This window comes from Paroedura picta, chromosome 2 (genome assembly GCF_049243985.1).
Source record: "Paroedura picta isolate Pp20150507F chromosome 2, Ppicta_v3.0, whole genome shotgun sequence".
Lineage (NCBI taxonomy): Eukaryota > Metazoa > Chordata > Lepidosauria > Squamata > Gekkonidae > Paroedura > Paroedura picta.
The window spans coordinates 160059872-160171054 of record NC_135370.1 but is presented as its reverse complement, the minus strand read 5'-3'; the positions used below and the strand labels follow the sequence as shown (position 1 = coordinate 160171054).

Below are 111183 nucleotides of genomic sequence, written 5' to 3'. Positions count from 1 at the left end.
TGCTCCCCTCCCTTGGGAACTGTCAAGTTTTGAGCGGGAGAATTGTATTGATAAGCTGAAGCAAATCTGTACTCTAGTCAGATTTGACTTCTCAGTCCTTAGCGTGTAGTACTTTCTAATAAAGCTTTCTTTAATTAAGAAGCCTGTTGCGAGTTCTCTTCACGTTTGACAGATGGCCTGTATGGCCCCTTCCAACTCTATGATTCTATGATTCTATGGCCTGTATGGCCCCTTCCAACTCTATGATTCTATGATAACAACCCTCCCTCCCAGCAAGTAAATGACAGGGATCTGATCATGGATGCTCAAAGTAATACGTTGCACAGCCCTTACAGTGCTCCGCAGAGTGGCCTGGTACTCGTTGGATGGGTCTTGAACTTGTTTTGTCACCCTTTTGGTTCTCTCATCTAATTATTATTCTGCTGTCGTAACTTCCCTGATGTCGCTGCTCTTCAAGGGAGCTGCACAACACCGGTTCTGTTTTTATGCTAGATCTTTGTCAGCAACACATCTGCTTTCAATATCCTGTGGTTGCATATTGCACGAGATACGATGACTAAACAAACGGGGCCACCTAATTAAACCCCCGCTACTCCTTGCTTTATGAACATCCATGAAATTAACTGATGGTGTGTAAAGTAACATAGGGACTGTGGGTTTTTAATAAGCTTGCAGAGTAACCGGAGCTGTTTGAACTGGAGTTTAATCAAGAAGTGTTTATTCAACAAGCATTTTCAATGAGACAGCGGTCGGGCTGGTTTGACCAAACAGATACAGAATGTTTTGCTTTTATTTGTGGCAAAAGCTGGGGATGGGGGGGGGGGAGGACATCCACAATCCCTAGAATTAATACTACTTGGAATTCAGAATGCAATCAGCTCTGCATGAGTCCAGTCCCATGATTTCTGTATTTTCCCCCCTTCAGATTGGATAATCTTTGGTTTATAATAAAGTTCTAATTCTGAGCCAGGGATGGCCACACTCAGGAGCCTCCTGCAGCTCTTTGAATGGCGTCTGATTAGCCATTCGGCTTTGCAGCTTCCATGGCACCTAGGTGCCTTTTCTCTGCCCCAATGACTGGCCATTTTCCTCTCCTCAGGGAGCAGCCCTCAGCAACTTCCTGGGATTGGCCGAGGAGCTCAGAAAAGAAGGCCTGCAAGAATCCTTTCCTGTCTGCCCCCTTTCTTATTTAACATGGTGAGCGCGGAAAAGCACAATTAATCTTTACAGAAATGCTGGCTTTTGCATACCTCCCCTCTTTTGTTAGTCTTTGCAGCAGGCCAGAAGGAAAAACATCCTGTCCTTTTAACAGAGGCTTAATAGGTAGAAATGGACAGGTGAATCTTTTTATGGAATTACCTGGTAAATCGCATCTGATTCTCCTATCGGGGATGGGACCATTTTCTTTAGGCCTGTTGGCAGCCATGTCCCTGCTGGTTGCAGTTTTGAGTAGTACAAGAGAACAGACAGGTACATTTCAGCATCAGATTGCACTACTGAAGGAGGAGGAGGAGGAGGAGGAGGAGGAGAAGAAGAAGAAGAAAAAAAGGAGGAAGAGGAAGAGGAAGAAGAGAAGGAGGATGCTTAGACTGGATGCTTTAGGCCAATCCTCCATTGAGCAGGGGGTTGGACTAGATGGCCTGTAAGGCTCGATCCATCTCTAGGATTCTATGGTCCGAAGGCCAGCATGCCTACCACCACAATGTGTGACTTGGCTTGAGCGAACTCACTGCCTGCTGAGTGCCACCTTATATTATTATGTCCCACAGGAGTCTGTCACTGCAAGTCAGTTGTCTTCCACCTAAAGACTGACTCAAGTGCTCTGTGGCAACGCGGGGCAAATGCAATATGGATCCCATTTGCTTTTTCCTTTATAGCAGATGCAGAGTAGCTATATCCAGACACATCTTCCTGCAAAATGACTTCACACTGTGGGGTTTTTTTGGGGGGGTGACCCATCTTTAAAAAAACATGCACGTGTGCACACATTATATATTCCGGGAAGCAAACCATATTTCCATTTCTGAATGTGCTTTTTCCTTGGCAGTGGCCCCTTGTCACTCTCCCTTGCAAGAGGTTTCATTAAAGCAGACAGCAGGCACCGTATTTCTAATCAGCAAGGCTGGCTTGTTGCCCGGATACTTCATTCCTGCTACGTTGATAGCTCTGCCAAGACAGCCCTGAAAACAAATCACTCTGTATTCCTGAAGCTTATGGGCCATGTGCTGATTTTAGGAGCTGGGGGTGGGGAGCAAAACAAGCCCCCGATGGTCTGACGCTCCAGGAAGTGGGAGTATGTTGACAATCGGTTGAGGGGATAATGGGCAAGAGGGGAAATTATTAGACTCAAGACCCTGAAAGTTTCTGCATTCCTGGAAGGGGACATTTGGGAGAGGGGAAAGGGTTTCCAAATTGTTCCTCCCTCCTGTGACTCCTCACAAAACCCAGTTTGTTGCTTCTAGTAACACATTCCCCATTCCCCAATCGGTGCCAGTGGTGAACGACGGCACAATGGGATGTGCCTGAAGGATGTTTGTGCATTCAAGGGGGCACCATCAGTCATGCAAGAAATATGTCCCTAATTTACCTCCCTAAGCATATACCTCCTTAATATACCTCCCAGCATATAAGAACCAACTCTTCTTCCTCTTCCTCTTCCTCTTCCTCTTCTTACTTGACTACTAGAATATATGATTGCAGGACTATATTTTCCAGGACTATATTTTTCAAGGAAAATATATTCTAACTATGCTAAATGCACATCTCTTCCGATGCCCCCTGCAGGATATGCTCTTTATGCTGTTGAATCTTGCTTATTTCAACGCATCAACACCCCCCTCCCAAGAAAACACTTAATGAAACTGGTTGATAACAGAACAACTCGAAGCAGAGTTACATTTATTTATATTTATATTTATATTTATATTTATATTTATATTTATATTTATATTTATATTTATATTTATATTTATATTTATATTTATATTTATATTTATATTTATATTTATATTTATATTTATATTTATATTTATATTTATATTTATATTTATATTTATATTTATATTACACCGCTCATGAGTGTCTCGCGGAGGTTTACAAGAATAAATAAAACCATCCTTCTAATAGATTCTACATCCTTCTAATAGATTCAGAAAGTGGAACTCCGTGTAGGACTGCACTGTAAGTCCCTCTACTTGAATCTGAAGATGCATCCCTATTGCATTTACAATAAAAGCCAGAATAAATCATTTCCTGAAACAATTGTCTTCATGTTACAAATTCACCGGCTCTTCAATTTTGAACCATACTTTTAAACACCAGTTCATCAGGTAGACTTTTTAAAAAATCCAGATGAAACTCAGATGCATATTGAATTAGCCCCGGAGGACAATTTAGAGTAACACCGAAATGTGCCTGTGTTTAATTAACGCTGACAGCTGTAATGGCATTGCTTCTAATAGCGTCAGGGGATTGTCTGTGACTGCATAGGACTGGAATCTTTACAGAGTTCCTACTAAGTATGCTGGCTTCATCTGTGCCTGAGCAACTGACACCGTGTTGCCTTTTAGAAAGGACGGGAACCAATCTAAGTACTGAGCTCCATTCCAGATGCAGCTAATTCTCTTTCTGGTGTTTAAGTGACAATTCCCTCTTGAAGGGCAGGACGTGAGGCCTGGTTAACATATGCAGCAGAATAAGATGGTAAACTTCTGATGTGATGTAAAAAACCTTACGCTAATTTAGGCTGTAGGCTGGGAGAGTCCCAATGCTCCCTTACCTAAAAACTCCCTGCAAATGGGGGGGGGGGGGGAGTTGTATATTAGGTGTTGGAACATGCAGGAGCTGTAGTGTGCATGATTGTGTAGGCTATAAAAAGAATATCCTGCAGGGGGCGTTAAAGGAGATGTGTATTTAGCATAGTTAGAATGGGAACTTTCAGGAATTTTTCAAATACTCTTCTCCAGTGTCCTGATTGGCGATTTGGAGGCTTCCTGTTACATTGAGTGTACTTCCTCCCTGCTGTCCTACAGAAGAACAAATGATCAGATAGAAGGGAGGCCATTCCCGAAATCTCTGTTGCTGGGAGAGCCCTTAAGGAAAAAGCCTCCTGGATACAGGCCATCTAGTCCCATGCAGGATCAACCTAAAGCTGATATAGGACCCAGGAGGCTGGACATACTTGGTCTGACCCAGCAGGGCTCTTCTTATGTCCCCTCAATTTAATCACCCCTGCTCATTTTTCAACTCCTGAAATTTGGACTTGGAGTCTTTCTTTCACAGCCCCAGTAATTCCCATTGTTTACAGAGCGAAGCACGCTTAATTACAGCCATGCTTTACAACAGAACTCCACTGACTCAGCTAATGAAGTGGACAATACTGGCAGCAACAAGAGCATCAATATATTGTCCCATGAGGTAAATCATTTTGGTTGTTGACTGTAGCAGTATTCAAGCACGGCGTATCTCAACTGCTTGGAATCCCAGCAAAGAATTCAGTCTGAGATGAGGGGAAGGAAGTGACTCGGGAAGTTATACAGAGGGAAAATCACACAAGAGAAGGTGCATTCTGGCTCTAGGTGAGAAGGTCAGTCCCTTCAGCTGCACTCAGAACCTAAACCAATCCTTTTAAGGGCACCCGGAAGCTTCTATGACTGGTATAGCACATCTATGCTTCAACAATTTTCTAGAGTAGCCCCAGGTAGAACAATGCAATCGTCTAGGCATGACTGGTATATGATGGGGGTCAGGGGCCAGACGCCATGAGGGCTTGAACCCAGAGCCTGCGTCCAGCAGCCTTGCTCTGTGACCTTCTTGGGCCTCAACAAGATGGCCAGCATGTGCCACCAGGGGGGAGTCAACAAGAACAGTTTGGATCAGCTGACTCAAAGGCACAGTAAGGTTTCAAGTTTAGGCCTCCATGCTGAGCCCCTCTGTGGTGTGAAGACTGCTCATGCTGACAGTCCTGGTACTTGACCTCTTCCCCTTTGACCTTGAGATTGCCTTTGCCCTGGACTCCTTTGCACATTCTGACCTTGCCTGACCTAAGCTATATGCCTACCTTACCTCACACTGTTCCTAAGAATTCTGACTTGTGATTTGACCGGGACTTTGATTCTTAGGTCTTACTGATTTATTTCATACTTCTGACAGACAGGCCATCTGAAACTTGGATTGTTTCTCCTGTTATCCACCCAGCTGTGTGCTTCCATACTTGAGAATCAGCCATTTCTCCACTGGGCAGCTAGGAAATCGACTGAAGCTGATATATGTAGAGTTGTAAATGGCCAGAGGTTTGTTCCTTTCCACTTCCCCATTGTTGAAATGTAAATTGTCCTTCAGGCATTGTCCTTTTGTTTACATGACTTGTGGGAAGCCAGGTGGAGTGACAGTGCTGGACAAATAAGTGCATATAAAAATCTATCGTTGGTGACATTTAAGTGACCCGAGACGATACTGGTTTATTGAACTTGCAAAGGTGCACAGTGATGATGCGTTTGCGTTACTCCACAGCAGGGGTCCCCAACCTTTTCTTTAATGAGAGCTACTTCTGAGTCCAAGTAAGAGGGGGAGGAAATGTCCTAGGCAAGTCCTCACTCTGGGCATGCTACAACGGACGAGGAAGAGCACTAGAGATGAAGCTATCAGCTAAGCAGCACAGCGAAAGCCCTAATGAAATAAACACAGAGAAAAAGCTGAGCGCAGAGCATAGAAACACAGAACTGGAAGGGTTTTCCTCAAGGGCCATCTAGTCCAACATCTTTGCCCAATGCAGGAAATTCACACCTACTTCCCCACCATCTGACACTCATCTAGTGACCCCTGCTCTGTGCCTCGAGGAAGGCAAAAAACCTCCAGGATCCATGGGCCAATCTGGCATGGAGGAAATTTCCTTTCTGCCTCCAAACTGGTGATGGGCATATAGCAAGGGGTCAGCCACAGAAGCCAAACTGACTCATCTCTTCCCACCCTCCCTCTCATGATCTTCCTAAATTCATAGTGAGCCATAAAATCAGCACAGCTGGTCAAATCTTTTCACTACTTTTTCTAGGGGGAGTATGAGATACCATGCAGCTACCAATCGCTAATTAACTGTTTTAAAATTACTTTATAACCTGCCTTTCTCACTGAGATGCAAGGCTGATTGCACAGTGTAAGTCGATGCCATCAACAGGGTAGGACAGCCAATAATCCAATAGGATTGCTAAACTTCAGGTGGGACCTGGGTTGAGTCTGCATGGGGCTTTTTATCCTCTCCCAGCCCGAATAAATTCCTCCACTCTGCACTGAATTTAATTTCAATTTTGGGCACTTTAAAGCTTCCCTCTGCAACATGCCTGATGGATCTGCAGTGACCTTACCTTTCCCCCACAATATCCAGGAGTGGATATAAACCGCAATATTTGAAAACACGCCACCAGTATAAGAGTGGATCTCTGCTTTTTGAGAATTAACTTCCAGCTCCGTACCTCTAATGCTGACCTAGCAAAGCAGTCTTCCCTGATTGGCCAGGGCGTCAGTTCAAAGACTTCAAGAAGGACGTAGATAAAATTGAAAGGGTACAGAGGAGAGCGACGAAGATGATCTGGGGCCAAGGGACCAAACCCTATGAAGATAGGTTGAGGGACTTGGGAATGTTCAGCCTGGAGAAAAGGAGGTTGAGAGGGAACATGATAGCCCTCTTTAAGTATTTGAAAGGTTGTCACTTGGAGGAGGGCAGGATGCTGTTTCTGTTGGCTGCAGAGGAAAGGACACGCAGTAATGGGTTTAAACTTCAAGTACAACGATATAGGCTAGATATGAGGGAAAAAAATTTCACAGTCAGAGTAGTTCAGCAGTGGAATAGGCTGCCTAAGGAGGTGGTGAACTCCCCCTCACTGGCAGTCTTCAAGCAAAGGTTGGATACACACTTTTCTTGGATGCTTTAGGATGTTTAGGGCTGATCCTGCGTAGAGCAGGGGGTTGGACTAGATGGCCTGTATGGCCCCTTCCAACTCTATGATTCTATGATTCTATGATTCTTCCCGGTTGCAAGGCTTCCCGGTTGCAAGGCTTCCTTCCTTGTTTTAAAGTGACTGCGCTCCAGAAACCCACACTTCTATCAGCAGAGATTTGCCTCATTCTCTGAGAGGCTGCTGCTGGCTCAGGAGTCAAAAGAGAAGAAATAAATCACTAGTGTTGGCTGGAGTCACCCCCCCCCCCCCTTCTAGTTCAGGAAAAGAAAAATAAAGCAGCTTCATGACCACTGCTCCCCTTCCCCCTCTGAGCTTCCCCAGTCAAGTGCAGAAGGCTTTCTGTTTCAATTGTGGGGGGGGGGAGGAAGGAGGAAGATCTGGGTTCAAATCAATCTGAATTCAGCAGGATTGTCAATAGAAAAAAAACAAAGTAAATGCAGAATTAGCCCTGGCGTCCCCCTGAAAATACATCTCCATACTACTGAGTTCATCTCCATACTACTGAGATGAGGTAATACCTGCTTTGGAAAGGTGGAGTCTGTGTACCTCACTGAAGTCCTTCCCAAGCTCTGTCCCCAAATGTTTAGAAGTTCCCAACCTGGACCTGGTAACCCTATAATCCTATGTGACAGGGTTAGGATTACAGACATCTGAAACAAAGTAGAAATCTGAAACAAAGTATAGGTAGTACCATGTCAGGAAGGAATTCCATTGCAGGATAATATCTACAGCAACAGTATGCAGTAAAGCTCACAGTGAGTACCCAGAACAGAGACCTGACCCAGCCTTCTGGTAGAAAGTTTAAGAAAGTTTTCATCCCACTTCAAACATTCTGGTATTGCTCCTGCAGAGCAGGAGATAAGCCCTTAGGTCACCACAATACTATACACAGTACTATCTCCCACAATCCCTTTCACTTTATCAAAATATCTTCCTGAATTGTTCCATTAGGGTAGCCAGTTCTGAGTTGGGACCTATCTGGAGATTTTGGGAGCAGAACCTAGGAAGAGTGGAGTTAGGGAAGGGGATGAACTTCCATGGGGTATCATGCCATAGAATCCACCTTCCAAAGTGGCCCTTTTCTCCAGGTGAACTGATCCCTGTTGCCTAGAGATCTGATGCAATACCAGGAGACTCCCAGGAATCACCTGGAGATTGGCAACCGTGATTAAAGCCACCCTCCTGAATAATTCAGCTTCACACCATTAGCAGCAAGTGAGGGGAGCAGGAACCCTCCTGACCTCTGGGGTGACTACGGACCAGTTACTTATGTGACTGGGGACAGCAAATCATGGCACTGAATCCCCCCCCTTTAGAGTGCTGCTTTCACAGAATGGGGTCAGATATCGGGATCTCTAGCCTCTATTCTCTCTGACAGACAGAGCAAATTAGCAGCATGCTGCTAATGAGATCGGTCTTGTGTTGATAGGCTGACCTCGCTCACTGAATGCAGAGGTGGCCAGATTCAAAACTCTGTTTGCCGACAACAACAACAAAAAATATGTTTGTGTATTCCACAATGTAACAAAGAGGAGGTAACTAAGAGGTGATGTGATAACCATCTTCAAATACTTGAGTGGCTGTCATATAGAACAGTGGTCCCCAACCCCCGGTCCGGGAACCGGTCCCGCTCCGTGGCTCAATCGGTACCAGGCCGTGGCTCCTTATCCTCCTCCCCGGCTGCTGCCTCAGGGGCTGCCCTGCCACTGGCTCACCTTTGGTGCTCTCCAGTGGCTGCCATGGCTGGGGCTCTCCCTTGGCGTGGCACTGCGCAGCTGCTGCTGGCAGCACCCCCCATTAGGCGGCGGGAAGTCAGGGGCACCGGCGGGAAAGCAAGTGGAGCAGGGGCTCAGACGGCGGTAGCGACGTCCCTCGGCAAAAGACTACCCCCCCCCGGGCCTCAATAAAATTGTCATGCGTTGACTGGTCCCTGGTGAAAAAAAGGTTGGGGACCACTGATATAGAAGACAGGGCAAAGTTATTTTCTGTTGCCCCAGAGGGTCGAACCAGATCCAATGGGATGAAATTAATTATAAAGAAATTTCTGACAGAGTGGTTTCTCAGTGGAACAGGCTTCCTTGGGAGGTGGTGAGTTCTCCATGTTTAGAAGTTTTTTTAGCAGAGACTAGATAGTCATCTACAGAAATGCTGATTTTATGAACTTAGGCAGATTGTGAGTGGGTGGGCAGGAAGGGATGTGTGAATGTTTGTCTCTTGTGGCCCTTCCCTCACATACCCAAGGGATTGCTGATCACCACTGGGAGATGGTAGGTGAATTTCCTCCAGGCCAGGCTGGATTCGGAGATTTTTGGTGGAGGAATCACTTGGACATGAAATTGGGGTCACTGTGGGTGGACAGGTAATTGTGAGTATCCAGCATAGTGCAGGGGGTTGGACTAGATGACCCTGGAGATCCCTTCCTACTCTATGATTCTATGATTCTAGGTAGCTTCCCTGTCCCCATTCCTCAATGTACACATGAGCACATTCAGCTGCCTTTTACTGAATGAGACCCTCAATCTATCACAGTCAGGATTGTCTACCCAGACCGGGTCCATGGTCTCAGGCTGAGGTTTTTCATATCACCTAATGCCTGGCCCTTTTAACTGGAAATGCTGGGGACTGAATCTGGGATCTTCTGCAGAAGAATAAGACGACTTGTTTTTTTTTATTCCCAGTTTTTCACTACCTGAAAAATCCTCAAAGCGGCTTACATTCTCCTTCCCTTTTCTCTCCTCACAACAGACACCCTCTGAGGTGGGTGAGGCTGAGGGAGCTGTTGACAGGACTGCTCGGTCAAAACAGCTCTGTCAGGGCTGTGAGGAGCCGAAGGTCACCCAGCAGGCTGCATGAGGAGGAGAAGTGGGGAATCAAACCTGGCTTGCCTGATTAGCAGCTGCCGCTCTTAACCACTACTACACCACAGTGCCCTAGTCCTAAACTGCAGCCGTGTAACTGTGTCCTTTATCGTTCTCTCAGCATTCTTTCCCTGTGTAGTATGACCTGTGCCAGCAGCCCAGCAGTTTGTTTGTGTTATACCATGTGTTTCTGTCTGAGCCCGTGAAAGGACATCACAACTCATACTTGTCATTAAATGGGACATCCAATAATCCAGCAGGGTTGCTAAATGCCCTGAATTGTCACCGAATGGACTCAATAGGATGAGCAAAACAAGGATCAATAGAATTCATGTGCGGCCTCTGATTGAGCAGCCTGCAGCTGACACAAGCTGCAGAAAGGAAACTTGCCAAAACCGGGCAGAAAACTAGCTGCTGTGGATGGCAGTTGAGCGTTTTAGACTGAGGGGAAAGTGCTAATTCCTTTGCAGGCATATTTTGGGCCTAACAACCAGGGAATGGTTGGACCTTAGAATTTCCCCTTATCCCCTTTTTCAACTGAGTTGCGACTGAGGCTATGAGTAAAGCTCTTTCCCCCTCAGGCAGTCTGACGTGCAACTTGTGTGTGTGTGTGTGTGTGAGAGAGGGTGGGGGGAGGCCCAGAGCCTGACTGAGGGGAACCTGCTAATTCTTTTGCAGGCCCAAGGGGGGCAGGGGGGGGGCGGGACTCCAGAGCAGCAATCGCTACAAGAACCCTTGACGAAACAAGAAGCAGCAGCTTTGCCAGGAGTGGTTTAAGGATTTGCAAACTGCCTGCCTATCTTTGTGTTTTGTGCCCTGGGTGAAGATGAAATAGAAGTAGATGGAAGCAAATGAGGTAATCATTGCTGGACTTAAACAAATACAGACATCCAACAGATCTTGAAGGATAAACGTTTCCAAAAGAAACTGAATTTCTTGAGACCATCATGGAATTAAGTTTCCGAAAATGTTGTTGTTATCATAGAATCATAGAGTTGGAAGGGGCCATACAGGCCATCTAGTCCAACCCCCTGCTCAACGCAGGATCAGCCCAAAGCATCCTTGTTATTGTTGTTGTTGTTGTTATTGTTGGTTTTATTTCCCGCCACTCCCTAAAAGGCTCGTGGCAGGTAACAGTAGTCTTAATCCCATTAAAATACTCATTAAAAGACTCTAAAAATCCCAACATGATGGAAAATAATCACATTCCCAGCCCCCACTACGAGAACAGCAGGGAGAATGGAGAGGAACGATGTAACTTCCAATCCCAGGGGAGGGGTGGTGATGATGATTTATTTATTTATTTATTTATTTATTTATTTATCATACTTTTATACCGCCCTCCCCGGAGGCTCAGGATGATGATGATATTAGCCATTCAGTTGTATCTGACTCTCGGAGATACTCTGGTTCATTTATCTCAGAGTCTTTCGATCTTGCACCACTGCTTTTAGTTGTATAATGCTCTGCCCAGTGTCCATTTTGAGCCTACCTAACCATCATCTTGTCAATTGGGTTTCCTTTTACCACTGACCAATCCTAGGATAATTGCTCTCTCCATTGAGTGGGATCGCATGATGTGGCCAAAGTAAGTGAGCCAGAATTTTGTGATTTTGCCTTTCAGTGATATATCAGGCTTTCTTATGTGTTATAGTAAAATCAGTTGCAATACCTATGATTTGCGTGCCTTAGCAGGTAAATATTTATTGCAACATTACAGTACTGTACCATTAATGCAGTGAGTGGCAGAAGTTCTGACTGGGCACCAATTGCCTGTTTGCTGCTAGGATTCTAGCAAAGAATGCACTAGGTAGACCTTAATCTGGTCTGTGTTCTTAAGCATTCTTATTTTATAATCTCAACGCCCAGTGATGGGATACATGGACCATTTCCGCATGAAGGGATAAAATGCAAGTGGCTTCCTGCTTGCAAACGTGGGGTGGTAAACGTCACATTTGCAGCTCTTCTCATGGAAGACTCCTCCTGCATTTTCCCTGTGCTCCATTGTGGCTTTTTGCCTTCTGATGCTGCTGCAAGGGAAAGCAAAAGGAACTTCCCCTCCATTCCTTGGTTTGTCAATCACAGCAACCCACCAATCAAAGCACAGCAGTTCTCTCATGGACTGAAGCTCCCCCCCCTGCCCTGAAATTTTTGTTATAAAAAAGGAACTTCTGTGTTGCTATGCAGTAATGCCACAACACAGATGCATTTTTAATAAATATAAGTACTGCTGCGTTGCTATGGAGAAATGCCAGAATGATACAGAATCCCCCCTTTAGGGGGAGGATTCATGTTATTTTGAACTTTATTTCTGTATGTATAGATTTCTGAGAAGCTAACATGGTCTCTGGAGCCGGAAAAGTAATTTTCTGTAAGTGCTCAGACCCCTGTATGATTGGGAGAATGCTTGATCACCCCTCCCGCCGCCTTTCCCAGCTCATTTCCCACCTCCAGAAAACATAAACAGGGCTATTTTTCCCTGCCTGAGTTGTGAGAAGGTTGGACATGGTCCTTGGAGCCCAAAAAGTCATTTTTTGTAAACGATTGGCTTCAAAACAAAGAGCTCAGACCCCTGTATGGTCAAGAGAAGGCTGCTTGATCACCCATACACACCCTCTTTTCCAGCTCACTCCCCACCTCCAGAAAACAGAAAAGGGGCTGTGTTTGGCCTATCTGATCACAAAAAAGACTGTGGACGCTTTGCAGAAGATTTTATTTTACCTTTGACAATGTAGCTTTTTGGTTGTGCTGCAACACAGACCACGCCATTAAAAAAAACATTAACTTGGAGCAGGAAATGTAGGTAGGCGGGGGTGAGGGGGGACAACACTGCCGAGACTATCGTGCCTTTTCCGCTCACTTGCTCCTGGTTGCTCACTGATTGCTCACCGATGGGACGCATGATTGAGGGGGGTAAATCCAGTTTTGGCAATTTCCTTCATTGCGAGTTAAAAATGGCCAAAACTCAACCCTCCTCCTTAACAACATGGGGATGCAGGAAACATCATGTGGAGGGAGCTCTAAAAGCCGCCAACATTCAAAGGCTGTCAAAGTGCAGATTTCTCTTGCGAAAATGGCCATGCATTCTAGTAATCCAAGGGGAGTGATGTCATAGACAGAGACTCAAAGCTTCTAGAACTCTATGGCAAACAGCAGATAAGGGAGGGAGATACCAAAGAAAGCTGAAGTGCCGCTGCTGTCCCAGGAAGAGTTTGTAGGCCAAAGGGATGATGGAGAGTTCTCAGCCAGTGCTTAATCCATCGATTCCTGAGACTGACAATGCAAATGAAATTCTTCCAGAGACTGAAGAACCAAATGATGGACTCAGTGAGGAGAGTAAGAATGAGATGAATGAACAGCAGGAAGGTGGCATTCTCTACCAAGTAATAGAGGAGGAAGACCCAGTGAAAACACTTTTCAGAAATGAAGGGGAGGAACCATCTGTGATCCCCGACACAAAGAGAAGTGTCCCTAATAGTATCAAAGAGAACTTGGTCTATTCCAGGCGACAGTCCCAACGAAGCACTCAACTTTCCCAAAAAAGCCAACCTTCTGCTGGCCGCCAGTCCCTGCCCAGCCCGATGCCTCTCGAGATGCAGCCGCCCAAAGATGTTGGCCCCAAAGGAAGCGTTGCCTGGCTAAACCAACGAACTGGCAAAGAAATGAAATGCAAATTTAATCAGACAAGTCTCATTTGGGAAAGAAAGCCTCTTGCGGAAATCCTACACCCTTCTAGTAAAAGGGTGAGCGAAGAGCCAGAGATGAGTGAAGATACAGGGAAAGATGAGACAGATGCTGGGGAAACCGTAGCTCCTGCTCAGGATACAGAGATTGAGCCAGATGCCACGCAGGGATCTGCCCACGGCATGCAACCTTTGGAGGGGACAGAAGGGCAGGAGGGTAGCCCATCACCAGTGATACAGGAATCTGAGCACGTTCAGCAGCCAGAAGAACAGGCATCACGACATGGTAGTGAGCACGCCATTGTGACCCAGCCCCCACAGGACGGAGAGCTTTCCCAGCTGCAGCCTCCAAATGAAGATCTGACGGAAGGAAATATCAAGCTGATAAGCAAGAAAACAGGCCAAGAAATGAAAAGCAATTTTAACCAGACAAGTCTCATCTGGGAAAGGAAACCACTTGCAGAGATTCTGTACCCTCCAAGTGCAAAGACCCTAAGTCCTGAAAAAGATACTACTTCTCCTGAGGCAGGAGAAATTAAGCAGACACCAGGGCAAGAAGTCTTCCCCAGCAGTCCAGAGGTGGTAGAACAAGAATTGCAACAGGGTGGCCAGCAGCTAGAAGCACAAGAATCTGAACAAGATGGTGGACAGGAGGCCCCCAACCCTCCTGAAGAAGCACGAGAAGCTGAACAAGATGCTGGAAAGGAGGCACCAACAGAGAAACAGGATGTCCCAGAAGATGCCCCAAAAGCTCCTGAAGAAGTATTGGAAGTTCCCGAAGATGCTCCAAAAGAGGCACTAGAAGCTCCAGAAGAGGCTCCAGAAGAGGCAGTAGAAGCTCCAGGAGAGTCACCAGAAACTCCAGAGCAAGCTCCAGAAACACAAAATACACCAGTAACCCCAGAAGAGGCTTCCAAAGAGGGACCAGAAGCTCCAGAAGAGCCATCACAATCCTGATGTGGTAGTCCGTGGCCAGAGGGAGGGGTGATTTAATATAGTACTAACACAGAGAAGGAATCAAGGTTATGATGGAAGTGAACAGCCCACAGAATAGACGTTACCAGGCAGTGGTCGGCCCCAGAAGAACAGCCAGCAAATAGACCTTCATGAAGGCTACCATCCAGGTGCTGTCTTCCTCTTTCTGGAAGACAACAAAGCAGGAGCACCAACTGATTTTGGAAGCAAAGTAAGAAGGGAAGATAACATTCCAGCTACATTTTCCTTAAAGAAATACCAGGGAAAGTACCAGCATATTTTCCTAGACAGTGAAAGGAGAACCACTCTTCACACTGTTGGTGGGGTGCCATTGGAAGAATGCAGTGCAAAAATCACCTGGATCCAGAAATGACACAGTAGAGACAGGAGTGGAATGACCCAGGAAACAAGAACCCGACAAAATATTTGGACCAGTAAAGGGAACAAAGTTGCACAGCAAGAGGCAATCCATTTACAGCACTCCAAACCTTTGATGGACGAAACTACCTTCCTTTTGCACTTACAAGACTGACTGTACCCCAAACTGGCCTAGCTAATAACTGAAGAGCCGAGTGGTGGAAACTGTGGTTGGAAATACAAAACTTATGTGCCGAAAACACGGTACGCTTCCTTTAACAGAAAACCATCATTAAAAAAATTAATCTCGGTTAGAAAAGGCAGAATTAAAATCAATTTAATTAAATCTGTCTGATGATGGTCTTTGTGCGAATTATTGTTAAAGATATTTTAAAAATATATACAGCTGACTTATGCGACCCCAGCCACGGGACTTTCGAGGCAAGTGAGAAGCAGAGGTGGTTTGCCGTTGCCTTCCATGGCAGAGTTTTTCTTGGTGGCTTCCCATTCCAAGTACCAACCCTGCTTAGCTTCTGAGATCTCATGAAATTAGCCTATACAGCTGGCAGCATTTGAATCTGGAAAAGAGGACCAGGCTGCCTAAAAGAATAAAATACTTTTATTAAGGAGAGAAACAAACTTTGTTTAGAGAGAAGAGAGGAGAGAGATTCCTGTCTGACCAACTGTTGTTCTGTCTTTAGTCAGTCTATTGTGTGTCAGAATCCAGTTGTTTCTGCCATTATTTAGTGATGTTTATGTAGTTAGGTATGTAGAATTTAGGCTTGTAGGAAATGGGGACAGCCTGTCTCTTCTGCCTAGTTTATAGCCCCTCACATTCCCTCCCTGCATTCCACCCCTTCCACTAACTATCTGTTCCGCTCTTCCTCTGAGTCTTGGAGCTGGGTCCCTTATATCAGGGGTAGTCAACCTGTGGTCCTCCAGATGCCAGCAAACGCTGGCAGGGGCTCATGGGAATTGTAGTCTATGGACATCTGGAGGACCGCAGGTTGACTACCCCTGCCTTATATGAGTGTTTAGTCTATGTGATGGTCTCCCGCTGTTCTGGATTTCCATGGGATTTCCATGGGAGGGGGAGGGGGAGGGGGAAGGCGGGAGGGGGAATATACGTGAAGACCTGTGTCCTGGGCCCCAGTTTCAACAATGTTTTGATGAGTGTACTTTCCTGCTCAGTAAACAAAATCCTTGCTTCAAAGTCAAGAATTTTCTTTTCTGGGCAATTGAAGATACTCACAGTTTATCAAAACTCCTAAAAAGGGTTCCGAGCCCCCCGTTCGACCATCACATCCAGGGGTAGTCAAACTGCGACCCTCCAGATGTCCATGGACTACAATTCCCATGAGCCCCCAGGGGCTTGAGATGAAGCAGCAAGTCAAAGCCCAGCTGGATGATCTGGCTGGGGCAACGGCAATGCTGTTTCTGGGAAAGGAAAAGAGGGCAATGGCCTATGCCCAGCGTGTCCTTGGAAATATGCTGATGAGGCAGATGAGGATGAGGGAACTTGGGCTGCAGATGTGAAGGTAGTGGTCACCGCTGTGACAGAACCCCAGGTAGGGGGAAATGCCACTGGAGCGGCAGTCCCAATCCCAGCACCAGGGGGGCTTCAAGAGCTGCAGAAACTCCGCACCTATTTTGATGGCTTGGCGGAGAAGCTGTCATTCTTCCTGGTCCAAGTACAAGCCTGGCGAAAAGGAGGTTGAGAGGGGACATGATAGCCTTCTTTAAGTATTTGAAAGGTTGTCACTTGGAGGAAGGCAGGATGCTGTTCCTGTTGGCTGCAGAGGAAAGGACACGCAGTAATGGGTTTAAACTACAAGTACAACGATATAGGCTAGATATCAGGGAAAAAAATTTCACAGTCAGAGTAGTTCAGCAGTGGAATAGGCTGCCTAAGGAGGTGGTGAACTCCCCCTCACTGGCAGTTTTCAAGCAAAGGCTGGATACACACTGGATACACACTTTTCTTGGATGCTTTAGGATGCTTAGGGCTGATCCTGCGTTGAGCAGGGAGTTGGACTAGATGGCCTGTATGGCCCCTTCCAACTCAATGGTTCTATGATTCTAAGCTTATATGGATAACTTTGGCCACCTCTTTCCTGATGGGAGAGAAATGCATATTATAAACACCTCTTCTTCTAGCAAGGAATTGCTAACGAAGCTGGGTGGAAACAGGGACAATGGGAAATTAAACTCGTACATTAAGGCTGTCTGGAAGACTCCTAGGTGATTTTATGCAAGGTCATCCCATATTCTCTCCCTGGTTACAGGACACCACTACTCAGCCATTCCCTTCATTCCCATCTTCTTTGTGTTTTGTGCCCTTGGTGATGAAGAAACAGAAGCAGATGAAAGCAAGTGATGTAATCATTCCTCACCTTTAAAAAAATAAGACATCCAACAGATCTGGAAAGGTAAAAACTTCTGAAAGAAACCGAATGTCTTGAAACCATCATGAAACTGAATTTTCCAAAATCTAATGCCAAAATTTATAATGAGAGCTCGTGCTGATTTCAGTTCCTATAGAAATGCATCAAGAATCAGCGTCTTAGGCATGGTAAGTGGACCTTTAAACATTGCACTAACATCCCCCCCCAAAAAAAAATTAAATTAGAAAATCCCTGCTGGATCAAACTGAAGGTCCATTGAGCCCTGCATTTGATTTCAAGCTGTGGGTGATTAATCAGATGCATGAAATCAATTGTAATCCCTGTGGTTGATATGCCCTACCCAGCAGGTACATTAATTTTGATGTGCTCACATGAAGTGCAACACATGTGTAACCCCCCCCCCCCCCGCACATCCTCCTGTCTATTTTGTGGCTTTAGACAACTATTCTTTGCCAAAGTGTATTACAAATGTAAAAGTAAGTTAGGCTCCCTTTTCCTTTGTTCAAACCATCTGTGAATATGATTCCAAAACACAAAGCTATCAAACTCAACACACGCACAAAAAAACAATTAACAAATACTAGTAGGGAGTTCATAGCTTACAATATGATCTGTAAGCAGCATTACACCCTTCTACTTCCATTTGAAGTCAATCAGCTTAGAAAGGCATAACTCTACTTAGGACTGCCCTGTCAAACACTTCCATTTCCTGCTTGTGCCACCACAAAGGGGGGAGCCTGAGTCATATTTCCTGGCTAGTAAAAGAAGTGGGAGGTTGGGTGTGCAGGAAGAAAAGGGACTTTGTGATATTTGCTCAAATAACAAATGAACAGCACACAAGGCTCTTGGGGTGGACAGAATTTTCCAGCCCCCTTCCCTCCTTGCTTACTTAACAGCTTTTCTAAGGAAAGTTTACACAGAGAGCCAGACAATACCAGGTTGGCCCAGGTCCTACCTTGTTAGCTGTGATGATGTAAAATAAAGAAATGAGTTCGGGAAAGGTAAATGTCCATTTCCTTGTAATTTTCCCCAGCTTGATTACGAACAAAAACTCCTGTTCAATAAAAGACTCATGTGGCTGCCACATGGCCTGTTGATAGGATGTAAAGTAAAGAGCACATGCAGTAACCCAATTTGCCTGGCTTCACACAGATAAAGTGTGTATTCTGGAAAGGGGGGGGGGAATAGCCGGCACCTGGTGATGGGTGAAGATTCTATGAGGGTGTCAGCAGGCATGTTACACCCACAAGGCTAAACTATTCTGAAAGTTCAAGCAGCTCCAAATTTGCTAAGAATGTCATTCATAGAATCATAGAGTTGGAAGGGACCTCATGGGTCATCTAGTCCAACCCCCTGCACTATGTAGGACACTCACATCCCTATCGCTCATCTACTGTAAACTGCCACCCCTTTGAGCCTTTACAGAATCAGCCTATCTAGCCTCTGTTTAAAAATTTCCAAAGATGGAGAAGCCACCACCTCCCAATGAAGCCTGTTCCACTGAGAAACTGCTCTGTCAGGAACTTCTTCCTGATGTTTAGACAGAATTTCTTTTGCATTAATTTCGTCCCATTTTGTTCTGGTCCGTCCCTCTGGGGAAAGAGAGAACAATTCGGCTCCATCCTCTATATGGCAGCCTTTTAAATACTTGAAGATGGTTATCAAATCCCCTCTCAATCATCTCCTCTCCAGGTTAAAAAGACCAAGTTCCTGGTAAATCTCTTCCTCCAGATGTTGCCCTCGACTACGGCCTATTTTGCACAGGTTGGATAATGCTCTTCCAGTACATTTTAGAAGAAGATATCCCTGTTTGGCACAGGAAAATCCCCTTGCAAAAGCACATTGGAAGTGCTTTGTCCAACATGGGCCTAGAATACCAAGCCATATCAAATATGAGCAAGCAGCTAGACAACCTGCATGGTGTGGTGGAGGGGTGTCCAATCTTTTTGAGGCATATTTGGAATTCTAACACAGGGTGAGGAGTACAACTACAAAATGGCTGCCACAGATGGCGAAGTCAAGTACAAAATACCTGCCACAGGATGTGGAACCAACCACGAAATATCAGGAAGTGAGGTAATATATAACTGTAATAGGAACATTTTAAAATATTTTAGGCAGAAGCTCTGCTTAACAGGGTGCCTTGTAAAATTAACATTGTTTAGAATATGTTTAATGCAACCAGCTTACCTTCATTCATGCACCGAAGATCCTTGTGTTGTAGTGGGAGATGCTGCTGGAAGCAGTGGCTTAACAATCTGCTCAGCCAGTCAAAATTTCTGCTGGGGAAAAAGCCCCATCTGGGCTGCCCACTGAGCAGCAATATCAGGGCTCTGTCAACCTCACCCACTTCACAGGGTGTCTGTTGTGGGGAGGGGAAAGGGAAGGCGACTGTAAGCCGCTTTGAGTCTCCTTCAGGTAGAGAAAAGTGGCATATAAAAACCAACTCTTCTCCTTCTTCCTTCTTCCTCTTCTTAGAATCATAGAATCACAGTGTTGGAAGGGGCCATACAGGCCATCTAGTTTAACCCTCTGCTCAACGCAGGATCAGCCCTAAGCATCCTAAAGCATCCAAGAAAAGTGTGTATCCAACCTTTGCTTGAAGACTGCCAGTGAGGGGGAGTTCACCACCTCCTTAGGCAGCATATTCCACTGCTGAACTACTCTGACTGTGAAAATCTTTTTCCTGATATCTTGTCTATGTCGTTGTACTTGAAGTTTAAACCCATTACTGTGTGTCCTCTCCTCTGCAGCCAACAGAAACAGCATCCTCTCCTCCTCCAAGTAACAACCTTTCAAATACTTAAAGAGGGCTATCATGTCTCCTCTCAACCTCCTTTTCTCCAGGCTGAACATTCCCAAGTCCCTCAACCTATCTTCATAGGGCTTGGTCCCTAGGCCCCAGATCATCTTCGTCGCTCTCCTCTGTACCCTTTCAATTTTATCTATGTCCTTCTTGAAGTGAGGCCTCCAGAACTGCACACAGTACTCCAGGTGTGGTCTGACCAGTGCCGTATACAATGGGACTATGACATCTTGTGATTTTGATGTGATGCCCCTTTTGATACAGCCCAAAATGGCATTTGCCTTTTTTACCGCTGCATCACACTGCCTGCTCATGTTTAGTTTACAATCCACAAGTACCCCAAGGTCTCGTATCCCCCATCCAGTAGGCATGCTTTTCATTTTTCTGACCCAGATGCAGAACTTTACACTTATCTTTATTAAATTGCATCTTGTTCTCATTTGCCCATTTTTCCATTGTGTTCAGATCTCGTTGAACTCTGTCTCTATCTTCCGGTGTATTTGCCAGTCCTCCCAATTTGGTGTCATCTGCAAACTTGATGAGTAGTCCTTCCACCCCCTCATCTAGATCATTAATAAATATGTTAAAAAGTACCGGGCCGAGCACCGAGCCCTGAGGTACCCCGCTACTCACCTCTCTCCAGTCTGATGAAACACCATTGACAACAACTCTTTGAGTGCGGTTCTCTAACCAATTCCCTATCCACTTAACTATCTGAAAATCCAGATTCCAGTCCTTCAACTTATCCATCAGAACATCATGGGGAACCTTGTCAAAAGCTTTACTAAAATCCAAGTAAATTACATCAACCAAATTTCCACGATCCAGCAAACATGTTACTTGGTCAAAAAAGGAAACCAGGTTGGTCTGGCAGGACCTGTTGGAGACAAATCCATGCTGATTTCCTTGGATCACCAAATTGTCCTCCAGATGTTTGCAGATCACTCCTTTTAATATCTGCTCCATTTTCCCCACAACAGAGGTCAGACTCACTGGTCTGTAGTTTCCAGGGTCATCCTTCCTCCCTTTTTTGAAGATCGGAATAACGTTTGCTCTCTTCCAGTCCTCCAGGACATCTCCAGTCCTTAAAGAGGTCCCAAAGATGATGGACAAGGGCTGTGCAAGTTCTCTAGAAAGTTCTTTGAGCACTCTCGGGTGCATTTCATCCGGCCCAGGGGATTTGAACTCATCCAGTGCAGCTAAATGCCTCTCGACAACCTCTCTATCCATGTTAACCTGCCACCCAGACACTATCCTTTGGCTACGGCCATCTCTAGATGTGCCTAAACCCTTTGACCTGTGGGAAAAAACAGATGTAAAATAGGCACTAAGCCTTTCTGCTTTCTCTGCATCTTCCGTTAGAGTTTGTCCATCCGCACCCAACAATGGGCCTATTGCCTCCTTTACTTTACGTTTGCTCCTCACATAACTGAAAAATCTTTTCTTGTTACAATGGGCTTCCCTGGCCAATCTTAGCTCACTCTCAGCTTTGGCCTTTCTGATGATTCTTCCTCTTCTTCCTCTTCTTCCTCTTCTTCCTCTTCTTCCTCTTCTTCCTCTTCTTCAACTACGTGTTAGGCATCAGAAAAGATGTTGAATGGGCATCTGGTGAAATGATTACATGAAGGTATCTTCTACCGAGTCAGACCATTGGTGAATATTCTGTGCTTTCCCAGATAACCTGTGTCCAAAGAACAGTAAAAACATATAGGTCCTACCTAACATTTAAGAGAATCCAGTTTTCAACCCAGGCTCAGACCCTTCTCAAGTAAATATTTACTGCAACATTACAATCCGGTAACATTAATACAGTTAGTGGCACAAGTTCTGACTGGGCACCATTCATCAAGTTCTGATGAAGCACCAATCACCTGCTGGTTGCCAGGATTCTAGCAAAGAATGCACCAGGTAGACCTTGATCCAGTCTAGTTGTCTGTGTTCTTAAGCATTCTTATTTTATCATTTCAACGCCCAATGATGGGATTCATGCGTTCTAGTAATCCAAAGGGAGTGATGTCATAGGGGCCCAAACCTTCTAGAACTGCATAGCAGTTAAAGGAGGAAGACACCAAAGAAAGCTACATCCAACTAGGATGTTTTAGAAGACATGTTCTAACTTGAACTGGCTGTCTGGGGAAGGAAGGCATATAAAGGAACCTACAACCCCTCTGGATAACTATACAATCTAATTACCAGCAGAGGTTTATTCAAGATAAATACAAGCAGGAAGGGGCCAACCAGCTTCAGCCACCTAACAAAAAGGGGACGTGCTGCTGCTGCCCCAGGAAGAGTTTGTAGGCCAAAGGGATGATGGAGAGTTCTCAGCCAGTGCTTAATCCATCGATTACTGAGACTGACAATGCAAATGAAAAAATTCTTGAAGAACCAAATGATGGACTCAGTGAGGAGAGCAAGAATGAGATGAATGAAAAGCAGGAAAGTGGCATTCTCTACCAAGTAATAGGGGAGGAAGACCCAGTGAAAACACTTTCCAGTAATGAAGGGGAGGAACCACCTGTGATCCCCGATACAAAGAGAAGTGTCCCTAATAGTATCAAAGAGAACAGTCCCAACGAAGCACTCAACTTTCCCAAAGAAGCCAACCTTCTGTTGGCCGCCAGGTGGTTGCTCTCGACCTTCTGCTGGCTGCTCTCGAGCTGCAGCCGCCCAAAGATGTTGGCCCCAAAGGAAGCGTTGCCTGGCTAAACCAACGAACTGGCAAAGAAATGAAATGCAAATTTAATTAGACAAGTCTCATTTGGAAAAGAAAGCCTCTTGTGGAAATCCTACACCCTTCTAGTAAAAGGGTGAGCGAAGAGCCAGAGATGAGTGAAGATACAGGGAAAGATGAGACAGATGCTGGGGAAACCGTAGCTCCTGCTCAGGATACAGAGATTGAGCCAGATGCCATGCAGGGATCTGCCCACGGCATGCAACCTTTGGAGGGGACAGAAGGGCAGGAGGGTAGCCCATCACCAGTGATACAGGAATCTGAGCACGTTCAGCAGCCAGAAGAACAGGCATCACGACATGGTAGTGAGCACGCCATTGTGACCCAGCCCCCACAGGACAGAGAGCTTTCCCAGCTGCAGCCTCCAAATGAAGATCTGACGGAAGGGGACATCAAGCTGATTAGCAAGAAAACAGGCAAAGAATTCAAAAGCAGTTTTAACCAGACAAGTTCCATCTGGGAAAGGAAACCACTTGCAGATATTCTGTACCTCCAAGTGCCAAGACCCTGAGTCCTGAAAAAGATACTGCTTCTCCTGAGGCAGGAGAAATTAAGCAGACACCAGGGCAAGAAGTCTTCCCCAGCAGTCCAGAGGTGGTAGAACAAGAATTGCAACAGGGTAGCCAACAGCTAGAAGCACAAGAATCTGAACAAGATGGTGGACAGGAGGCCCCAAAACCTCCTGAAGAAGCACCAGAAGCGCCAAAAGAGGTTCCAAAAGTAGAATCGTTTATATTTCTTTAAATTTATTTATTTATTGAAATTTATAGACTGCTCTCTCTGCCAAAGTGAAAAAGAAGTTCCAAAATACACAGTAGAAGCTGCAGAAGAGACACCAGAAAATCCAGAAGTTCCAGAAACTCTGTAAGAGACTCCAGAAAAGACATTGGAAACCAAAAGTGGCAACAGAAGCTGCAGAAAAGGCATCAGGAACTTCAGAAGCTCTGGAAAGGACTCCAGAAAAGGCAACAGAAGCTCCAGAAGAGGCATCAGATTCCTGATGCGATAGTCAATGGCCAGAGGAAGGGTAGGTTTGTACTGACATAAGGAAGAAATCAAGGTTAAGATGGAAGTGAACTGCCCACAAAATAGAAGTCGTAAGGCACCAGTCGATCCCAGAAGAACAGCCAGCAAGTAGACCTTTGTGAAGGCCACCAGCAAGGTGCTGTCTTCCTCCTTCTGGAAGACAACAAAGCAGAAGCACCAACTGATTCTGGAAGCAAAGTCAAAAAGGAAGATTCCAGCTACATTTTCCTTGAAGAAATCACTAAACTCAACAGGAAAAGACAGGAAAACAGGAAAATCACTAAACTCAACAGGTTACGAATCATTCAGAGGCAGTCCCCAGTGAGGATCAGAGAGCACAGTTCAGTCCTAAGCCCTGGAAGAATTATTGTGTGCCGCTGATGATGAAGCATTACCCAATAGCTGAATAAATATGAAAGTTTTGTGGAGGGCATGATCTTCAAGTCTTGATGATATGCTTGTACAATCTCTGTTCAAACATGCTGTTTCAATAATTATTAATAATAATAACAGTAATAATAACAATTGGTTGTTTGAAAGACTACAGTGTCTCTGCATGCTTGGAGTCAAACTAGGCAGTGCTTTTTACTTGCTCACCCCTGCAGCCCCCAGGTCATTTCAGCTGCTGTGGTGGGGAGCTTCCCTCCTCCACCCTCACCAGGGTCTTTATCAGATTCAGGCCCATCTGTGCCTTTTGCACAGGAGTTGCCACCAGCACTCATAGCTGCAGTATGGCAGCAGGTCTGGAGAGCCCGGTTTGGTTCCTCCCTTCTCCGCCTCACCCCCCTGCGGGGTGCCCTTGGGCCAGTCACAGTCCTCTCAGATCTCTCTCAGCCCCACCTGCCTCATGTTGTGGGGTGAGGAAGGTGAGGCGATTGTGAGCTGCCCTGAGACTCCTTAAGGCAGAGAAAAGTAAGATATAAAAAACTTTTCTTCTTCTTCAAGCCAGGTTCCCTCACGGCCTCGTCCAGTGCTACACTCCATTGTTGAATTTTTGCTGTTGAAAACACCAGGTTCAGAGGCAAGGGTGAGAGCCATTTCTGATACCTCTTGAATTTGGGAACCCAAATACGAAGCTTAGGCTCATGTTGAGTGGTTCATACAGGTGGAAAACAGCATCCCCCTCCCCCCACCCAAACATTTTGCATTTGCAGAAGCAGCAACTGGAACGACCCCAGCCCCTTATATTTTGCCAAAAGAAGCAGCAATTGGTCATAAGGAGTAACCCTCGGCACAGTAGTATTCGACAACAATAAGCTCATCTTGCTGCGTGACAAACAGCCACATCAATGGCAGTCCCGGTTTACCTAAGCTACATCTGTTTGTCTCTATTCTTCATCTCACAGTCGCCACACAGCTAAAAGGCTACATAGATGGATGCATAGGAAAGATTTATGCAAGGCTCATACATAATGCTTAAAGACCATTAAACGAACTCTGTAGAATGGGCACCTAAGAAAGATGATTTTTATTGTGCCCTTTACTAAAGAAATTATGCAATGAATATACGAGGAACTGGTTTCGTTCTGCTGTTCCCATTTTCAGTGTATTGTTGTTGTTGTTAGGTGCGAAGTCATGTCTGACCCATCGTGACCCCATGGGCAATGATCCTCCAGGCCTTCCTGTCCTCTACCATTCCCCAGAGTCCATTTAAGTTTGCACCTACTGCTTCAGTGACTCCATCCAGCCACCTCATTCTCTGTCGTACCCTTCTTCTTTTGCCCTCGATCGCTCCCAGCATTAGGCTCTTCTCCAGGGAGTCCTTCCTTCTCATGAGGTGGCCAAAGTATTTGAGTTTCATCTTCAGGATCTGGCCTTCTAAGGAGCAGTCAGGGCTGATCTCCTCTAGGACTGACCGGTTTGTTCGCCTTGCAGTCCAAGGGACTCGCAAGAGTCTTCTCCAGCACCAGAGTTCAAAAGCCTCTTTCAGTGTATTATTGAACATTAAATCAAGCTTAGTGGCTAGATGCGATGTTTCTAGAGGGAATACCAGAGTTCCTCCTGAGCACCAAAATGACTGATCAACAAAGTTCAATCCTGTTTCAGTGGGAAACCAAAGAACAGCTATGACCCAGCTGTGGGAAGGAAACCGTCAATGATGCCAACAAGGATTCAAGGCGAGCTTGTGGATGAGAATAAAGCCAAGTTTCTGCAGAAGATGGGTGAGATGGTTAGTGGTAGGCTACGCAGGTAAGCCAGGTAGGACAGGGTGGTATGCCAAGGAAATACAAAGGTATTCTTCATGGTCAGTCCACAAGAGAAGGAAGTCTGGCCAGCCTAAGCACCAACTTATCCCCAGGAAAAACTGAGACACATCCACATTACAGCTTTAAACTACTTTCACGTTCCTTCCAAGATCTAGGAGACCCAGGGTTGAATCCACGCTTGCCACGGGATCTCACTGAGGGTAAGTAAATAAAGCTTATTGTGGCAGATTTATGCCATTACAGCCATAACAACAAAGGTTTAAAGCAAGTGTGTTAACTGACCATAATTTTTTTTAAATTCAGACTAAAAATATTAAAGCTTAATATAAAACGATTAAAAAGAAAGATCTACAAACAACATACGGTTGTACAGTTGGTACAATAAACGTCATCGACTCTGGGTTTTCCTGATGGATAGTGGTATAAAACAGGGGTAGTCAACCTGTGGTCCTCCAGATGTTCATGGACTACAATTCCCATGAGCCCCTGCCAGCAAATGCAGGGGAATTGTAGTCCATGAAATGTAGGGAATTGTAGTCCATGAACATCTGGAAGACCACAGGTTGACTACTCCTGGTATAAAACGTGGCTACCTCCAGTGTAACTGTTGGGAATACATCTGCCAAAAGAAACTTAATTCGGTCCTCATCCAAACCGGAAATCCAAAACAGTATTGGATTCAAACTAGGCCGGATAGAATCCTAAAGTGGACAATACAGTAGATAGTGTTTGAGATCTCCTCCTTGGTTTAGGTTGCAAGGGCATAAACATTGATCTAATGGGAGACTATTAAATCTCCCATGTACGTTTGATGATGGAAAGCTTTGGAAACAGCCCAAGTAAAGGCCTTTCTTAATGCAGCCTTGACTAAATCATTAAGATAGTGGAAGAAGCATCTTTTAGGCTTTCGCCTAGGGTCCTATACAGAAAGCTATGATTTTTGTGCCAAATCATGATCACACACAGCATCCTTTTCCTGGACTCAGGCCTGGACTTTATTGAACTCCCATGAATTAGTCATGTCAAGTGATGGTAAAGCTCACCGGATAACCTTGAGCCTGGCCAACTTGGTCAACGGGGTCTACCTCACTGGGGCTAAAACGGAGGAAGGGAGAACAATGGGTGCTGGGGTATAAATATGCAAATAATTACGTGGATATTAAAAGCAAACATGCCTGTGGATTAGAAACTTATTTTGGATCTTTCCTAGATTTATACATCAGCTTGCCAATATGTTGGCACATCAATCTCCCATTAAAACCCTCAGGAGGTAGGGGAAAGCCTCTCACAATTTAAGCAGGTTTCGTGTTTTATGAATAACCCCTATCCCTGGAGGCAGGATTTTCTTTTCCAGATTTCACACTTGATCCAATGAACTGAAATTCCAAGTAAACATAATAATAGACGACACATCATCTGCAAAAATCGTCTTTTGAGAGGAACAGGCGGGAAGTCATCAAGCTGCAATTCTTTCTGCTGAAAAGGCAGGACAGGAGGCAGCTACATCGCCCCCCCCCCTCCACACACACACACACACACACGCACACACACACAATTACATTCCCCAGTTCTGAGAATGACAAAAGCACTGTTCTCCTGCCCAGCCTGGCATCTTTGGGCTCTCCAACGAGGTGTGAATGTGCTTATCAAACCTAATGGGCCATGTATGAGGTAGGGCATGTGAGGCAAACGGCTCCAACAGGCATCAATCAAAAGAAAGAAAAGGAAAAAAACGCTTTGCAAATGCCTGGCAGTGTTTTGCAATTACGTCGCTGCTGGTTTTTCATCAGGGAACATTAAAGCAAACAACCCTGCCGTGGAACAACAGCAGCTGCTCCAGTCCCACCGATAAGCCACAACATCTTTCATTCTTATTTAAACATTGGTCTTTGTCCATTCCCCAGGCTGTTCCAGGGCGGCAGGATGGGCTTTTCCTCTGAAGGGTGGCAGGGGTTCAATAACTGTGTCGCTAGGCTAGATCAAGGGTGGTAAGCATCTGTCCCGTGGGCTGGGACCAGCCCATCCATGGCTTTTATCCGGCCCACGAGCCGCTGGTCCTTCGTTGCCAGATGACAGCGCTTGTGCATTATGTCCCTGTATACTGTAACAGCCTCTTGTGGCGCATGGTGGTAAGGTAGCTGACATGCAGTCTGAATCTCTGACCATGAGGCTGGGAGTTCAATCCCAGCAGCCGGCTCAAGGTTGACTCAGCCTTCCATCCTTCCGAGGTCGGTAAAATGAGTACCCAGCTTGCTGGGGGGTAAATGGTAATGACTGGGGAAGGCACTGGCAAACCACCCCGTATTGAGTCTGCCATGAAAACGCTAGAGGGCGTCACCCCAAGGGTCAGACATGACTCGGTGCTTGCACAGGGGATACCTTTACCTTTTATACTGTCTCAGTGCTAATGAGCAATGGGTGGTGGCAGTAGGGGTATCAGAAATATATTTCGGTAGGTATCTGAGGAAGAGTCCATGCACATGAGAGCTCATACCTTGAATAAAACTTTGTTGGTCTTAAGGGTTCCCCTAAACTCAAACTTTGTTCGGCACGGCTGCACACCTGAATCTATACTTTAGTACTGTAAGAGTGTTACTGTTTAAAGCACGTTTGTATTTTGAGTGAAGAGTATGTTTAATGGGGCTTGCCTGTGACTTTCATAAAGTTTGTATCTCCAGTACCTGGGGTTGCATTTTAGGGCATCTATGGCCTGGCCATCAATTGTCATTTGGGTCAGACCCAGCCCTTGCAACAAATGAGCCAAAGCTGTTTTCAGAACAGAGGTTGGCTCCCAGCATGGGAGAGCCAAAGAGAAGTTTGACTAAGGCGGTTTTGTTTGGAAGAGACATTGCACCAGAGGTACCACTAAGATCAGTGGTGCTGTGAACCAAAATCTAAAGGTTATTCGATGCAGTCAGCCATCATTAGAGACCAGGGGAAGCCATTTCCAGGGAAGGGTTGTCAAATGAAATAGGTCCTCTGCTACATTCACCATGGGATGGTCTAGTGATGCCAGTGTGGTGTAGTGGTTAAAAGCAGTGGCTCCTGTCTGGCGAGCTGGGTTTGATTCCCTGCTCCTCCTCCACAAGCAGCCCACTGGGTGACCTTGGGCTCATCACAGGCCTGATAGAGCTGCTCTCACTGGGCAGTCCTGTTAAAGCTCTCACAGCCTCACCTCCCTCTCAGGGTTTTTGTTATGGGTGGCGGAAGGGAAGGCGACTGTAAGCTGTTTTGAGCCTCTTCAAGTAGAGAAAAAGCAGCATATAAGAACCAACTCTTCTTCTGCAGTAATATCGGGGCTCTCTCAGCCTCACCCACCTCACAGGGCGTCTGTTGTGGGGAGAGGAAAGGGAAGGCAACTGTAAGCCACTTTGAGACTCCTTTGGGTAGAGAAAAGTGGCATATAAGAACCAACTCTTCTTTAGTTGACATAGGGCAAGGGCTCCTTGCCATTCTTTCCTTGCGCTTCTGCTTACAAGTGACACGTACACTACGATGGACAGGTCAGGTTCCGCCTTTCCCTAGGAGCAACTGATGAGAGCTGATGGACTGTCGAGAGACGGAGACTTGGACAAACATTACCTGAAAAGGACTGCTGGGGGTTTGTAGCAGAGGAGCTGACAGCTTAGGAGCCAAGAAAAAAAGGTTTCTGACAGAACGGTGCAGAAGAACTGCATAGAACAGTCTGAAAATAGTAGGCCTTGTAGCTAAAGAACTGCAGTCGCTGGAACAGGCCCGCAGCTCTAAAGTTCATTGGAAGAGATGAGTCCCCATAGCTGTGTGGGAGTGAGGGCTTCTTGTGAAAGAGGTCTGGCCTACCTTGTCTGGATGTTTCTGGGAATGAGACTCCTGATAGAGAAAAGCGGCATATAAAAAACAACTCTCCTCCTTCATATATTCCTCCCTGAAAAATGAGAACTGAAGTTTTCCAGATGCAGAATTTCATGCCCCATATCAATATTGTATGTCCAATACCCAGGACTCCTGCCTGACTCACTGCTGTACTTCTCAGATGTACATACCAAGGGGGGGGGGAAATCTTCTCTTAATGTGTCAAATGGCCATAGGAAACTAGCATTGGCCAATCAATAGTTCACAGATGTAAGATGCTATACACAATTGCACAGAATCAGCAGTGTTTGAAAACACTTTTGAATTGGCTTCATGATTCCTGTGTCATCGGGTGTCCTCTTTTGATCTGGAATCCTCAACGCACTTATGAAACCAAGCCTAGTTTGAATCTGCATATATTTCCTTAGATCAAAATGCCCACAATACCATGACTCTCGGAAGACGTGAAAGGTTTTGAATAAGGCAGCTAACAGACCCCCTCAGAGAAGCAGAGAACAAAGGCACACCCAGCCTCGCTGTTCTAGATCAGGGGTAGTCAGTCAACCTGTGGCCCTCCAGATGTTCCTGGACTACAACTCCCATGAGCCCCTGCCAGCAGGGGCTCATGGGAATTGTAGTCCAGGAACATCTGGAGGGCCACAGGTTGACTACCCCTGTTCTAGATGAACTCAGCTATACAGTCCCATTCAAGTACTCACCTTAGAAATACCAACTCTCCTGGCGTTACTCTGGAAGATACACTTCTATCACGTCAAAAGGATCAAAGTTAACGCAATATATATTTTTTATTTCTCTTTTTAAAGCTATTTACAGAAAAGATAAATGCCACCAAACAGCCGTCACATCTGCCAGAAACGTCTGCATTAGAGAAAAGCTGTATATATTTACAAGGTTAAAAGGTTTAGAAACAATTATAATAACGGGGGGGGGGGAATAAAGTTTATTGCAGCTTCTAAGCATAATTAGCTTCCCTGATTACAGCCCGTTTCCAATAGGATTGAAAATATGGCATGGACCTCCGCGTTCTACAGTTGCACATGTTCTGATGTGCCCTTACAGGAGAGTGATGAACGTGGAACGGCAGCCGCAGTTCACCCAAACAGCCTTTCATCAAGGAAGCTGCTTTTGCTTCATGGAAGTGAAAGGAACTCAGAATGTCTGCCAAAATAATTTAAGTTTTGCCCAAGAAGTAAACGGAACAGACGCGGCAGGCTCTCCTGCTCTTCAAAGTTTCCCCCTTCCGGAGAATCAGTTGCTTTAGATACACCAGCAATAAAAGCTTTATTAATCGTCGGAGTAAGTGGTGTTCCGGGATCAGGTTTTAGTTCCCGCTTGGATTGTCGTGATGCATCTCTGGAGTATAGGTAAGCAGCACCACCATGACCCACAGGTGGAGCAACACCTGGTGAAAGAGGATTGAGAGTCAGTGAGTGGCAACGAAAGAATTAGCAGCAAAAGCCTCCCCCGTCCCGTCCAGAGCCCAACAGGGCTCCAAGATCCATAAGGAGCACCACACTGGCAGGAGCATCTCCATGTGCTCAGCACTGGGCTGCATGCTTGAGGTAAAGCCTCATACATGGCAAATGGGGTTCTCCCCATGACGGCATTGGGGCAAGGGAGGGGCGTCACGCAATCACATAACCTATTATATTTGCATTCATAGAATCCTAAAGTTAGAAGGGGCCATACAGGCCTTCTAGTTCAACCCATTGCTCAATGCAGGATCAGCCTCAGGCAGGGGTAGTCAACCTGTGTTCCTCCAGATATCCATGGACTACAATTCCCATGAGCCCATGCCAGTGTTTGCTAGTAGGGGCTCATGGGAATTGTAGTCCATGGACATCTGGAGGACCACAGGTTGACTACCCCTGGCCTAAGGCATCCAGGATAAGCATCTATCCAGCCGCTGCTTAAAGATTGCCAAGTGAGTGGGACCTCACCACCTTCTTAGGTAGCCAATTCCACTGCTGAACTACTCTCCATCCTCTCTCTAAAGAACAGATGGGACCATCCCATTTTATCCGTGCAACAACCCTATGAGGCTGGTTAGGCTGACTTAAGGCTGAATCCGGCCTTATGCAAGGCAAAGCACGTCTGACAGAGGGACAGAATTTTACTTTCCCCCCCCTCCCAGCTGCAGCCCATTGGTCATCCTGAGATTCTGTTCATGGGGACCCTCAGGAATGGCCTGAGGTGCAAATCAGGGTCCGCAACACTCCTTACATTGGAAGATTTAGTCTGTACCCAACCCACAGTGACTGGTCCAAGACTACTCAGCACATTTCACAGTCGAGGAGGAATTTAAAATCTGATCTCTCCCCAAAGTCCAACACACCACTGGCTTCACGCAATACCAGGCCTTTATTACTTGCTGCAGTTGCCAGTGGGAGGCCGAGTGTCCACGGGACGTTTGCCAAATGCTTTCTGTAAAAAAATAAAACCCTGAAGTCCTGATTTTTAATTTCCATCTAAACCAAGAGCCTGTGCACTTAAACTTGTCGTGACAAAGGCTTTTGCATTACTGCCCAGAAAAATGCCCCTTCCCGATATGTTCCCAAAGAGATGCTGGCAGGAGGCTCCGGGAGAAAGCGGCAGTGGTGGCTGAAGAGACTGCAGATTAGATGGGGAGAAAAGCTTCTGCCCTGCTGATTCATGCTGCAGTGGCTGGCTGGGCTCAGAGGCTAGCCGAAGAACTATGGCTCTCAACAAGCCATTGAGTGTGGGGCAGACGGGCTACGAATAATGTTAACAGTGGAGGGGAATGTACAGAGCCCATTTGATTTAATATTCAGAGCTCGCAGGGAGAAAAGATGTCTGGTAAAAGGGTCAGCCTTGAAGGGTTGGTTCTGGCTCCCTGCAGCAGTGCTTTGCTATTCTGCAGTCCAGAAAAACGGCACCCCTAGTGTGCCAGCTTGTTTTCTCAAGAAAGGCAGCTCTACAACCTTGGGAGAGTATTTAACACTGGGAATATTTCAGTAGGGAAGCAGCACAAAAAGGATGTCTTATATAACTATACAATTTACCTCAGCTAACCACTGACTACTCTTCCCTCTAGTGGAAAATGGTGGGAATTTGAAATATGTTTTGGGTCGTACCTGCCCCCAGCCCCCACACCCTTCACTGAAGAAATAAAAACAGGTACAGGCTTGGATTCTGACAGAAATACCTGCTAACAGAAGGGTTTCTGTCAGCAAAGCGTGATTTTCTCGTGTTCCCCCTTCTGCTGCAAAGCAAATGCCCCTAGAAATACTGCTCCCAGAGGGACAAGTTAACAGCTCTAAGACCAGGCTGAGGGGAGAGTCACTGATGTAGGAGAGGGGAACTGGCAAAAATCACCCCACTTTAACCTGCAGAATTCTCTACAGGATCTGACCCACATTCTTTACAGGGGACCACCACAGCAGCGAAAAATTCTAGCTGTACGGACAGCAACCATTGTCCTGGGAACACCAGATTTATAAAGAGCTGCACTTCACAGACAGAAGCCTGCAATCCTGCGACAAGTGACTCCCCCGGGCATTGCTGAGGCTTGTCGAATCTGCCTCATCTTCACCTCAAATCTGCCTCTCCTTAACCACATCAAACTCTGAATCCCAGAGCCGGGAGGGCAACATCAGGGGAAGGGCTCGGCCTTGTTATTGGCCCTCCAGAGGAACCAGTTGACCACTGCTTGAGACAGGATGCTGGACTAGATGGACCACTGGTCTGACCCAGCAGGGTTCTTCTTATGCTCTTTTGACTGTAGTGAACACTCTAAATATGAAGTGAACCAAGATTGTTGGCCCAGATGCCCCAAAGTAGCACTGTACAGGGTGATGCTGGACAACATTAGAGCAACTCTGACCACGCAAGGCAGGCTGGGGTGATGGGTCGACCTCTCTGATAACCTGGTAGAGCAACGGGGAAAGCAGAAGCCAAACATCAAGCAAAGGACTGGGAGGAGAGGGCATCTTACACACATTCTTTTCCTTGCTGCAGCATGGAACAGCCAGCAACTTCAGATTCTAGGCCTACCCTGAGCAGGGAGAAGCCCACCCTTGAAGGGTGAAAGTAAATAGTGCTCCCTAGGCCTGCTTCCTAGATAGCACACTTGGGGGTGGGGAGGAAGGGATTATTTTCTTTTTAGCCAGTGTTTGAAAGAGAAGTAGCAGCAGCAACCATCTCTAAGAAGTCTTTAAAACCCATGAGGTGGAACCTTTGGCGGGTCCCCTACAGAAGCACCCTTTGGTGCAGCCATACTTCCAGGGCACATTCATAGAGAGCAGGGGTGCCAAGCAAGGTCAGCAGGTCACCAGTCACCAGTCACGGAAAGGATCCCTCGAGGACTCTGCTCCTTGGTCTTGCTCCTCACTCCAAGCGTTTCGCCGCCATGACTACACACTGGAATGTGGACTCTTTTCAGGTCTCCCACAGGTAATTTAAACCACAGATCTGGAAATGCAGTTTCTAATCCTTTGGACAGCAGCTATTATTGAGATTGCATTTTGGAAACGCTACTGTACAAGGAGAGCCAGAGTGGAGCAGTGGTTAAAGTGCCAGACATGACCCTGGAAAAGCTAGGTTCGAATCCAGACTCATACTAGGGAAGCTGGCTGGGCAACACACCCTCCGCCTAACCTGCCTCACATAGTTGTTTGGGAGGATAGAATAGAGGAGAGGCATATGACCTGAGCCACTTTAGGGGCCACCAATGGGAATAAAGGTGGGATATGAATAAGGTAAATAAACAAGAGTCATTTCAATGAGGTTGCCCCACTTGCCTCCGCCCTATTCTTTTACTTCACAGAAGGAAACAATGAAATTTTAAAGCTTTTGTTATATCTAGGAGAGAGTTACTTAACATGGATCCTTTAGGCTGATCCTACATTGTGCAGGGGGTTGGACTAGATGGCCTGAATGGCCCCTTCCAGCTCTATGAGTCTGTGATTCCGTAAGCATAATTGCACTGATACACACAATGGTTTTTACAACAGCAACATAAACCCATGATAATATTTGACTCCAAGATCAGGGCTGCGTAATCTCCTGAGGATGTATCCTAAAATGCTAAACTTGGTTACATCCCATTTCTTCTTAGGTCAGATCTAGGACTCAGACGATGCAAGAGAGACTAACAATGCAACACTCTTAAGGAAATCAAATGAACTCACCATATAAATGATTACAAACACCCTCGCAATGGGATACCGTCGTAGAAAGATTCCTAATCGGATGCTGTGACCAAGACAAATCAGCATTAGAGAAAGAAGTATTTATTTACTTGTGCTTTGCTTCATGAGAGATTAATTCCCTTCGTTCTTTTCTGGATCCTATCAATGTCCTTCAATAAAAGCTAAACCTCAGCAACTCAATTTTTGTTCAGACAGCATGCAGCAATTTAAATCTTTCTAGCTATTATCATCTTCATTGACAGCCCAGTTTTTCTCACTGAGACTCACGCAGGATTATGAATACAATACAAATTTTCATTTTATGCTTTGCAATTTTATGCCAATAAAGGTACTCTAATTCTGATACAAACTGTTCCATCAAGTCTCAAGCAAATTATTGAGTATTGTAAAAACATCTGAATCGAACAGCAAAGAGTCTTGATGAAACAGAATAAGGCACTGGAGCAGGACATATCAGGGGTATGAGAAAGAATATAGAGTCAATCAGTGAGCAGAGCACAAATTGTAACGAAATATATAGTCCGGGAGCAAAGATTTTTCATAAAACAAAATAATGAAGCGAGACTGGGATTGAAGAATTGGGAAAACACAAGCAAACAAAACATGTGTTTAAAGCAATGAAACAATCAATATAGGTACCATTTCCCCCTTATATAAAACAATCTAACCACAAGATTCTTTGTAAGAGAAATTGTTGCAATGAGGCTGAGAACAGAAGAACTCTTGTGTAAGGTTACAAAAGAATCGATGTAGGAAAGGGTTTTTTTTCCTTATAAAAGTCACCCCCCTAAGCTGATCCATTATACTGTAGTTCTGCTCCCTGTATGATTACCTGAACAATTTTGTTTTGCGTCTTCTGCAAAACGAGAAACAGGAGTCCTCCCGCAAATAGGCTGTATGCCACTGTCAGGCAGCCCCCTAGCTCCTTTCCATGTCATGCTTGGCCAAAGTCCCAAAACCCTCTTGGAGAGTTCTCCAGTTGTTCCCCCTTTCACACCTAGCTGCAATCTGCATTTCCCTTTTTGTGTTAGCTGCAATCTGCAATTTGCATTTCCCTCTTTGTGTTAGCTGCAATATGCATTTCCCTTTGAGCAGGGGTCCTCAACCCCCAGTCCGCAATGGCCATGGTACCGGGCCGCCAGCAGCCGTGCCTTCCTCCTCCCCCCCCCCCCGCAGCAAGAGGGGGGAAGAAGCAGGCACGGCCGCCGGCACGCCAGCGACGCAAACGCGCACGCGCGGAGCTGCCGCGCATGTGTGCTTGCGCCCCCTGTCGGCGAAAACGAGCACATGCGGCAGCTCTGCACGTGCGCGTTAGCGCCACCTAGTGGCGAAAACGCGCATGCGCGACAACTGCGCGTGCGTGTTTGTGAGCAGCGGCGGCAGCCGGGCCACCGGCTCTCTCCCACCCTCGGAGGCGGTCCCCGACTACTAGAAGGTTGGGGACTGCTGCCTTTGAGGATAAGAACTGTTCGGTGTGAACTCAAATAATATACTGCTATATTGCTTGGGGAGGGGGATTTGTCTCTACAAACATTCTTTGAATTCTACAGCCTATGTCTTAAGCATCGCAGGACCTTATGTCATGCTGCTGGTTCCTTTCTGAAAATAAGCTACTGGCACAGAAAAGCTGAAATCGAGATGGGCAAATTTCAAAATAAAAATTCACGACAGAGAATTTTGCGGCATTATCAACAAAGTAGGAAAACTGTAATATGCCACAACATGGAGAAAGGGGGAGGGAGAGAAAGCTAGCATAGTAATCCCAGAACGTTGTAATTATTTAAGGGTTTGTATGGTTTTATGGTGTTTTATTGTGGGGTTTGAAATTTTGTTACCCATCACAAGCAGACAACAGGAGTGGTGGGTTAGAAATCAAATTACAAACAAACAAATAAATGAATAAAGGAATGAATTTCAGAGCTTCACTTCTGAGCAAGACCACATTTTTTTTTCAGAACAGGCATTATGGGAAGCAATGGCTGAAGTCTGTCCGAGTGCAAAACTCATAGGAGTTGGCAGGATAAAAAAAATCAGAGGCCAGTAGCACTAAGACCAACAAAGATTCATTCAGGGCGTGAGCTTTCAAGTGCAAGCACTCTTCCTCAGACTATGATCTTCTTACAGTTGGCAGGGCAGATTTGGAGGAACACGGGGGAAAGAATCCTCAGAGTTGCTGCCACCCATAAACTCTGCCACTATCTTCAACCCCAACTTTTAAGGATCTTACCACGGATTTAGTAAAATGTAATGCAAGTTTCTGCATAGTACCATCCATTTAGGAAACAGATGTCGGATTCTCTTTTGATAAATGATCAACATCCATTGCTATGCTGTGAGAGACCTAGAGAAGTCAGGCAGGTGAAGGCATGCCAGGTTCAGATAGTAGCAGAGCCAAAGGAAGCCTATAAAGTGAAGCTTCTGTCTTCTACCAAGTCATACCGCTGGTCTAGCAAAGTACGTAGCATCAACTTTGACTGACAGCAGCTCTCCAGCAGTCAAAGTCTGCCACGTCACCTGCAGGCTTTCTCAAACAGGGTATTGTGAAACCCTGGGGTTTCTTGACAGACCTGGAAGGGTTTCCCAAATGGGTGGGAGTTAGTTAATTTCTAATATTTTTAATTCATAAAACATTTATTGGGTGATATGACCACATATGGTCATGTCAACCTGCCCACCCCTCCCAAAATGGCCACTGATGGGCCTGGAGGGGGTGGGAAGGGGAGGAGCCGCAGGTGGGCGTGTCCACAGATACGCTTCCCAGACATATTCTACACAATTACACCACTTCTGGGGGTTCTCGAAGCCTGAAGAATGTTTCAGGGGTTTCTCGATGGTAAAAAGGTTGAGAAAGGCTGTTTTAATGGCAGATAATAAGAACTGAAGCTGGGATCATCAACACAGAAACCAGAGGCTCCGCCACCAAGGCAGAGCCGTTTCCCTTTTGATTCCAGGGGGAAAACAGAGCTCACAATGGTACCACCCTCCTCACCTGAACTGGTCTATGCTGCTGGCAGCTTTGCGGACTCTGCCGTACATCCCTGCCACGTTGACGTCCATGTCACTAAAAAGGACAGGAACATTTCGCATTCGAGTGCCTAGATAAAATGTTAAGAAAATGAATCAGTTATCAAGCCTCCGGAGAGGTGACACACAAATACACGAAATAAATAGATAGCACCCAAAATAAAAACAATGTATCTTCCTTGGTGGTCTCCTGTCCAAGTACTCAGCTCGCCTGAGATGGCCCTGCTTAGCTTCATAGCTCTGAAGAGAGAGGGCTAGCCTGCAAGACCTTACTGAAATTTCATTTTTTAAAAACCTACTCTGGAAGGTTTCCAAGTGTTAATCTCATCCTTCTCACAGTTTAGGGGCAGCAGCCCAAAAGGCCCTCCTGTGAATTCCTGGTAACAGAACCTCAGGCAATGTGAGTTCCTGCAGGAAGCCCTCCCCCTTAATCTCAATGGTCAGGCAGGATGATTTGAGTGAGGGAAATCCCTCCAACCAGCTGAGGCTGAATATCAAGTCCAACACATGCTGGGAAGGTGGCGGGAGTGCATAAGGAACAGACTTGCCTCTACCGCTGCTGTGGTTGACTGTACTTTTGGTACTATTTGTGGCAGCTGCTGGGCTGGATCCACTTAACATCTAGTACTATAAATGTGTCTAGACAGTAAAAGTCAGGAGACCAGTGACAGCTCACTATCTAGTGATGTGTGGCTCCTATCTGACTGGGAAAATGATTTGGGGGGGGGGAGTTAACTGGTCAAAACTGTTTTAGCTAATCACTACCTCAATGAGGACCAGTTAGGGATGTCAGCCTCCAGATGTGCCCTGGGGATCCCCTGAAATTACAACTCCTCTCCAGACTTGGGGGGGAAATGGATGCTTTTGAGGGTGGAGTCTATGGCATTGTAGCCCACTGAGGTCCCCGTACTCCAGATGCTCCACCCCAAAATCTCCAGGAGTTCCTCATCCTGGATCTGGCAACCCTACCCCCATTCCCCGTCAGTGCCCGGGGAGACCTGAGATGCTGATTTAGAGACAACTTGCTGAAGCTACCTGGGGCCTGATGTCATGAATGGCTTGAAGGTTTTCCTATACTCTGGTTGACTGTACACCAGTCAGATTTCTAGATTTGGCGGACATGGGTGGTGCGTGCAGGCTTAAACTTTAAAAACTACTGGAGCAAATGAGCTTGAAGATTCATTCCAGTGTTGCAATTGTATGGAAATTAAAATTACCCTTGGCTTTAAACAGAACGATTTCCCGACCTTTGGAACACGCTGCAACTCACTGTGGATCCAGAGAAGTACGCTGGAATGGAATAAGTAATGAAGGGGCTTGCCGGGGACAACTCTAACTAAAGTCTACCCCAATTCAACCATGCATGCTTTCAGCCACCCATAAATAAGGTTCTGTCATCTCTGGTAGTTTCAAAGGGTTGTTGTTATGTGCGAAGTCGTGTCCGACCCATCGCGACCCCATGGACAATGATCCTCCAGGCCTTCCTGTCCTCTACCATTCCCCGGAGTCCATTTAAGCTTGCACCTACTGCTTCAGTGACTCCATCCAGCCACCTCATTCTCTGTCGTCCCCTTCTTCTTTTGCCCTCAATCGCTCCCAGCATTAGGCTCTTCTCCAGGGAGTCCTTCCTTCTCATGAGGTGGCCAAAGTATTTGAGTTTCATCTTCAGGATCTGGCCTTCTAAAGAGCAGTCAGGGCTGATCTCCTCTAGGACTGACCGGTTTGTTCGCCTTGCAGTCCAAGGGACTCGCAAGAGTCTTCTCCAGCACCAGAGTTCAAAAGCCTCAATTCTTTGACGCTCGGCCTTCCTTATGGTCCAACTTTCGCAGCCATACATTGCAACTGGGAATACCATAGCCTTGACTAAACGCACTTTTTTTGGCATGGTGATGTCTCTGCTTTTTAGGATGCTGTCTAGATTTGCCATAGCTTTCCTCCCCAGGAGCAAGCGTCTTTTAATTTCTTTGCTGCAGTCCCCATCTGCAGTGATCTTGGAGCCCAGGAAAATAAAATCTGTCACTATCTCCATTTCTTCCCCATCTATTTGCCAGGAATTGAGAGGGCCGGATGCCATGATCTTTGTTTTCTTGATGTTGAGTTTCAAGCCAACTTTTGCACTCTCCTCCTTCACCCGCATCAACAGGCTCTTTAGTGCCTCTTCACTTTCTGCCATTAGAGTGGTATCATCTGCATATCTGAGGTTGTTGATATTTCTCCCTGCAATCTTGATCCCAATTTGTGACTCCTCTAATCCCGCATTTCTCATGATGTGCTCCGCATACAAGTTAAATAGGCAAGGCGACAGTATACAGCCTTGCCGAACTCCTTTCTCAATTTTGAACCAGTCAGTGATTCCATGTTCAGTTCTCACTGTTGCTTCTTGACCTGCATATAAATTTCTCAAGAGACAAATAAGATGCTCTGGTATTCCCATCTCTTTAAGAACTTGCCACAATTTGTTGTGCTCCACACAATCAAAGGCTTTAGCATAGTCAATGAAGCAGAAGTAGACGTTCTTCTGGTACTCCCTAGCTTTCTCCATGATCCAGCGTATGTTGGCAATTTGATCTCTAGTTCCTCTGCCTCTTCGAAATCCTGCCTGTACTTCTGGAAGTTCTCGGTCCACATATTGCTGGAGCCTAGCTTGTAGGATTTTGAGCATAACTTTGCTAGCATGAGAAATTAGTGCAATGGTGCGGTAGTTTGAACATTCTTTGGCATTGCCCTTCTTTGGGATTGGAATGTAAACTGACCTTTTCCAATCATGTGGCCATTGTTGAGTTTTCCAAATTTGCTGGCATATTGAGTGTAGCACTTTTACTGAATCGTCCTTTAAGATTTTGAATAGTTTAACTGGAATGTTGTCACCACCACTAGCTTTATTGTTGCTCAGACTTCCTAAGGCACATTTGACTTCACATTCCAGGATGTCTGGCTCCAGGTCAGTAACTACCCCATTGTGGTTATCAGGGATGTTAAGCTCGCTCTTGTATAGTTGTTCTGTATAATTTTGCCACCTTTGTTTAATCTCTTCTGCTTCTGTGAGGTCCCTACCATTTTGGTCCCTTATCATACCCAACTTTGCATGAAATGTTCTCCTCATATCTCCAATTTTCTCGAAAAGATCTCTGGTCCTCCCCATTCTATTGTTTTCTTCTATTTGTTTGAACTGTTCATTTAAGAAGGCATTCTTCTCTCTTCTAGCTTTTCTCTGGAATTCTGCATTCAATTGGGTGTATCTTTCTCTTTCTCCCTTGCCTTTCACTTCCCTTCTCTCCTTAGCTATTTGTAAAGCTTCCTCAGACAGCCATTTTGATTTCTTGCATTTCTTTTTCTTTGGGATGGTTTTAGTTGCTACCTCTTGTACAATATTGCGAACCTCCGTCCATAGTTCTTCAGGCACTCTATCTATCAGATCTAATTCCTTAAATCTATTTGTCACCTCTACTGTGTATTCTTCGGGGATATGATTTAGTTCATACCTGAATGGCCTAGTGCTTTTCCCTACTTTCTTCAATTTAAGCCTAAATTTTGCAACAAGAAGCTCATGATCTGAACCACAATCAGCTCCTGGTCTTGTTTTTATTGACTGGATAGAACTTTTCCATCTTTGGCTGCAGAGCACATAGTCAATCTGATTTCTGTGTTGACCGTCTGGTGATGTCCATGTGTAGAGTCGTCTCTTGGGTTGTTGGAAAAGAGTGTTTGCTATGACCATTGTATTCTCTTGACAAAATTCTACCAGCCTGTGCCCTGCTTCATTTTGTACTCCAAGGCCAAACTTGCCTGTTATCCCGGTTATCTTTTGGCTTCCTACTTTAGCATTCCAATCCCCCATGATGATAAGCACATCATTTTTTGGCGTTGCTTCTAGAAGGTGTTGTAGGGCTTCATAGAACTGATCAACTTCATCCTCTTCCGCAGCAGTGGTTGGGGCATAGACCTGGATCACTGTGATGTTGAATGGTTTGCCTTGGATTCGAACTGAGATCATTCTGTCATTTTGGGGATTGTATCCCAAGACTGCTTTTCCTACTCTCTTATTGATTATGAAGGCTACTCCATTTCTTCTGCAAGATTCTTGTCCACAGTAGTATACCTGGTGGTCATCTGAATTAAATTCACCCATTCCTGTCCATTTTAGTTCACTGATTCCTAAAATGTCGATGTTCAGTCTTGTCATTTCTTGTTTGACCACGTCCAGCTTTCCTTGATTCATGGATCTGACGTTCCAGGTTCCTATGGAATAAAAATCTTTACAGCATCGGACTGTCTTTTCGCCACCAGTTACTTCCACAACTGAGCGTCCTTTCGGCTTTGGCCCAGTCGCTTCATTCATTCTGGCGCTACTCGTACTAGCCGTCTGCTCATCCCCAGTAGCATATTGGACACCTTCCGACCTGAGGGGCTCATCTTCCGGCATCATATCGTTATGCCTATTGGAACTGTCCATAGAGTTTTCATGGCAAAGATACTGGAGTGGTTTGCCATTTCCTTCTCCAGTGGATCACCTTTTGTCAGAGCTCTCAGCTATGACCTGTCCGTCTTGGGTGCCCCTGCACGGTATAGCTCATAGCTTCACTGAACTACGCAAGCCCCCTTGCCACAACAAGGCAGCAATCCTTGAAGGGGGTCCTTCAAAGGGTAGGGATGGGGTAAAATCAATTCCGCAGGGCCTGAAAAAGGGAGTTTTTCCACCAAAGCCTTCGGTCGAGGCCAATGAATCAACTCCACCAACCAAAGCCCCAGATGTCCCCCCCACCACCAACGGCACCCTGCTGATGAAAAGCCGAACCACGGTGCAGCCAATAACAACTTACCTTTGGTGCTCTCCAGCGGCCGCCATGGCTGGGGCTCCCCCTCAGCATGGCACTGCATGGCACTGCGCAGCTGCTGCTGGCAGCACCTCCAGCTGGCGACAGGAAGTCAGGGACACGGGTGGGAAAGCAATTGGAGCAGGGGCTCAGGCAGCAGCAACATCCCTCGGCAAAAGACTAACCCCCCCCCCCGGGCCTCAGTAGAATTGTCAAGCATTGACCAGTCCCCAGTGATAAAAAGGTTGGAGACCACTGGTCTAGAACATGCAGGCATCATTCACAGAATCCAAGACATGGAGTTGCATGGGAAAGTATGCAAATTCAATGCACGGAATAGACTAACATGCATAAAGGGAGGGGGGAAGAAGTGATTTCCCACCAATTCCTTCATCTTATGACAAATGACTTCTAAATCCCTCTCCCAGCAATGCCTGGGGGTCCCCCTGCATCCCAGCAGCAGCATTTTGGGGGGTGTTTGGGGCTTCAGGGTGGGAAACATTAACGTTGTTTTGCTCCATGGAGTGAAAGCTTTCCATAAATGAAACTTTTAGGCAAGAACCCAGCCTATATATGGCTCCAGCCAATTTAGCTAAAATACAGCTATTTATTTAAGCCATTTTTAGCCTTGTCTATGCAGCAAAACTGGCTGCAAGGGAAGTGGTCATTTCTGCCTCTTTACCTTCACTGCTGTCTATTCCCCCCATATTAATGGAGGGGCCGTTTGCCGAACTGCCTTGGACGGCCTTCAGCTGCTGCTCCATCCGCTCCAGCTGGTAGACCAAGGAGTTTTTTTCCGTGCTGAGGCTCTCCAGCATGGTCTGCTTCTGAATCAGTGTTTCTGTCAGCTGATGCAGCCTGTTCTCCAGCTCAGACTGACTACTGCTGCTCAATGTTTTATTGGTTAGCTGGAAAGAAAAAGCAAGAAAAGAGAACAGAGTACAGGGTGGATTGGTGCAAAATCAAGATGATTTAAGTAAACTGGCTTCCTTGCTGCGCATCTCCTGAAGAAGCAAGGCTTGCCAACTGATGGCTGTAACAACACATATCTAGATCTCCTTGCCACCAAGTTTATGCAGCCTCAGAGCATAATTCAAGAACTCTGGACAAACGTCAATCTAAGGAAGTTTCCTCTAAAATTAAGTGATTCTTCTGCCAATTTATACACTTCTCAGTGGAGTGGCAGGATCCATGCCATGAGGATGGATCCAACTAGCTTTGTAGTGAGGAGGGGAATTGGGTGCAACTGGGGGCAATTTGCGTGGATTTCCCACTTGAACGGCAGTCCTCACCCCCCAAGGCTTTCCTGAACTGCTTTTTCAGCGGCACAGAAGGAGCAAAAGACAGCGGCACAGAAGGAGCAAAAGACAGAGGAGGTGGGGACAATCTGTTCTGTGAGCAGATCAGTAAATTGCTACCTGGTTTCTCAGCTTCTGAATTTCATCTTCTCTGTCCGATATTCGACTTTGCAAAGTGTTCTTTGTCCGGTACAATTCTTCCTCAGTATAGCGGAGCTCCTGCAAAACACGTGTAACCGTCGTTAGAGAAGTGTTATGATTAAGTAGGGCAAGTGGAATATTGGGTTTCAACATCAGATGGTCATTTCCTGTTCTGTGGCCATGAAGGGTTGGCCCTTGCCTGTTCATCATGCTGAGCAAAAGCAGTGTAGTCTATGCAGCGTCTCGCCCGGATTTCCAATATGATGGAAATGAGTGTGACTTTCTCCAGGACATTTCTGGGCCAAGGCCATTAACACCATGACGCCTGATCAAAAAGCTATCTGTATGGGATTGCTCTACTGGCCTATCCTAAGTAATACTGGAGGCTTAAACCTGTCACTAATAGAGTCTAGGTTTTTTTGGTGACTAGTTTTGCTGCTACTAAGTCTTAGAAATACAAGGGAACCTCCTGGACACTTTTTAATGTGCCATGACAAGTCAAATTGAATGAGGGTTAAGGGGACAACATAATTTCTGGTTCACAAAGTCAAAGAACAGACTTCAAATGGACTGCCTGTCAAAAGGACAGTGGTAACAGAATACCACCGTACGGCTCAATATAGAATTAAACATTATCCAGCTGGCTCAGGAGAACAAATGTGGAACTGTTGCCTTTTCATGAAGGCAGTCTTGTTGCCATCGAATTAATATGGAATCTCTGAAAGGAACAGGTAATCCTGCAAGTTAAATGGTTCCCAGAAGGGAAAGGAAATTAAACATCTACCCTCCCTTGACACCTTCTTCACTTTCCAACAGCTATTCACAGAAATGTTTAAATCCCTGAGATAAGCAGAAAACCAGTCACATTCTCAAGTGCATATCCGCGGTTCTCTAAAGCAGTGGTCCCCAATCTTTTTATCACCGGGGACCACTCAACGCTTGACAATTTTACTGAGGCCCGGTGGGGGGGGGGGTAGTTTACTCTCAACCACTGCCCTAACGCTCTCTGATCGCTATGGTAATGTTTAAACATCCCTTCAAAATAAGATACAGACACGCCACAACAATGAACATAAGGAACATTTTATTTTCATGGAAATTTTAACATGACAATGACAAATCAATGGGAACCCTGAGCTTGTTTCTCTGCAACAAAATAGTCCCATCTGGGAGTGATGGGAGACAATGACATCCAAAGTGTGTTGTAAAGGGCCGGGGGGGATGAAGTAAAGGGCCGAGGGAGGGGGGTGAGAAGGCGTCCTTCGTGGCCCGCCTCCAATTAGTCAACGGACCACAAGTGGTCTGCAGCCCACAGGTTGGGGATTGCTACTCTAAAGTGTCTGAAAGACTATATTTCATTCTTTATACACACACACACAGTGTGTGTGTGTGTGTGTGTGTGTGCGCACACACACACCTGTATATCCCCCCACCTTGGGATGTCATCAGAATTTTCCTTAGGCGCAAAAACAACAAGCCATATGCCCACTGCAAACCCATTACTGTACCATTTAGTACTGTTCATATTTAAAGGAGGCAATCCCTTTCCCTCCCCACTCATCTATATAAAAAGGCAATACAGTCACTTCTTTACAGGCTGCACATCTGTTACCAGTACCACAATGGTTTGAGACATGTGGTACACCTCTGTACCTGAAGGGATTTGCCATCGTCTACTTTGGACTTTGAAGGCAGGAAAGTTAGTCGATCACAGAAGCACGAGATTCAGCCACAGCGGGATTCCAATTCACGCTAAGTGTCCATTTACAACCCACTTCTGTGTCTTTGGATTTGATTCCAGCATTTGGTTTTGGTAGCTGGAGTCTGTCAGCTCAGGGAATTACTGACTACCTCCTCTTGAGTAGCTTAAACGCTTCCTTTTCAAGAGTTAGTTTACTACAAGTTATAGTCTTCACACGTTCTGCAGTTCCCCTTCTATAGGGCCAATGACCGCTTTGACAACTTTCCTTGGCACCCACAGCAAGTTCTGCGTTGTTACAAACCAGCATTACAAAATTAGATTTCACTTCATGAACATAACGATAGCAAAACCATCAACATACCAGTTTCTGCCTCTCCAGTTCAGCCTCCACTTCTTGCTTGGCTGTTCTGTGCACTGAGATTTGGTCCTGCAAATCCTGAATATGTTCTCTGGTGGACTCTGCTTCACTCATCTGCTGGGTTTCCATATCCTACAAACAATTATCCATTGGTGCCATTCCAGAAAACAAAGCGGGGTCCCAGTTCCTTGTCATCCCATCCCCTACGACCTGACCTCTGCACGGTTGCATATGATCAACATGGCCCCATTCAACATCTTATGCTTGTCTCCCCCAACAGGCAGCCTGCGAGCCAAGTCAGTCTTCAGATGTCATGAAGCAGTGCTGGTAGCTGTATCCACAGTCATTTGGGTGCCTGGCTACTGGGGCTTCCAATGGACAACTCACTAGAAGGGTATGCACTGACTGAATGCACATCTTTAACCTGAGCTCCCCCCCCCCCCAAATCAGAATCACCCAGAGCTGGAAGAAACCACAAGGGGCCATCCAATCCAACCCCCTCCCCCTCTCAGGGACTTAAAAACACACACACTCCTGACAGGTGCTCATCCAATCTCCTCCTAAAAACTTCCAACAGAGATTCATCCACCCTTCAAGGCAGCCTATGTCATCTACTAACAGCCCTCACCATCAGAAAATGCTTCCTAATATTTAAGTGGAACCCACAATTTGAATCTACTGCTCCAAGACCTTGTCTCTAAAGCTGCGGTAAACAAGCTGGCCAGTTTGGTGTAGTGGTTAGGAGTCTGGACTTCTAATCTGGCATGCCGGGTTTGATTCTGCACTCCCTGCAACCAGCTGGGTGACCTTGGACTCGCCACGCCACTGATAAAACTGTTCTGACCGAGCAGTGATATCAGCGCTCTCTCAGCCTCACCCACCTCGCAGGGTGTCTGTTGTGGGGAGAGGAAAGGGAAGGCGACTGTAAGCTTTGAGCCTCCTTCGGGTAGGGAAAAGCCGCATATAAGAACCAACTCTTCTTCTTCTTCATGTCTAACTTCTATGCAGTTGAACACAGCTATCCTATGACCCCTTGCCCTCCTCTTCGCCAAGCTACACGCACCCGAACCTCTCCTCGTAAGGCAGGGATTCCAACCCCTCAACCATCCGAGTCGCCCCCCTGTGATCCCTCTCCAACTTGTCAATAGCCTTCTTGAAGTGCAGCGCCCAGAACAGGACACCATTACAAAGAGTCACCTCTATTCAAATGCCTCCATGGATGGAAGGACTTCCTCCTGTAGCACAGGACTCTATGGACTCCCCCCTCCTGCAGCAGTCTGACATGTGGCTGGGAATGCTGCTCCCAGGCTGCAGCAGGAAGGGAGAGGCAACACAGTCGCACTCCACAGGCAGAAATCCTTCGCCCTACAGAGATGGTTTGACAGATCCACTCCTTTCTGGTGTTGGCCTTCTTCTCTGCGTATCTATCGTTTCCCCTGCCCCAGACATGCCCCCAATTCTTTGCTGGTAGTAGCTGGCACCCAGTTCCATTTTCAGCCTTGAGCTGCCATGGAAGCACACTCACTGCCCCCTTAAGGAGTAAGTAGTAGTCGCAGTATCACATTGGCAAAATGCTCATAATTGTCTGGGGATTTCATAAAGTGCACTTTACTACTGTGACAGTCTATTGGAAGAGCAACCACTGACGAAGATAAAGCAGAAAGCGGGTCACTTAACCTAGGATCCCGTTTTGGTTGACTCTTTATGTTTGATCATATGTTTGACCATATAGACTTTATGTTATATAACCTTTTCATCTATAAACATAGAGAAAGACTACTATGTGCCTCGTGATTTCCTTTTTCCTTCTGAACCAAAAGACAGACAAAACTGCGCGGGGCCCCAAAGACCTCTCTCTTTTAAAACTACGTTTGTAGTCCAATTGCCTCCAAGGAGCTCTGGACCAAGCACACATTCTCCTCAATGGCCCTGGGCCCTAGGCTGAGCTAGGCGTGTGCAACCCGTCTACAGCCAGGCGGAGATCTGAACCCAACTCTTTAGAGTTCTCGCTGTTGCATCACACAGGCCCGACTGTTCTTCTCCAGGGAACGGTGTGCACAGACGTTATGACTGCGTCCACGTTTGCCCGTACCTGGAGCTCTGTCCTCAGCTGCTGCACCTGCCCCCGCAGTTTCTGCATCTCCTCCTTCAGGGTGTCTCGCTCGTGCCTCAGCTCCTCCAGCTCCATGATGCTGGCCGTTTGGCTGTCCAAGCCCTCGATGCCGGAGCCCTCTTTCAGGCTGTTGATCAGCTTTTCCTTAGACTGCGAATTAAGACATAACGATGTTGGCGCACCTGCGTCACCGTCCCCAGGGTCTATGCTCAATTACGTGCCCTGCCTGAGCTCCCTGGATCTGGGAACAACAACCTGAACCCAAGCGTGGGCTGAAAGGGGATGGCTCCTCCCTGACATTTCTCCCCAACACCTGGGGCTAAGGTTCATTACTTTCCTACAAGGAGGCTCCAGGAGCTTCCAATAATAAGGGAAGGCTGCAGCATACTTCTCTTCCCTGGAGAGGCCTACATTCATCTGCAGAGAGTTACATTCATGGCTTCACCTGGAGAATGCGGGTAGCTTTTTGCTTGTAGTCCACCAGCTCTTGTTTGGCAGACTCCAGGTGGGCTTTGGCTACTTTGGCTTGCTGCTGCAGTTCGTCGGCTCGCCGCTTCTCCTCCGTGCCCTTTCTCTCGGCTGCAGTCACGGCTTCGGCCAAGCTCTGGCGTTCGGCTTCCATTTTGCTGAGGCGGGCCGCTAGCTCTTTCTGCAAGGAGCAGGTTTTTAAGCCGCTTTCCCCAAAAAAACAAGCAGGGGAAGGGGAGGAAGCGCAAGATATTGTTAGTAATAAAGGCAGAATCCAGACAGGAAGGAGAGGGAAACACTCCACCGTGGGCTAAGGAGAGGAGCAAGTGTGTTCTTTACTGGCCGTGTTGGTCTACTGTAGAAAAGTTCGAGTCCTGTGGCACTTTACAGACCAGCAGGGTTTTTGGGGGGTGGGGATATGATTTTGAGAACTAAAGCTCCCTTCGTATTTGATGCCTCTTGAAAGCTTACAGCCCTCCCAAACCTTGATGGTCACTATGGTGTTACTGGACTCAAATGCAATCACAGATCCTGCCACTGCTCTAAAAGAGCTCAGACCCCATTTCAAATTAGCCTCATATCCACTTCATGAAGCCAGGTTTAAACCTGGCGGCGGTAGGAAGAACCGACCCGTGCCATGTTGCACACCCACCCGCCATCTTATTCAAAGTGGGCCCCTAACCACTGCACATGCAACATTCATGTGCCACGGGGGGTAGGGTGTCGCCCTCATGTGCTAACTCTGCACAGTCCCATTGCACAGGTAGTGACCCCGTTCATTGGAGAGGTGTGTGAGTGTCCTACATGTCCAGCCCTCCTTAACCTCCAGTGTCACAATTCAAATCAGGCCAGGCTGAGGGGCCATTGACTTGGGCAAAGCCATCTCGAGAGCTTTAGGAATTCACAGGCTCCCCCCTAGCCCAACACTCTAGTGTCAGCCTGCACAGCCTGGGACCCACCAAACCAAAAGAAAACTGACACAGCCTCTCAAGACTATCAGACTCCCGACAGGTAACCAACCACTCCTGGCTGGAGAGCTGCATTCGCCCCTCCCGTTGTGCCCCGTAGGCTCCCCCCCTCCCCCGCAGGGCTAGTGAACAGCCACTTCCTGTTTCAAGTCCCAGCTTGCCAAGGGCCTGTGGGAATCAACTCGCAGGAAGAGGGAATAAGAAAACACAATGCTGCAGATGGGCTGAATTTGTTGCACAAGCAATTCGGTGATGCCCTTCAAGTTTAGCCTTACTTTGCTTATTCCTTTAGCAACGGGAAGCAACCCAGTTCCTGCCCTCCCCCAATGTTACTTGACTTTTGCTGAATCTCAGATGAGATACATAAGCGGAGCCACTGAAACGGAAGGAAATAGAAGACTCCCCGGAAGAGGAACCACCATAGTCAAAGGTGCCCTTCGGTGCTCTTTAGAGGCCCGCCCACGAGCAGCAAAGCGAGTCAGCCATTCTGCCGTACTGACCTGCATCTGTTTGTAGCTGTCTTGCTCCCGTTTGAGCGTGGACTCTGCATCGTGTAGCCTCTCCTGGAGAGTCTGAAGAGCTTGGTTGTGCAAGCTGTTCCCTTCACAGTTATCTTGGATTATCCTAGACAGACGGATGGAATGGGAATCAGTACACCTAACACAGGAGGAAGGCACATCCCTTGATCCCAAGGCCAACTGATCATTCAGGGACTGAGCCAGTAGCTGAAATGATGTGTTGCACATGGAAGACCCCGTGCTCCATCCCTGCCACGCCCAGTCAAAGGCTGGCAGGTGCTGAGCAAGTCGTTTCTCTGCCCAAGGCCTCAGAGAGCTGCTGCCAGTCAGAATAGACATTTCTAGGCTAGACAGATGGTCAGACACAGCATATATGCGTGAGAGTTTTCTCTTTTTTTTAAGTATGTTAGTATTTATTGATTACTCTGAGTACATAAAAGCCTCTTGAGGCGCAGAGTGGTAAGGCAGCAGATATGCTGTCTGAAAGCTTTGCCCATGAGGCTGGGAGTTCAATCCCAGCAGCCGGCTCAAGGTTGACTCAGCCTTCCATCCTTCTGAGGTTGGTAAAATGAGTACCCAGCTTGCTGGGGGGTAAACAGTAATGACTGGGGAAGGCACTGGCAAACCACCCTTTTTGAGTCTGCCATGAAAACGCTGGAGGGCGTCACCCCAAGGGTCAGACATGACTCGGTGCTTGCACAGGGGATACCTTTACCTTTACCTGAGTATGTAAAGTGCCATCAAGTCACAGCTGACTTCTGGCCATCTTGTAGGGTTCTCATAGCAAGAGATTATTGGGAGGTGGTTTCCCATTGCCCTCCTCTGCATAGCAACCCTAGACGTCCTCCTTTGGTGGTCTCCCATCCAAAAACTAACGAGGACCAATCCTGCTTTACTTCCAAGATCTGCTGCCTGGGCTAGCCAGGGCCATCCGGATCAGATGTGGCTGTTCTTTAGTTCTTTTTCTCATAGCGCTTCCCAACCCGCCTCCCCCCCAATGTAAAAAATGTTTTAACACTAGAGCAATGGTGGCCAAACGGTGGCTCTCTGGATGTCCATGGACTACAATGACTATGAGCCCCTACCCGCTGCATGGTCATCTGAAGAGCCACCGTCTGGCAACCCCTGTGCTAGAGTTCCCGCTAACGGTGTAGTTTTCCTGCAATGAAAAGAGCTTCCCACTGGCGCAAGGAGCGTTCGGCTGGAGGAATCCTCCAGGCAATCCTCCAAGGAAGGCCTGTTGCTTTGGAAGAGGGATCCAACCTGAAGGGCACCTAGGAATCCAACTTTCGATGCTCCCTAAAACGAGACTGATACTGAGGCAAACGGTGGACTCAACTCACGGCACCTCTGAGAGGGGGACGGAACTCTGCCTAAGATTGCCCTCTTGAGCCACTAACTTGCACACTTTCTTTTCTTTTTTCAAAAGTTGTGAAGAGAAAGAAAATATACACATGTATAAGCACACATTTATCCATCTGAAATTTCAAAACATATATTGGAAACATTTTACCCCAAACTCCAAAGTTAAATCAGTTCTTCCGACAAGGATGGGTTTTGTACTTAGAACCTTTTCTTCCTCTATCAATAAGGAAAAGACAAGGACAGCAAGCTGTCTTAGAATCATAGAATTGTAGAAACATCGAGTTGGAAGGGATCTCCAGGGTCATCTAGTCCAACGTCCTGCACTATGCAGGAACTCAAGACTACCTGCCCACCCACAGTGAGCCCAATTCCATGCCCAAGTGAACCCCCAACCAAATATCTCCGAATCCAGCCTGGGCTGAAGGAAGTTCACCTACCATCCCACAGTGGCGATCAGCAATTCCCTGGGTATGCAAGGAAGGGCCACAAGAGACAACACTGACATGGAAAAATTGGAAGACTTTGTAATTTTTGTAAGAAACATAAAAAACAAAATTCCTCTGTAGCTGTGACCCTTGGCCTCACTACAGGGAGCTTCCTGGTGCTTATCCTGTATAGTTTTATTTTACTTAGGGACTTTTTTCAGCCTCCATTCTGGAGGCCTATTCAGGTCTATTGCCCACGGTCTCCACCTTGACTCCAACAAACTCTAAATTCTGGCTCCTCCTTTTCCTGTCACATGTGCTTTCATGACCACTCAAGACTCTGATGTCATGTGACTCCCCACCCCATGCTCGCAGCTCAGTGGGCCCCATGTTCGGTAGGACTTGGGTCGGGAAAAGTAGAAGGTCACTGCGTTAGGGAAAGCTCGAATCCCTTGTTAATAAAGCGGCAAGGAGGCTTTTGCGTACCGGGATTTTTCTGTCTTCAAGGTTTCCAGAGCTTCAGTCCGTGAGTTCAGAAGTTGATCGGCTTCCTGCAGCCTCACTTTCAGGACAGCCAACTGGGAATCCTTGGCAGAGGCCGCTTCCGTCAGGTCGTCCACCTGAGCCTGAAGTTCGCGGACAAGCCTGTCGCTCTTTGAATTGTCGGCATTCCACTTTTCAATCCTTCCTCGGGCACCATTCAGTTCTGCATAATTCAAGGCAGCAAATGTTAGCGTGATTGACAAGCATATTTATTTCTGGCATATTTACAATCAACATTTCTTGTGTGCCCAGCATGGGCAGAAATGAGGCAGCGACAAAAAATAAACTCAGTGGAGCATGTGTGTACCAACCTTCTTCAAACATAAGGCTCCTAATTACCTAATCACAGCTGGAAAATGCTTTTGGAGGGGGTGAGGACACAGGCCATTTGCTTATGCACTCTCTTCCCATTCCCATTCCCTCCCCCCTTCAATTTCCCCCTCTCCTTCACCATTCCCTTTGATCACAGCGCCAACCACAGACAGTGTTAAGCACACACCACCATAAACAGAGGTTGCAAAATCCACTTTAAATCTTAGTTTCAAGCTCTGGATCTCAAGTCAATTCTGGCTACTACTAGCTTGGTTTGGGACATAATACATTTCAGTCAAAGCAAACCATGGGAAGGAGGGCAGATTCACACAGGAGGGGAGGGCATAGAAGAAGATCCATGTGATGGTCATCTGCTGGCTAGACTTCTGTAACTCACTCTACACAGAGAGGAAGTTCATACATTCATTGTCTCATTAACAACTAATTCCACCATAAATATGTGCTGTCTTGTACAAATCAAAGGCTGAATCACTTTCACAAGAATGTGAGAGAAGAAAAAATAACAAACTATTTAGAGAACCAGAAAACAAAGCAGGGCGTTATTAGGCGATAGACCAAAAGATCTGTTATGGCCACTCAAGTTTAAGAGCCAGTGATCTAGGCTGCTAAGGTGGCCCACCTAAATTCTGTACCCAAAGTGCTGCCATGATAACGAATGATAGGAGCAAAATACAGCAGATTTGGTCAGGATGGGAAAAGGGGGCAAAGTGGCCAGGGGTGTATGTCCAAGCAGCCTAAAGTTCTGCACCAAGAAAAGCCACATACTGTGACCTTTGCATAATATGAACAATCAGGCAGATTTGATTATTTTCTATCTTTTAATGTGATTTATTCTACAACCTTTGCTGCTTTGGTTCTTCTGAATTCAGGAAAAATGAAGACACTACAGTCCCATTCTCAACCAACAAAAATCTTATTCAACCCTCTCTATATACATTGGGCATGTTCACAGCCACTGACCAGTTAGCTTAAAGCATGACCCTTGCAGGCATAATGAAAAAAACCCTTCTTTATTTTAGAATGAAAATCAAGACTCTCAGAATGCTGAATTCTGCACCTACTACTACAAGGCTACATTTCTTCTATGCTCCTGCAGAATCAAAGCAAACACTGCCGTAATGACTGGCGAGGAATCAGCGAATTTTAGAAATGGAGTCTGAAAGCAGTCTTGTGTTTTTATTTGGCAGTCATGTATTTGCTTTCAAAAAACAAAGCACCTACTTGTCAATAATCGGTAATAACCTTCAGTGGTTTGATAGTATACTTCAGGAAAGAAGAATTGTTTTTCTACCCCACTTTTCATTACCCGAAAGAATCTCAAAGCAGCATATGATTGCCTTCCCTTCCTCTCCCCACAACAGACACCCTGTGAAGCAGGTGGACTGAAAGAGCTCTGACAGGACTGCTGTGTGAGAACTGCACTATCAGGACTGTGACAAGCCCAAGGTCAACAAGCTGGCTGCATGAAATCGACTGAAGATGGCGCCGTAACAGCTGGGCTTCTGTCCGGCTCTTAAGCCATGCTGAGGGTCAGGAGCAACCGCACCTGGCTGACCTGAGCAGATACGCAAATCTGCTCACCGGTCGCCCCAGGAACCGGGAACGGCATCCTGAGGGTCCTACAGATCCGTGGGGAGGTAGGGAGACCGAGCTCTCCGGAACAACAGCGGCGTGTGCTCAAGGTCACGATGGCGCCCTTGTCGTAAATAACTTTCTAAGCCTGAAACGACCAGCTGACTCTACATTCTTCCCAGATCATCTTTTACCAGACTGACAGGAGCCGAAGTTTACAACAGTAAGGAATGAAAGCTTTCTAGCTTTTCCTTTTCTTTCCCTACAAGCTCTTCCCCCCCCCAACCAATTTACAAGTGAATTCCTTCTTTCTTTGAGTGAGAGGCTCCCAGCTAATTATACCCATTAACCAAACAAAGAGAGTGCTTAGGAGAAGAGAGACTTTAAAGTTTTGTTGGAGAGAGTTCAGTGGGGGAAGCTGACTTGATACGGAGATCGACAAACTGATAATTTGGGATCACTAGTGCTCCCGCGAGACCTTACGAGACTTTCTGTTTATAGTTTGTGACTGCCTAGAACTATGGAAAAATTAACTAAGGCACAGCTTTTCCATTTGTTATGCGAAGGAAACTCAAAGATACTGAAAGCAGTCAATAAGGTGGAAAAGGAAATCCGTGGGACTAAGGGGGAGCTTTTGGACGGAGCCGACGGTCTAGAGAGAGCAACTGATGAGGACACAGCTCAGCTAACAATACATCAAACGAAAATTCAATGTTTGGAAGTTAATCAACAGGAGGGGGAGAGAGCTAGGGATGTAAAAATCCAAAGCACCTTGGAAGAACTTGGGAAAACAGATTTAAGGAAGGAAAGCACCGAAAACCTGGAAGTCTATTTAGAGCAGGAAGTGATTTGGATCAGCAAAATAAAAAGAGTCTATTCAAAGGCGACAGCACCCAGGAAGCTATCAGGAGATATCTCTGTGCGACCAGAGGAAGAGATCCAGATTGATAAAGTATACAGAGCCTACTTAAAGGCGACTGCAAGCAAGAATCAAGTAAGAGACTTCTCTGGCCCTGACAGAAGAACAATCAGAAATACTCTATTATGGAAAAAAACACAATTTCATTTTCTGCGACCACCTGAAGGATGAGTTGAACAGTGGAGTATTCTCCTGGTTTTCTGTGGGGAAGACAGCAGCAGTAACTTTTAGGACAGGACCAATATATGAAGGGAACTGACTTTATATCATCTAAGACAATAATAGAATATATTCTTATAATAGATTATACTTTCATATGTATCAACAACTGTTCTGCTAAGAAAGATGGTAATAACTTCTAGATCAGGATCAATATGTGATGGGAACTGAATATGTATGCCAATATGTATGCTAAAAGAGGATGACAAACTATACTTCATAGGTATTAACAAGACGGCAGAAGTAACTCTTAGGTCAGGGCCAATTCATGAAGGGGAATGACTTTACATCATTTAAGATAATAACAGAATATATTCTTATAACAGATCATATTCTCATATGTATTAACAATCACTTTGCTAAGAAAAATGGTAAAAACTTCTAGATTAGGAATAATATGTGATGGGAACTGAATATGTATGTTAAAAGAGGATGGCAAACCATATCAGCTGGTCGCTTTTTTCTCTCTTTATTTTTCTGTAAATGCTTCATATAATAATAAATAATAAAATTATAAAAAAAAAACAAGCTGGCTGCATGTGGAGGAGGATTAGGGAGTCAAACCTGGTTCGTCAGATTAGAAGCTGCTGCTCTTAACCACTACACCAAGTCATCATTTAATAAAAATATTTTATCTTTGCAATACATGCAACATCTCTGCAAAAGTAATGCAAGAGGAAGGAGACCAAGAAAACAGTGGCTTGCAAAGGGCCACCTAGGCTGAAGTGAGACCTGAACTGGGAACTTCACGTCACAGGGCTCACATTCTGAAGCACTAACCCAATAGCAATTCACCTCCAGCACGAGGTCACTTCCACTGGAAAAGGGGCAATTCCCACCAACTTCCTCATCCACTAGAAATCCTACCAGGCTGTTTGTGGGGGTCTCTAACACGCCCCCTCCCAAGAGGAATTTCAGTGAGATTGCCGCTGATAGGGAAGGAAGGGAAGTCCTGTGTCCCAAGCTTAGCTCCACTCATGATTCATGCTGTTAACAGGCTGACATCTCTGCATGTCTAGACATTTCCCTACCTTTTTGGGTTTCTGTGGATCGCTGAATTAACGCCGCCATTTCTTGGTTTAAGGACTGCACTTCGTTCCGAAGGAGCTGATTCTCCAGGCGGAGATTGGAAAGCTCGAGTGATGCGCTGTCATTGGGTGCCAGGCTTGGGTTCGCTTCTGCACTTGGTTGAGGTGGTAATTCTTTTTTAAGATCCGCATCTGTCTCTAGGCCAGAACTGGAACTGGTAGGAGTATCTGCAGAAAGAGAGGCACGCTCAACTCAGTGCATTCATTTGGAGGCCTACTGGCTATGTCGAATAATCAACACTGCAGGAAAAGGGGATGCTAAACTCAGCACAATGCCACACCAAAAAACCCACTTTGGAACAGTTCCTCTGAATCCTTACCATACCATAAACAGATCAAATTATTCTGAGCTCATGTAATCCTATGAAGAGTTTCTCCAGTCTAAAACCATTGCAATGAAGGGTCTCAGACTGGAGCTAATGTCTATAGGGTTCAATTGTTAGTCATCAGGTGTAGATCGAGCCTATACAAAGAGGGAGGTCATCTCCCCCAAGCCAAAGTCTAATAAAGCCAACCAGAGACTTAACAGTTTTGCTGTTTGCCTGGGTCAGCAAAAACAGGTGTGAGTGACTCTGCAAATGTGGATGCATGAGACAAAGAAAAAGGAAATGCAGTATTTTGTTGGCTGCAATACACAATTGCTGTGCTTATCTTCATATTGCTCCCCTGCAAAAGCCTCAATGGCAACAACAGGCAGGAAACAGCTCCTGTTTGTAACCATGTGCAGAACTTTCCAGCAGACTGTAGCCTGGCATTTACTATTCCGTTTACACCTTCCCTGAGCGGAATTGGCAGGGGGATATCTAGTAATAACATGTACCTGCATCAAACAAATGGATGGGTTATTAATACATAACGGATTTTTGTAACAGACCACTAAGATGCTAATTTTTTAAGATGTACCTGCGTAACTCACTGAAAAATAAATATTGTTATAAAAGGTGGAGTAAACCAAAACTTTCCATTTATTATTTAGCTACTCTCCAAATTTATGTATTTATTATTTATTTATTCATATTTTTATACCGCCCTCCCCGAAGGCTCAGAGCGGTTTACATATAACTGAAACTATACATGAAACCACACATATAATAACATTAATACTATTAATTGATAAACCGGGTGACAGTATAACATAACAGTGTATCATAACATAAACAGTCGTAACTTGAACAGGTCCAGGAGTCTTAGTGGGTTTCGGGGGGGGGGGGGCTGCAGATGTTGGTTGGTTGGCCTGGCCTCAGCCAGGATACTGGCTGGATACTATACAACACTGGATACTATAACCATCAGACAGAGTGACTTAACATGGAATAGAGGCTTTATAAAACCTCAGAGGGTATTCTGAGGAGACATATTCACAGTATGTTACTGCAATATTTAACTGAATAAATATGTTTGCTATGTTAGAAAGTGATATAAAATACCTGGGTTGGATCCAGTAATCTGCTCACACGAGAATGGGTGATCTTCCCTGTTAACTGCCCCTTCTAACCCTGGGAAAAATTGATGTCCAGGATTATAAGACTCACACGGAATAATAGCCATGCAGGCCTGTGAGTTACAGTGAGGGGAGGGCAGAATCACTCCTCCCTCCCTCTGCTATTGGCACTGCCTGTGAGACGTCACTGGATCCAACCCAAGTGAACACACATTTTCCAATAATAATGCTCATGACCTCGAACTGTGTCTCTTGACAAGGTTTTGTGGTCAGGTGCTGGTTAGAAAGCACTTTTTAAAAACCACAGTGTTTCTTTTTGGTTTAGGATGTACCTTCTCTTTTCTATCAGCCCTGGCCCACCTCACAAAAGACTCCATCTCAACCAGAAGCAAAAGCTGATGGCTGTGGCCACTGGGCCACTGCTTCTCCATGAGCTGGGAAGGACATATTTTTTTACTCCCTGGTTGAATCAATATTTCAAATCTGAGTATAGGCTAGATATCAGGAAATGATATAGGCTAGATATCAGGGGGGAAAAATTCACAGTCAGCATAGTTCAGCAGTGGAATAGGCTGCCTGAGGAGGTGGTGAGCTCCCCTTCACTAGCAGTCTTCAAGCAAAGGTTGAATACACACTTTTCTTGGATGCTTTAGGATGCTAAGGGCTGATCCTGCGTTGAGCAGGGGGTTGGACTAGATGGCCTGTATGGCCCCTTCCAACTCTATGATTCTATGAGTACTGAGCCAGTTGCAGAGAGCCAGTAGCTCCTAGGCACTAAGAGAGGGAAAACCAGGTTCCGGCTTCCCAAATACAAGCCTAATGTGTGCATGCTGTCTTATGTTATAGGATGGCTGACAAAAGCCGTATTACACACTGTGAAAAAACACATGACATTACTTCATGTTGAATCAGACCACTGGCCCATCAAGGTCAGTATCATTTGGGGATGTTTTTCCACAGCAACTAAGATTTAATGCTTTTAAAAATAGGAGAGGCCAGGAATTAAATCTGGGGCCCTCTGTATGCTAAACAGAAGTTATACCTGAGCTACAGCCCCTCCCCTTTTTCTTTACAAAAAAACAGGATTTCAAAAGAGGTTCATAATTCGGTTTTAAAAGGTTTTATATTTGATATTGATATTGCTGTATTTTATGGTTTTATGATCTGAGCCTCTTGTGGCGCAGAGTGGTAAGGCAGCCGCCTGAAAGCTTTGCCCATGAGGTTGGGAGTTCAATCCCAGCAGCCGGCTCAAGGTTGACTCAGCCTTCCATCCTTCCGAGGTCGGTAAAATGAGTACCCAGCTTGCTGCTGGGGGGTAAACGGTCATGACTGGGGAAGGCACTGGCAAACCACCCTGTATTGAGTCTGCCATGAAAACGCTAGAGGGCGTCACCCCAAGGGTCAGACATGACTCGGTGCTTGCACAGGGGATACCTTTACCTTTACCTTTTATGGTTTTATGTCAGGGGTTTTAATGGGGTTTTTGGATTTTTTAAAATCTGACTCTGTAACCTGCCACGAGCCTTTGGTGAGTGGCAGGATATAGATCGCAGTACGTATAAACAAAGAAAGAAACAAATAAATAAAACCATTGGGAAGCTGCAAGGGAAGCATGGAGGAGGCAGCTGTTGCCAAAAGGGTGCTCCATGAAGATGTAAAGGTGATGCCTCTTGGGCTGTTCTGAATCACCTTCTACTCCAGTGAAGGTGGGGGGGGGGGGGGAGAGAGAAACCAGGAGTGGCTCAGTGCTTTTTGGAAGAGATGTTTTGCATCAGAAGCAAGTGGGCACCATGAAACATGTCAATGGACATCCTGGTGCCTACAGGCACCATGACAGGGATCCCTGATTTAAGGATATCCAGTCGCTACATTATACATGGGTGAGATGCCTCAGTTCATGTTCAGATCCTAACACTCTGTATCACCCTAGGCATGCAGCCTCCCTGGCTGACTTCCTGCGGTAAACTGTGGCTAGGTGACATATCTAGCGTAAAATATACCTGCCTTTATTATTACATTTTATTATTATAGCCCATCACAGCAGGTAACAATAGGCCAAGGTTTCTCAACCTTTTTACTGTTGAGAAACCCCTGAAACATTCTTCAGGCTTCGAGAAACTCCCGGATATGATGTCATCAGTTCACACTTCTCTGCCACACCCCCAGAAGTCACTCCTTTACAGTGTGCCTGGCATCATCACTAATAAAATAAAATCCAGTCGCTCCACGTGCAACAAACCCTGGCCAGCAAGCATGTTTATGGCCGAGGCACCCCCCCTTCCCATCCTCTTCAGGCCAATCGCTTTACATATATGGTCATCTAACCAGAAGATTTAAATAATCAGTAAGAAATATTTTTAAATTATTTTTTCCTTCCTAAGCTTGCAAAACCTGTGGGGGCTCCCCACGAAACCCTGGTTAAGAAACCTTGCAATAGGCATATACACACAATAAAGTTACATTAATAACAGCTGATAATAATATAATTTGGAAAGTTAAATTAATTTATTAGATCTCCTCTGTTAGGTTATTTTGAAAGGAGGGGGGCTTTATTTCTGCTGGACAGTTAATTGGAGGATGGTCCGTTCTGAGGAGGGAGGCCAGTGTTGTCGGTGTTAATTTCCTGGCATCAACCATAGGCCTGGTAGAAGAGCTCCATCTTGCACGACCTCCAGAACTGTTGAAGGTCCCAATGACACCTTCCCACTGTGGTAGCTGCCATCTTGATACAAAAACAGCTGTGTTGGGGCAGACAAAACCAGGACGGGGGCATCTCAGGTTCAATTCTCCCATTCAGCCACAGCCCTCCTTAAGTCCTCCTTGGGCGAGACCCCACCTCTCAACCCAATTACTTCTGAGTCTCTCGTGGCGCAGAGTGATAAGGCAGCAGACATACAGTCTGAAGCTCTGCCCATGAAGCTGGGAGTTCAATCCCAGCAGCCGGCTCAAGGTTGACTCAGCCTTTCATAGGGGACACTTCAAGTGGACAGAATAAGGCCGGCCCTTGGAGGTGGCACCACTTTGATTAGTGAGGAACCAGGTTCTCAAAGACAAGACTGGGCAGATGACAGATAGCAATCCATCCAAGAACTGGCAGCAGAACTCAAGACACCCTGTATTATATGCACCACCACTTTAAGCATCACAATTAGAATTTACTCCATAATTAAACAATACCATCATAAGGCTAAGATCTGCTCACCACCACCAAACTCAATATTCCTTAATATTTGTAGTCATGTTTAGCTACCGTTTAGACTCGGGAGAGAAACGTCTTCTCCAGTTTTGAGGCTCTGTGAACTGGCCGACACGGAGCTGATGCTGGAAGTCCGAGAATGATTCTGAGCAGGGCCAGCTCTGCTTTTCTCCCGTCTGAGGTCCACTCTTCCATTCGGTTCCTTTTCAGAGCTGTTGAGGAAGTCAAAGAGGAGTTCGTCATCTGGTTCAGATTTTTTCCGTCTCACAAACTGGGAAGATGGCCTCGGTGTGGAAACGGCCTCCACGGAAGGCAAAGGTTCTACAGATGCCTTGGACGTCACTTTCACATTTGCCGTCCCTGCTAGGATGGTTGCTTTTTGGTGTTTGATGTTATCTGCTGCTGAAGAGATGAAGCTCGGCTTGGATGAAGTCTGATGCTGCTGCTGGTGCAGATTGGGGTACTCACTAACAGCGTCCAAGTGACTCTTGCTGTAGGATGCAATATCCGCAATGTCCTTCTTGCTTAAAGCAGAGGCAGCTCCTTGATCTACTCTGTTGAGAAGGTCTTCTGCTTTCCCAGCGAGCTCAGCAAACCAAGACATAATGGAAGTCAAAAACCAAGGCTATAAGGAATCAGGGCTTCAGATATTCAACCTAAAGGAAGAAAGATACAACAATGGAAATGTCAGATCATGCCAACACAAAATAAAAACGTTAAGAATGTAGTTTATCTTTCCTGTATGTTACCTCCTTAAGTCTATTTACAATAACTGGGTTGATGAAACTTTCCTGCCTCTGCATGCAATAGTGCTGAAACCTTGTACACTGTCCTATGCTGCAAAACTGCCCTGAGGCAAAAGGGAGGGCGGTATAAAAATGCAATCAATCGCTAAACAAGGCATGCATTACAATGTTTCTTCTAGTCATTATAAAACACAGGGGAAAATAGCGCCTATTTCTCTTTGTAAAAGTATTAGTGCTGTACTACCCAAGGCAGCCCTTCAAACATGAGGCAGATCAACTGCATGAAAGTCAAATGAATTATCTGTAGACAGAAATCTCCACAGAACTAAACAAAAAATCCCAACAAACCAGATGATATGTGGGAAGATCCAAATTATGGAACAAAAAAGGTCAAAGAAAGAGGGAAGGGGCCACAGCTCAGTGGCAGAACACCTGCTTTCTCAGGTTCAGTCCCTGGGTCTCCTGTTCAAGAATCAGATTGTAATTGATGTGAAAGACTTCTACCAAAGATTGAGGAGAGCTGCTTCCAGTCCTGCCAGTGATCCACCTACCAATTCAATAAATGCTGGCATAAAAGTTGTCAGTCTTTAACATGCCACCGGAATTCTGTTTTATGTAGCTACAACAGGCTAACACAGCTTGAATTAAATGGGCCAACGGTCTGACTCAGCATAGAGCAGCTTTGTAAGAACTTCAGTGCCAGAAGTAACCCTGGCTAAGCAAAAACACAAAAACAAAAACACTTGGGGAAGGCTTGTGAGCAAAGAAGGCATTGATGTTGGGCAAAACTCAATTCCTCTTAGCCATGCTAGCCTTAAACTGGAGATCTCCCCCACTTTCCATACATGGATTGCAGATCAAAGCATAAGCATACAGACCTGCTGCACCTGGAACAAACATGTGGGTGTGTCACAAGACTGGTGTAGGAACTATAAATACTGGTGCACACACTGACATTCATGCAAAATACTGTCATCAGCCACCTACTCTTCTCTCCTTCTAAAATACACACACCTCCCACTTAGGATTCCTCCTAAAACACACACACCTCCCATCCCAGAAATATCCAACACACACTAATTTCTGCCTCTTGCCCCCACTGAAGCGTGTTCCTCCCACCAAACTTTCAAGTCTCCCTTACTCTTTGAATTGTCACACTTCCCTCTTCTGCATAAGCCTGACTTGCTGTTGTATTTCTATTATCATTATTATATATTTTCTTCAATTTCTATATAAAAGGGCGCTTAGGACGGTTGTGCGAGGCACTCGAAAGGCAAAGACCTTCAGCTATGACTGCACTGATATTCAACAGTTTCCTTCATGTTTAATTATAGCTCCAGGGTGCCAAAACCTGGAGAAGCTCCAAGCCAAGTTTACCTATGGCTCTACAGCAGGGAGTCCCAACCATGGTTACACGAGAGCTCCCCAAGGATTACGTGGCCTTGGCCAGAAGTTCTCTTTCTCCACAATGGAAATGGTAAATGATCAGTCAGCTCCTGCACCTTACTTCTGCACCCACTTCTCTGAAAGGACATGACACCATTTCTAGGGGTTCCTCCAACCCTGAAAAATATTTCAGGGGTTCCTCCAGCCATGAGCTTGAAAAAGGCTGCTCTATAGATTCACAGAGTTGGAAGGGACCTCCAGGGGCATCTAGTCTAACCCCCTGCAGAATGCAGGAAATTCACAACTACCTGCCCACCCACAGTGACCCCAGTTTCATGTACAAATGATGCCCCTCCTCCCAAAAGAAGAATCCCTGGCAAGTCTGGCGTGGAGGAGATTATCCTCCTGACCCTAAAGTGGCGATCAGCATTTCCGTGGGCATGCAAGGCTGGAGAGAGGCAAGGCGTTGTGAAAGGCTCTGGAGGGCCTGCGTCTCTTCTCCCGTGTTCTCCTCAGCGTGCTCTGAATCCAAGCTCTCCTTAGGCCTGCGACGGACTTGGGCTTGCCACGGCCATGCCAAGGAAGGCTCTGCTTGTTCAGCCTGTCCCTGCAGGACCCCAGCCAGGTAGGGGGGGGGGGAGAGACGCCTTGCGTACCAGGCACTGGAAGGCCACAGCCCCTCTGCACGGGGGTCGCAACGCACCTCAGTCCCCATTTCGAGCCTCGCATCTGGGATAACGCCCCTCCTCCTCCGCCTGCCCAATAAAACGGGCCTGTCAATTTCCGCACGTTCTTTATTTTGGACATCCCGGCCTTCTGCCATTCCCTCCCAGCCAGCCAGCCAGCCAGCCAGCCAGCCAGCCAGCCTCCCTCCCTCCTCCGCCCCGAATTCCCCGTCCTCCAACCCGTCCTGGGGGGCTCAGCTTACCCTCGGCCGCACTCTTTGAGAGCAGAGATCGGCCCCGCAGCAACATAGGAGAAGGGGGACGAGCAGCACCAGCCACTCTCGGCCAGGCCGCAGCCTAGTCGGGGCTGCCCCTGCTCGGGCTTCCGGGAGACGTGGCCACCGGAGCGAAGGCGTCAGGACCCGGCGGCCACACACCCTCCCCGAAGGCGCCTGCGCAGACGAGGCCAGGCGCGGAAGTGACGTGGAGGCCGACCCGAGAGGCGACCGCAGGCGCGCAGGGATGACTCAAGCACTTCTGGGTCGACAAGGACTCACGCAGAGGACGCAAGGGCATAAAGTTGGCGAAGGGCTAGAGCGGCACCAAGCCGTGTGTGTTTCCGTAGCCCGTGATCGCGCTTGGGTTTCGCCGGCGTCCTAAGGGTTGGGGCGTGCTCGTGCCCGTCACGCGCTGCTTTTGAGGGGACCCGGCATTGGATGGGCGCGCGAAGCTCACGCCTTGATCTGAAAGGTGCCACTGGACTCCCATTTTGTTCTTCTCCTTCAGACCAACACGGCTACTCACCTGCATCTACCTTTATGGGGAACAAAATGGGAGTCCAGCGACACCTTGAAGACCAACAGAGTTTTGTCCAAGGCGTGAACTTTTGCGTGCACGCACACTTCCCTCAAGGAAGCTCACACCTTGAATGTCCCACTGGACTCGCATTTTGTTCTGCTCCTTCAGACCAACATGGCTACCCACCTGCGTCTACCTTTGTGGGAGTTTGCTGGAGGGGTAAAAGCCTTTCTGACAGAACATCTGCCTTGTATTGGCGGGTCCAGCAAAGGGAGATTTGACTTTATGCGTAGGCCCTGGAAATCTTGTGGATCTCTGAGATGTTACTTCGGACTCCAAAATTGTTTTCACTGTACACAAAAGGGGGGGGGGGTGTCCATGCTGGAGCTGCTGTTTTTTAAAAAGCTGTTGAAAGATCGATGCAGCTAGAGGGAGGAGATGCCTTAGGGCCAACATAATTAATTTGCTATCGCTCTAGGAATTTGAAGACAAGGTTTAAGGAAATCCTGATATTATTTGGTAAAGAAGAAGGGTAGGTTTGTTACATGACTGAGGGCAGCCAGGAGGGAAGAGGTTCAAGGCAAGGTGACCCTAAAGCAGCTTTCTCAACCAGGGTTTCCTGAAATTCAGGTTTATTGGTGGTGCTGCAAGAGTTTCTCAAATGGATGGGAGCAAATTAATTTTAAAATATATTTTTAATGTGCTAAACTTTTAAAGGCGGAAATTATCATATATGATCATGTTGATCCCCTCCCAAAATGGCCAACGATGGGACTGGGGGGAAAGGGGAGGGGGCCTGGGTGGGTGTGTCCACAGCTATGCTTCCATATTCTGCACAATTGTGCCATTTCTGTTTTTTTTTCAAAGCCTAAATAATGTTTTAGGGCAGGCGTGGGCAAACTGTGGCCCTCCAGGTGTCCATGGACTACAATTCCCATGAGCCCCTGCCAGCAAATGATAGCAGGAGGGCAACAGTTTGCCCAGTCCTATTTTAGGGGTTTTTCAACTGTAAAAAAGTTGAGAAAGGCTGCTCTATGTCATCGCATCTCTGCTGAGCTCCCTTTCTTCCCCAGACTCCACCCCTCTACATGTTCCACTCCTAAGTCCCCAGGATTTTCCCAAGCAGGAGCTGGCAACCCTACACACAGAAGGGTGTGTGCTTGTGGTGAAACAAGTCAGGTATGCACTCATGAATGTGGTAAAGAGAAGTGGGACTATCAAAATGGCTAGTTTCAATTTCATCACTGGAGGAGGCAGTGAAGTCCTGAACTAGAAGAAAGGAGGTGGTGGAGTAGCCTTTAGTAAAGCATGAAGGTGGGGCAGAGCTCTCGAGGATTCCTAGAGTTGCTGTGATTCAAAGAGGTGTAGTTGTGATGTTTAGCCTGATAGATGGGCTGCAGTTGCTTTAACTGAGCAGTAATGGTGCCAGGAACAACGAGGAAATCTGGTCTTACAGAGAAAGGGACTCCTGATTTTGCACTTTGTTTTGTAAACATCTGGCACAACAGAGTCTTTATTAGTTCCTGGCTGCAAGCCTTGATTGGTTTGAGCCAAGAATTGTCATTGCTTAATTCAGGGACCTGTTTTCAGTTTCAGGACTCACTTAATAAGAGCAGAAAACCACTGACCATGTGTAAAGTTCCAGATTTACCACTCCTGAGTAAATTCAACCAGCCCTCTTTGTGTATCTGGTACAGTCCAATTGCTAGAAAATAATCAGACATGTTAGTGCCACGCAGCTCTGCTGTTGATTTTTTGCCCAGCTTTGGGAAAGTCAGTGTGTACCTTTCTCAATTCTCCCCACTACAAAGCACTCTGCAAATTTAAATGGTAGAAAAATTAGCTAATGCAACATTATGCAAACTGTATTGGCCCAGAAAATAAAAAAGACTTGTGGGTTAGGGAAGAGACTTAATAATAGTAACAACAACTACTACTTTGTTTTTCTAACCTGCCCTTCCTGTGAGGTTCAGGGTAGATGACATCAAATAATGAAATATAATCATAAGGTTAAAAGCATATATTAATTTAAGTTAATTAAAGCTTGGTTCAGATATAAAGCAAAACCATGGATTTTTTAAACTATGATTTGTTTGTAAAGCCAATCTTCATCGTATAGGCCATTTTTCAAATTCTGGCTTGAGTTTTAAAAGAAAAGATTGCTAGGAATTATCAGGAATCAAACATAAAAATGCCAGTGTTAAAATATGACTTGTACTAGTATGCAGAGTAGTATCTATAGTGCCAAGAATGTGACCTAATAACAGAGTAGTTCCCCATGCTAGTATGAAAGCTTATGCAAGCTTCTGCCTTACCTAACAATGCTGTTGTAAAGATGATTTATCTGGGGAAGAGTTTGGGTTGCTTGAAAACTATAAATGCTGTTGTAAATTCATCTGCATTTAATAAATTGATGAGTTTTGGAAGGCTCATCTCAAGAGATAATATTGGATAGGTTGAAGAAGAACATGAGAGGAGAGCAGCCTGACGAAATAGGCTGGAAGTTGTGGACTTTCATTGGTTGGACAGAAGTAGGTAGGAAGATGTATGGTTGGACTCTTTCTTTGTAAATTGTTATGTATGTTAGGGTTTAAGGATTGAAGAGCCAGTATTGTGTAGTGGTTAGCCTGCTGAACTAGGTTCTGGGAGACCCAGGTTTGAATCCCTGTTCTGCCATGGAAAAATGCCGGCTGGCCTCTTAACGTAACCAACCTCGCAGCACTGTTGAAAAGATAAAATGTGGGAGACTGATGTAAGCCAGTTTTAAGTCCCCACAGGGAAGAAAGGCAAGGCATAAATGAAGTAAATTGGGAGAAAATAAATAAGGACTGCTAGAATGATTAAAATATTAGCACAATAAATTAGTCTTATCTGAAAATCTGATCTGAATCTGATCTGAACATATAAATAAAACAGTAAGGGGGTGGTGGGAGGAGTTCAGACTCATTACCTAACCACCAATCAGGTAGGCTGTCATGGTTGTCCTGTCCATGATTGGCCGGCCAGCCAGCTAACAGCCAATCAGGAAGGATGTCCTGCCCCTGGCTGCATCCCCCTCCAACTTCTTCCATATGGAAGAAGTACCAGCCTGCAGTAAGCTGGGCAGCCAGTGGGACCTGAGGTGAAGGGTGGAGGGCCTGGGACTGTGGGCCTGTTGGCAGGGGAAGGAGGGAACCCCTGCCATGCTCGTCCCTGCCCTAAGCAGCCCTGGCCACAGCCTTGTCAAACCTTGGCAGGGCTACCCAGGTTGGGGGGTGGGTGGGAGGGAGTCCCTGCCAGCGCTCTCTCCCACCCTGAAAAGGCCTGCCTGGGGCAGTGGGGGAAGAAGGAAGGGAGTCCCTCTAAGTGCTCTTGCCCCGGGCAGGCCAGCTGAGGCCTGTAGATGCTGTGGCAGTCCTTTTGGGGGTGGAGGGGGAAAAGAGGAGAGAACAATATTGGCTATATATCAGGATAAAATGTTCAGAGTATTTCAGCAGTGCCTAAGGAGGTGATGAGCTCTCCCTCACTGACAGATACTTATCCTGGTTGCTCTAGGCCAGTGATTTTCAACCTGGGGGTCGCAACAGTGGCGACGGCCTCAGCGACCCAAGGGGTTGCAGCATTAGGAAGGTTGAGAACCACTTTTCTAGGCTGCTGCTACATTCAGTAGGGGGGTGGACTAGATGGTCTATATCAGTGGTCCCCAACCCCCGGTCCGGGGACCGGGACCGGTCCATGGATCAGTCAGTACCAGGCCGCAGCTCCTTGTCCTCCTCCCCAGCTGCTGCCTTGGGGGCTGCCCTGCCACTCTGCTGCCAGCTCACCTTTAGTGCTCTCCAGCGGCTGCCGTGGCTGGGGCTCCCCCTCGGCATGGCACTGCACAGCTGCTGCTGGCAGCGCCCCCCAGTGGGTGGTGGGAAGTCAGGGGCGCCAGCAGGAAAGCAAGTGGAGCAGCAACATGCCTCAGCAAAAGACTAACCCCCCCCCCCCGGCCTCAGTAAGATTGTCATGTGTTGACCGGTCCTCGGTGATAAAAAGGTTGGGTTCCACTGGTCTATATGGCCTTTTCCCACTCTATGATTATTTACATGGCAATGCTCTTGATGAAATTTCAGCTTTCAGCCAGCAGGGGCCACTAAAGCTTTTCAGCATAATTATTCAGGCCACAAAATTGTGTCCTGGAGAGAAATCTCCTGAAATCTACAAGGTCCACTAGGCACATGTTTATTTTGGTTGCAAGAGACTAACATGGGATTAACATCTCTGGGATTAAATCCTTTCAGTCAGTCTGAAGGACTGAAATTGGTGGAGAAATGTTGGCCAATCGTGAATTAAACTAAGAGAGAGCCAGCTTGGTGTAGTGGTTCGGAGTGCAGACTTCTAATCTGGTGAGCCAGGTTTGATTCTCTGCTCCCCCACATGCAACCAGCTGGGTGACGTTGGGCTGGCCACAGCACTGATAAAGCTGTTCCGACCAAGCAATAATATCAGGGCTCTCTCATATGTCCCGACCTATCCTGTGCGTCCCATATTGAACGTGGAAGATTAGGACCTGTAGTTACACTATTAAGACCTTGATATTGGGACCATTTGGGTTGGAGGAATATTGTTTTGTACCACCATCTTTATAACTGTTTCAATTTTGTGACTAATGTTATTATGTTTTAATGTGATTTTATGGGCTATGCTGTTCTATTCTGTAAGCTGCCTTGAGGCAACGTTGTCAAAAGAGGTGGGGTATAAATTAAAAAACTGAACACAGGATGTGATTATTTCATTTAGTGTGATTTGGGTGTCTTTATCCAGGCTTTGTTTTCCTTCATTGAGATTTTGGCTGGGTGCCCTATTTGTATCTGCTAAGAACCTCTTGTGGCGCAGAGTGGTAAGGCAGCAACATGTTGTCTGAAGCTGTCTGTCCATGAGGTTGGGAGTTCAATCCCAGCAGCTGGCTCAAGGTTGACTCAGCCTTCCATCCTTCCGAGGTCGGTAAAATGAGTACCCAGCTTGCTGGGGGGTAAACGGTAATGACTGGGGAAGGCACTGGCAAACCACCGCGTATTGAGTCTGCCATGAAAACGCTAGAGGGCGTCACCCCAAGGGATAGACATGATCCAGTGCTTGCACAGGGGATACCTTTACCTTTTATATACATTGGCTTGCAAACATAATCACCCCCTTTGGTGTTTGTCCTGTTTTTTTGTCATGTTTTATTGCATTACAAACTAAGTTGAACTGCCATAAGTTGGGTTGCGGGGAAGGCTATCACCATGTGAGTCTCTCAACATGCCTACCATTTTGAAGGTGCAAAATCTTTTTTACTATGACACAAGCAGTACTTAAGATATGACTGTGCATAAGTATTCGTCCCCCAAAGTCAATACTTTGTCGAGCCACCTTTTGCTACAGTTACAGCTACAAGTCTCTTGGGGTATGCCTCTATCACAGCCTTTTTCAACTTTTTGATTGATTATTTATTAATTACATTTCTTTACCGCCGCTCCCAGGGTAACCAAACATATAATAAAAACAACATCACAAGAATAAAACATCTTAAATTAATAATCCCCTTAATTGCTCTTAAAACTCTATAAAACTCTATAATTTCATGGAGATCCCCCTGAAAAAATGTTTCAGGCTTCAAGGAGCCCTGGAAGTGATCTCAGCAGGCCACACACCCCTGCCACATCCCCAAAAGTGACATCACCACCTGTGACAATAGGAAGACTGAAGGAGGGGAAACAGGAGATGGTTAAGGTGGGAGTGAGTGTGCAGGTTCCACCCCCTCCCAGGTACAGAACCACAAGAGTAATTTCTCATGCCTGGAGGAGGGGTGTGTGTGGAAACAATGGAAGTTCCCTAGCTTGTGGCCAAATCCATTAAGGTAGTTGGGGAAAGGATGTGGACCCCCTCCAGAATTCCCATAGACCCCTGGTGAGGAATCCCTGCTCTATCAGCTTAGCACATTAGCCACTGGAAATTTCACCTATTCCGCAAGGCAAAATTGCTCCAACTTCAAGTTAGATGAGTAACGTTAGTGTGCAGCAATTTTCAAGTCATGCCACAGATTCTCAATGGAATTTGATTAGGCCATTTCAATACTTTAACCTTCTTCCCTTACACGCTTTCAGTGTAGCTTTGAGGTCATTGTCCTTCTGTGATTTGAAACTATGTTCCAGTCTCAAATCTGGCTTTTTCCTGGCCACCCTCCCATAAAGCCCCATTCTGTGGACAGATGTTCCCATCTCCGCTGTGGATCTCTGCACCTCCTTCATTGTTATCCTTGGTGTCTTTCTTGCATCTCTGATTAATTCCCTCCTTGCCCAGTCTGCGAGGATGGTCTTCTCTTGGCAGGTTTGTAGTGGTGCCATGTTCTTTCTGTTTTGTTATAATGGATTTAATGGTGTTCTGTGGGCTATTCAAAGTTTGGGATATTTGTTTATAACATTTGTTTATGACACCCAGCTCTTCCTCCTGATGGACAGCCACCCTGATTCTCCCCCAAAATCTTTAGTCAGATGGAAGCAGTGACAAGGTGGCTCAGAGTCTGGAGCTCAACCCTTCAAAGACTGAGGTCCCGTGGCTGGGCAGGAATGGCCTAAGCAAGGAAGCACACCTACACAACCTGGACGGAGTGTGGCTATCAGTAATTACACCAGAAACCTGGGTGTGATCCTTGATGCCTCCCTCTCCATGGAGGCACAATAGTAGTGTGGCAAGTCTTTTACCACCTACACCAAGCTAAGCTACTAGCGGCCTAGTTGGCCATAGACACCCACCTCCATGACCTGAACTAAACTGACCTCCCTACTGGCTAATGTTAAAAGTTGTTCTTACAGTGTGAATCTGTTATAATATTCAGTTCAATCTGGAACCACTGTTAAGAACACTGTTACAATGATTATTATATATATCCATGACATTTTATGTAAACTACCCTGATGGTGATGCAGAGTCGGGGCCTTTCAGGTCTATTTATACAGACAGTGGCAGAACATGTGCCACTTGAACTGCTCGCTGTTGGATCCTAATTAACAAATTATGTGACTTCTGAAGTTAAGTTGGACCAAATCTTATTTAGGGGTGTCACCTTCAAAGTGGTAGGCATGTTGTGAGAACCACAGGGTGCTAACCCCCAAAACAGGACAAAACATCAAGGTTGTGTGTGTATTAATACTTTTGGATCCAACAAAATCAACTACATCATCTCAGGCTTATTTACATGCTTGTCTAACATTGTATATGCCATTATAAGAAGAAGAAGAAGGAGGCACAAGAGTTCAAATGAATTGATTCTCTCCTTGTCCGGTTTCTTCACGGTCCCACTTCCACAGCAGTAAGCGGCTACCTCGGGAATCTTTCCTAGAACAAAATTTGAATCCAAAGGCGCCTTTGAGACCAACACATTTTATTCAAGATGTGAGTTTCCACATGCATCTGAGGAAGCAAGCGTGACTGCCCACAAAAGCCTACGCCTTGAGGAAAACTTGTTGTTGTTGTTAGGTGCCAAGTACATAGAGTTCTCATGGCAAAGATACTGGAGTGGTTTGCCATTTCCTTCTCCAGTGGATCACCTTTTGTCAGAGCTCTCAGCTATGACCTGCCCGTCTTGGGTGGCCCTGCACGGCATGGCTCATAGCTTCACTGAGCTCCGCAAGCCCCCTTGCCACAACAAGGCAGCGATCCTTGAAGGGGGGGGGGGGGGGGGAGAAAACTTAGTTGGCCTTAAAGCTGCCCCTGGACTCAATTCTTGTTCTGCCCCTTCAGACCAACGCGGCCGCTCACCTCCATTTTCCCTCCCTAGAAACAGCCTCCTCCTTTAGGGCAAACTCTCCCGGGCTCGGGGGCCTTCAGGGCGGAGTAGCCCTCCACGCAGCTTACCCCCCATCCCCGACCTGAGGCTCACTCCGAAGCCGCTTCCCCGGCGGCCTTGAGAGCGCGCGGCCTGCAGGCCCACAGGCCGCGCTCCGTCAGGCTCGGCATCCGTCCCGCGCAGAGGGGCCGGCGGGAGGAGCAGCGTCTGCCGGCTCCACCCCTGCGGCCGCCGCCCCGCCTCTGACCTCGGCGTGGAGAGAGACTGTCCCCGCCAGCCGCCGCCGCCGCCGCCGCCTGCCTTTGGGTGTCCCGCGGAAGACGGGCTCGGGCGGCCCCGGCGCGCCTCTCCATCCGCCTGGGGAAGAGGAGTAAGTCCCGCCGGGCTTAGAGGCGTCGGGTGGGATCCGCAGGGGAGGGACGGCGCATGGCTCCCCGCTCCTCTTGCCGTGGTCGGGGGGCTCTGGCTGCCTTGGCAAGGGAGCCCCAGGATAGGGTCACGGCATAGGGAGATGTGGGGTGGGGGAAAGGGCGTCTGGGCTGCAGTTCCTGCCGGTGTGGTCTTGTGGTTTGAGTCTAGAGCTAGGTGCTGGCCGGGGAGAGACCGGTCCGGATGCCTGCGCCGCCACAGAAGCTTTCTGGATGACCTTGGGGCGGGGGGGGGGGGGGCGGGGGGGCAGGCATTTGCTCTTAGCTTATCCTACCTCGCAGGGTTGTTGCGAGGATGACCTAGAGACGAGCACAATGACCGGTGCAGCTTTGGGTCCCCCTGGGTGGGATGGGGAGAAAGGCGGGCTTTAAATGAAGCGAGTCAGTTGAGGATGAGATGAATCTGTCAGCCTCGAGGGCAGGGGTGACCCAACTGTAGCTTTCCAGGTGTTCCTGGGCTGCAGCATGCTCATGTTAACTGTAGTCTATGGATATCTGACCCACAGTTGGGTCACCGCTGCTGTAGGGGATTTTGCTGCTGCGGACAGACTCGGCTGTTCTTTGGGAACAGGGCCACTGAGTTGACCGTTACAGAATGATTGGGGAATCTCAGCTTTTAGACACAGGTACTGCAAACTTTCACTTTAAAAAGTCACCACTGTTCGAAAGCACATGACTGACCACCCCACTTTGCTGATGGGAAGCAGCACAGGGTGCGTCATCTGTACAGCTTTACGTGTGGTGTCCTTTGGGAGAAGATCTATGGCTTTTTCCCCAGAGGTGTTTAGATTCCAGGCTGGGTTCCATCAATGCCCAACTGTGAGCATAAAGAGCTGCTACAGAGCAAGTTGTGAAAAGACACATGAGTGCATACCTGTCTCTTAAGATGCAGGAACAGGTTATATGGGAAGGATGTGTGGAACTCTTAATTTTCTCTCTAGAGTACAAACCTAGGCGTTCTTGATAGATGCAGAGGTTTTCCTTTGAGGATATCTTACAACAACCTGGGAAATGACGTATGATTGGGCAGTTTGCAGGAAGACCTGAGCCGGTGCAGATTCTTGTGGAGTCAAAAGGTGGTAGCTGGAATATCTGAGGTTTTGTGTGTCCAGTGAAACTGTGAATAGGCTTGGAGCAGACCAGACTGTATAATTACTTCCTTTGTGCACAAATAACTTTAGGCAATTTCTTCCAAGAACTCTTGTTGTTCCTAGTTCAAATAGACAGGGAGAGATGTGTCTGTAATCATTTTGTCTGCCCCTCTCTTAACACTGTCAATTGTGATGGCAAAATAAAACTCTCTGTTCTCAGAGGTCGGATCTTTCATCGTGGTTAAAGAGCTATTGCCAGTTCCTGAGGACCGGCTGCTAGAGGTGACTATCACCATCTGATACCAAATTACTATCTTATATCAAATACCCAGGAGGGTATTTCCTCACGGCCTATGGGGCCTAAGTAGGTTAGGGTTGATTCAGTGAGGCAATCTCTAGATTTGTTTTACCACAGCTCGCAAGTAGGAAGAGCAGCAGTACGTAGCTTTCAAATGTTTTTTCTTGTACTCTTGCTAGTGTCACAATGAGCCTTAGGGGAGGGCGGCATACAACAGGACCTCCACCATCAGTACTAATTCCAGTGGGGAATCAGTTCCACACAATATATTTCTGGCCACTCAGCACTTAACGCTCAGGGCGGCTGTCCCGCCCCTAAGTGCCTCCTCCTCCAACTGGCTTGCCTGTCTGTCCAGCAGCCAGCCATTTGCCTTCTGTCCCCCAGCCCTGACCACCCCCTCCTCCTTCCACTTCCCTCGGAGGCTGCAGATTCTTGCCAGGTGAGAGTTACCTCTGCTGGTGAGTTCCCTAACAGCTTCCTGCAGCCTTTCCAGGTCCTGGGGGGAGGGGGAGGCCGTCCGTAGAGTTCTTCCACACGCACCCCCCACAATCTAGTGCCCGTTGTACTCCTGAATGCAACAGGCTTGGCCCCTGGTTAATATATAATTTACAGTTCAATCCTGAATAGAAGCGTGGGCTGATTTTGCATAAGATTGCACTATTAGTCCATTGCATGTGGATCAAGCCAGTCTGCTTTGAAGTTGAAATACAAAAAAATTAGTCAGCGATGTAGCGCACTGCTAAATATTCTAGAAAAGTATTATAAATGCTTTAAAAACCATACAGGGTAAGTAAATAAATGTACTATTCTCTGTAAATATTGTTGACGTGATTAGTTCAGTGACAGAAATAGGACATTAAATTAACATTAAAACTGTGTTTGGAAACAGCTGAAATCTTATTTTTAAATTAATTATATATTTATTTCAATTATGCCATCCTTTTCTCCCCAGTGGGAGTGGCTTACAATGTTCTCTCCCTTTCCACTTTACCCTCACATCATGCCTATGAGGTAGATTAGGCTGAGTGTGTGACTGGCCCAAGGACACCCATCAAACTTTCATGGCAGAGTGGGAATGCTTTGGGATGCTTAGGGCTGATCCTGCGTTGAGCAGGGGGTTGGACTGGATGGCTTGTATGGCCCCTTCCAACTCTATGATTCTGTGAAATTAAGCAATACATTTACAGTTTCAACCACGTGAAAAAAGTGTGCAGGCATTTTTTTTTCTTTGCGAGGGATACTCGTGAGCTGTAAGTTATGAGATCAGTTTTTTGGCGAAACTAGCTGGCTTTGCAATCTTGAAGGGTGCAGCATGTGCCAAGATAAATAGAAAGTTCCTCTTTCCGGAGTTTAAACCTACCAAGGTGGTGCCCATGCTTGGGCAGTTTTTTTAGAGCTGTATTTTGGAGAGTCAGGGGTTAATTTGATGCTTTAGTGGTGGGTTTGTCTTAGTGGTTTTAAAATGTGATTTTTAATTTCCCTCCTCGGTGACCCTTGTAAAGGCAGAACGGTGGGATACAAATTCTGTAAATAAATAAAATAATATTTTGCCTTGCCTAGATTTTTCAAATGTTTATGATTATGCAGGAAGTGGCCATCTTCTAAGTTGCTTATTCCATGGACTTATCAAAGGTTTCCACTCCCCCCCCCCAAAAAAATCTGGTTGCACTAGAATACTACCTGTGGTGCTAAAGCTCAAATTATAATGGGCACCATTCTCTGCCACAGACTAGTTAAGATTTTGCAATCAGATTCAGCTACTCTGTTTAGTTCATCCTTTTTCAATCTTTTGACCATGGAGGAGCGCTTGAAATAATTTTTCAGGCTTCGACCAGCCCCATATTACCAGAAGATACATCATCACCCACATTAACAGGCAGAGTCGAGGAGGAATGGGGAGGAAGACAGGGCACGGTTTAAGGCAGGACTAGATGTGGAAGCTGTGCTCCTGCTCAGGGTAGAAACTACAAGAGAACTCACTCATGAGGGGAGAGGGGGTGCGATGGAAGTGGATGATTCCCTAGTCTATTAAGGCCTAATACAAAATGCTACGGACCCCCACTTGAAATGCTTGCAGACTCCAGGGTTCTGTGGACACCTGGTTGGGGATTCCTGGTCTTGTTAATTTGTCTGAGGTATTTGGCCCATTTAGACCAAAATAATCTTGATGAAACTTGAGACCACGTGAAATACCTGGTTCAATAGTAATTGCAGAGCAACCAAGATGCAACTTACCCACTAACTAGGGTTAAGCCTTGTTTTGGAATCTGGATTCATGGGCAGAAAAGCCAGCCATAGTTTATGGATCAGGAGATGAAGGGAGTCCTTGGTTCTTGAACGTGAGTTAAGAGAAGGTGAAAGGACGAAAGGCAATTCATACCAGAAGACTTCTAACAATGAAATTCGTATCCATCTGGACTGAGCTGCTGAGTAATAAGCATGACAGATTCCCCAGAAAGCCAAGTTGTCTTCAGCCCCAGATCTTTGTCTTGTAATTGGAGAGAAGTGTGGGGTGTGTGGCAGGAGGCATGGCAGAGCTGTGAAGTGAGGTAACCAGGTGACCAAACTGGCCCGGCCAGTGAGCGGAGTGTATGCCCAAGACATCCCGCAGAAACTTCTAATAACCCACAGAAGGTATGTGGAAGAAACCTGGTTTCTTCTCAGCAGACGAGTCAACATAGAGGAGTTTGGAAAATCCAGTTGCAATGTTTTAGAAGTTAACGAATGAATTTCAGCTCACGTTCAAAAAACAGCCCAAGCCATCTGCCCCAAGCATTCATAGAACCTTTCGTATCTGCATTTCAAATATGTGCGCTATGTTTAGCTGTGTATTGAAAAGACATAACGGTTACCCAGACTGGTTTTGTGATAAATCTGGAATGTTAAAACACGGCGCATGCTTGATGTCGGTGTTAAAATTCATGCTCGGGGCAATTGTCTTGCAGTGATTTGCACAGTGGCTTGCCAAGGACTTCTTAGCAATGTTTTTCTTTGATCAAATCTGGGTGCTGATAATGTTATCACCAGAGTCTGCCCAAAAGAAGTTTCCTTTTCTCCTTTGTCTCTTTTTTTTCTTTTTTTTTTAAAGATGGAACTAGTTTGTTTTTCATTGCCCTTTGACCGCCTTGTTAGGGACATCATTGCAGGAAAATGGTAACAAGGGTCAACCTTTCATTCCTGCAGTTGTAGTGTGAGACAGCATGATGTGTTACAGTGAGCATTAAAACTAGGACCTGGGTTCAAATCCTGATTCTACCATTAAACTCACTGGGTGATCCTGTACTGGTCTGCCTCAGACCTACCGGCCTTACGGGAAGGTTGTGAGGATAAAATAGAAGGGGGTATAATCGGGTGCAAAGCCCTAAACTCCTTGGTGGAAGTGTAGGGTGAAAGGATGAAATAAAATATTTGCCTTGGTCTTCCCAACAAGGGTAAGTGCATCATTGAACGGCAGATCTATGCAGCAGATAACCCTTGAGCCAATTACACGCATACTCTGGCCTCCCCAGTGTTTTTGGAAATCTGGTAGGGAAAACCCAGTTGCTAGAAAGGGCCACATCTGTACAATACCTGTTGAGGAAACAAGATGTGGGACTAGATGGACTAGGGATGCCTGGACCTCCATGGCCACTGGTGGGAGATGAGGATCCATATTAGAAAACTCTTGGAGATTTGGGGCTGGAGCCTGGGTTGGACAGAACCTCAATGGGGTACAGTGCCCTAAGGTCCATGCACCAAAGCATCTGCTTTCTCCAGGGAACTGATTTTTGCAGTCTGGACATGAGCTGTAATTCTGGGGGAATCCCCAGTTCCCATCCGGAGGCTTTCATCCCCAAGATAGATGGACGGTTGGTCTGATCCTGGGTTCTTATCTTTGGAATAGCCTGGGTGCCTCCATAATTTGTAGAAAACCAGCACCCTTGGTAGGCAGCCAGTTTGCATAAGTGAAGGTGCCTCGAGATGAATTACCACTTCAGAAGTCATGCTGAGACTTCCTTACAGAGTTTTCCAGAAGCAAATATATCATTCAGAAAAGTCGTCTTTTCTCACAACCAGTGACAAGCCACATTTCACCAGGGAGTGTTCCTGTACATACACTCTCCAAAATACTACGGTTATCTCAAGTTTCCTGTGTGCTGAAATAGATTGTGCTGAGGATTTCCTGATGGCTTACACACTGCCCTTGGTGGGATGGCAAAGTAGATAAATAATTAACCCTTTTAACAAGGATCGTCTGCTGCGTCTAACTCTGTTTTCATCAGCTTAGGCAAATATAGGTCGAAGGTCCGAAGAACAGAACAGAGGCTTGGCCAGAAATTCCTCCGATTCAATGAAATGGGAATGGCCAGTCCATACTTGCAGGCAGAGGGTGAGCAGTAAAATTAGCACACGGCATTACAGCCATTTCATTGTACCTGAGGAAGTTTGCCTGCACACGAAAGCTCATACCTTGAATAAAACTTTGTTGGTCTCAAACTTTGTGCTGTTGCTATGGACCAACATGGCCACCCACCAGAAATAGTTCAAAGAACAGTTCATTCATTTATTTATTAAAATGTATACATTAGATTTTTATGCTGTCACTCCCTGGGTCACCGACCCATGGGGGTTTATAATAATTAAAAAATATACAGTTAAATCAATAGGTAAAATGACCCATAAAACAGCCCAGCAGCATTGCCACACAGAATTACAACACAGCGTACATCATAGTTGACTATGCTGTGATCTTCTAGCTGCTTGAGGCCTCAAAGGTTTCAAGGAGAGACCTAAAACAGTATCTGGTTCAGAGTGCTATGGACCTGAGATTCTGCCCTCTTCTTGGCACCCCCTCTGTGAAGCCAAGGAGAGTAGAGTACCATATGCGATAGAATAGACAATTGTAGTCCATGAACATCTGGAGGACCACAGGTCGACTACCCCTGAGAGTATAATAAAATCAGAGTCCAGTGGCACCTTTAAGACCAACAAAGATTTATTCAAGGCATGAGCTTTTGAGTGCAAGTCTGAGGAAGAGTGCTTGCACTCGAAAGCTCACACCCTGAATAAATCTTTGTTGGTCTTAAAGGTGCTACTGGACTCTGATTTTATTGTGCTACTTGAGACCAACATGGGTACTCACTTGAATCTATCCCTAAAGTATCATAGTCTGTTCAGAAGGGGAGAACATTATTTTTCCTCCCCAGCCACTGCAGACTGCCGTCTCCGTATTCAGAAAATCTAGCTGTCTTTTTCTTATAAGGGCTCTGCTGGGGCCTCCTCCCCCTCTTGTTGGGATGACCTTGGCCAAGTTGCATTAATGCCAAATCATCAGTAGGGAGTGCTGAGCCTGTGCATTCAGGCAAACACTTCAGAACAGGTGGGACAACTTAACAGACCTAGCTGATAACTCGCAGCCGCTCCCTTCCACCCCTGTGTCTCACTAAGCTTTGCAAAAGCATATTGGAACCCACACTCTTGTATTGGTGGAGATGGGGTAAAGTGTGTGATTTTTAAATTGGGCGGGGGGGGGGGGGCTGAACTGGATGCCGCTTCATGGTAGGGCCACCCCTGCCATAGGGTTTTCAAGGCAAAAGAACAGAGGTAGTTTGCCATTTTCTGCTTTTTGTGTGGCAACCCTGGGCTTGTTCGGTGGTCTCCCGTCTAAAGACTAACCAGGGTCAATCCTGCTTAGCTTTACAGACCTGTCAAAGTCAGGCTCATTTGGCCATCCATGTCAGGGCATTGTGGTGTGAGGAGTAATTGATGGAAAGGGAAATTTATAATTTGGCTCTAGGTAGGAGACTGCAATCTCTGAGCACGGATGCTTAACAGATGCAAATGAATCCAAAAACAGTCCAAAGAACAATTAATTTATTTATTTATTAAAATGTAAACTTTAGATTTTAGAATCCTGCGCAAAAACCCTTCAGCCTCCCCTGGGCTTTCCTTAATGAACTCAGCTGTTGCAGTCCTTCAGTAGAACAAACTTTCAGAGACTCCAGGGAGAAACTGGGGTGGGTTGGGGGATAACCCAGCTGGATGCGTGTCTCCGCTTTGGTGACTCCATACTTTGCGGTTCAGAGCGAGGGGAGGAGGCTGGCTGGCTCCTAGACGACTTGCCTCGAGCTCGAGAGAAGTAGCCAAGTTCCTTTTTCGGTTTAGTCCCAGTCTTCCGATGGCCGGGTGCTCCCAGAACATGTGCCTTCCCCACAGTATCTGCTTGCGATCACGAGGGCTAGTGAGAAGTGGTTCTCATTACACCGCCTTTCCAGTTCGGCAGCATTGTGTACACCCACTATCACAAGGGGCTGAACCAAATTCAAGAACAGGTTCTTGGAGGCTTTCCCTCCTGTCCGAGTCGTGTGTCCTCATTTCGTCCTCCTCCTCCTCCAGTGGGAACACTGCAAGTTTGGCTTCCCTGGCCCGGTTTTCCAGAGGATGAGTGTGCAAAAGTAGAGAATTCGGTAGCGGCACAGCTTGTTTGTTTTTTTCTTTCGAGAAATGCTGTCTCAGCTTCCCATTAATCTCTGGCCTGGTGACTGAATGCAGACAGGGCCAGCCATACCCTAACAGAGAGGGAGCCTGAAAGAGAGACATAGAATCATAGAGTTGGAAGGGGCCATACAGGCCATCTAGTCCAACCCCCTGCTCAACGCAGGGTCAGCCCTAAGCATCCTAAAGCATCCAAGAAAAGTGTGCATCCAACCTTTGCTTGGACTGCCAGTGAGGGGGAGCTCACCACCTCCTTAGGCAGCCTATTCCACTGCTGAACTACTCTGACTGTGAAATTTATTTTCCTGATATCTAGCCAATATCGTTGTACTTGTAGTTTAAACCCATTACTGCGTGTCCTTTCCTCTGCAGCCAGCAGAAACAGCATCCTGCCCTCCTCCAAGTGACAACCTTTCAAAGACTTAAAGAGGGCCGTCATGTCCCCTCTCAACCTCCTTTTCTCCAGGCTGAACATTCCCAAGTCCCTCAACCTATCTTCATAGGGCTTGCAAAGGGTACCTAATGAAGCTAATTAAAAAACAGGATAAGCAGACATCTAAGAATGCAGCTGCTGCTCTGTCGCCATCTTGGATCTTGGTACCTAGTGTTAGCCTCTCCCAATGCTGCCAGAGTGTTTAAAAATGTGCCAGCTGCAGAGTCAGCGTGCTGTCGTGATTAAGAGCAGCGTCCTCTCGTCTGAAGAACCGGGTTTGATTCCCCGCTCCTCCAGATGCAGCCAAGTTGGATGACTTTGGGCCAGTCACACTTCCTCTCAGAGCTCTCCCAGCCCCCTCCTTCCTCACAGGGTGTCTGTTGTGGGGAGAGGAGGGGAAGGGGAAGCCGCTTTGAGCCTCCTTTAGGTAGTGAAAAGCAGGGTATAAAACCCAGCTCTTCTTCTACTTGAGAGGGAGCCTACCATGTCTGATGTGTGTCTCCGCACATCTGCATATCTGCGGGAGCCCTGAATAAGCATGTCTGGGGTGGTGTGTAATAGTGAGTTGGAGAGATTCAGACTTGGGCCTGGGGGAGCCCCAGAGATGGCACCTAAACCACCTTGCAGGGTGGTTGTAGAATCATAGAACCATAGAGTTGGAAGGGGCCATACAGGCCATCTAGTCCAACCCCCGGCTCTACGCAGGATCAGCCCTAAGCATCCTGAAGTTGTTTGTGTGTGTGTGTGGGGGGGGGGAGAAATGGGTGGAAAGCGCATTCTCCCTCAAGCTCCGTGAGATAAAGCTGATCTCAACACAAAGGATTTGCAATGACCACCCGGAACCCAACACAAGCCTCACTGTTCTTATCAGAACCAGAGAACTGTGAGCAATGCCTGTGCAAAAGCCACCTGAGTGAGTTCTCTTTTGACTGTTTTCGAAGCACATGGGAAACTATTGGGTGTGTTTTCTTTTGTTTTAGGTCTACAGTTCTTGATTAAGTCCCTGGTAGAAGAACGGAGAGGATGGCTCTGAAGGTGGCCTTGCTGCTGGGCTGCCTCCTGGGGATCAGCTCCCTCCCCCTGGACGACCCTGAAGATGGCGGCAAGCACTGGGTTCTCATCGTGGCCGGCTCCAACGGCTGGTTTAACTACAGGCACCAGGTGAGAGGGCTTCCTGCTCCGCAAGTGGGAGAAAGAGGTGACGCTAGATGCCTCCTTGCCCCTCTGTGGTTTGATTTATCTGTGTACGTTGCAGTCTGCCTTCCTCCCAGGGGCTCAGTGCAATCAGAAAAATGGGACATTCAGTGGCCAACACATGAGGGTTTTAGAAGTCTAGAACCACTGGGGCCAAGTGAGGCACAGCAAGAGTATCCACATGATGCAGAAATTACATAAATAGGAGCCTGAATGCAATAAGCTGTACACAGCATTATAGACCGGCCGCCCCTAATAATTTATCTGGGGTTTTAAAACCATTTGATGCAATGCAGCCCTGTTACTTGGGCAGAAAAGCCAGGGTAGCAGTGCTGCCTTATGATGTAATGCAGCATATAGCACATGAGGTTGCAAAATGTATAGACCCCTCAAAAAAAGGGGGGTACATGTGGGTCAATTTTCCAGTTTAGTAAAACTTGAGGTTTAAAATATATGATCTCCCAGCTGTGCTGGTTCCAGAATGGAGACCAAATCAGGTTAATAGTTTTGATCCTGTTGTTCAAAGCCCTACATGGTCTGGGGCTTCTGTATCTGTGGGACCGCCTCTTCCATTGTCTCCCACCCATCCCCCAAGAGTACTAGATCATATGATCAAAGCATGGCCAGGGTCCCCGGCCTCAACAAAGCGAATCTGGCCTCGACCAGGGCCCCCGGCCTGATGAAACACTCTGAATAGCAAGAGTATCACGTTTAGGTGACGATACACAATAGTTACCATCTGTAGAAGAGGCTGTCTCTCTACGTTGGAAGAGGAAATGCCTCTTCTAAGATGACAGCTGCCACCCGCAGTTTTTGTATGTGCTTACGAAAGTATTAAACATTTTTTAAAAACTGCTTCCTAATTGTTTGGGGGCTCCTCTTACATTTCTCGATCAGTTAATCTAACCACGTACGTTTACTGTCAGTGGAACCTCTGTGTGTTTGCTCAGGAGTCTATTATGTTTGCCGGATCTCACTCCTGGAAGAGGGTGGGTGAGTCTGCAGCCTTGACATTGAAACCGGCCAGTGGGGGCTTTTTGGATTCTGCATCTGGGATGCTCGTATTGCGATGGAAGGTTACCACACCCCTGTGCTGTAGTAATGCTTCACAATCGCCACTTGTTTTGTAGCGCTTTTGCTGCATGACTCACGAGATGCTTAGGTCTTGCCCTCCTACCCCTATGCAGACGAGGGTGGAGAAAAACTGGACTGCACTGTAATTCTTGTGCAACCTGCAAACAAAAACAATGGCAAATTTACTGCAAGCGGTTTGGGCTAAGGAGAGCCGAGCGTGCTTAGAAACAGATGTTGGAGGGCGAAAAGCATCCCAGAGCCAAGGCGGAAGGAGGAGGATATGTAAACAGCGCTGAGTTAGCTCTACTTGCGTGAAGTCGGTCACGCGGAGAGAGATTGCAACATCAGTGTTTTGATAGCAGCCTGCCTCTTTGTCATCTGAGCTGTTTCACCATAACTATCCTGGGATTGATTCAAATGAGTAGCCGTGTTGGTCTGAAGTGGCACAATAAAATCAGAGTCCAAGAGCACCTTTAAGACCCAACAGAGATTTATTCAAGCTCACGCCTTGAATAAATCTGTGTTGGTCTTAAAGGTGCTACTGGATTCTGGTTTTATTATCCTGGGATTGTCCCTGACCAGAACTCTCAGAGGGCTAGCTCACGAGGAAACGATTTGCACACAATTTAGACTGGGAGAGTCTCCCCCCCCCCATTCTTAAATAAGTCAAGGGTAATTTCCCAGAGTCATGAACTGAAGTGTGCTGGGATTTGTGCCAACGCAAGCAATCAGATCCATCTCAGCTGTGAGCTGCTCTTCTGGAGAAAAGGCTCGCTCATTCAGAACTGCAGCAAAGAAGGTGGGGAGACCCTGACTTCAGATACCAGCCAAGCTTTGTGACTTCTCTGTAGAGCAGTGGTTCTCAACCTTCCTAATGCTGTGATCCTTTAATACAGTTCCTCGTGTTTCTTTCACAGAAATTAAATCAAGACTGACCAATGGCATGAAGATCCAGTGTTCATGATTGTATATAAATTGTTTTTCCCCCCGGGGTTTCTCAGTTCAGTTTTACCTCTTGTCCCACCATGACGATCTCGCTCTTTTCCGCTGCTCCAGACAGACGAATGCTGTCTCTCGATCTACCACGCAAGGTTGTTGTATAGATGACGCCCCCCGGCCAAGCTGCTTGGCCTGCCACGACCCCTCTGAAAGGGTCATTCGGCCCCCAAAGGGGTCCTGACCCCCAGGTTGAGAACCACTGCTTTAGTGTGCTGGCTTGTTAACGTCAGCATCTTCTCCTTTAACGGTATAGGAATACCATTCCCACAGTCAGTCGTTTCCCTTCTGTGTTCCCTCTCTTTTTGAAGCTAATCGCATTTGACCAGAGCAGCAAGATCTTTTGAGAATTTTATGGATGGAAGGAAAAAGGCTTTGGATACTGTTGTATTCTGGGTTTAGGGGACTGGACTCATAGGGCTGGATCCAGACAATTCTCCAGTGGCAGAGGAGAACCCTCCTGCCTCTCCGTTCCACTGCAGCCCACTGATCTTTACAAAATGCTTCTCTTGGGGGAATGTAGGGGACACTGGGGAATGGCAGGAGGTGGGTCTGAAGCAGGAAATGGCCAATTTAGCCTGGCTCTAACCCATAGCTAGCATGCTTTATACCGGAGGTGTCAAACTCATTGGTTATGAGGGTTGGATTTGACATACATGGGACTTTCTCCAGCTGGGTCCTGCATGCCATGAAACACATAGTCACTATTTAAAGGAGAGATGAAAAGGGCGAGGTGTGTCCAGCGCCGCACACGACCAGTTTATGGGCAAACCAGTCAAGAAAGCTGCTGTGTCTTCCAGGCTGATGTGTGTCACGCCTATCAGATTGTGCGCCGGAATGGGATTCCTGATGAACAGATCGTCGTTATGATGTATGATGACATTGCTAACAATGAACAGTAAGTATCCGATTCAGCCGGGAAACAGAATCCCAATCTCCCCTTGGTCACTTTCCTGTTCCCCATAGAATCTCATGCTGCCAAATGCTTTGGAGAGCACTGTGTCCAGGAAAGGCAAATCGTCGCCATCGCAGAAGGCTTGTTGGTAGAGTTCAACGCGTGCTCTGTCATTCAAAAGCCTACTCTTGACTACTTCCCATTGCGTTTGTTCACGGAAATTCCTTGCAGCAGGGTCTATGGCAGGGGTAGTCAAACTGCGGCCCTCCAGATGACCATGGACTGCAATTCCCATGAGCCTCTGCCAGCGAATGCTGGCAGGGGCTCATGGGAATTGCAGTCCATGGACATCTGGAGGGCCGCAGTTTGACTACCCCTGGCTATGGGCTGAGAATGGAAGGAAGGGAGGAATCTGTGCCTTAGCAGTGGAACACACCCAATTTAACGAATGTCCCTAATTCAGTCCCTGCCCAATCCAGTGATAGAATCTCAGGGATCCTGTTACAGCAGTGATCTATCAGGATCAGTGTTGTCCATTCTGGCAGGGGCTCTCTGGGATCTCAATCTTCTCCATCACCTCCTTCCCCATCCTTTTCACTAAAGAGGCCGGGAACTGAACCAAGGCTCTTCAACATGCAAAACAAGAGGCGGTTAGCTTTGGCTCCCTGATGAATGGTCTGAGTAGGTCTAAGGCAGCTTCATATGTTCAGATCAGATGCTGCTGGATCTGTGAAACCACTGAAATGTGATTCTTGTTGTCCCTGTCAATTGCTTACGCTTGACCTCATACTGTAGAATTCAGTTTTATGCTATGAGTAACTACTGGTCACTGGATTAGCTTACTAAAATGTGTACACTGGAAGCCTGTGTCATGTACACTGAATGGGTGATGTGTAGTTTTTAAAGAAGTGTGCAATTGATTCTTGTGTTCCAGTCTTCCCAGGTTCACGTTCCCACTGTTGCATGCATCTGACTTTTGTTTACATGCCCACATATGGCCATTCTGCACATGTTGAACAGTGTTTGCTGATTGCCATTAACCACTGGCCCAAGCTATTGTATGTTGTGACGTCGTTGAGGGTTGGTTCTTTACCTTTCCCTGTTGGAAGACTCCATTGTAGCATTCCAGAGCAAGTGGCTTGATTTGTGGTATGTGAGAGAGAAAGATTACTGTCTTTTATAGAGTGGTGGGTGTGGGGAGATAATGGAGTCAGGACATCCAACACGTCTTCAGAAGTCAGCTTAATAGTAACCCGTGAGAGTGGGGTGATAGATTAGAAATGCCCTGCTTGATTGAAAGCAGTTCAAGCAGGGAGATCTCCTAAATGGGGCACAGAATCTTTCCTGTCGACAGAGCTTATTGCAGGGCACTTAGCACAACTTGAAAAATCCTTCTTTCCCTTGAAGAGTTAGTCATAAATACTGTGAAACCTTCAGGGGCAGTGTGATCAGTGGCACGAATGACTTTAAAATATAGGAATAGCCTTCCTATTCTGTGGAGAAGCTGGGATAGAAATCCAAATGTATAAAGCGAATGGGATTTTAAGCACATAAAGTCCTGCGCATGGTATTTCACCTTTGTATGTATGCTGCGTCTAGATGCTTGTTGACTATTCATTTTAAATCTGTATGTGGCGGTGCAGTTGACTGGCTTAGAATTATAAAAGGAATTAAGGGTGTTTTCTGTTTGTTTGTCTGTTTTGCATTGGTATGTAAGACTTCTGTCTTTTCCCAATTCCAGGAATCCAACCCCAGGAGTAATCATCAACAGACCCAATGGCACAGATGTATACAAAGGAGTACTAAAGGACTACACAGAGCAGGTAGGAGTCAGCTTTCTTTATTCAGGGACCCAAGGGATAAGGTTCACTTCCCACACACCAGTTCAGTGGCTAGTCAAAATACGTTTTGACCCTTTGTAGCAGCAAGCCGTCACATGTTTAGATGTAGTGCAGCATAAAACAGTACAGTACTCGAAACTTCATGCTGGTCACCAGCTTGATGACAGTGGATCCCATGACTCTCTTATGCATCTTGCACAGTGAATCTGACTATTTTTATGTAACCATCAGGCAGTAAAAACATGATCTTGCATATTAAGCCTCTGTTACGAGTCCATTTGAAGAGTTAATTATTAAACTCTGACGCACCCTCTCAGCAAACCAGCTGTCTTTCCTTTTAGGATATTTGAAGAGCATGTCTACATAGGACAAGATTAGTAATGAGCGTTTCTCTGTCCCTGTTGATCAGCAAGTTACCAGGCAGAATCAGTTCAGAGAGGTGACAAGCTCTGTACGGCACTCCTGCTCTTCGACTAAGGATCAATAACTTAAGTCCAGCAGCATTGCTAGACTGAATATCTGCTTCAGCTTTTCCTAAAGATTCCTGGAACTCCTGTGGGATGTTTGACCTTCAGCTGGAGCAGCTAATGGGGCCTTCTGCCTGCAGAGTAGATGCTGTAGATGCATAAAGATGCCACCAAATCACGACTCCACTGATCAGATTTTAGCAATCCTTGAAAAAATGCCTGCAGGCTTGAAAAACTGGATGGTAGAAAGTGGAGCTCACCTATGGATCTCTGAAGTGGGTTGTTTTCTCTTTTCACCTGCTGCTACTCATGAAAATCCCAGAAATTAGGCTCTCAAAACAGTTTTTCAGGCAAGACATCTTTATTTATATTGGTATGTTTGCAAAATGTGCATATATGCTACTCTGGGACTCTGAGCCCTAATAGGCTTCAGCCTGCTCTTTAACGTTGATTCTTTTTTGCGGTTTACCAAGGACTAAAATGAGACATCCAAGATCTGGACTGTTATCCTGGGAGCTGGTTGAGCAACATAACAGTGCTCTCTTCCTCTGGCAAGCAGCAGGCATTGCCAAGGGAGGGAAGTCACTGCCAAAAATCACAGATGTCCTTCCACTAGCCTCCAAATTTCCTCCCAAGATTTGTCCATTCCCCCCCTCCCCCCAAAAAACAACCCTTCCAGGGAGGCAAATGACCCCTAACCAGGAATCCCTGATCTAAACGTAACAACCCCAGAGAATAGCTATATCCTTCACTGGACTAGATTATGAACTGCAAGTAGCATTACGTGCTGTTCACACAGCAAACAGAACTGTCGCAGGCAAGGGAGAGGCAAAATTTGTAAGAGCAGGATGCATGGTTCCCTGGAGATGTTCCCAAATGCTTGCCTACAGGTGCCTCACCTGCATCAGTGGCCCTCAACGCTGCATCGTGCCACTTTGGAGAAACTGTGCTTCAAAGCTGCCTCTTGGGTGGCAGGAGAGGACTGATGGCTCTTAGGAGAATGAGTGTGAGTGAGGGGGAAAGAAGCCCACAGCATTCCTGGAAGCCACCGGGTTGGTCCTTTCACGGCAGCCAGGAATGCTTACAGCGGCAGACCTGATCTTACAGCTTGAGGTTGCAGAATGGACTGCAGGTGGGGCCATGCTTAGTTCCCCTGTGCTAAGAACTCTTTGCATAGGGAGGAGAGGCACAGCAGGCCAAGAGACGGCTAGAAATTCCCTCTTTAGTATGTTCATTGCCTGTTTCCTAAGAGTGCTTCACATGGCAGGGAGGTGCTTTAAAAAAGGTGTGTCTCCCACCTGCTCTCTGAAATGGTGTACTCCCTTCTGTCACCTCTTCCTTCTGCGTGTGTCCACCCAGTTTATGGTAATACTGAAAGGTATCTGGACACTGTAAATCTTAACACAGATGTTAAACCAATAGTGCTTTATAAATGCAATGTTCCCTTGAATCCATTCCAGAATCCTAGGACTGGTTGCTTTCTTAAATGAACATAAGAAGAGCCCTATTGGATCAGACCAGTGGTCCATCTAGTCCAGCATCCTGTCTCAGACAGTAGCCAACCTGTTCCTCTGACTGGCCAGCAACAGGGTATAGAGGCATCTCCTGATGTTGCCTCCTGGCTCTGGGATGCAGAAATTTAGTGCCTCTGAATGGAGGTTCCCCTCAGTCACCATGGCTAGTAGCCATCAACAGGCCTATCCTCCATGAGTCTATCTAATCCTCCTTGAAAGCTGTTTATTCCTGTGGCCATTGCTATATCCTCTAGCTTCAGATTTCACATTTTAATCACTCTCTGCGTAAAGAAGTATTTCCTTGATTCCAGTCTGAACCTACTGCCCACCAGCTTTAATGGATGCTCTCAAGTTCTAGTATTTTGGGAGAGGGAGAAAACTTTCTCTTTATCAACTATCTCTGCCCTATGCATAGCTTTATAAACCTCTATCATGCCCCCCCTCTCTTTTCTAAACATAAAAGCCCCAGACTCCTCAGCCTTTTCTCCTAGGGAAGGTACTCCAACCCGTGAATCATCTTGGTTGCCCTTCTCTGTACTTTTTCCAGCTCCACCATGTCCTTTTGGAGATACGGTGACCAGAACTGAATACAATATTCCAAATGAGACTGAACCATAGCTGTATACTGGAGCATTACTATATTGACCATTATATTCTTAATCCCTTTCCTAATGAATGTAGTTTTTACCTTTTTTATCGCTGCAGCACCCTAGGTTGACACTTCCATAGAGTTCTCCACTACAACCCCAAGATCGTTTTGCCTTTCCGTCTCAGCAAGTTCAGACCCCATTAGCCTGTATTGGAATTTGGCATTTTTTTGTTCCCTATGTACATCACCTTACACTGAACAACAGATAATTTAATTTGCCACGATGTCACCCACTCACCCAGTTTGTAGCAGTCACAGTCAACCTTAGTTTTCCCCATCTTGAATAATTTTATGTCGCTAGTAAACTTGGCCACTTCACCACTCACCCCCTAGTTCCAAATCACTGATGAATAAATTAAAATACTACTGGCTCCAATACCAATCTTTGTGGGACCTCGCTGCTTACTTCCGTCCATTGTCAGAACTGTCCATTGATTCCTACTCGTTGCTTCCCGTCATTTAACTAGTTTTTAATCCATTGAGAAGCCTTGTATGTAATGTCACTGTTGCCTGTGTGCTTCTTCACTTCCTCAAAGACCTCCAAAAGGCTGATGAGGTGGTCACAGAGCTATTCCCACCCTCCCTCACAGGGTGTCTGTTGTGGGGGGAGGAAGGAAAGGCAATTATAAGCCACTTTGAGACTTTTTCAGGTAATGAAATCAGGGTATAAACCACAACTCTTCTTCTTTCCTTTCCACCTTTAGACAGCTGCAGTAATTCCCTTTTGCCAAGACTGCCCCTGATTGAGTCCTTTCATCTAACATGCTGATTTCTCTGCTAAGAAATCTCATTAATGTTTCTGCAGAAACTTGGCAAATTACAGAGGCTTTGGAAGCATGCTTGTAGGGGCATGTTTCTATTCAAGGGACCTGCTGGCAGGACCTCTCCGGGACACTGTCTCGGCATTAATGGTAATGCCCACTGTTCTTCATATCTGCACCTTACCAGGGGTTGACTACAGTGGTGATCTGGTTGCCTTCCAGGGAACATTTCCACCATGAGTGGCTCTCTCATTGAGAAGTCCTTATTAAGGTTCCGAGCTTCCCCAAGACAGATGCTGCAATCTGTGGTTCTGTGTCTAGCCAGTGCCCAGAACTCTTCGAACAAGAGACGGGTAATGTTTCTCCCATGTTTCGATTTCAACTCTCTCCCAACCTGTAGGATGTTACACCAGAACATTTCCTTGCTGTTCTGAGAGGTGATGCTGAAGCAGTGAAGAAAGTAGGATCAGGAAAAGTGCTGAAAAGGTAAATGGGAATGATGTTCAGATGGAGTGAATGCAAAGGAGACGTCTCTTTAGCATTAGAGGCTACATAAAACCAGAGTTCAGGTAACAGGAGAGTCAGCAAACTTGCTTTTTATTTCTTACAGTGGTCCTAAGGATCATATATTTGTCTTTTTCACTGACCATGGAGCTCCTGGACTTCTGGCTTTTCCATCTGATGATGTAAGCATACCTCCTCCCTTCTGTAAGACTTTCATACTTGATTTGTTTATGAGCCTAAAAATCAGCATTCTTATCACTTAATTTGTTTTCCTTTGCGGAAGCTTCCTTTAGTAATTACAATCGTGGTCCATCTTGTCCACTAGTGTCTACCACTCCAGTATTATTGTTATAACCCATGAAAGAGCCTACATGCGTACAAATTGTACATGGATAGTTCCATTTGCAGTATTATGGTTCCAGCTTTTTGCAGGAGTCCCAATCAGGTAAAGCATACATGTGTGTAGACTTTCACTGGTTTTGAGAAATGATCATGATGAATGGGCAGTCAGCCTGGGCCCATAACCCATCTATGTATACAGACAGTAAACAACTTACATGTTTGCAGTCCAAGCATATATAACAGGTTACCTAGGGCAGACTGAAAGATTTCCTCTCTCCAGATTCCTGAATTCAGGATTTGTAGATTCTAGTTCAATGATGATGTACCTGCCTATAATATAAGGGAGTTGCTTTCAGTGCTTGCCTTAGGCTCTGTCAATACTTTGTGTGTGTTTCTCCTTGCAGTACAGAAATCACATAGGTTATGAATGGAGCTAATTTTGTTTTGCAGCTCTATGCAAAAGACTTGAATAAGACCATCCAGGACATGTACCGTCATAAAAAGTACCAGAAGGTAAAATTGTGGCTATTTTTTCCAGACTTCAAAAAAAGAACTACTGTTTATGTAGGGAGTCTACCTGCAGCCACATATGTCAGTCTGGAAGTTTGGGAGCATACATGTACTTTTGCACATTTGCTCAAAAGAAAGAATTGCTAAATTCAGGGGCACTTACTCCCTAGTGCATGCTTATCCCATAATAAGACCTGTTGGACTAGATCAAACATCTTGCGTTAACCCACAATGAACTCGGGCTGTCAATATTTAGAGTACCAAAGAAGGATATCTCAGAGACATCCAGGCATTGAAGTTTCAGCTCAGAGAACCATGGTTTCAGCAGGCTGGTGCTGTGGTTTCCAGGGTGAATTTGCATGACAGAATGGAGAAGCGAATGTGGAAAATGGGAGTGACATGTAAGGAGCAGATGTAGAACTATAACACCCCCCACATTGGGCATGGGGGGGTGGGCTAGAGAAAAGAAAAAGAGAGAGGCTTTTGCAAGACTTGTTCCTGCAAAGACTTGCATAGGTGGGGCTTCCCCTCCAGTTTGGTTTCTGTTCCTAATGGGATTAGTCCTACTTCTTTTGTTTGTTATAACAATATATTTACTTTCTTAGCAAAACCTGGGGCTCGCCAGGGTAAAACTGTGCTTCCTGATTGTAAATTGCAGATGGTGTTTTACATCGAAGCTTGTGAATCTGGATCAATGATGGTTCATCTGCCTGGTGATATCAATGGTAAGTCATTGTCTGAGGTTTGGGTACATTCTCTGTCAGGTCTTCCCTGGTTGCACTTAAAATAGAAATCAGAAACCCAGGTCAGAATTTTATTCGGTTAGGGTGCTCATTTCAGGTATGTCCAGGTATGTCCCCCAAAGAGGATTGTGCTCCACAAATTTCAACCTACTGCTAGTCCCTGGCCCCAAGGAAGTGCAGTCAGCCCTGGCTCCAGCTTGGTAGAACAAGCTGCCAGCCAAGATCTAGGTCCTATTGGAGCTGATGCTGTTCCAAAGGGCTTGCAAGACGGTGTTCTTCCACCAGGCACATGGTTGAGTCACACAAGCACACAAGAGAGCCAGTTCAACACTCTGTAACCACTACAGGGAGCCAGTTTGGTGTAGTGGTTAGGAGTGCAGACTTCTAATCCGGCGAGCCGGGTTCGATTCTGCAATCCCCCACATGCAGCCAGATGGGTGACCTTGGGCTTGCCACAGCGCTGATAAAGCTGTTCTGACCAAGTAGTGATATCAGCGCTCTCTCAGCCTCACCCCCCTCACAGGGTGTCTGTTGTGGGGAGAGCAAAGGGAAGGGGACTGTAAGCAGCTTTGAGCCTCCTTCAGGTAGAGAAAAGCGGCATATAAGAACCAACTCTTCTTCTTCTTCAACATGCCGTCACAAAGGGCCCCTCCCCTCCCTTTCCACCTCCCTCTTAACACTGGATATAACTTCATGCCAGAATCTCTCTGACCAATGCGGCCCGAGTCAGGGCATTCTGCAGGGTCTTCGGTTTAAATTTCAAATTGTTCTTAAATGTTTTCATATCCCTTTTGGATCTTTTTTTCATGGTTGTCAGCTGCCCCAAGCCTGTGGCCAATAAATCTAAATAATAAATAAATATGCTAAAACTGGAATGATAGAAAGAATGTATTTGGTTAGGGATTTTACCCCACTTGCCCCCCACAAGCAGCTTAGAAAAATGCAATTTGAAGAAATAGGAGTGGGGGAAGGAAGCCTGCAATGAGCCGTATATTGACAACCCCAATGAAGGAAGTCTAGACTGCATTCTAGGCTGATCCTGGGTCCACAGGATGGGCTCACTCAGTGCTGCAGAACATGAGCTGAGGCTTTAAATACCTGCAGACAGCTCACCTGAGATCCTGAAGGTTGCAGCATGTCTGTTGGGAATGAAGGTTGGTTAGCAAATCTGCTCCTAGCTGGATGCTTTCCCCTTTGCAGCAGGCAGGATGTTTTCCCGTGGTTTTCCCGAATTGACTCTGGGCATGAGGGTTCAGCAAACCTTGCAGTGTGCACAAAAAAGCTCACAATGCACACACAAAAACCACATGCACACATTTTAGGTAGAGACATGCTCAGAGGCTGTTCCATGCTTGCTAGACCTCTGATAGTGGCAGACTCCACAGAGGATTCTAGTGCTCTGAGCGCCATTTTGAGATTCGCTGCTGATATTTTGTGAAACGGCGATGGGCTCCATTGTTAGGACCTAAGGGCTTCTCTCCTTGACGACCCTACTCAGCCTTGGGTACTACCAAGAGAATAAATATTTGAGTCTGGAGCCTAAACGTTTGAAGAGCAAACTGAGATTCACATGGCATTTCTGGATTGGGGCCGTACTTTTCAAAGCACGATGGCCACAGGATTTCCAGCGTGTACATGGGAGTCCTCTAACTCAGGGGTAGTCAACCTGTGGTCCTCCAGATGTCCATGGACTACAATTCCCATGAGCCCCTGCCAGCGTTTGCTCTTCTTTTGACTCTACATATGGCTTGTGTGTCTCTGCCACAGGGGCCAAGGGTCAAATGACGTTCCTGCTTGTTCATAAAGAATACCGGTGGCCGAAACACAGTGTGAGAAGGAAAGTCCCCAGATTAATTCTGGCCTCTGGTACAAACATTGAAGAAGCGACCATCTCTCTCAGCCTTCCCCCAGCCCAGTCTCTTGGTCATCTGCAATTGATAGTCCCACCGTAACTGGCAAGGCAGTTGTCAGACTTGCCGAGCTACTGTGCCTGCAACATTGAAAGTCCTTCATTATATATTATTATAATAACACTGATGCATGTAGAATCATAGCATCATAGAATCATAGAGTTGGAAGGGACCTCATGGTCATCTAGTCCAACCCCCTGCACTATGCAGGGCACTCACAACCCTATCGCTCATCCACTGTAACCTGCCGCCCCTTGAGCCTTCACAGAATCAGCCTCTCCATCAGATGACTATCCAGCCTCTGTTTATAAATCTCCAAAGATGGAGAACCCACCACCTCCCAAGGAAGCCTGTTCCACTGAGAAAACCGCTCTAACTATCAGGAACTTCTTCCGGATGTTTAGACAGAATTTCTTTTGGTTTAATGCCATTGGTTCTGGTCTGTCCCTCTGGGGCAAGAGAGAACAACTCTGCTCCATCCTCCATATGTGTGTTGCTTTACAATATGACATAAGCAAGAGGAGAGGACCCTGACTAAAATAGCAGGGGAGGAGAGAGAGAACAGACAAGCCCCAGTGTGGTAGAGTAGTTAGACTAGCATCTGGGAGGCCTGGAATGGAATCCACACTTGCTGAGTGACCGTGGCCCATTCAGACACTCTCAGACAGGGGTAGTCAAACTGCGGCCCTCCAGATGTCCATGGACTACAATTCCCATGAGCCCCTGCCAGGGTTTGCTGGCAGGGGCTCATGGGAATTGTAGTCCATGGACATCTGGAGGACCACAGGTTGACTACCCCTGCTCTAACTCATGGCCTGCTGTGTGTGGAGGGGCTTTTTGAAGGCATATAGAATTGGCGAATGTGCCCAGCAAAAGTGTTAAGCCAAAATATTTAATTTGCAATGGGTTGTAGATCCAGCTGTGATGCCTAAAAACATAAAGAAGGACACACTGGATCAGACCAGCGGTCCAGCTAGCCCAGCATCCTGTTTCATCCAGTGCTTAACTACTTGGCCTTAGAAGGCCAACAAAAGGGGGTAGCCAAACTGTGGCTTTCCAAGTGCCCGTGGACTACAATTCCCATGAGCCCCTGCCAGCACAATACCACATCTGCAGAGCCACAGTTTGGCCACCCCGACCTAGAGGTTAAGGCCTTTCCCTAATTTTTCCATTTGGCCTGAGTATAATTACAAGCTTTTTATTTTTGGACAGGGTCGATCCCTTTAATCTCAGCCTGGTAGCTGCCGTGAGACCTTTTCTACTTCCCTTTTAACGCCATCTGTGCTTAGGGTTCCTGACTGTGTGCATCTGCTGGCCGTGAATGTAATGACTCATTGACAGCGTAGCTCACCACAGTGGACCGTTTACGGGGAATGATTCCATAGTACTTTTTTCTGTCTTGGTTTTGCAGTTTACGCCACGACTGCCGCCAATCCTAAGGAGTCATCTTACGCGTGCTACTATGATGAAAAGAGGCAAACGTACCTTGGGGACTGGTACAGTGTCAACTGGATGGAGGATTCTGACGCCGTGAGTAAAGCGAGATCTAACAATACAGCCTTGTTTTAACCAGACTTCCAAACTTTTCTTTAGAGAACTCTGTTCGCTTTAGTGCAGATCTCGGCAACTTTGTTCATTGCTGAGAGCGCTTTCCGCGTTGGGAGTTGAGAGATGGTTACTCCTTTTGAGTGTTGGCTCTCCAAAGGGGGGGCCGAACCCAAGTCTTCCCGTTGCAATAAATAAATAATAAAATAAATATTCTTCTAACCCGCCCTTCCTAGACGCTCAGGGCGGGTAACAACACAAGACAACAAAATCACATAATATCACAGTAAAACCTTTAATTCAGTTTGCCCCCAGTAATCTAAGGGGAGGGGGCGGGGCTTCTTTAGGACAGCTTTCCCTTCAGTTTCTCCTCTTCCTCCTCCTCCACCTCCTCCTCCTCCAATGGGAAAGGCAGTCCCATTGATACACTGTAGTTCTACACTCTGTAACCACTACAGAGAGCCAGCTTGGTGTAGTGGTTAGGAGTGCGGACTAGAAGTCCGCACTCCTAACCACTACACCAAGCTGGCTCTCTGGCGAGCTGGATTTGCTTCCCTGCTCCCCCACATGCAGCCAGCTGGGTGGCCTTGGGCTGGCTACAGCACTGATAAAGCTGTTCTCACCAAGCAGGAATATCAGAGCTCTCTCAGCCTCACCTGCCTCACAGGGTGTCTGTTGTGGGGAGAGGAAAGGGAAGGCGACTTTGAGACTCCTTTGGGTAGAGAAAAGCATCATCTAAGAAACCAAGTCATGGAATCATAGAGTTGGAAGGGACCTCTTCTTTTTCTTCTTCTACACCACACTACACAACTCAGTGCAGGCTCACACAATATGTACAAACTGAGCCCTTCCCCTTTGGTTCAATTTGGCAGTGACCATTTGCTCTACCCCCCCCCCCCAGCTTTAGGGATTTCCAGATTCATGTCAGTGTTGCGTGAAGACATCAGTACATATTTGTGATGTGGAGACTGCCAGGCAAAGGCGGTAACTCTTGAGAAGGAAAGGTCAGTATGTCCAACCTAGAGGACAGCTCAGTTCTTGGGACCGTGAAGGCTTTTCAGCACTTCTGTTCTGTGGTATTGACAGGATGTGGCTCATCTGTCACTCAACAGTTTTGTTTCCCTAGAGTAACTTGAGTGATCCTTTAGATTTTGCGGGCTGTGATTTTTCATCCTCCGAGCCCTTCCACGTCTTCCATGTGTTTCTTAGCCTTCCACGTTCTTTTCTGCTATCTTAGCAATCATGTGTTAGTTGTCCTGGCCCTTCAGCCTTGGAGGCTAGGCTCTCAACAGGGGATATCTCTGTCTCCAAAACAACCCCATGAGATAGGGTCGGCTTGTATAATAGCAAGTGGCCCACTGTGACCCAGGGAACACCTTAGCCAAGCAGAGATTATTGATTTATTTAGAAAGTGGGTGCAGTCCCTCTCCAGAGCCCTGTTCAGACAAGGGACAATGTGAAAATGTATAATAAAAACGACCAAATTATCAGTATTAAAATAAGGCATAAAATGACACAAGCATAAAACCAACATGGAAAGATGGAACAGTTCAGGTAAACTTGGCTTAAGAGATTGCCCTTTGGGTGCCAGGACAAAACAGCAATGTAGGCGCTAGGAGAGCCTGCAGGGGGAAGGAATTGTTGATGCCAGAGGCCACAACTGCCAAGGGAAAATCTGGCCCCCCTTTATAGCAGCGTGGCAGCAGTAGAAAAATATAATCAGCACCCTCTGCTTTGCATCACCCATCACCCTTCTAGAACGGGTATCTGGGGTAACTTATATAGATATTATTGGAGTTTTTGCTGCATCTGTTTTATTATTTTATTTTGTGTATTACTGTGTATTGGGGGTTTTATGGATTTTATTGTATGGTTTTACTGGGGGGGGTTATGCTGAAACTCATCTCGAGCCTCCGGGGAGAGGCGAGTAACAAGTCTAAATAATAATAATAATAATAATAATAATAATAATAATAATAATAATAATAATAATAATAATAATAATAATAAAGCCCTGTCCTTGTTCACCGCCTGCCTCCCCTGTGCAGGGCTTTTCAAGAGGATTTTAACTGGCAGGATGGGCATTGTGGGGAAACCAGATTTCTCTCAAAAATCCCACGTTTTATACTGTGTGTCACGCAAGAGTCAAGTGCCACACCTTGTTGTGAACCTGCAGGGTTGTCACGGCACACAGATCTCTCTTTGGTGCCTTTTCACCAGCTGAACTGCTCTTCTGGGTTTGGGCAAAGCCCTGCAGAACTTCTTTCTGCTCATTCATTGCCTAGCTCCTGGGAGGGAGGGGCCATTTTCTGTGGGCGGGGGCTTTCTTCTCAGTTTGTAAGCTGATGGCCATTGACATACTTCTCTCTCTCTCTCTGTGTCTTGCTTGCAGGAGGATCTGAAAAAAGAAACGCTTCATAAGCAGTTTGAACTGGTAAAGCGGCGCACCAACACCAGCCACGTGATGCAGTACGGAAACAAAGTGAGTGCGTGGCATCCGAGTGGGCTTTTAGGAACCAGGGGAGGTTGGTCTCGTCCTTTCCTCCAGCGCAATAAAAAGCGAGAGGCAAACCTGGAAAGGGATCGGGGGTTTCACGGCACTGGGACAGGGTCTTCTTTGTCTGGGGCTGCAACCACGATCGGCTGTTTCCTTTTCTAAAGCAGGGTTTGTATTTTCGGAACTGAAACTTTTGGCCTTGATGCTGGCCAAGTGAAAAGAAATGAAAAGAGAACCCTTGTGGGTGGGTGGGGGGTGTTTTTGTCAATGAACATTCCAAGAGAGGACTGTTGCTGTGGCCTTTCCTCTTGCTTAAAAAGAATAGCAGCCCAGTCAAGTGTGGATCAAGGACGGCTGAAGTCCCAGTGGGAGACTCTTGGCTAGCCCAGGATTTCCACCCAGGAAGCTGGTATAGTGGTTAGAGCAGTGGTTCTCAACCTTCCTAATGCCACGAACCTTTAATCCAGTTCCTCATGTTGTGGTGACCCCCAGCCATAAAATTATGCAGGTGTTCTTTCACAGAAATTAAACCGAAACTGACGAATGGCATGAAGATCCATTGTTCATGATTGTATATAAATTGTTTTTTCCCCGGGGTTTCTCAGTTCAGTTCTGCCTCTTGTCCCACCATGCTGATCTCGATCTTTTCCGCTGCTCCAGACAGACGAACGCTCTATCTCGATCTACCCAGCAAGGCTGTTGTGTGGATGGTGCATGATTTCAAGGATCTAATGAAAATGAACTGCGTTGCAAAGTCGCAATTCAGCATCAGAAAACGGACATGCTGAATAGATCCAGTTTTGTCCAGTTTGCATGTTTGATGTCTCTCCTCCTTTTTTCTCGCAGACCATCTCTCACATGAAAGTGGTACAGTTCCAAGGTACCAACAAAGCTGCCAGCGCCCCAATTTCCTTGCCCCCCGTGAGCAGCTATGACCTCACTCCAAGTCCCGATGTGCCCTTTGCAATCATGAAGCGCAGGCTGATGGCCACCAATGACAAGTACAAAGCAAAGGCCATCGCAGAAGAGATCACGATGCATCTAAGGGTGAGAATGAAGCCATGCAAATTGTGCCGGGACATATTTAGGGAAGAGCAAACTGCACCAGTATCGTGGATGTCCGTCAGCAACGCTTCAGTGTTCAGGACTCAGGGCGTTATTTGCACAGAGCACACAGAAGAGTTACCTTCTGCAAATTGTGTTGGTTAATGTTTAACTAGCATGACCGCAGGGCTTGCTATGGACAGAATTTCATTTCCAGTGGTGTTTCTTCTGGAGAAGAGGAGGTTGAGAGGGGACATGATTGAAAGGTTAGATTCAAATCGGTAGCCGTGTTGGTCTGAAGTAGCACAATAAAATCAGAGTCCAGTAGGTCTTAAAGGTGCTACTGGACTCTGATTTTATTTGAAAGGTTGTCACTTAGAGGAGGGCAGGGAGCGGCTCCTGTTGGCAGCAGAGGGTAGGACCTACAGTGATGTCTTTAAAGTATGTGTAGAATTATACCGGCAAGATATCAGGGGGAAATGTTCATAGTTCAGTAGTGGAATTGGCTGCCTAAGGAGGTGTGGAATCTCCCTTTCACTGGCAGTCCTTAAGCAGTGGCTGGACAGATCCTCATCCTGGATGCTTTAGGCTGATCCTGCACTGAGCAGAGGGTTGGACTTGATGGCCTGTATGGCCCCTTCCACCTCTATGATTCTATTTCTCTGCTGCTCTTCTGTTGTACACTCAAAGCAGTGTCCGTATATACAGAGTACCAAAACCATTCAAACCAGCAACTACATATTATCAGGCACACAGTGCAGCAGGCCCAGGTTCTAAAAGTCCTCTTAAATAGTTCAGGGGTGGGGGAAGGGGAGCAGCATCTAAAAAAATCACCAGAGTCCACACCACATTGGGTGATAGTCTTCCTCTGGCAACTGAGCTGCACCCCTGGTACACTTCGGAGAGTTGGCCAATTATGAGCTGCAGTATCTGTCATCTGACAAACACCAGCCCAGCCAGAAGGCTGCCCGCAAGTGAGGTGTGCCCATTCCTAAATTTGGGCACAAAATCTCAATGCAAAACTTCATTGCACTTTGAAAGTAAGTCTGATCTCTGCAGCACTACACAAATGAGAAAGAATTCCTTTCCAAGGGCTCCAAGACCTTTGTGGATATTACTTCAGTGATCACGTAGAGCAAAATAGTTTTATTAATCCCAAAATGACAGAGGAAGAGCCACTCAATGAAATCATCGTACCTAAACTAAGGTCTGAGCCAGAGACAGGGGACATGTGTCCTTAGCCTGGCAGGAAGGGATGTACCAGTGATGGTCTCTTGTGGACATTCCTTTGCATACCAAGGGAATTGATGATTGCCACTATGGGATGGTAGGTGAGTTTTCTCCATGCCAAGATGGATCCTGGAGATTTTTTTGGTGGGGGGATCACGGGGGCATGAAATTGGTGTCACTGTGGGTGGGCAGGTAGTTGTGAGCTCCTGCATTGTGCAGGGGGTTGGACTAGATGACCTTGGAAGTCCCTTCCAACTCTCTGATTCTAATCACAGAGTAACTATCCCCCAAAGTTGTCCTTCTGCATGAATAAGAGCCAGTTCTGCAAACGCCTCAGAATGTGCTTAGAGAAGTTGTTTCTGGGGATGTCTTAATTCTTGTATGAGGCTCAGACTTCCAACTCCTGTGCCCAGAAATATCTGGCTCTCTTATGGGAATGCCTTACAAAATTTAGTGTTACTGGGACACAGGTGGCAAAACCTAGGATGAACAGCATGAGAAAACAAGTGCCTCTTTGGAGGTTACGAACCAGAGACAAGAGCCGAGCGCTGCTGAGTCAAAGAAGTCGTGTGGAGGCAGATGGGCCTCCTACATGTCTGATTTTTGAGACTTTAGCAGAAACTGCCCACACATTTAGAAGTCTCGCTCTTTCGAGGGCATGCTAAAAATGAAAGTCTTTTACAGGTGCTGCTAGACTGTAGGCCAGAAGCATGGCTTTCTCCCTTGAACAGTTGATTCGAGCCAAGCATCTTCTCTTTGAGCTTGGAAATTTTAGAAGGGTAACTTATAGGCAACCCCTAGAAAAATCTTGGTATGCCTGTGGGCATATGGGAAAGGAGGCTCCACTTAAATTTTAGAAAGCATTTTCTGACAGTGAGGGCTTATAGATGGAATTGACTCAGAAGAGCCTCTTGTGGTGCAGAGTGGTAAGGCAGCAGACATGCAGTCTGAACTTCTGCCCATGAGGTTGGGAGTTCAATCCCAGCAGCCGGCTCAAGGTTGACTCAGCCTTCCATCCTTCCGAGGTCGGTAAAATGAGTACCCAGCTTGCTGGGGGGGGAGGGGTAAATGGTAATGACTACGGAAGGCACTGGCAAACCACCCCGTATTGAGTCTGCCATGAAAACGCTAGAGGGCATCACCCCAAGGGTCAGACATGACTCAGTGCTTGCACTGGGGATACCTTTTACCTTTACCTTTAGGCTGACTCAGAGGGTGACAGAGTCACCTTTGTTGGAAGCTTTTAGGAGGAGACTGGATGAGCACCTGTCAGGAGGGTGTGATTAAATAAGCCCCCGAGAAGGTGGGCGACTGGACTGGATGCCCCTTTCTGGTCTCTTCCAGCTCTGGGGGATTCCGATCTTGTTCTGTCAGTGCCTACCCCAAATGATCTGAAGGTATAAAATCGTCATTCTTAGGGCAGGTTTCTCTCCACCCCGGGCTTGAGTCGTTAGCCGAGAATCATTAATTGTACACCCTATAAAAGCCCTTGCACAAAAATGTCACCATTTCTGATGTCGAGTTCCACCCCCTCTGCATTCAAACAAGCAATTGATTGTCTTCTGTCCCTTAGAGCTAATTGCCAAAAAGGATCATAAAGAACACCAAATGGCCTTCATAGGAACCCCCTTCCAGAGCCCACGTGGAAGTCGTTATCTCAGTTATTAAGTCATCCTTTTCCTTCTCTTACAGACCAAACAGCTGATCCAAGAGTCCATGTACAAGACCGTGTACGTGATCACCAACTCCGCAGTGCGGACCGAGCAGATTTTATCCGACAGGATGAGCCTCAGCAATCACGACTGCTACAAGCTCGCTGCCAATCACTTCAAAAACCGCTGCTTCAATTGGCACAGTCCTCAGGTGGGTCAGCTGGAAACTTGAGGCCATTTCCCGTATTCCTCCTGTCCTTAGTGAAGCACTGCTACTGTTCTTGGGCAAAACATGCAGCACTGGAGGCCAGATTCTTCCCTGCTGCTTGCTTTGTTCCACGGAAAGTGCTCAGCCGTATTCTCAATGGGTGCGAGGGACCCACGTTTGGTGCCCCTTCGTCTTGCCAGCTCAGGGAAAAGTCCCCTCCCCTTGGGACTTTATTTAGCCTGTCCCCAGGGCTGGAGCTCTTGGGTAGAAGAGGCCTCTGGTTGTCTCTGCTAAGCAGGTTTTGGAGGCTGACCGGTCTGGTTGGAGGAGCTGTGGAGCCATCCCTCTACGTCTCTCTGTCAAAAGGGAAAGTGGCTACAGGAAGGAGAAGTGAATCCGTGTCTGTGGATCTTCCCGGAGCACGCTCGTTCCAAAGCCATAACTCTTCTCTCCAGTGAGGCTTGGGGATTCGCTTGGCTTTGATGCCTGCAAACAGCTTTGGAAGCTGAATGCCAGCTGTCAAAAGGGATCAAAATGGAATAAATACCTGCGTTTCTGCAGCTGAGCAAAATGCAGAGTGAGATGCCAGCATCCTGATCTGCCTGCTTGCATCGGGGGTCCAAAATGCTCGGTTTTGTCAAGTGACATGAAGGGTTTCCTTTTGCCAGTGGGGAGGGTTTTCTCACCACAACTAACAGATGCCCTCGTTCAAGCCATTTGGGTTACCCTTTAGTCCGTGTGATGACTTGCCCCCCCCCCCCCAGCAAAATACGTTTTTGTTTCCCTTACATAAAGTACGCTAGATAGTCAGGGGGGAATCTTAAAACTGGATTAATCCCTGGTATGACATCTGATGCTTGGAGCACGTCTATTTGAAATGTGGAACGTTTCCCTAAGTTCCCAACAGGAAGCAAGGAGAGCAACAGCACCTGGAGATTCCCTGATGCTACAGAAATGAGATGAACTCCATCTCTTGAATTCTTATGCCACAGTTTGGGTTGAGAAGGTCATGGCTGGAAGGCATATCATGCAGCCTGCCTTGCTGAAACTGAGCAGACCTGGGTCTATTCCATGCCTGGATGTAGAGATCTCTTGGAGGGGGGGGATATCCTGGATGGGTAGATCATCTCTGGCAGCAAGGATGGTGTTTGCAAGAAGATGGAGACAAGAAGATATATCAAAAATAACAGACTGGATCGAAAAGTTGGGAGAATGGACCAAAATGGCAACACTTACTAGCCTAGTTAATGGAAGACCAGTCGAAGAATTTGAAGAACATTGGGGGTACTTCTTACAACATTTAGCTAGATAGGTATATATGCATTAACTAAATATGGATTAATAATTAGCCAGATAGTTATATATGCATTAACAAATATGTGAGTAGGGTGAACTGAATTGTTCCTGAACTATAATCTTTTGTTCTTTCTTTTTTTATGTTATTTTCTTTCTAAAACAAAATAAAAGCTGGAGCTATCCAGCATTTAAAAAAAGAAGAAAAGATCATCTCTGGTGGAGGGGGGGGGGTATCCTGTGCCTCCCAGCTGGCTTTCCCAGGAGTAGAAAGGTAGAGTTGTAAAGTGGGAGAGAACCGTTTTAAATAGAAAAAGGGTAACCTTTCTCCTGCTTTTATTGCCTTTCAGTATGAATATGCCCTGAGACAGCTGTATGCTTTGGTCAATGTCTGTGAACTGGGATATCCCATCGACAGGTAATTTCCGCACGCAGTGGAGGTTGGGGAAACAGCTGATGATGCTGGGGCTGGCTAACTTCGAGGCACCTCCAAGAGTCAATAAGCTTCCAAGAATCAAAGACCCCTTGGTCTTGAAGGAGTTACCAGACGAAGATCTTGTTCTTCTATTGTAGACCAACACGGCTGCTCACCTGAAACTGGCTAGTTGAATCTGCTTTGTGGGAGGGTGTTAAGCAAAACATTCTCCAATCCTGTGTGGAACTTCTGAGTATAGCATGCTTCTATCACTACACGGAAGTCTGCCAAAACAAAACAATCGCAAGAATGATTAGAGCGACTGGATGTGGAGGGTGAGAGCTGTGGTTCAGAGGTAGAGCCATCTGCTCTGCACACAGAAAGTCCCAGGTGCAAGGTCCGGCATCTCTAGCAAAAAGGTTTCTGGTAGAGACCGGAAGTAGCCTCAGAAACTGCTGCCCCCTCTGTCCGACTCCCCGAGGCTGAATCCTTGACAGAAGCCTTCTCTACGACACCCCCCCCCCCACATCCATGAGATGGCCTCACGGGCAATGTTAATATTTCAGCAATTAATATTTACATGGGAGTTTTAATTTTTTTAATTTAGATTTATTATATATCGGATTGAATATATTTTTTAATCTTGTGCCTTCCTAAGTTTTCAAAGACAGGGTGGTATATAAATCTAAAAAAAAAGAATGAATGAATGAATGAATGAATGAATGAATGAATGAATGAATGAATGAATGAATGAATGAATGAATGAATGAATGGTGAAAAACCTCTGTCTGAGACTCTAGATCAGGCTTTCTCAACCAAGGTTTCCTGAGGCCCTGGGGTTTCCTGAATGGGTGGGAGTTAATTGATTTTTAAGATATTTTCAAATTTGTTAAACATTTATTGGGTGATATGACCATATATGGTCACATTGACCTGGCCCGCTCCTCACAAAACGGCCAATGAGGGGCCTGGAGGGGGTGGGAAAGGGAGGGGCCTTGGGTGGGCGTGTCACAGCTGTGCTTCCCACCCATGTTCTGCATGATTGCGCCACTTCTGGTGTTTATTGAAACTTGAAGAATGTTTCTCAATGGTTAAAAAGTTGAGAAAGGCTGAATCAGAGAGCTGCTGCCAGTCAGAGGGGGCAATATGGATCTTGCTAGATCAGCGGTACTGTTCAGCATAAGACAGCTTCCCTTTCTTTTGCAGGATTCTGGCAGCCATGAATCAAGTGTGTGTGGAACATTCAGCCTTGTAAGAGAAGACAGCTGATAGGAATCAGAGCATGAGTTCCTACAAAGCAGAGAGAGGGCGGCCATGTGCACCCACAGAGGGAATAAATTACCGTGGAAGCTCTCGTGGACGCCTCTGACCAGATTCTGCACTTTAAAGCTTGAACGAATGGATGAAAAATGTTCCAATGCTCTTCAGGGATTTGCGTCATTGCAAGAAGCACTTTCAGAAGGCCCCTGGAGACAACCAGTTTATCAGTATCTTTAAAATTGCAATGCATATTCATTGCTTGATTCCCCCCCCCCTTCCCCTTGTGATATGAAGACTTCCACTATGGAAGTGTGTTTTGGGTTTAACTCGATTGCAGTCTTGTACTCAGTTGTTTATTTTTTTAAACGCTATCCTGAGAATTAGCCAGGGAATGGCCTGTAATGAACACTATTTCCTGTTTTTGTTTTTTTTTAATAATTGAAAAGTAATGATTTGAAAAGGGTGCCGTTATTTTGCTCATTGGCTCAGGAATAGAAGCCCAGTTTGTTCCCCGACCTTTACAAGCTAAAATAAAGAGCGTCTATATGTTTTAATGATTTTATGCTTTCAAACGTTTGGGTATATAGGAAAATTAAAGAACAAATCCCATTCGGACATAGAGATTGTTCTTCTTCTCTCCCCCCGCCTCCGTTCCCCCCGCCCTCCAAGACTTATTGCGGTTTGTGTTTTGGATTCTTATGTAATTGTATGTTTACACCATGTGTTGAGAGACTTGAGCAGCATTTGGAGGAACCTGTGAATAAAGGAAGTTGATGAGATAATTACAGGATCATTTAAACTCATTCTCCAGGGGGTGGGATTAGATCTTGACCCGTCCACAGCCTCACTACTCTTGGTTTGTCAAAGTGTTTGGGGAGGGAGGGGACTGGGTTACCTCAGAGGTTCCTTGGGGAGGTCAGAGGTGGCAAACAAGCTTTCAAGCTTACTGTGGGTGGGCAGGTAGTTGTGAGTTCCTGCATTGTGCAGGGGGTTGGACTAGATGACCCTGGAGGTCCCTTCTAACTCTATGATTCTATGAAAGGCAGTGACAAGAGGGTGGAGTCTCCTTCGTGGAAGATTTTAGGAGATTGGACGAACACTTGTGTGATTTTTAAGCCCCTGTGAAAGTGTGGGGCTGGATTGGATGGCTCTTTGTGGTCTCTTCCAGCTCTGTGTGAGTCTAATTCTGGAGTCGCCTTGAATATCTTTCCGTGATAGCTTGTCTATCATGATTAATACAGTCTCCACACAATATCATGTCATAATATCTATTTACTACATCTCTTCCCCTTCCTCCAAGGGCCTCAGGTTGGCATACATTGCCTCAGCCCCCATCCCCATTTTCCTCTTCAGAACAAACATGGGTGGAAGTTTAGGCTCAGAAACAATGACCCAATGTCATCCATGGGCTAGAATCATAGAGTAGGAAGGGGCCATACAGGCTATCCAGTCCAACCCCCCTGCTCAATGCAGGATCAACCTAAGACATCCATGACATGCTTGAAGACTGCCAGTGAGGGGGAGCTCACCACCTCCTTAGGCAATCAATTCCATTGCTGAACTACTCTGGCTAGGAGTAGACTCTGGCCATTAATACCATATTGGCCAAGCCCTACTGTGTGGTGTGCTCAGTCTATACAGGGTACTTGCAAAGCCCAACCATGCCCTTGTTCTGCATGGACCTACAGGGTGCTTGCAAAGCCCAACCATGCTCTGCATGGATCTAGAATCTGTCCCAGATTTCTCTTCAACATCCAGGACTGTGAAAGCCCAAATGCCTGGGTTCCTTAGCAGGCAGGTTCATCATGATGAGTGGGGAGAATGCTAAATTGGCTGTCTGGACCAGGATAACCTTGATCTTCCACCCCTGCTTAAAGTGAACCTACCACCCTTGTCATGATAGATTCTAGGCTTATGACTATGTTTAACTATGTAAAAGGTACAACAAAACTAGAGTCCAATAAATCTGCAAAGATTTATTCATGGTGCTGTTGGACTCAAATTTTGTTGTGCTACTTCAGACCAACATGGCTACCCACTTGAATCTATGTAAAAAGGTAGACAGGTTTCTGAATAAACAGCACAATATTAATCCCATAATAAATTAATGTTGAAAAGGGGGCCGACTTGTTTACTGCAGCTTTAGAGAGAAGGAATAGGAGCAGTGGGTACACATTATGGGAAAGGGGGATCCAGTTAAATATTATTAAGCATTTTCTGATGGTGTGGGCTGCCTCACAGGGAGGTGGAATCTCCTTCATTGGAAGTTTTTAAGGAGGAGATTCGGTGAACACCTGTCAGGAGGATGTGATTTTGAGCCCCTGAGCAAGAGGCTGGACTGGATGGCCCTTTGTGGATTCTTCCAGCTCTCTGTCATTCTGATTCTGAACTCCATTTCAGTATGGTGCAACTCTTCTCCAGTAGTGGCAAGTCTATTTGCTTCTCTGCTACTTTTATTACTTCAGGGGGAAACGAGGAAATGGGAATACAGAAATGCTTTCTATCCAGCAGTTTTGCTACACTGCTTTGGCCTGGGTGTGCTCTATAATCATAAGACAGGTGTGTCATCCATCTGCTTGGGGCAAACGTACCTCGCTGGAAAATCAACCCAGATTCCTCAGACTTGGCCACCCACTTCAGGATGATCCTGGGAGGTTGCAGAGCCAAAAAAGAACGTGCTCCAAATACCTCTAGAGCACCCCTGTGCTATTGGCCTGGCGGCAGAACAAACAGGGAGTGTGGAAAACATCCTGCAGACTAGAAAACAAAGGTGGGGTTAACATCTCTGAGCGATCTGAGCTAGGTGACCCAGGTTCAAATCCCAACTCCACCATGGAATCTTGCTGGGCAACTTGAACCGTCACTCTCTCACACCTTAACCTACTTCAAAGGAGCTGTTGTAAGGATGAAATGGCAAAGAGGAGAATTTTGTAAACCAGTTTAGATCCTTACTGGAGAAGGGGGGAGGAGTTGCCCTGCTTTTTACTACTAAAAGGTGTCTCAAAGCAGCTTACGATCGCCTTCCCTTCTTCTCCCCACAACAGACGTCCTGTGAGGTAGGTGGGGGGTGAGAGAGTTCTGGAAGAACTGTGACTGGCCCAAGGTCAACCAGCTGGCTGTATGTGGAGAAGTGGGGAATGAAACCTGGAGCCTGCTGCTCTTCACCACTACCCGAAACTGAAGTTAACCGATAATTGGAAGTATCAAGGGACTGGGTGATTCTGAGATAATCAGGGCCAGTATGTGAGAAGCCAGAATTGTGCAGGCAACACAAACAGAGAGGATGGAGTGTTGGTTCTCCTTTACACAATAAACCTTCAGACTATTTGCAGACTAAGAGCTTTTCCTAAATACTATGCACATTGCAATATTATTGGGTCCTTGACCTTTTTTGAGCCTGTGGGTACTTTTTGGATTCTGCCCAAACGTACTTTCATGAACCTTTGATTAAGAGTATTTGCCAGCTTCTTTTTGCTAGTTTATTGCTTTAACATTGACAGAGGCTATATGAAGGTGTGGAGTTCTGTTTGGTTCCTAGATCTGCCACATGGAGAAGGGAAATTCGGCCAAACCTCTTCCAAAAGCCCCCAGCTCTTTAAGGTCCTGGCAGTTCTGACAAGAAACAAAATGGCCACCATTTTGATTAGGCCTTACTCCTTCTGGATTACACTTTGCTACATAGCATCAATATACCTATCTATCCATTGTATTTTTTCTTCCAAGGAGCTTGGGGCAGCATACGTCATTCATCCTTATCTCCTCAACAACGCTGTGAGGTAGCTTAGGCTGGGAGAAAGACCAGCCCCAAAATCACCCCCATGGGAATTTGAAGAAGAGTTGATTTTTATACCCTGCTTTTCCCTACCAGAAGGTGTCTCAAAGCGGCTTACAATCACCTTCCCTTCCTCTCCCCACCACAGACACCCTGTGAGGGAGGTGAGGCTGACAAAGCCCTGATATTCCTGCTCTGTGAGAACAGCACTATATCAGGACTGTGGTGAGCCCAAGATCACTCTAGTTTGGACCTCAAGTGTCCCAAATCATAGTCCAACACTCTTTCTCACTGTTCGTACTAAGTAAGATAAGAAAAAGCTAGTCTTGGGTTTTGGTCTCGTGATCCGTGGCCTCATAGGTTTCACAAGGTTTCTCCAGTCTGCTGATGTTTCATATCTCTTGCGAAAGAGAGTGAGAGAGAGAAGACTGGACTCTATTTTTGAGGCGGTAAATATGTTTTTCCCCCCTCAGGAGGTCAGGAAATGAGCCCAAGTTCAGAGTGACAGTAAATTCTTACTGTTCACCAATAAGGACAGTAAAAATCCACCATTGCCCTTGAGTTTTGTAGTCATGGAGTCGCTTCTTGCGAATCCTGCTGAGCCAAGCATCTCTTCCTGACGCTGCCGTGCATGTTCCGCACATGATAGGGTTGCCAAAGACTGTAAGAAGTAAACGAAAAAGCAAGGAAGGATGTCCAGTGGGGAAATGTTTCCTCATGTAAATTGGAGCCAAGCAAACTCATTTGCAAGCATCAGACATTCCCTGAGCTGGGAAAAAAACAAAAGTAAACAAAAGAAGGATTGTAAAGTAGCAGGAACGAAACAGACCGTAACAATAACAAGGACCTTTATTAACTGTCAGCCCCCAACAAGAAACCAGAAAATAAACTACTATTGATATACCCATTTTCCAGCCCGAATGTCTGAGAACAAAATTGCTTCAGTGCTGAATACATTACAAGTATTTCCAACAGTCAGGTCCTGTCCCCTTTTGTTTAAAAAAGGCACACATATGCCACCACTTGAGAATATTAGGAAAGGAGGGAAATGTTCACTCTCCAGTTCTTAACTCTATTTGTCTGAAGGGAGATATTTACAATGCAATCCTAAATAAAGTTACATTCCCTAAAATCCATCGAAGTTGGAACCCAAGATGGTTTGGCTGGGGAAGTCTAGGGATGCCAGCCTCCAGGTGGGGCCTGGGGATCCCCTGGAATTATAATGCATCA

The 111183-nt window shown here is 46.4% G+C and overlaps 2 protein-coding genes across 5 annotated transcripts; one reads left to right on the top strand and one right to left on the bottom strand.

The window, feature by feature from the left end:
- Positions 1 to 30619: 30619 nt before the first annotated feature.
- GOLGA5 (golgin A5) lies at positions 30620 to 64798 on the bottom strand. The gene is made up of 13 exons (XM_077323535.1): positions 64590 to 64798; positions 61584 to 62185; positions 56836 to 57060; positions 52705 to 52924; positions 50411 to 50534; positions 48920 to 49123; positions 48454 to 48624; positions 46365 to 46493; positions 44281 to 44379; positions 43545 to 43770; positions 38014 to 38119; positions 35004 to 35067; positions 30620 to 31255 (listed from the first exon to the last, which is right to left on the bottom strand). The coding sequence occupies exons 2-13, from the start codon at positions 62131 to 62133 to the stop codon at positions 31175 to 31177; spliced, it is 2199 nt and encodes a 732-aa protein (XP_077179650.1). The 5' UTR covers positions 62134 to 62185; positions 64590 to 64798; the 3' UTR covers positions 30620 to 31174.
- An 8338-nt stretch (positions 64799 to 73136) lies between these two features.
- LGMN (legumain) lies at positions 73137 to 106963 on the top strand. 4 transcript variants are annotated; one of them, XM_077323531.1, is made up of 14 exons: positions 73137 to 73283; positions 82618 to 82798; positions 85702 to 85799; positions 87538 to 87619; positions 91429 to 91514; positions 91639 to 91714; positions 92325 to 92387; positions 93043 to 93109; positions 96449 to 96567; positions 98975 to 99064; positions 99926 to 100126; positions 103046 to 103216; positions 104857 to 104924; positions 106128 to 106963. In XM_077323531.1, the coding sequence occupies exons 2-14, from the start codon at positions 82661 to 82663 to the stop codon at positions 106174 to 106176; spliced, it is 1308 nt and encodes a 435-aa protein (XP_077179646.1). In that variant the 5' UTR covers positions 73137 to 73283; positions 82618 to 82660; the 3' UTR covers positions 106177 to 106963. The 4 variants fall into 4 exon arrangements, with proteins under 4 accessions (XP_077179646.1, XP_077179648.1, XP_077179649.1 ...); XM_077323533.1 differs by lacking the exon at positions 73137 to 73283 and adding an exon at positions 75145 to 75169; XM_077323534.1 differs by lacking the exon at positions 73137 to 73283 and adding an exon at positions 75170 to 75188.
- The last annotated feature ends 4220 nt before the right edge of the window (positions 106964 to 111183 follow it).

Coding starts and splice junctions, on each gene's coding strand:
- GOLGA5 (XM_077323535.1), bottom strand. CDS start 62,133: ATGTCTTGGTTTGCTGAGCTCGCTGGGAAAGCAGAAGACCTTCTCAAC. Junction 48,625..48,919: donor AAGCTACCCGCATTCTCCAG/GTGAAGCCATGA, acceptor CTTAATTCGCAG/TCTAAGGAAAAGCTGATCAA. Junction 31,256..35,003: donor TGTTTGTAATCATTTATATG/GTGAGTTCATTT, acceptor CTCTTTCACCAG/GTGTTGCTCCACCTGTGGGT.
- LGMN (XM_077323531.1), top strand. CDS start 82,661: ATGGCTCTGAAGGTGGCCTTGCTGCTGGGCTGCCTCCTGGGGATCAGC. Junction 96,568..98,974: donor GGATGGAGGATTCTGACGCC/GTGAGTAAAGCG, acceptor TCTTGCTTGCAG/GAGGATCTGAAAAAAGAAAC. Junction 99,065..99,925: donor TGATGCAGTACGGAAACAAA/GTGAGTGCGTGG, acceptor TTTTTCTCGCAG/ACCATCTCTCACATGAAAGT.